This window comes from Neovison vison, chromosome 2 (genome assembly GCF_020171115.1).
Source record: "Neovison vison isolate M4711 chromosome 2, ASM_NN_V1, whole genome shotgun sequence".
NCBI lineage: Eukaryota > Metazoa > Chordata > Mammalia > Carnivora > Mustelidae > Neogale > Neogale vison.
The window spans coordinates 16,387,715-16,505,460 of record NC_058092.1 but is presented as its reverse complement, the minus strand read 5'-3'; the positions used below and the strand labels follow the sequence as shown (position 1 = coordinate 16,505,460).

At 47.4% G+C, this 117,746-nt stretch overlaps 1 protein-coding gene across 6 annotated transcripts; it reads right to left on the bottom strand.

Annotated features, from left to right (window-relative positions):
• Window positions 1–23,756: 23,756 nt before the first annotated feature.
• On the bottom strand, window positions 23,757–96,620 carry ZBTB40 (zinc finger and BTB domain containing 40). Of its 6 annotated transcripts, none has more exons than XM_044237393.1 (19): window positions 96,477–96,620; window positions 74,955–75,041; window positions 60,577–61,333; window positions 59,637–59,770; window positions 51,318–51,510; window positions 50,552–50,694; window positions 46,523–46,715; window positions 44,625–44,761; window positions 43,802–44,003; window positions 43,317–43,450; window positions 41,539–41,707; window positions 40,730–41,197; window positions 39,752–39,958; window positions 35,888–36,052; window positions 33,116–33,330; window positions 31,795–31,957; window positions 31,002–31,088; window positions 29,376–29,602; window positions 23,757–27,675 (listed from the first exon to the last, which is right to left on the bottom strand). In XM_044237393.1, exons 3-19 carry the CDS (start codon window positions 61,271–61,273, stop codon window positions 27,481–27,483), a joined length of 3,729 nt encoding a protein of 1,242 aa, XP_044093328.1. In that variant the 5' UTR covers window positions 61,274–61,333; window positions 74,955–75,041; window positions 96,477–96,620; the 3' UTR covers window positions 23,757–27,480. The 6 variants fall into 6 exon arrangements, with proteins under 6 accessions (XP_044093328.1, XP_044093332.1, XP_044093329.1 ...); XM_044237397.1 differs by having other exon boundaries at window positions 29,421–29,602; XM_044237394.1 differs by lacking the exon at window positions 96,477–96,620 and adding an exon at window positions 96,278–96,368.
• Window positions 96,621–117,746: the final 21,126 nt, after the last annotated feature.

The window sequence follows — 117,746 nt, the reverse complement described above, 5'->3', positions numbered from 1 at the left end:
GAAATGCTCTGGCAGGAGGTGGGTGGGTGTAGGTGCTCCCAGTGGGGACAGTGGTTCGTGGTTCACCCACCCTAACCCCTGCCCAGGATATCCTGTTGCCCCAGGCTGTCTCACCCAGACTCCTGCAGAGAAGCCCGCCCCACAGCCCCTCTCATCCTCTACTGTCAGGGGACTGGAGGGGGCCCCATTCCTCACCTGTGCATATAGAAACGTTGTCTTGTCTCCAGGCTGGAGGATGGAAATCTGGGAGGTCTTAGGAAGAGCCAGATTCCTAGCATGAGGCTCATGTTGCTTCTTCCCTTAGGGCCTCAGTGTTCCAATCTGTAATGTGCCCACTGCACCTGTTTTCCCGAGTTGTAACGGGCATGGAGGGAACGCGGTGCTGGCACTCCACTGGACACGTCACCCCGCCCAGGAATGTGCTTGCAGGCTGGAGAGGAGGCAACCCCCCCAAAACATGAGGGAGGAAGTAGCTCATGGGACATAGGAAAGATTCACCCAAACACGGGGAATGTGTTTACTTTTTGTATGTTGCCTCTAGAGCCAGGGCAGGAAAGCCCAAGACAAATGTGTCAGATCGAAATAGAGTACGCGCCACATTTCTAATTTGTTTTTTTTCTAGTAGCCGTATTACAAAAGTAACAAGAAATAGGCCACATCGAACGTCATAATGTATTTGTTGAGTGACTGTTGCCCGGTATACAATGTTAATTTACTAATCAATTTGCTAATTTAACAACTCTGTGCTGAACCCCTCCCGGGGCACCGTGCCAGGTGCTGGGGTGAACATTTTGGGGCACACGGACATGGTCCTCGTTCTCGCAGAACTTCAGCCTAGCGGGGAGGCAGATAATTAACTAGGCAATTACAAAATCCCTTTCCACATAAGGGAATATTTCAGAAACTGTAGGAAAACTTAAAATAAAATTTACAATTTAAAATATTTAAAAAAAAAAAGTCCTCTTTAAGCAGAAAATACTGAATGTAATTTAGCCTTTGCTCAGTGGCCCAGAATCATCCCTGTGAATAAAGAATCCTCGACAATTGATGTGGGAAAGGACTTTAAGATGAGTTCGTCCATCCAGCCGCTCATGGCAGGACAGTGGCGGGGAGAGGCACCTCCAGGACCACCAGTGGCAGGCTGAATGGCCTCCTGGACCACAGCATGACCCCAGGGCTTCTCTGCCTCCCTACTGTGACCCCAACTTCCCAGGACCCCCTGGCTATCTGCTACCTTCTCTCTGCTGCTAGGCTCCTGCCTCTACCAGTTCCCAGCTACCTCCTGAACTGCTGCTTCTGACGTGGACTGAGAAAATGGGAACGCTATTAGAATTGTACATAGAGTAAGACTCTGTGGGCTCTAAGCGAGGGGCTCCCTTATGAGCGGAGCCCGAGTTTAGTGTCAGGGATGTGGTGGCTAGAGTTCTCTTTAGGTAGCTCTGGCTGCTCTCAGGATGTTTGTCCTGGGGTTGGAGGGTAAACGAGGTGTTGTTATAAATACCTAAGAGGCTTATTAATGGCCAGGCATGCACAGACTAATTGCTTCCTCCTGTTTACATATAATCAATCACTTCCACAGTTTGGAGCCACCAGAGACAGCAGAAAATGGGGAGGGGGGGGGAGGACCCCACTGGGATGGGCCTCCGAGCCCTGGGCTGCTTACTGCTGGTGTGCAAGTCTTTCCTGCCCCGAGAAACCAAACCATCCCTTGGTCCCTCACTCCCCTGGCCTGGCCCATGCTGTCTCACTCTCTCCTCCCCTCGCCCAAGAAACTTCTTGAAGGAATGGTGTATTCCACAGAGCCTCCTGCTCTTCTCTCTCTGTCCCTCCTCAATTCTTTTCACCTCCCCCGCCCCTCACACACCACCTGCCCCAGACCCACGCCCCACGGTTCTCTGGCCCATGCCTGGTCTCAGCCGCCATCATTGTCTACCCAGCTGCACAAGTCAGAAGACGGAACTTTCTCTCCGTACCTCCTTCTCCATCAGCCGAGTATCCTGGACACCCCAAATCCTTTGATTTTACCACCAAAACATACCTCGAATTCATCTGCTCCTCACCATAGCCACCCGTCACCTGGGGGACCGACTCCGTGCACCCTCCCCGGGTCCCTCCAGTCATGGCCCACACTGCAGCCAGAAGGCCATTCAGTGCCAAAGATCATGGTCAGCTGCTGCCCCACACCTTCCCCTCCCCTGAGGGGAGACTTTCCAGATCCTTCCACCCTTCTCTCTGGAAAAAGACCCAAATCCTTATCATACCTGCAAGGCCCAGTCCAGGTGACGTGGACCCTGGCATCTCTCCAGGCACCTGCTCTTCCCCTTCTGTGTTCTTTTGAATGTACTATGCCCCCTCTTGCATACAAACGTTGTCCTCAAGTCTCTCTTCTGGAACATTCTCCTACCTCTGTACCCCCTGTTCAACCTCAGAGAGCCATGCCTGAGCCCTGGCCGGGATCAGTGCTCTCGAGGAAACTTGCCTATTTCCATTGGCACCTTCAGCTCAGTTCGGAATCCTGCCTGCGCGTGTCTGATTCCTTGACTCCAGCCACAGTCCTGTGAGAAGGGGGACTGCCTCTGCTCCTCGTGGGCCCGAACCTTCAACAACGGGCGCACGCGCAGCCCTTTGTAAGGACTCTTCGCCCTGTCCCTGGCTCCCTTTTGAGCCCTGCCCAGGCCTGGAACTAAAGCTAGATTCCCTTTGCCACTAACTGCCTATGTGACTACAGGCAAACCTGCTACCTCTCCGGGGGGCTGCTCAGCCTGGGGGAAGGTCTCTAAGTATTCCCAACATCTAGGGTGACAGGGACCAATATTCATTACACCTGTTAATCTTAACAACAGCCCTTTGAAGCAGGTTCTATTATTATCTAGATTTTAAAAGTGTGAATAATCAGGGACAGGGGCAGGTGACATATTTGTCCTAGAGGACAAAGTCACTAAGTCGTGGGCTCGGAATTCGAACTCAGATCCGTGTTTCCAGAGCCCAGCAGCGAAGTTGTGAGGCACCGGAAGTGGGGAGAGTGGCGGGTACTCAGAAGAGGGGAAAGTTCAGAACTTGGGCTTAGTCTCAGGGAGGGAGAAAGCAGAGGCCAGGTAGGTAACTGATCTGTGGGTTAACGGGAGGCCGTGCTGACCCTTCCCTAAGCCCCTCAGACTTCTGGGGGAAGGTAGAGGGGCTCATGGCTGCAAGGAGAGACCACCCCTGGGGAACCACAAGGGATGGGGCAGGGAGGTTCTGCCCAGTCTGGGGTCTGCAGGGCCTCGCACCATGTGGGAAGGCTGGATTATGGGGCCAGGGCCAAACGGGGCCAAACGGGGCCAAATGGGGCCTGACTTCTCAACTTGACCATGGGGTGGAGCAGGGACCCTCCCTATGGAGTATTAGGAGGATGGGGCCCCTGGCAGCAGGTGGGGGAGAGTCCCTAAATGTATTGGGGGGCCAACAAAGGGTGTGGGCTCCAGTCAGACCAGGCTGGGATCCCAGGCCTGACACCCGCTGTGCGCTCTGTGGCTTCAGGAAATCACTTCCCCTGTCTGAGCCTCGGGACCCCGACTGTCCAAGGGGGACACCACCACCTGCCTTCATGTTATGAAGATCGAAGGGGTTCCTGGTGCGCAGTAGGCCCCCCTGCATCTCTCTCAGCCTCGCCCCCACTCTCCCCCTACCTCCGCGCCGCCCCCCAACCCGAAGACCTCCCTCAGGGAGCAGGAGGGATCAGCCATGGCTCATTATCAGAAAGAGGGGTATTAATATCCCTGATATTAAAAAATAACCTTATCATCATTCTGCCTTGTCGGGAGGAGATGAGCCCACATCAGCATTCTGACAGATGGGAACAGCGCTCTGTGTTTGCGGGTATTTGCGGGAGAGAGACAGAGAAGGAGAGAGGGAGGGAAGCAGGGAAGGAGAGAGGGAGAGAGGGAGAGAGGGAGGGGGGGCACCGAGTGGGAGGGCCTGGCGGGTGGGGAGGCCAGGGCTGTGTGGGTGTGCTGGCGGGGTGGGGGCGGGGCGGGAGGTGGGCGGGCGGCGGTGGCACTTCTCCGGAGCAGAGGAAGAGTTTGGGGAGGGTGACTTGGTAATACCCATTATTGAAAGTATTGAAATGCTAAGCAGCTCTAAAGATCTCTGCCTGATTTTCATTAAAGCTGCTGAGGCAGAGGGTGTACTGGGAGGGGCAGCAGCTGGGGAAGGTCTGACGACAGAAGACCGCCAGGGTCAGGACCACACGGAGGCCACCTTTCCAGTCACCACCACCGCTGTTACCGTCACTTGTCACCGTGACCCAGGGGAAGCCCCGGCCATGCGTTAGAGGCCATCCTGGTCACTGAGCAGCCAGATCACTGAGATGGACCCAGGGCTGTCGCCCCAGTGCTGCTGCTGCGATAACACCCCCCAACCCCCATCTTCCCACCCCTGCCGCCTCCGGAGAACAGGTTCTCCTCTGTGGTAGGAGCAAAGAACCCCTGTCCCACCTCTGTCCCATTCCTTCCCATCCACGTTTTCTGAGCCCAGGCAGTGTCCTGTTGGGGCAGGGGAGGGGGGAGGGGGCAGCTCTGGGGAACTGCTTGTCTGACCTGGAATAGGTCCTTTTCAGGCTGTGGGTGGGAATTCCCAAGAAGCTAAGGAAGGGTCAAAAGGAAGGAATGCTAAACAGCATGGTGATGGAGGAAGGGAGTCGGCACAGGCCCAGAGAGGGCAACTGACATCCCCAAGGTCACACAGCCGGCAGCAAATGTGGGACCAGACCCAGCTGCCCGGCTCCTTATTCCCTGCTCCCCCCACCCCCAAGACCATCTCACTGTGAAGCAGCTGGAACATGGAGATGGGGCAGGGCTGTGGGTTTGCTCACAGTCAGCCTTGAAGCCAGGCAGGGTGGGGGAGTCTCTGTCCTGCTCCCCAGCGGGGCAGGAGGAAATAGCTGGAAGTGGTCATCCTTTGAGGGGTACCCGTGGTGGGCTGGATGCTTTGCAGTTCCTCTCCCTTCCAGTAACCCCATTCCAAGTCTTTAGGGGTATGGTGCCTCTTACACTAGGCTCCCAGAAGGCCCAGAGTGGGAGAGCAAGCTGTCCAAGGTCAGCCAGCCAGGAAGCAGCCAAACAGAGGTAAACCCAAGGGTATCAGATCCTCAAATCTGGGTTTGTCCCCCTCCAGCCAGACAACCCCCTGGAAGCAGTTTCTTGGAAAGGAGACAGGGTGTAATTTGGAAGCTGGAGAGCCTCAGTGGATTAGGGTCACCTAGAAGGAGCTCCCAAGGGCCTAGTTTGATTTGGAATTGTCCCCAAAGCACATTTACTCCCTGGGATGCAAGTGGAAGGGGGACGGAGAGGCCCGGGCTGCTAGGGGCCCAGGCTGTTTGAATTCTAGAGAGGCTGTTCCAGCTCCTGGCCCAAGGTCATTTGTTCAGGGAAGAAAGCAGCTTCTCAGCCCTCCGTGCCCCTCCCTCCCTGCTCTGAGCCGGGAGCTGGGGGAGGCTGAAGGACAATGTTCCGGTAAAAGCAGATTACCCCGCCAGTGTGAGGGGCCGGCTAGGCGGGATGGCACTGTGGTGACAGGTCCATCAGGCGCCTCTCTGAGGGGATGCTTCCTGGGGCTCCCGGTGACAGGCCCGGGCTGTGGAGGGAGTGCTGATGAGGGGTTGGCTGGAGACAGCCATCCGGCTCTGGCCTCAGGGCCGGGCCTCAGACTCTCTGATGCCTCCTCCTGAGAAGCCCCGGAAATCACTTAGCCACCAGGCCCGGTCCCCCCCGCTCTGGACAGTCCACTGCATCTGTTCCCTCTTCAACTCCATCCCCTCCCCCTCTCCTGGCTTCTGCCTCCCTACCTCCAGCCCGACTCCCACCCACGGCCAGGGGAACCTTTCTGAAACACCACGTGCAGCGAGCCCACTGCCCCAGGAGAAGGCTCCGCTCCTCGGCCTGCAAAGCCAAGCCCGTTGTGGTCTGGCTTCTGCTTTTCTCTGGGGCTACATCTCATACTCTTCTCTCTCTCCTCCAGACCTTTGCACGAGCTCCTCCTTCCTCCTGGCATCCTGCCCTAGCCTCTACTTCTCCCACAAGTCAGCTCAGGCTCGCCTCCTCCTTGAAGCCTTCCTTGAATGGGAAGCCCTGAAGTCTGGGTGAGGGCCCCCCAGGTCCCCAGCACTCACCCCCTTTGTCCTCCTCCTTGTCCTGACGGCTGGCTGCGGTGGACTCTCACGCGTGCCGGGCACGTGCTGCGCGTCCACACTGCTCCACTCCTTCCTGGCTCCGGCCAGAGCAAGGTGAATCCCTGTGTGGCCATCTCCCGCAGCAAACTGGGGCATCTTACGTTCGCCCACTGTATAAAGGCGGGGGTGGGGGGTGGGCAGTGATTGCTCAAAGGCACCAGCAGGTTAGTGTCTGATGTGAGCCAAGAATTCCAGGATCCCGACTGTCCACGATCGATGCCACATCCCACCCCTGGTGTCTTAGCCTCTGGGGGCTGTAACCTGGTTCTGGCTGGAGGTCAGCTCCCTTCAGCCAGATTTTGGCCCAGACCAGCAACTCTGGCCCATCCTCTCCCCGCAGCAGCCCTGGGCCTCTGAGCAGCTTCCCATGGAGGGTGGGGCCAGAGGGGGATGGTGGGCAGGGGCAGGGAGGAGCCGAGGCCCCCAGGGCAGCTGGGAATCCATAGCGCCTCCCCTCCAGACTCTCCCGGGCTCTCCTGGTGGCGTTTCTGTGTCCCCTCAGCAGATCCTGGAGTTCCTGACCTCGCTCAGGCCTGACCTCTGGGCTTCCGTCTGGATCACGCTTCCCGCATGCAATCCCATCTCCACATTTCAGACTAGCCCCCCCTCCGGCTCTCGGGGTGGTGGTGGGGGTGCTCCGTATTCTGGCTGGAGCATTTCTGACCCTGGACCCTGCCAGAAGCCCTGCCCCAGGCCCTCGGTCTGGCCTTGGGCTTGTTCTGTCAGCCTGTCCCCACCACCAGAGCTTTGAACCCCAACACGGAGCTTAGCACTCCGGGCCCCACCTCCTCTCCCCACTGCTGCTGAGGGGCTGGGAGGGGGGGGCGGCCCGGGATGATGAAGTCGTCTCAGAAGGAAGAAGCTAAAGATGTAAACGAGCCCGTGAAATCCCCGATGACAGCCGTGACCACTGTGGCTCCAGCCATTAAACACGGAGCTTTCACGGCCCCTGAAATACACCTGGGGCGCTTGTCAGCCGCTCCTGCTCATCACACACGCGGGCACACGCAGGCATGCACGGGTGTGTGCACACACACAGGCTCAGGGAGCACCCAGAGGGTGGGATAGGGGACCCTGGGCAATGGTTCCAATAGTGCCCTTGGGCTGCTGGGGAGATGGGAGTCTGGGGCGGAGGCCCAAGCCTGCTTCCCGTGTGGCCTCCTCCTCTTTCGGTCAGACTGCACAGCACCCGCCCATCCCCGGCATCCCGGCCAGCCCCGGGGCCTTGATGTGGGTCAGACACTGTTGAATAGCCATGCCTCATCCCAAACACACAGCACGGGGCCCGGCCCGCAGCAGGCACGGGACAGAGGCACTGACAGGGGACAGTCAGTGGCCTCGAGCACCAAGGAGGATCCTGAGGACCTTGTGCGTCTTCTGAGGCCCACACGGCTGAGTCGAAAGCCTGGAGACCCTGAGATCATGACCTGAGCCGAAGGCAGCGGCTCAACCCACTGAGCCACCCAGGCGCCCCCGAAAGCCTGGAGATTCTGGGCTCTGAGCTCTGGCCTTGCCTCTCCCTCCTGTGTGACCAAGGCCTCCCCTTGTTGAGCAGGAGTGTCCTTCTCTGACAAGTCCCTGGCCTGCCCTGGTCACGGGGTCCTCAGAGCCGGTGGCTCGGGCAGCCTGGCCAGCGATGGTGGCCTGGGCACTGGGGGAGCTTGGAGCCTGCTGGGCGCTCGGGCTGAGGAGGCTCCGAGAGGGCTGCTTCCTCCATGGGCGGCCCTAATTCACACAGCACTTGCAAAGACACGTGGAGTGTAGCAGAGGCTAACCTGGGGGGGCTGGTTAGGCTGAATGTAGCCCCCAAATCCTGTAAGAGTGAATTTTCAGGAAGCACTGGGGAATCTCTTCTGGGTCAATTCCCCACCAAGAGTTCTGTGCCCTGGCTCTTGCTTTCCTCTCCAGGTGAGGGTCTCACCACCCCCACATCCCCACTCAGAGCAACAGTTACTCTGAACTTCCAGTCCCCCTGCCCCTGTCATCCACTGTGCTCCCTAGCCTGGTGTGCTCCTCTTCCCTTGCCCCATCCCTCTGTCCGGGGAACTCAGCCTCAGCCGACTCAAATTGCTGGTCTCCAGAAGCCCTCTCTGGTTCCCACATCTGGGTGAGATGTGTCTTCCTGTTGTTCAGTCTTCAGAACTTCTGCCATCGCAAAACCCATCACAGGGACCCGTCCTCACCAGGCCCTGTTTCTCCACTGGGTTGCAGACCCTGGAGTGTGCTCCTATGGCTCCCGCGGGTTCCCACCTCAAGACGGTGGCACCTAATGGCTCTGCCAGCACCTGCGGCTTGCCACATGTGGCCGGTTCTGCCAAGACGCCTTCTGTGAGCTGCCTGTCCTGGAGAGCCCAGGGCTGCAGGCAGGCTTAGCTGGGGACCCCGTCCTTCTTAAGTGCCAGGCAGGGGGCTGGGGCAAAAAAGCCCGCCGCCCTCTCCTGGGCATTGTTTCCTTCCTGGGCAGGCCCCTCTCTCTCACCCACGAGGGCCTCAGGGCCCAATCTTCTGTCCGACTCTGTTACTTTCCACCTTCCCAGGGGTCACCTGTCATAGATATGGGAAGTAGGGTGTCAGGGACTTTTGTTAGAAAGTTCCTGAACAGAAAACTGCCTGTCCTCAGGGAGGCCCTTCTGGAAGGCCCGATGACTCCAGGCAGGCAGAGGGAATGGTGTGTAAGCATCTGTGGGTCTGTGATGACGGTTGCCGGCCCTTCGGGCTGCTGTTGGTGTTAGAGGAAAGGCATTCACTGAGCAGCAGTGGTGTGCAGGCGAGACTCATGTAATAGCAGCTTCCCTCTCATCACTCTCTGTGGGCAAAAATGCTCATGCCAGCTTGCAGAAGGGACGCAGGGCGGTGGTCCCTTGCCCCAGGTCACGCACGCAGCTAAGGAGTAGCACAGAGCCAAGGGCCCTGAAGCGGAGTCTGTGGAGAGGCCACACTCAGCCCTCTCCCCAGGCCTCGGGCTCTCTGCACCAGGCTCCTTCCTGATGCTTAGGCCCTGGTTTCCAGAAGCCCATGGTTCAGTGATGCCCCAGGGAGTGGTGGGGGGCCTGGTGAGGCTGGTGGCTGATCCAGCAGCATGTTCCGAGGAGGGCCCCAGAGGGTGACCCCTGGAGGCTGGGCATGTGGGGACCCCTCTCCCAGGGCCTGGCATGGTGGCCCTGCCCACACACCCTCTGGCCACCCTCTCATTTCCAACAGGGACTCTTTAAAGAGCGATGACCAGCCTGCTAGGGGACTTCAAAGATAGTATTTGATGAGTTTTAGCAGCTTCAGCAAAACTCTAATTTGAATTTCAGGCGCTGGTGTGTGATTTCCTCGGTGACAGCTCCGAGGGACGCTCGGCTCGGCTGTCATCCTGCGGGGCCTCTGCTGGCTGCCGCTGCCGCCTGCCTTCCCAAGGAAGAGAGACGGCAGGCTGAGCCGAGCTGGGGCCCCACAGAAGCTCAGGGAGGAGAGGCACACGCCAGTGACAGGGAGAGGGCGGGCGAGGGAGGGGACCCTGGAGCAGAGACAGGAGCTGAGTGAAGAGGGAGGCTGGAGAGGAGGGATAGGGAGTCTGAACAGGGGTGAGGCTGGGGGATGGGGGGAGGAGAGCCCCAGAGAACAACAGAGGCAAGAGGCGGGGAGACAGAACCCAGAGGAGGGGCGCCTGGGTGGCTCAGTGGGTTAAAGCCTCTGCCTTCGGCTCAGGCCATGATCCTAGGTTTCTGGGATCGAGTCCCACATCGGGCTCTCTGCTCAGCAGGGAGCTTGCTTCCTCCTCTCTCTCTCTGCCTGCCTCTCTGCCTGTCTGTCAAATAAATAAATAAAACTTAAAAGAAAAGAAAAGGCCAGAGAAGGGGGAGAGCGAGAGACAGACAGACTGATGGCCAAAATCCAGACTGAAGGAGTCAGCAAGAGAGACCAGACCGAGAGGGGAGCCCAAGCACACAGGTGGAGATGTAGACCCAGGGAAGCAGTAGAGGGCAGGGAAGGAAGGAGGGGAGGAGGCAGAGGGGTGAATGGAGGATGGCAGAGGGGTGAGGATGCTGTGCCCAACTCGCATTTGCTGGGCAAGCTCAGTGCCAGGCCCACGGGCAGGGCCAGGGTCCCAGGGACCTGGCCGGGAGGCAGAAGAGGAGTCCTGTCTCCCAGCCCCTCCCCTCCTGCAGCCCCTCCCACCTCAGCTGGCGCTGCTGTGCCCAGGGTTAGGGTTAGCCCTGTGTCTCCCACCAGGGCTGCTCAGAACCACCTTCCACCCGAGCCTGGGCCCTGCAACGGGGACCTCTGGGACCCAATCCCAGGGCTGTGTGTAGGATGGGGCTCCTTGCCACGGAGTCGGCCCCACAAGGGCACATACGCATGCCCCCCCAAACCCCACACACAGAGCACTGGAAAAGAGAGAGGAAAGGGAGACACAGAAGGAAAGAGGGATCCAGGAGCAAAGGAAAGGTCGTTCCGTCTCTCTGAGCTGCATGCGGTTTCCTCCTCTGCAGAAACTCCGGAGAGAAGAGCTTACATCCCTTGGGGTCCTGGGGAGGGTGACATGAGGTGACTCATGGGAAGGGTTCAGTCTGGCGCTGGTTCAGGTGAATCATCTCCACTAAAGGGACATCCCACCGACACATGGACCCTGGGTTCTGAGGTCCACATTCCCAAAGTGTGCTCTTCCTGGGGAAGAGGAAGGCAGTGCCCACCTCCCCTCCATCTCCTCCTTCTAAGGTGAGCAGGGAGGAGGGGAGGGGAAGAGGCAGGGAGGAGGGAAGGGGAGCCTTACTGGCAGCTCATACCTTCAAGGCCACACAGGTCTCCCCAGCCTCACAGTCCGTGACTGCCCTCGAGGTGGGTATTCTGCCGAATGGGGAGGGACTAGGAGGGAGAGGCAGCCTTCAGCCCCACAACAGGGCTCCTGGGCACGGGGGAGTCGGGGTGGCAGGCAGGACAAGACGAGCGTTCCTGCGCAGCAGTGCCCAGTACCACTGCCCTGGCAGCCGCTGGCCACATGTGGTTCGAGCCCTGGAAATGTAGGAAGCCGGAATTGAAATGCTTCCGTCTGAGAAAAATATAAAATAGCTCCTGAGTATTTTTACATTAATTACGTGTTAAAATGAAAATAACTTGGATGCATCAGTTAAATAAAATACATCACCTTAATCTCACCTGTCCCTCTTTACTCTTTTAGTCTATGTGCTGCCTAAGTGAGCACACGCTTTACTCTTTTAATGTGGGTATAAGAAAATTCAAAATTCCATATAGTTCATATTATCTTTCTATGGGACTGCACTGTTCTGGAATGTCTAGGCATCGGAGACTCCAAGGCTCCATTTTACTTACGGTGGGGTGGGGGGCGGTGCTGAGGCACAGAAGGAAGGGAACTTGCTGGGGAGGGGCATCTGGGAGAGCCATGCTTAGCCATTGGGAGCAGAGCTGCGGGGACAACACCGCTCGCCAGCAGGGAGTGAGAAGCCACAGCTCTCGACAGTTCCCACAGGTGCATGCGGGTGAGGAGCTTGGATAGGCTCCTACTGGAGCTGGCACAGGATCCCCACGCGGGGTCCTTCCGAAGGACCCAGGCTGGAGAATCACTGATGTCACCTCGGAGGAGGCTCATTTGCGAAGGTGGGGCGAGGCGTAGCTGAACGGTGGGCGATTACGAAGGCTACGGTCCTTACGGTTTTCCTAAAAGGCAGATGGGATCCCTGAGACCATGACCTGTTCCTGGACGAGGACCCTCGGGGAACCCAACAGAGGACTGTGTGAAGAACAAAGCCATCGTCCTGAGCCGAAGCTGGCTGGGTGACGCCGGGCCAGGCCGTGAGCCTCTCTGGGCGCCAGCTTCCTCATTTGCAGCCTGGGTCTAAGAACGCAGGCTTTAGAGCCCGGTGAATGCAGCCCCCGGCTCTGCCACTTACCGATGACCCCAAGCTGGTCACTTCGCCTCTCTAGGGCCCCCATTCTTCATCTGAAAAGTATGCCTGAGTCCTACCTCAAAGGATTGCTGGGAGGATGGGCAGACGACGGCCGGGCAGCGCTCAGCCCCCGCCGGCACCGCGAGTACCCGTTCGCTCAGCGAACAATGGCAGGGCACCTGCGCTGGGAATCCTGCAGTGAACAAGGCAGGCCAGGTCCCCACCCCTGCAGGGCGACAGCTGTCGGGGAGGAGAGAGACCAATGGGTAATTTATGAAAGTTTAGATCGCAATAAGCACTATCAGAAAACCGAAGGAAGGCGGAGGGTGGACGGTGGCTCGGGACCGCTCTTTGCAGTGTGGACAGGGACCCCCCCATCGCCGCCCTTCCCCCCCACTCCAGGCAGGCTCTCCCTGCACAGCTGAGAGGCTCTGACAGGGGGCTTCCAGGGTTCCGTCCCAGGTCCTCCTGCCCGCGGCCGTGTGACTTTGGGCAAGTTCTTTACTTCCCCCAAGACCCCATTTCTTCACCAGTATGATGGGGATAGGAGCACCAACGAGGCTGCGCGGGCTCCTGGTGAGGGCCCCTTGCTCAGTCCACCCCCTGAGGCCGCTCTGGCCAGGCAAGCAGGGCAGCCACGGCGACAGCTGCAAGCCCCAGGATCGGGGAAAAGAGAAGGTGGAGCGGAGCACGGAGGAGGACCACGGGCATCCTGGCATCGGCCTGGGGGGAGAGGAAGCCGCTCCACCTTCTTGCCCCCACAGTGGGACTGGGCACACAGTGTGTGGCAGGGGCTATGGGGCCATTTGAGAACCTGGAGAGTGAGGTACGAAGGAGTGGTGAGCGATGAAGAGGCTGGGGAGGCCGGCAGAGGAGAGGCTGGCGGGGCTCAGATCATGGAGGGCCCCGCCTGACGGACGAAGCCGCCAGGACTTCCTCTTGGGCACTGTCGGGGGGTGGAACCAGGGCACAACCAACTCAGACCCCCCTGACGGTTGAAAGGTCTTTGAAGACAGCTCTTTTGGGCCTTCCCTTCTCCCGCTCTAGGTCTCCAAGGCCTCGGACTGCCCCCTCTCATCCCCTTAGCATGCCCTGTACTTGGAAATCAGAGACTGGCTCTCAGGTGGACGGCCAGGGCCAAAGCCAAGCACAGAGCTCCTGTTCGGGCCTGTGCCTCTGCCTCCCTAAACCCACCCCTACCTGCGTCTTCTCACCCCACCCATGCCTGCTTTCAGCCGGTGGGTTCAAACCCCAGCTCCCCCACTTACTCCCTGTGTGGCTTTGGGGGACCCTCTGTCCCTCTCCTATAAAATGGGGAGGAATCGTGTGTGTGTGTGTGAGCTGCGGTATCTAGAAGCCGTCACCGAAGGCTTCTGTGTGTCTCCACCCAGCACCCGTGTGAAGCAGGGAGGGGAAGAGATTGTGCTTAACCCCCCCTCTGAGGGTCGGGGGAGCTGAGACTGAAGGGAGGGGGTCTGTCCAAAGACACTCACGCAGCTCCATCAGGGGCATAGCCGGGACCAGGACTCGGGTCCTATCTTGGTACCTGGTCTAGAACTCTCTCTGCTCTATCAGATGGCTTCCAAAGCAGTATCTCAGGTTGAGTGCTGAAGCTCTAATGGGGGGCTTCCAAGCAACTTCCAGTAGCCCAAGGCCATTCTGAGCTGAGGAAACGATGGAAGAATATTGTCTCCCCCCAAACCCATTCAGGACCCCGCCTACCCAAAGGAATCATTCTATGTGGACGTCTGCTTTCGCTGTCCCTACACAGGGAGCTGGGATCCTCACAGGCCTTGCCCAGAACTGTCTATGCAGCCTGCTGGAGTCCTGCTTAGCCTCGTCTCTGGAAAGTTCCTGATGCTAGGGCCCCACCTCCACACCCTGCCCCAGCATGGCTCTTGTCATTGGTTATAATGATGGCCTATTTTCTTATCTGCCCTGCACTAGATTCTGGGCTCAAGGGCACTGTCCCTTAGCGTGGTCCCCTCTGTCCCCAGCACCAGAATTGAGCCCTCTATTATTGTATAGTCAAATGAGTGTGTGCTCTAAGCCCCGGCCCTCCTCACCTTCCCTTAACCTACTGTTTTGTATCCTTTTATTTCGGTGTTGCTCCCTGTGGAATCTTGTTAAGACGTTTCGTCCCCTCATCTCCACCCCTATAAAAATCTTGCGCGGACGTACTGATGTTGTACGGTGTATGATTCTTTCCACCTCCAGCAGGTGGATCGTCATCCCCCTCGAGAAGGCAAGCCTTAACCCAAGTCACCTGTGCGGCCTGTAGGCGGCTGCTAGGTGGCCTTCATGGCTTCGCCACAGTTAATCACTTCTTGGTGGGACATGCAGAGGGCAACACGGACGTCAGGGCCCATGTGCTGTTTGGATGGGTGTTCTGGGGGCAGGAAGCTCTGCCCGAGTGGTGGGGGCCCAGCTCCGAGGAGGGCAAGGGCAGGCTGGCCTCACTGGGGTTCCCGGAGGTCTCCGTTGGTGGGGCTTTTAAAGACTGTCTGGTCCAAACTGATTTTACTGATGGAGAGATTGAGGCCAAAGAAGGCATGTGGGGGCGCCGGCGTTAGAGACTCTGTAACCAGACTGTGAGTCTGTTGAGGGGAGGCCATGCTGCTCATTCCCGTATTTCACCCCCCGCCCCCCGGTGCCTGACATTGTGCCTGACACTGTGTCCGGCTGGGGTTCGATGTGCTGGGCGTGGTGGATAGACGGATGGATGGATGGATGGATGAACACATGGATGGATGGAAGAATGGACGGACGGACGGACAAAGGAAGAGCAGACTGATGCCCAGTCTTTTCTGCGCACTGAGGAGGTAGGGTCCAAACTGCAGCCCAGGTCTCTAGAAAGCTCTGGTGATGCCAGGTGGGCCTCAGAAAACAGAATAGGAATGCTGGCGGAGTAATCTCTAATGCCCCGACTGCAGACTCATGCTTCAACCGCCCACCCTCCACCTCTCTACTTCGGCATTTCAGAGACCTCTCAAACCTAGCAAGCCCCGAAGCGAACTCCTCATCTTCCCTCCAAGGCTCACCCTCCTGTGCTCTCCCCACCAAAGCACATGGCAACTTTCAGACCAGAAATCTTGGGCGTCACCCTTGGCTTCTCTGTCTTCCCCTCGGATCCCACATCCAGTCCCCCAGCTTCTATCGGCTCTGCTGGCATCTGACCACGCCTCCCCACCACCCCACTGCAAGCCGTGATCCCTTTCCTTACTTGGCTAACAAATGAGCCACTCAGAAACTGACGTGGGTCTCATTTTCACTCTCTCAGTCTCATTTTCATTTAGAATTTCAAGTAATTTTGCTGTGATGAGATAGGACAATGGCCTTTAAGCAATCCCCCACCTTTCACCCTTCTCTCCATATTTATTCTCTACCCACAGTTACAGCACTGCTCTGAAACCTGCCAGTGGCTGGATCTTTAATGTGACCTCAAGGGTCTTACATCCTCTGGATCCTGATTTGTCCCCCGAGCTTCCTCTCCCACTGCTCCCTCCCTTGCCCACTCTGCTCTGGCTACAGGGCCTCTTCAGTATTTCTTAAACAGGCCATGTGTACTCCTGCCTCAGGGCCTTTGCACTGGCTGTTCTCTCTGCTGGTTGGGGGAGGGGTGTCTCTCCCCTGGACACTCATGCGGTCAATTCCCCAAGCCCTCAGGTCTTTGCTGAAGTCATTTGCTGAGCCAGGCCTTTCCTGGCCACCCCACCTGAGACTCCAACATTGCGACATTGCCAACATTCTCCTTGACACTTGACGCTATCTAGCATTCCACATAGCTTACTGATAGTCTGTCTTCCATGTTAAAATATGAGAGCAGGGATGTCACTCTGTACTGTTCACTGAGGTGTCTCTCATCCATCCTAGAATGCTGTCTAGTCCTTAATAAATGTTCCATTGATATCTGTCGAGTGAACGAATGAAGGACTTCTGGTCTGGGGGTGTAGGAGCAGCGTGGCAGGGGCTCTTTTTCCTCAGTCGCTCAGCAGAGGCCCCAGCGCTCTGTGGACAGTTTAAGACGCGAACACAGACAAATACCGTATAATCCCACTTCTGGGAGGAACCCAGACAGATTCATAGTGAGGGGGAGTAGAGTGGTTTCCAGGGCCTGGGAGGAGGTGGGGGATGGGAGGGTTGCTAACAGATTTGCGGCTTCCTTTGGGGATGATGATCTTGTTTGGTGGGTCGCGTTTCAGTAGGAAGTGAAGAGAAAGTTCTGGAGATGGGTGGTGGCAATGGTGGCACAATAGTGCGAATGTACTCAATGCCACGGAAATGTACACTTAAAAGTAACTAAAATGGAACACTTGTTTTTGTTATGGATACTTTACTACAAAAAAGGGCAAAAAAAAAAAAAAAAAAAAAAGAACTGGGATTACCACGTGCTCAGTATCGTGGATTACAAACACTGAGAAGTCCGAAAGACATTTTGGCTGGCGGGACTGGGGGCAACTTTCTGGAGTGGGAGATGTTTGGGATGGGCCTTGAAGGACAGGGAGAAGGTGGGCGGGAAAAGTCTGGCAGAGGATGTGGCGAGGGGGTGAGTAGAGGAAGGCCGGGAGCCTAGTTTGGCCCCGTGTATGTGTGCCTGGCTGGGGTACGGCGGCCCCACATTGGGAACCTAGAAGCCCTGTCACCTCCCCCTGCCAGCGTGGATCTGAGCCTCCAGGAAGGCTGAGGGGAAGCTTCTGATGAGGAAATCGGGGGCATCTGACCAGCTCATGGTATCCAGGGGATCCTATCTCCTCAGGCCCGCCGAATGGAGGGTTGAGGACGCCCCCACGAAGCCAGGGTTCTGGGCTTGTTTACCCTGCCAGGTAGGCCTGATCTGGAAGACTTAGGGCACAGAGACACCAGGCCTCAGACCTTGAATCTCCCTGTTAGTAGTGAGGCCACAGGGTCAGCAAAGTGAGGGTAGAGCACGAAGCCTGGACTCCCTCCTCGCTGTTGCCCTGCCGGCGTCATAGTCCAGGCTACAGAGCAGACCCTCCCCCCACCCCCCACCCCAAACCACCTCGGCTGCCCTTTCTAGGGTCAGGCCCAGGAAGGGAGGACTAACCACTCACTGAGGGCCTGGCACCACGTAAGGCTCAGGAGTATTATTTTACAATCCCCAGGGAAAGGCAAGTACTATTACCCTCCCCATTTCACAGGGAAGGAAAAGAGGGCTCAGGGGCGCCAAGCGGCCTGCCCGAAGCCAGAACACTCAGGCTGGCATTTGACCCTCCGACACCCGGGCCGGGGGCTACCATGAGCTCTAGGCTTGCTTCAGACCAGAGCTCACAAGAAGGGCAGAGCCACTGTCCCTGTGTCCCACTCTCCTCCTAGGGCAGACCCTGCCCCCAGCTCTGGAAAGCTTCCTTCTCCCAGGCCTGCATGCTTTTGTCCTTGGTCCCTGCCAGCTCCTCCCAGCTGTGCCAGGGTGGGAACAGTCCCCTCAGCCTCATTGAGGGGACAGCAGCCTCATTGAGGCTGTTCTGGACAGAAGCTGCCACAGGGGTCTCTCTACGGCCGGTGCTAGGGAAGGAGTCAGACTACTGGAGAGGGGACGCTCAGAGGGTGTCTAATCCAGTCACGGGGCAGGGGTGCTGGAGAGGCTTGTCCAACGTCACGCGGCTCACGGGTGACAACGCGTTTAGTTTTCCTACGGCTTCCGTTATAAATGTGCTGATGCGTCACCACAAATCTTGTTAGTTCCAAGATAAACAAAAGTCGCATGTAGATTTATGGCGTGCTTAGGAAAAAAAGTGCTTCATTGAGGTGAGCCCCTGCTACCCCACTAGTCATCAGAAACCACAGACACAGCAAAGTGAGCCCGGCCAGCTCCGGACACTCGCTCTATGAGGACAAGGCTGGTGCCCCGGGCAGCATGCTCCGTGTCATGGTGTCCTCTCAAAGATGCGGAAAGGAGAGGCTTTCCTGGCTGCCATGCAGCCCCTTCTGTTTCAGGTCAGCGCTGGTCTGGAGCTGGTGACAGACGCGAACTAGAACTAGGCATCTTGTGTTCAGGCAATGAGACCTTTCTCACTGGGTCATCGTGGACAAGCTCCTTAGCCCTGCTGAGCTCCGATGTAATCACCTATAAAATGGGCTAGAAGGGCTGTCACTGTAGAGTTTCAAAAGCCACTGGTGTGGACGACAAAAGCGGAGGCGGTGCGGGGCAGGGCTGGCGCTCAGGGCAGAACATCGGGCGCGGCCTAGCTGTAGTGAGTGAGAGCAGGCGCCCTCCACCTTGCCGGGGCCGTGTATCACTTGAGTCCCTGTCCCCACTTCCACCCCCCTTCATTGGGCACCCGTGGAATGTCACAGGCTTCAGGGACTGACAGGGTTGGGCCTGGATCTGGGAGCAGCCACTCCCCGTAGGACTCTTACCCAGCACGGTCGTCATTAGCCACGGGTGACTATTTAAATTATAAGTTGAAATTCAATTTCTCGGCCACACTAGCCACATTTCAAATGCTCGAAGCCACATCTGACTAGTGGTTCCTACGTCCGGCAGTGCAGAACAGGCCATTCCCTGCACCGCTGAGAATCTCCTGGGCAGCACTCGTCTACCTGGACGGACATATGATGCCTGCGCCGGGGATGGTGCACGTGCTCTGGCCCAAGGCCGAGGCCAACAAATGGAAGGGCTCGGCCCACCCGTGCCACAAGGATTCTGGCAGAGCCCCAGGTCCCCTTCCTCGCTGGGCTCGAGTAGTGCTTTTTCTTGCAAAGTGGATGTAATGCTGGGTCCAATGCTCTGATTGCTGGTCTGCTGCTGACTTACTGGGTAACCAAGGGATGTCGCCTCCTGGAACCTCAATTTCTTCATTGGCAAAATAATAATTCAAGCTCTTTTAGCCTCAGAGCATTGCTGCAAGTAGATGATTCAAAATGCTCAGAAATATGAGGACCCTAGTGACAAAGGGAGAGCACGGTGGAGTGGGAAAAGCCTACCTCTGGTGTCAGACAACCGGACTGCGGTTCAGCCTCTCACTAGCTGAGGGCCCTTCCGCGCACAGAGGTGGCCGCGTCTCAGTTCCTTTGCGGTGAAAGGGGTAATAATCAAGACACCTAAACTTTCATGTTGCGTGAGGCTCAGTAATGACCTGAAAATAGCCGAGCGCTTTTCAAGAGTAAGTAAGGCATTATGGGATTACCCTGTTGCCCATACAAACAAGAGGGAGGCCAAGCTGAGCCAACCATTTGTCACCTTGTCTCGTCCGTGCTCCGCCTGCCTGAGAGCCCTCCTGCTCTGAGCCAGCACACCAGGTTGGGGCAGAAATGGAGGCATCAAACGGACCAAGACAGCCTGCTCTGTGGATGCCACAAGATCCACCGGGGCCGCACGGCCAGGACCTTCCTCTAGGTGGCGCTGCGGAGCAGTAGGACAGCCTAAGGAGCGAGGCTCCAGGCCATCCTCCAACCCCCACGATACTCCGGTTTTGCGGCTCAGAGTCATACAACAGGTGTTTCCTGAGCACCCACCAAGCACCGGACACCAGAAATATGGGACACAGAGAGGTGGTTGCGGAGGAGGCCCTGCTTTCCTGGGACTCTGTCCAGCTTGGCCTGCTTTTCCTCGGCCTCCCCCACCCAGAAGCCCACCTTACCTGAGCTTCAGAGGGACCCATGGGGTCTCTGCACTGGGGCACGGACCACCCCAGAACTCTGGGCCCCCTTTGGGCATGACTGGTATTTTCCATTAACCACTTGCTACCTGCCATGACCTGTACCAAGGTCTTACATGCATCACCTTTAATCTCCACAATCACTGTGAGAGCTTTTATTACCTCCGTTTGCAGACGAAGGATCAAGGTAAAGAGAAGCTTAATGTGCCCAAAGTCACGCAACTAACAAGGGACAGGGCGGGGATTTGAATTCGGATCTGAAGAACTCTGAAAGGGTGGCTCTGATCTGCCGCCTCTTATCTTGGCTTCTAATCAGATCCTCTGCGGTAACGCGGCTGCTGTCTGGAAAACATTTTCCTTTCAGGAGGCCAATGATGGGAGAGGTGGGCACGTCCAAGAAGCCCATCCAGCTGCCACCCAGGGCTGCCATCCAGCTCCGGATGCTTTCCAGAGCCGCGTGTGTGGAGGAACCACGCTCACACGCTCGCACACTCGCGTCAGGCTGTGCGGCGGGCCTCCGCCGGCCCTGCGGGGCCTCGAGCAGCTCTGGGAGCTGCCCTTCTGCTCTCTGGGGAAGAGTCTGGGCTGAGGACTGGTGAACAAACCATCTAGTCCCGAAGCCAAGGCAAGAGGACATGACTTGTTGGTCCAGGACACCTCGTCTCTCGCAGAAAGCAGCAGAGGTTTGGGCCTGACTGGCTGTCTCAGGCAGGACGGATGCAGAATAAGGGAAAGGACAGCGCAGGCAGGGAGCCTTGCTGGGTCCTGTGACGACCGTCCAGATGTGACAGACCAGGCTGCTAAGGACCGGGAACTACCAGGGACTAGATCTCTTCTACCTGACTGGGTACTAAGAGCACGCTGTGGAGTCAGACTGCCCGTGTTTGAATCCCAGCTCACGGGCAGTCACTCGTCACGGGGCTTCCCTGCTGTGGGTCCCCTCGTCTGCAACCCAGGACAGCAGCAGCTACGTCGTCACGGTGCCGGTGAAGGCAGAAGTACACAAAGATCTCCGTCCCATGTGCAACAAACACCAAACACCTGACAGGCATTACTTACTATGAGACTATCTCTAAAAAATATTAACCATCCTGATGAAAAAGACAATGAGAGAGAGAGAGAAACAGCATTTGTAGGTACTTTAGGTCTTGGTCTGGACCTGCATGGATGTTTTCGGTTCTTACTTCTCATAAATAATCTCTGTCTGGCTAACAAGGTGATCAGGCCCCGGGAGCAGGAACCACACGCTGTTTCAGCCCCGCACAACCCAGCGTCTGCAGCACCAGGCGCAGGACTGGGCCCACGGCAGGACCACCGAGACTGCAGAACTTTCAGGGAGAACAGACCTGGGCAATCAGAACCTGACGTGTCTGGTTCACTGTGTGTTAACAGAAAGGACACACAGCCCTTGCCCTTGAAGGGGTGACGGTTTCGTGAGGGAGGATCTTAAGTCACCCTGTGACAATCTAGTAATCCCCATGCTCCCGATACGACACTGGCTCCTTCCTGCCTGACATCCCTCACCCCGTCCTGTGTGTGTGCAGGCTACTCCGTTCCTCGCTTGACCCCAGGTCCCCGGGCTCACAGGCGCGCTAGTCCTGGCCTCCCTGTGTGTGCTGGTTTTGCTCTGGACCCCGTGCAGACCACAGAGGTTTCACGGTTAAAATGAATGAAAAGCCATTTGGTCCTGTGCCAGCCCCGTGGGCCCCCTTCCCCACCCCCTGCCCATTTTTATTGGACCCTCCTGATGGCAGGTCTATGAGATCTCTCCTGGAGGGAATGGTGGGTCCCTGGACTGACCTTGTCCTGATGTGTTTGATCAGCTGTTTCTGGCCTGCGCTGGGGGAACCCGTGCAAGAAGAGCCGGAGGGGGTGGTGTTTGATCAGAGCAGCAGGGGAGCTCTGGGCAGGGCTAGCTGCTCTTCACCTTCTGCTAATCTCTCCTGGGAGGACACAGGAAGTGGGATGTTCTGCTAGACCAAGCCCCAGGTAGCTTGGGGAACAGCCTCACTAGAGGGGTGATGGGGACGTCGGTTTCTCCCTGGGGGATGGGAAGACAAGTGAGGTGAGCAGCGTCAGCATCTACTAAGCACCAAGCGGGCTGCCCAGTGCAATGAGCTCATGGAGCAGATAGGAGGGTCTTGGCGGGCATCGGACCTATGCTCTGGTAGCACCGGGTAACAGGGCAGAAGACGGGACAGTTGCACAAGAATAAAGCCTCAAGGACGTTCCCAAGAAGCAATGAACCTAGACCCCCTCTTCTAGTGAAGCCCTGAGTACTGGGCTATTTACAAATGAAGTGTGCGGCCCCTTGGTCTAGGATAAGTTCCCGTGAAGGCAGCCAGAAGCTACGTTTCTCTTTTCACCCAGACACATCCCTGAGCGTACAGGGAACAGAAGACGGACACTGAAGACTGCTGCAGAGGCAGGGTGGGAAGGCCAGACACCATTCCGCACGCCACGATTCCACTCCTCGGGTCTCACTACCTGTGCCCCGACCTGACATTCAGAGGCTGGCCCTGTACTCAGACAAAACCCCTTGGCTGTGCTGGTCTAAGCCAGGACGTCCGGTCTCCCTCTTGTCCTTGTTCACTCGGGTCTGGGACAGAGGTCCTGGGATTATACAGTATGGCAGAGAGGTGAGGTTTACCTTGGTCTCGGGCACTCGGCACTCTGTTCCATGCCCTCCATCTTAGGGATGTGCTGGGCCTTGCCCTTCTCTGCCCTCTTCCCCCAGGCTCTTTAGAAGTACTGGACATTGTTAACAGACATCATTTCCAAAGCGTCTACATGCCGTTAGGAGTTCAGGAAGGCTTTGCCCAAGGTCATCCACCCAGTTAGTCTACGCCCTTTCCGCTGGGCCATCTAGCCTCCTACAGCAGCCTCCCAGGCCCAGCGCTAAGATAATGGGACAGCCAAGGGATCCCTCGGCCCATTTCCTACCTCTTCACTTTCACCTTCATGGCCGGAGCCCCGCGGTGTGTTACAATTACCCAGGGCTGCCTAGGACGCTGCGAGGATTATTGCTCCCGATACAGCGGAGAGCTCCAGCCTATCTGCTGGCACTGGGTAGGCAGGGGTACTCCTTCAAAAAGGCCCTGTGGGCTCTGGACAAGGATCCGCTCGTGCCACTCCCAGACTGTCCCAGGAGACGCGAGCACTGAGCCACCTCACCCCTGCTTTCCCTGGCTTCTGGGCTGACCTGACCTTAGAGGACTAGCAGGCAGGACAGGACAGATGGAAAAGATGGGACGTGCCTCCCCTCGCCTTTCATGCGGCTTTTTCCTGCAGAAATGCTGCACATCCTGTCCGCGCGCTGCCTGTCTGCGTCCTCGCGGGCCACCAGCAACGTGACATTTCCAGCTATTTTCCACAAAAGGTTTCTGCTTATTTTATACTCATCTGCTCAGCAATTTGTGCTTTGGGGCAGTTGAGATTCAAGAGATAAATGAAAAGTGGTGGGTGTTGTAAGGTCTCCCGAGGGTTGAGAGGGAGGGAGGGAGGAGGAGCAGCGAGGGAGGGGGAGTGAGGGGGGAGGAAGGGAGAAGAGAAACTCGAAGGTGCGGGAATGGCCACCACTCAGCGCCCGCAACCCAGGCGAACGGCTGGGCTGAGCGCCACAGGCAAGACTTAGCTAACAATTAGTCTCAACACGAAGTTCTTTGAAGCCAGCCTTGGAATTCCCTGTACCATTCTGTGCGGTCTGGCCCCCTTACGGATGGGAGCTGCGAGGAGAGGGCTGAGGGCGTCGCCCCCAAGGTCACGCGCTGAGGAAGTGGCACAGTGCGGATGTACCCCGGATGCATGTGCACACCCGCTTCTGAGACCCCGCACCACGCTCCATCTCCAGCAAAGAGGGCTCTGGGGAACGGCCTCCACCGGATGGGACGGTCTCCCCTTCCCCCACCATGCAGGCAGGGCCCGTATGTACAAGAGCCCCTAGAACTCCCGGTCAAGCCTGTGCCCACGCGACAGCTGGCCAGAACCAGAGAGGAAACAGGTCTCATTATAGTCCGTGTGAAACTCACGCAGCGCAAGTTTTTCAAAGTAAGTATTTTATTTATATAGAATAGTGCAAGTTAAATGAAAATAATGGTTTATATCTAAATTACACAGCATCAAGTCCTGGCTGGCTGTCCTGACTGGTGGGAGGTGTGGCTGGCTTTGGAAAAAGAAACGACCGATGAACATTTCCATGATTTGGACACAATGTGAATGAGCCCAGGGGATAATTTTTCTCAACAGCGTGATCCCAGAGCACAGGCAGCTTCTCTCGTCCTTACAGGCACAGCTGTACACGGAGGAAGTTTCTGAGCTCTGGCTGTGCTTTGAGCTTCTGGCCCAGGTCCTACCAGCCCCAAGGTTTTCCATGGCAACAAAACAATCATGCTTGCCTCTGATACCCTCACCAACCCCAAATCTTCCTGTTACTCCTGTTTTTTCCCTGCCTCCCAAGGGTTCCTGGGAAACAGTGCACCAAGTGGGGAGGGCTGAGGCTGCTCTTCTTTCTTCGGGAGTAATAACTAAAGCGTCCTAGCCACTTCTCCATCACCGTTCAGCTTTCTAGCCCCAATTTAATACAAACACTCCTTATCCCCTAGAACCTTTCTATGTGAGGTCAGCAGTTTCTTCCATCCCTTAGGCAATTCCCAGATCTCAGACCCATGAGACTTAAAGGCACAGCCCTGCTGTGTGATCAGCGCGTGGTTACTGACATCACCTGCGGTGAGAAACTCTTAGGGGCCACCTCATCTTCTTGATTCTGAGAGTATCCCTGACTTATTTAAACCATGAGCAGAGAAGGGGACCTTCCCCCCATTTTGTCCCTCCGCACCCGACCAGCAGAGCGCCTCCCCGAGGGATGAGGCCGATGCTGGTGGTCAGTGGGAGGGGAGTCAGAGCACTTCCGCAGAGAAGGTCTGGATCACAGGGGGGAGCCCAGCATTCACAGCACAGTCCTTGCTACTTACTGGGCTCCAAGTTTTCTAAGCACAAAGCTTTTGAGACAGAAGAGACGGGCTTTCTTACCTAAACGAGTAAAGAGCTTTGCCTTTGCCTCTGCCTCTCCGCTGCCCATGGCTAGGTGCTGCTCACGTCCTTGGGACAGTGCCACCCTCCTCTGGCACCCCTGCTCTTCCATCTCCTGTCGCCTCACTTACCTGGGATGGCAAATCCTGTTCCCTAAGTGATCCCCGTTACTCCCACAGAATCAGACTCCAGCTGGGCATCTGCCTGCCTGTCCTTCCTTGCTGGCTGCCTCAGAAGCTCTGGAAGCAGAGATAGTCCAGGGTCCTAATGGACATATTCAGGCAGGGGATCCAAGAGGTCCACAACCTCCTCCACACAACCACAAATATCCCCAGGATTCAGCCTGGAGGCCACCAGGATGCACCCATGGCAACAAGGCAGAGACCCCTCTGCCATGAGAAAGCAAGGGGGACCAAGGGGACCAAGGGGAGCATGATGACAATGTCCTCTGTGCAGACATTCCGGAGGTCTCCTGGGCAGCAGTGGGAGGAAAAGAACAAAATGGCCAAGTGAAGCTAGAACAAGTCTTCCTACAATACAACCCGTGCTTGGGCACCTCTCGGAGGTGGCACTATAAAATTGCCACCAGTGCCGTGCCCCGCAGAGGTCCACTCGGAGCAAAGGCTAAATTCAGGACACACCTTTCCTCCTTCCTCCCTGGAAGCAGCACAGGGTCTGTGCCTCCCGCCGGGCGGGCTGCGGGATGGGTGAGGCGTGTCAGGCGGCAGCTTCCACCTCTCTGTATGCCCCCAGCTGGGGAGCTGCTAGTCCCTCAATTCCGCAGCAAACATGTGCCCTCCATCGGACACCCGAGCAAGGAGTTCTCGAAACTTGAAAGGATCTGAAACTTGGTTTAAAAACTTACAGCTTTTTTTCATCACGAGACTTCTGAAAAAGGAAAATCACTTTCCCCTACGGGCCCTTAGCAATTAAGTTTTTATTTGTCTTTTGGCTGCAAGCAATTCTGAGGATGCAGTCCCCGCCCACCGCCGCAGAGCCTCAACTAGTCCACGGGGCCGGGCCACGCTGGTCCCTTCCAGAGGGTTTCCTCTGGTGCCAGGGGGAGACCCGGCGCCACTCTGCCCCTTGCCCGTCATGAGCTCTTCAGGTCCAACAGCCCCCAGACCGCACCACCTGAAGAGAAGTCAGCGGCGGCAGGAGCAGCGAGGGCTGCGCGTGGAGGCCACGTCTTCAAGGTTTGAGCACCATCTTCTGGTCAGGTTCCGGCTTCTGAGGACTTGCCTTTGAAAACTTCATTTGCTCCAGAATGGAAAGATCCCTGAGCTGACAAGCTCAAGCTGACGTGCAGATCAAGATGAGGACACGAGTGGAGCGGGAGGAGGGAGCTGCCCGGCATGCGGGCCCGCGCTGGAACTCGGCCCCTGCGCACAGGTGGACAGACGGCCGCAGCGGCCACGCCGGGCGGTGGCGGGGCTCTGCCTTTGGTCCTACCAGCAGAGGCCGGCAAAGTCCTGACCAGGGGCAAACTGACCCCTGGTCCCTGCTTGTACCTGGGGACGTGAAATGTGCTCGGAAAGACGGCGCGGGCGTGTCCTCTGCCAGCCCCCAGCCGGAGGGTGAGTGATGAAATGTGCACCACCCCTGCCGAGGGAGAAGCCGCGCGAGGGGCCAGGCAGCCCTGCTTGGTGTGTAAACACGCCACTCACGAGCAGACTGTGACCTTCTGGCACCGGGAAAAGGAAGATAAATGCTAGTCATTCCCTCCGAACGGCGGGAACCTACATCCATCTAATTGCACTTCATAATGGATTCCACAAACCATTAATTATCAGATTATATTTTAGGAACTGAAGATAAAAAAGCTTTGTGAAATTCAGACTCCGAAGGATCACTAGCCTGCAGTAACAGTCGCCGCCTGGAAGAGGCGGCCAGCAGGCCACTCCCAAGGCATCCAGAACATGGCGGAAGGAGGAGCCAGAGCAACCCGGCACCTGGCACCCGGCGCCGGTTCATGGGCCATGCCCCAGGCTCTGGAGCAAGCGGCCGACAGTCTTGGCTTTGAAGAGAACACGGAAGGCCGCAGGGACAGCCCTCGGGTACAGAACACCGCAGAGAAGATCCTGGAAGGGCAGGGCTTGTTTCCGCAGTTGGACGGCCCCACACGAAGTGTATCGCAGAAACCCTGCAAGGCTTGGTTTGGGGAAGGGCGAACTGTACTGACGAGGTGGAACTCGGCCTGTGCTAATGCGCTGCTTCCTGTTCTCCCGCCACCAGGAGAGGGCCGGGCCGCCCAAGCGGATGGGAGGATGACTGAGTGAGGAAGGAGCCCAGAGTGCTCCGGCCGGGGGTGGGGGGGCGGCGGTCTCTGTATGCTGTGTTGCTGCTTTTCTCTCATTTCTAAATGGCCAGGAGGCCCTGGCAGCATTGGTAGCCCCAGTGTGTGGACCGTAGGCCCACGGCTGCCTGCCATTCTGCACAGCGAAGGCGGCCGGCGCTGCACCTCTCTGATGGCCTGGTCACCACTCCCACCCCACTGCTCACCACAGAGGCCACAGCGGGAGGCCTGTGGGAAGGAGGCCTGTCCCCTGGGGAGGGCGGCAGTGTCCGAGCCAAGGACACCAACACCACTGGTTCTCTGAGAACAGAGTGAGCGTGCTCGGTTGGTGCAGGCTACGATGCTCGCTACTTGGGACAGCCAGGGACGGAGGGCAAACGGCAGCCGCAGAATGTTCTCTGCTGCAAATGCAGGACCCTCCATGGGATGAGCAGCCACTCACTTGGCCTCGCCACAGATCAGGGTCACAGTGCCATCGAGCAAATCCTCCACGGTCACTGCCACAAGCTCAGAGCTGGTCTGAGAGGTCTGCGAATCTGGCAACGTCACAAACACCTGTGACCCAGCAAGCTGGGTCTCCTCCAAAGTGATCACCTGCTCCGTCGGGGCCGCCGGCTCTGGGGCCTGGATCACCTGAAAGGGAAAGACCGTGAGGCTGCTCTGGGCAGTGTCTACAGGGAGCTCCCCAGAATTTACATGGTTTTTGTCTCACGCTGTAATGATGATATTTATGTTTTCACCTGAGGAGAGCAATTACATGCGCCTAATGGGAAGAGGCAAGTCTAACACACCAGCGATGCAAAAGAGAAGGCAGGCAAACAATTTAAATAACTCTGTGTGCTAAATTGCTATAATTTAGCTCAGTACGCCATCTCAGGGTGCCCAGACTCTATGATTACACACCGGTGAATACCGGTTCAGTTTCCTACACTGGGTTTTCCTGTCTCGAGGATCACACTGCGGAGGTAAGGGCCATGTGAAAGGAATGCTACTTAAAGTGGTTAGTCTCAGGCTTGACCCCGGAAATGGAAGGAATTATCAGAAGCCTTGGCTGGCCAAAGGTAGTGTCTGGCCCTCAGGTGAACAAACTTCCTTGGCGGCTACACCATTCCAGAACTCAGGAGCAGGAACGAGTGGAGAAATGTGGCTTTTATCAACTCCCTCATTCGCCACCCACCAACCCCGCTACTGGGAGCCCCACGCAGGCCTCTTCCATAGCTGTCACCTGTTCAAGTGGGGTCAGGGAGACCCAGTCTGTGATGAAGCACACCCCGTTCCCGTCCCAACCTCCAAACTGATGCTTGTGACCTGTGGGGACTTGGGGCAGCTTGGTGCCCCCTGATATTTTCAAACCAGAGAGCCTCTGTGGGCATAGCCACCCTGGCCCTCAAAAACTAGCCACGAGTGGGGAGCAGAGTGCTAGGCCTGAGTGGGCAGAAGGGGGAAGCTAAACTTAGCTCCATGTCTGTGTCGTGGCGGGGGTGAGAAGATGGATTATGGTGTTTAATCAAAAATCATCTAGGACAGTAGTTTTCAAACGGGTTTTCTTTTTCTTTAGGAATGGGAGCCTTTTTTTTTTTTTCCCTTTTTCTTCAAAGGACATCTTACCAAGAATCCTAATATATAAAAAAAGATCAAAGCAGAGACATTCTGGGTGACATGGCGACAGGAATTCCACTGCAGCCCGCCCACCTGACCTGCCCTCTGCTCGCAGAGAGGCCTGTGAGGACACGGTTCATCAAGAACCTCTCTGTGGGGCTGGACAGTGGGAAGGTGCAATCAGTTAACAGCGCTGCTCCCGTCCGTCCACAGATGATCCACAGAACTGCGTTGCTTTTCCTTGACTGCCCACCCTCTCCGGAGAAGACAGGAAGAGGCGAGCTTCTCCCCCAGGTAAAGGTGAGGAACTCTGACATACCCGGTGTCCTGGGCCCAGCCTAGAGGAGCTATCGAAGTGTTTTAGCAGCAGGGGGGGTCCCAACAGCTCACCCCCCTTTCTCCGAGATTTCCTGCCGCTCCTGCCACACCCCACGGTATTTTGCAGAAGGTGGGGAAGTGTGTGAATTAAGACAAAGCAAGGGTGTTCTGCTTTTGGAAATTCTCCCTCTACCCAGGGGCCATTTGCAGGTGCTCCTCAGGAGACTAGAGTGTTCTGTTCTGTTTGGTCAGGGGCCCAGAGAGTCGCTTCTATAAGGCCCTCTTAGTCATGTTATTACGTATGGGATCCTCTGGGAGCCCCCGAGAGAACGGCTGGGTGGTGTGGCAGAGCTGCCTCCAGAGAAGCCTTGGGACCCCCGCGTCAGCACCCTCGTGGCGGGTGGCCCCAGAATCACCTGTACCACCTGGGAAGCTGCCGCTTGGGGTTCAGAGCCCATCACCTTGGGGTGTTCGGATTCCAAGTGACCATCCAGCTGGGCCTGGGAGGTGAAGAGCTCCCCGCAGAGCTCGCAGGGGAAGGTGCTCTCGGACTGCTTGAAGTGCTCCGTGGTGACGTGGTGCTGCAGCGCTCCCGGGAAGCGGAACGTGGCTGCGCAGTACAAGCACCGGAACGGCTGGGACCCTGGGAGAGGGGGACAGAAAGGACGGGCTGCGGGCAGGATGCCTGAGGGAAGCAGGGGCAGGCGAGGGGAGAGGAAGGAGCAACCAGGATCGAGGTGCAGAGGCAGATTCGGGTTCGGTGGGACCCGAAGCTTCTACGATCTGGGGGATCCTCTCAGAAAGATAAGGCAACATGACAAATACAGGACTAGGTCCCACGCAAGCAAGGGGCTCCGCAGCCACGCTTCGCCAGCATTAGCTCCAGAGTGACTCTGCCTCAGCTCAGGGCCAGTCTTCACTCAACTGTGGACCAGGACGCTGAGGACACCGTACCTCATCAAGTCCACAAGGCACGCTCTGACATCTCTGACCCGGGTTCAAGGGCATCTTATGACCACTACAGGCCACGCAGCAGTGGGATGTAAAATCACCAACAACCATGTGCACACGGACGGCTATGGTGGCAGCACTGAGACCTGCGGAGTGTGTGTCTGTGGCTTCCAAGAACATCCCTGAGACAGGAGTGGTGCACGTTTTTAACTCCCAAGAACCAAATGGTTTAGGAGGGATGAGTAAGGGGCAGATGTTCAGCTACATCCCTAAGCAGCAAGAGTAGACCAGTTTTATGCTCGAGGGACCGAAACGAAGAGTAGACCAGTCATGCTCGAGGGACCGAAACTAACGGCCTGCTGTGCCCCACCGCCAGTGCTGCTGGTGGCCAGGCACGTGCCACATGGGAGCACACGCGCCTCGACGGACAGAAGTGAAAGCTGCTCCGAGAGGTGGGATGCTCACCATGATTTCTTTCTCATATTTTCCTTCTGATGTACCCAGAGTGTGTAAAATCTCTGCCAAATTAAGCCCAGAACAGCAGGCAGAATCACCTGCAAACTCTAAGTGACGATGTAGTTTAATTGGCAGTTTTTCTTTTTTTAAGATTTTATTTATTTATTTGATAGAGAGAGAGCACAAGCAGGCAGAGAGGCAGGCAGAGAGAGAGGGCGAAGCAAGCTCCTCGCCGAGCAGAGAGCCCGATGCGGGGCTCGATCCCAGGACCCTGAGACCATGACCTGAGCCGAAGGCAGGGGCTTAACCCACTGAATCAGTTTATCTTTCTTAATGGTTCATACAAAACTAGCATTTTAGATTTGAGGAGACATGGCAGCAACAAGGACAATCTCAGGTCACGCTGGAGGGATGCTCACGGATGCCGAGCCTTACACCCTTTCTGGGTACTAACGTATTTCAATTTGCAGTTACCCTGCAAGGAAGGAAGCACTCTGACCGTCCCTGTTTTACAGGTAAGGAAACGGAGGCACAAGTCCGTTCGGTTACTTGGTCTGGCCTGCATGGCTGTGGATGGTGGAGAGGACACACACCAGGGCAGTCCAGGCCAGGAACATCTCGCAAGGGGCACTGACCTGAATGCTGGCACTTGATGTGGACTTGTAGCAAGGCCGGTGTGGGGAAGAGCTCCTTACACTGGTCACATTCGTGGAACTTCATATCTGTGAAGCACACAAGGAAAGAAATGGTGGGAACCAACCAGAGGACGGCTCTCTCGGGCTGCAGAGGGCGGCGATGGCCAATACTTAGCAAGCATCTACCAAGTGCCGGGAACCTCACAGCTCTGAACTTGCAGAACAATCTGGCGTAAAGGACGCCAGATCGGAGCCAGGCCGCCCGGATGGAAGGAGGGCTGCTCTAAGAATGGAGTCGGAGCGCCACCAATGCACAGCACGCGCCTCGCACACACGACATGCTATGCTTCATGGCTGTGGTGATTACCCCAGGCTGACCGGCAAGGGGGGTATGAACTGACTTTCTGAAGAGAAGGAAACCAGCTCAGGCAAGAGAGGTCACTTGCCAAGGTCATGCGGCATGTGGGAGTCAGGCTTTCCGCCCGAGCCTGTCTGCCACTACAACCACCCGTCCCAGGTCCCACCGTGTACCAGCGTCCCTCAGCGCTGGGAGGAGCTCACAGTGCTCGAGGCCCCCCGGTTGGAGAACCACTGCCACTCAAGCTACTCTTCACTGCTCCTGATGGGCCGGCGTGGCCTCCTTCAGGTGTGCTGGGACAGAACCAAGGCCACTGCCACACACACCACAGTACAGAACCGGAAGCTGGGGTTTTTGGCTGGAGCCCAGGATGCTGTCATCGAGCCACTCCCACTCATCAGCTCACAATGGCGGCCTCAGGCACCCCAACTTCACCTGCATGCTCTGCCTTGATGTGCTTCTTGTGTTCAATGGTGTTGGAAAAGGTTTTGTCACAGGAGCTGCATTGCAGTGATGAGAATTTGGAAGATCGATGGTTCTGAGCGGCAAACACATCAGGGTGGTGGGTCCGATTGTGGTACCACAACCCAGACAATTGCTGCAAGGAACATGGCGAATGTTAAGTCTTAGAAGGTTCCAGCAAGCTGGAGAGGTCCCAAGGCCCTCGTGAGACAAATGAGCTTATGGATCTAGAATCACACTCTCACCATCACACTGAGTGCTCACGTGAGAGGAAAGGCTGGTGGCTGGGGGACCAGGCTCCTGTGTATTTACTGAGAGACCACTACGGGGCAGGGCACAGCCTGGTCCTTCAGAAACTCTCACCCTTCACAATAAGCCTATGAGGGAGGCCTCAGAATCTTTCTAGTGAGGTGAGCTGAGGCACACAGCGGTTAAATGACTTGCCCAAGGTCCTATCAGTAAACAGCAGGGCCAGAATTCAATCCCTGGCCTTCCCACCGGAGCATGTGAGCTGTACCTCACCGCCTCCCAGAGGCCCAGGGAGGCAGCAGAGAAGCCTGCTGAAGCAGAAGCATGCGTGGTCCCTGCTCCTTCCCAGGTTCCAGAGCAGCCCGGAGACACTCTCACCCCTCAGTTCCCGGCTTTCCCAGTGGCCAAGCTGATGCCTTACTCAGCTCTGTAACCCTGAGGCCATAGCACCAGGTGTGGTCCAAAGTGAGCTCTCCATGTCTGCGGAGCTGCATTAGCCGCGGTGTTTCTGTCCCTACATCCAAATCTTACAGACGTCACAAGAACCATTTTTTCTCTGCGGTTTTAGAGTTGAGTTTCTCATATGTGGTTTCTTTTTAGTTCCATATGGGGTTTCCCTTTAATTACATACCAAATTCTACGGTGGAAAAGCAGACCCCTTCCCTAGGAGTTTAAAAACAGCGACAACAACCCAGTCATCGTGCTAAACAAGGTAACTGCAGGCAGTGTTACACGGCCCATTGTCACTCTCACATCCCCTGACACACGGGCTCAACGGGCTGCACAGAGTGTGAGTGTCCAAGGGGAAGAGCAGTATTCAGCTCGTGACAGGGCTGAGATCCAAGAGAAGAGCTGCAGGAATTCTCGGCTCCAATTAAAGCTCCCAGCTGCATCACTCTGACCAGATCACCTGAGAGAATCTCAGCGGTTACGAGCTGCATCCTTCCTGAGCGGCAGCCACCTCGTCCGCTCGGGGACTCCGGGCAGATGCAAGGGAGGGCAGGCCGGGGACGGGGGAGGTGCTCCGGGCCGAGCGCGCGGTCACCTGGTAGGCCTTGTTGCAGATCCCGCAGCTGAAGGGCTTCCCGCCGACGTGGGTCACCATGTGGCGCTCCAGCATGGAGGGGGCGCTGAAGATCTTCCCGCACGTGGGGCAGGGGTGGTACTCCTTGGAGTGCACTTCGTGGATGTGCCTGCGGTGGTCCTGCAGCGTGGGGAAGCTCATCCTGCATTTCTTGCAGTCGTACGGATCCTCGATGTCTGGTTTCACGGACATCCGCGGGGAGAGAGGGAGGGAAAAACACCACGGGCAGCCGTCAGGAAGGCGCGGCAGCTGGGTGCGGTTCCGGGTGCGAGGCTGTTTGGAGGTCAGGCAGGGCCGCACGCTCCGAGGACCAGCAGTGAGTGCGGCGATCGCCTGACCACCCCCCCACCTTTGTCCGGGGAGGGGGGGATGCCTCTGAGGCTTCTGTACGAACCCCCTCTGCGGCACCAAGTAGTTCGTCCCCATTGCTCACGTTACATCCTACAAGTTCAATTCCATTTAACTACTTTGCAGGGAGGACTGCCCTTGCTCTTGCCCTGCCTGCGCTGGGCATTTCTGAGTGTTCTCATGTTCTGCAGAGATTTCCAACACACTCCCCAGAGCCTCACTGTTTGCTCTGTTGTCAGCGTCTGACTGACAGGAAGGATGCTTCCTTGCTCCTCACCTTGGATTCAACAATAAAAACATTCTCAATGTTTAATGAGTACTGCATGACAGCCATATTCTAAGCGCCTTACAAATATGAACTCACTCTAACCTTCCAATAACCCTACACGTGGGATCTATTATCACCCTATTTTAGAGATTAGCAAAAGCAAGGCTTCGAGAGCACCCGGTGACACAAGTGGGAAATGACTCAACCGGGTGACAGTCGCTGCTCTCACTCCCAAGGCTGTGCTCTGAGCCACCTGCTTAACTAGACACGCCAACTCTTCAGGGAGGCCTCAGAAGTAAGAACTAGCACTGAGGAAGGATACATCTGCCATCCCTGTGGCAAGAGATTTCAGTTTTTCTGAAAGCAACAGAAAGCAGCACATTTTAATAATAAAATCCTTTGCCTACTAGCCAATCTGACGTGTGCACGGGCTCCAATTAGTTCCAGAATTTGGACACACGGCAGCACTCGGTATCATTAACTGGTGTCCCTGTGGACATGAGCTCCGAAATCTCAGTCTACACTGTCTCCAAAGACACGGGGTGAAGCAGTTCTCCATATGCTACGACGCGGGCCTGGGAAACAGGCAAGTAGTGGCCTAGGAGAGGGCCCTGGCCACTGGCCTGCTCCCAGTGACCTTTCCCAGGACACGGAGGTCTTTGGGCTCCTCTTCGTCATGACAACTGATCAGCCCCACCATCTCCTGGCTCCTAAGTAATGCTACCAGGAAGAGGAGACCAGAGCAGAGCATCCAGAGCAGAACGTCCTTTGAATAGGTCGAAAGGACATCGAAATGATGGCACTAGATCCAAGCCAGACCTCTCATCTGGGCGTCTACTGCAGCTGGATATGGGGACTTGTGAACTCCCCAGGGGAAGGGGCTGCACTGTACGTTTGTCCAGCATCGCCCCGGGTCCAGCCCCACGTCAGGGACACGGGAGTCCTGACAACAACCTTTGTTGGCTGGCTGATAATATATCTGAAGTGTTGACATAAAAGCCATGTTTGTGAGGCACTGTTTTTGCAGATAGCTAGAAACTGGTGTGTGGAAAACAGGGGTAGGGAAGGGAGGAGGATATGCAGGGTACGTGGCACGCCAGAAAGACAGGCTTTGATGGCGACAAATGGCACCTGAGAGGGTTGCTTTTACCACCAATACTCCTATCTGGTGTTTACTGAGCATCTTCTGTGAGTCAGGCAGAGGCGTTCATGCTTCACACGGGACAGACACCTTATTAATTCTCACAGCAATCCAAGGCGGTGGCATTATTACTTTTCCTCATGGACAAAAGGGGCATGGGGGATTGGAAAGGTAAAGAAATCTGTTTAAGGTCTCAAGGTCCAGTTCCAGGCCCTTGTGGAGTCGGAGCCCGAGCTCCTAACCCCCCAACAGCTACGCCGCGCCGCTCACCCCACTGCAACGAGTCTGCTGGGGGAGACGGGACGTGGCTGCAGACACCACACTGGCCACTTCCTGAGGCTGGGATGAGGATGCACAGAGTTTTCTTTGCCTTCCTGTGCGTGTGTTGATTAGAAGTGTGTTTTGTCTGTATCAGTTCCGGTAGAAGTGGAGAAAGGTGGGGGCAGACCCCACTACCTGAGTGGCTCCAGGGGCACAGGGGAGGGAATATCGGGCAGTAGGCTTCCCAGGTCGGGAGGGGGGCGAGAGCAGGGACCACTCACGACGGTGGATATTAACTCAGACAGCGTCCGGCTGCTCCTCGGGGGAAAGGTGGGTAGGACTACAAGATGAGTTGGGGAGGGAGGGGGCAAGCAAAGAGCAGCTCAGTGGACTAATGGAAATATTCTGGAGCTCTGCAGCCTGTCTGTTACTGAGGCTCTCCTTCAAGCATAATTTGCCTTTGTCAGGCAAGCAGTGCCAGGTGGGCTAAAAAGGAGACAAGGAAACAGCTCGGACATTACACAATGACATGTTAAAAATGGGATTTTTCTTGAAATATGAATGAGGGACTTGGTTTTGCTGGAGAACAGGGGAGGGGAAGACACCAAGTGGGGACTGGCTCTGGTGGAGTGACAACTTCTGTCATGATCGTTACACGCCTTCTTAGAGCCAGGCCTGGCGCCGAATGCCTGACAGCCGCCATCCTAGTACGTACTGTGAAAGGTGTGCAGGTGGATGGACAGGCCGTTGGCTTGCCGGAAGCCCTTGCCACAGTCCCTGCAGACATACGGCTTGTCCCCAGTGTGGGTCCTCACGTGGCGGGACAGCTCAATGGACTGGGCGAACACAGCATCACAATACTGGCAGGCGTACATTTTCCCTGGAAACAGCATGAGTTTCCTTATTAGAAATAGCACCAAACACGGAAGGTATCCCTAAACACAAGATCACACGGTAAGGCACGTGTCGGGGAATACAATCTGGGAGACGGCGTCAAAACCACACGCAATTTGTAACACCCTGGGTGAGAGGTCTGGGCCCTTCTATCGGATGGCACCTCGCACGGAGCCGCTGACATTGTGGCCTCCCTCCCCTGAGGGATAAGAACAGAGTTCTCACCACACAAGACCACCCATCTGTTAACCAGGCCCCTCTAAGTTATGGAAGAGCTCATTCTGCTCCCAGAAAACAGACATATCCTCCTGCTCAGAAACTCCCGGGTCTGGATTCCTGGCCACATGCACCGTGTGGAACCACGACCGCACACGGAGGTGACAGACGGGGATAGAGAGAAGGGAAGCCTTCCCCTGCTGACTTGCTATGAAGTTATTATAAATCATCTGGCTTCTCTGTTCCCTCACACACATAATGGGAATACAATGACCAGACTGCCCAAGACTGTTGGGAAATAGAGGTAAAGAGCAAGGCTGGAAAACTGGCATGTGTAAGAAACCACCAGACGAGCTGTGCCTCCAGGGTCCCTTCTGGGCCAGCAGAGAAGTGGAGAAATCAGTGAAGTGAGAGTCCAAATCCCTCAAATCCGAGGTCTATTTCAGCTAGAGCAATCAACATCGTTTGCATTTTTCACATGTTGGGCTTTGAAATAAGATTTTGTTAGGAAAAAAAGGGTTTCTTCGATCAAGAGTTGAAATTATTGAGAAGCCCAGGACTCAGCCCTTGGCTGCCTGCTTTGTAGATGACCTTAGCTCAGAGCTCAGATACCATCTGTACCCTGAGAATGCCCACAGTCCTAGCTCTGGCTCCCAGCTTCCCCTGTAACCACGACTTACACATCCAATCTCTTACTTCTGTCCTTTTCTGCGTGGAGCGCACACCTATCCCTCAGACAGAGCTCCTGAGGCTCCGTCCCCGGCACCCCCATGGCCCGCCACCAGCCCCCAAGCACTCCAGTTCTGTCCACTGCAGGGAAGGGCAGGGCCACACACTTGGCTGCTCATCCAGAAACCCCACAGCCATCCTTAACCAGCCGCCCACGATGGGTCCTAGCACTTCTGCTTCAACACAACCCAAACTTGAATGTGTGATGACTGCCCTCAGCATGCCCTCGCTGAGAGCCCCGACACCCCCACACCGGACGACTGGCTGGCCCTGCCTCCCTGTGAACATGACTCTTCTCTTATTAAAGCGGACTGCCAAGAGTGGCCAGGATTAACTCCAAATTAACTCCAAAGAAGTCACCTCCTGCTGCTCCTCTGCTTATAGCTGGTCCATGGCTTCCTGCTGTAGAATCACGGCCCCTGAGGGTGCCCATGTCCTAACGCCCCGAAACTTGGGAACATGTTCCCTCGTGTGGCAAAAGGGGCTCTGCAGATATGATTAAGTTAAGGGTCTTGAGATGGGAAGACTATCCTGGATTATACCAGCAGGCCCAATGTCATCATGGCTTCTTTGGAAGAGAGAACAAGGAAAGTCAAAGGAGGAGGTCCAATGGGGGAACAAGGACATGGCCATGAGCTGCGGAAGCCACGCAACCTCTAGAAGCTGGGAAAACGAGGAACAAGTTCTCCCCCAGACCTTCCAGAAGGAACACACTCATCAAAACTTTGACTCTTCCTTTGTTAAAATCTCTTTAGGCTCTTCAACCTCCAAAGTAGCAAGGTAATACATTTGCCTTGATTTTAGCTACTGTGTCTGGCAATTCATGACAGCAGCAACAGAAACCAGCCCACTCTGCGTAAAAACCCAAGTCCTAAAAACAGAACAAAAAGTCCTGACCCTGGCCTCTATGGCCCTACACCTGGCCTCTGGTGAGCTCTCTGGCCTTCTCTCCCACCGTTCTTTCCTTGTCTGCTCTGTTTCAGCTCCTTCGAGTTCTCTTGCGGTGTCTCAAATAGGTCAGGCTCATTCCAGTTGCGGGGGGCAGGGTCTCTGCACTTGGGATGCTCTTCGAGATCTTCCGCCGGTTCCAGCTCTCACGTCATTCACCTACACAAGCCTCATGTCTCTGAGGCCTTCTCTGATGATAGCGAACCCTGCCATTCCCCGGCTGATGACCCTGCTTTATTTTTCTTCCTAGTAATGACTACTATCTGAATTCACACTACACATTTGTTTATGGTCTCTCTTACCACTGGAAGTGAACTCCATGGCACCTCGGTGCGTATACACATGCCTGGTGCCTGGAATAGTGCTGTAGAAATTCATTTACTCAATGAACGTTTACTGAGGGTCGAGTCTTGCTAAGTACTATTCCAGTGATGCAGCAGTTGGGGGGGGGCGTGGGGAACTAACAGCTCTACCTCCTGGAGCCTGCATTCTAACGGGGGAGACTGACTAGAAACACGAGGAATTAATGAAGTAGGTAAAACATTTCCTGCGACAAGCCCTACAGCGGAGAACAATGCAGGGGAACTGGAGCTGGGGCTGAGATTTTACATGGGGTGGCCGGGAAAGGACTCGCAGGGAAGAGCTGTGAACAAAGACCTGAAGGAGGTGAGGAGGGATGACAAGAAAGCCTTTGAGTGGAGGGAAGGGCAAGAACGCAGGGCCGGCAGGTGTCCTCCCGGGCCGGAGCCTTGCAAGGAGGCTGCAATCGGGGAGAACTGGGCAAGGGCGAGGGAGGGGAGTATGAGGGGAGGTCTTAGGGGACCCGGTCACAGGGAGCCTGGCGGGCTGGCGTTAGGCCTTCAGATTTTACAGAGTGAGGTGAAGAGCTTTTGCAAAAAGGTTTTGAGCAGAGAAGTGACAGGATATGGGTTAGCACCAGAAGGACCACTGGGGCCTGTGTCCCGAGAGCACCATCTAGGGAGAGGATGAGAGCAAGGGTAGGTGGTTCCTACCACGATCCAGGTGAGATGATGGCGGGACTTTCTTTCTTTTTTTTTTTTTTTAAAGATTTTATTTATTTACTTGAGAGAGAGAGTGAGAGAAAGCACACGCACGCACATAGAGGGAGAGGGAGAAGCAGGATCCCAGGACTGTGGGATCCTGACCCTGAGCTGAAGGCAGATGTTTCACCACCCACTGAGCTCCCCCAGGCGCCCGATGGTGGGATTCTCCCTTACACATAAATGTGCCAAACAAGGCAGGGAGTCCTCTGAGAGGCCCTCTCTGACCACACATCTCCCTGGCTCTGAGCAGACTAGAAACCCCTTCCCCGTCCTTCCAGCTTGCTGGGGTTATCCCCTATCCCAGCGTCGGCAGCTCTGCACCGCCTCCGTCTCTGCGGCAGAAAAGCCCCTGGCCCGTGAGCTCTGGGGGCCCAGCAGCTCCGGCGTTGTCCCTTGGCCATGGTCTGACCCACGGCACGTGCTCAGCCAGGGTTTGTCTCATGCGTGAACTCAACCTCGAAGCCTGAGGAACTCCTGGTTTTCTGCCAATTCTGTAACTATAAGGTCACAATCCTACATTAGTTAGCCTCTCTTCACGAACTCTTACCATAAGCCTTTTACGTGCCCGTGTACCTGTGTGCTCCTGGTCATCACTCTAGGCGGAGTGTGCACCGTTTTTTGTTTCTAATCTACTTGAGAGACATGTCATGCCTCGTTCCAAATGGGTTTTTGGGGAGGTGACCCACTGAGAGCTGGCAGAAAGAATGAAGAGACTCTCGGCACCCTACCTTCCGAGTGCTTCTTCTTGGTGTGGTAGGCCAGGGCGGAAGCCTGGGTGAAGGTCATGAGGCAGTGCTTGCACATGAACGGGCGGTCCCCCGTGTGAAGGCGAAGGTGGTTCTTCAGGGTAGAATTGGCTGCGAACTTGGCCCCACACTCTTCACAGGAGAAAGGCTTCTCGTCAAAGTGCTCTGTCAGTTTGTGGTACTGCATGCCTAGGGAAGCCACACCAGGGGCCAGAGGGATACACGTCAACGTGTATCAACGTGACGACGCCAACGTGAGGACATATAACAGCGCTGGCCTCGTGGCCAGGCCCCACGAGGAGGCACAGAAGGCCACCTGCACTCGGCCCGCACTCAGCCCTGCTGCTCATCCGCCCACTGGCCCGCACTCCGAAAGTCACCTCGGTCCCTCTCCTGTCTGCATCAGGCATGGAGTGTTCTGGGTGTATCCTTCCCCTCCCCTCCCCTCTCTCTCTCTTAAATAGGACCCACCACCAAGAGACAGTGAAACAAAACTCGGTTTTACGTTTCATTAGGTTTAGCCAATGTCTGGGACGAGGGTAAACAATTCTGACTATCCATCCCAGAGTTTGTGACCTATTTATTATCAAGAAACAAGTGGTATGTGGAAGCCTGAGTCGGCCGTTAACTAGCTGGTTATTGCTGCGAGTAACAGCCGCTGCCACTTACTAATTCTACTGCAGGCGCTGTAGGTAGGTGTTTAGCTATGTTAACTCTTTACAACAATTCCAGGAAGTGGGTGCTGTCAGGGTGCCTATTTAAGATGGGGAAAGGAAAGCTCGGGGAGCTGAGTCCACAGCTCACGCTTTCCTCAAAACCCCACCCGCCTCTGTGGGAGCCCTCTGTTTCCCAGGCCCACCCGTAGCCCTTACTGCACACAACCAGAGGCAAGGCCTAGAGTCCACACCACAATATCCGGAACTCCCGCCCTCTGAAATCACTCTGCCTTCTTGGAAGTACCTGAGGCATGGGCAAACTCTCTCCCACAGAGGTCACATGTCACCGGCAGCCTCTTCTTCTTCTTCTTTGGGATATCGGGATCTCCTCCTGCACCATGGGCCTCCAGCTGATGCTTTTCCAGCTCCTTCTTAGAATCCTTGGTCTCGTTGCACTCCTTACACTGCACCTGCTTGCTCTTGGCCACCCGGCAGCGCTTCATGTGCACCTTCAGACGGCAGTAGAAGTGGAAGCTTTTGTCACAGGCCTTACACACGAAGCTCTTCTTGGCAGCGTCGGAGGAGGCAGACGTGTCTTTCTCTTGTCTCTCTGGCAAGGAACCAGTCTCTCCCGGACTGCTCTGTTTCCCAGATGGGCAGCCTTCCTCCGCTGGCTCGGCCACCTTCTCGTCTGCTCTGCTGTCGGCTTCGCGGTGACACTTACCGCTCACCCTCCACCTCTCCTTCCCTCCACCTTCCTGAGTAAGGAAGCCTGCAGATGAGAGAAATCGCACGGCTCTGGAAATTCTGCGCTTCTGCTTTGCTTCCTAATCTTTCCTAGAGAAGGCTGCAGACTAGGGCGGGACCCTCTAAAACTCTGGAATGATACCACTGTCACCTTCACTTTCCCATCCACACCCACAGCATCAGCTTAGATCTAGGCCTGTGCCCTGTGCAGGTACTGAGAGCATTTCCAAGTAGTGAGGCAGCGATGGATGAAGCCGTCTACGAACTACTGCCTCTTCTCTGCAGGACGGACATAACCTGTTAGGAAAAGCCTAACAACAGGCTTTGCCCCCACCGCACCTCCCCAGCCCCCGCTCTGTTCCTTACCAGCGTGTGCTAACTCGCGCATGACGGGCTGCAGGTCTGGGAAAGATCTGTGCACGGTGCACAGGAGGTGACATATTTCAATGGCCGAGACGGATTTTTCCACGGCTCTGCTCAGCATTACTTTCAGGGAAGCTTCAGGGCTCGCCGTCTCTGAGGAAATGCTCAGAATCTAAATGAACACCAGGAGACAAAGGTTTGTGGTTAATATCAGCAGTTTTCTCCGTGGTTCTCAACTAGGGGGTAAAGAAAGCGAATTTGAGGAAGGCACCACTCCATTTATAACAGATTTACACGTCTTGTGATGAATGGAAGGGAGAACACTCATTTCCAGATAACAGGGAAACTGGCAAATTAAGAAAGGAAAAGGAGAAAAGGTAGACCCAAGTCAAGACAAACGTGCAAAAACAAAGGTACCAGAGCAAGGAAACGCTGGGCATTTTCTACGAGAAGCATCTTCTCAGAAGCCAGGAGTCTCCAAAAGAACTTTTCTAGAGCTCAGTATTAAAAGCTTGGAAAGCTACAGGATTTGGTAGTTGGTGGCTCTGTCCTGAAGATCAAGATAATTTCTCATAATATGTAATTGTCACAGTGTGTGGAAGTAATTCTGCATGATCAGTGGCTTCACGTTTTTAGACACTTAGATGTACCCTTTTAAACATTTTCTTTCATGGAAAAAAAAAAAAACTCGGATTTTTAAAGAAGGTTCAAATAGGGGCTTTAAAGAGGCCAAGAATTTTATTTCAAAGCCATCCTCTTTCAGAATGTTAGCGCGATCAGCAGAAAGAGTCCGTACACTGAGAAAATAAAGCGAAACCATCCACAGATGGCCAAATGGAAGTTTCTTTTGGGAAGACATTTTATTTCTGCTCTTTTCAAGTCTATCTAAATAAACCTGATGTCCCTGGAGGTAGGCCCGAGGCTCATTAGTGAGGCTCGAACTCATCAACTACAAGAGCTCCGTCTCTAGAGCGCGAGGCGTGCGGATAGAGTCTCGCAGATGCGTCCGGCTCGGAAGGCCCGCAGAAATCCGTGCCACTGTCTTCCCACCCGAGAGTCAGACCACGGTGGGGCTGTCACCTGTGTGGACAGTGCTAGAAACCTGCCCTTCGGCACACCTTCCACGCCTACCTGGATTAAAAGGCACATACGGGGGAACCTGTAGTTTAATTTAACCCTCTTATAATTCTTCCCCACTCGAGATGCCCATGATCCTGAGCTGGACATCCATGAATCCCCCCAAGTCCCCACCTGGTTTTTCTGGGATGCTGGCCACACTGAAAAGCCTTACAGAAAATGAGCTGGCACTACGTGATACCCCATATGGGCAAAAGCTTTGTTCTAGCTATGTTTGTCTTGGCTCTTCCTAGATGCCAGACCAATTTTACTTTTCTTCCTCTGAAAGCAGTTGTTCCATAAAACATGTTAGGACAGTTATCATGGTTCCCTTTGAGTTTACCTAGGTTCAGGTAAATGAAATACATCTAGGTTTGAGCCACATGAGCCTGGGTTCAAACCCCCGCTTCCGCTCTGACCAGCTGGAGCATCCTAGAACTGTTACCAGACCCCTTAGAGCCTGAGTCCCTATTCTGTAAACTGTGGGTGACATCCCCTGCCAAGGAGGGCTGAGAGAATTAAACAACAAAGAAATGTTGGCTCAGCACAGAGCTCGGCGTGCAATATGCACTCTGCAGAATCCAGTGCCTCCCTCAGGAATGAGACCATCCCAGGCATGAGCCTGGTAGAACTCTCTGGAACAACAGGCTTTTCCCCCACCGCACCTCCTTCACAGCCTCTGCCAGAAGCTCCTCCTCCACGGTAAAGCCCTTGAGTCCCATCCCTTGCTGGATGGCCTCTAGGATCAGTCTGCGATGCCTCAGGATGGCTTCCAAAGCTGCACTTTCTGGGTTGGCCACTGAAAGAAAGGGGGATTGAAAACTCATGAGTGAAACCATGAGCACCATTTTTCCTTCACCTTTTCTGACTGTGAAGAGTGAGAATACACTTCACCGATCCTTCCCGGAGCTGGGAGTGGGGAAAACGGCAAACGGTGCTGTACTTAGAATGTAATTAATATCAGCTTAGCATAGTTACTGCGTATTTTATTTTACGAGGTTCACAAACTCCCATGTCCTCAAACAAAACTGCCAGCCCTTACTTGCAGTGGTAGGGATGAGAGCTCCTGGAGCTCCTGCTCCAGGGACCAGGAGAGTCCCTGCTACTCTCCAGCAGGGACAAGGCTCTGACAAGAGACCGGGTGGCCTACCTGCCCGGAAGAAGGCATCGGCACCAGGCTCCCTCCGTATTTCCTCCATGAGCAGGTTCAGCGGGCAGGTCTTGGTCTCCTGAGCCACCAGCAGCACTTGCCAAATGGCCATTGCAGAGAGAGTCTGCTTTTCTAGAACTGCTGACATCAGAGAACTGAAACCACCTGAGCCAGAGTCACGTTTCACGAGCTTCTCCATGACCTTCAAGATGTGGCACAAAAATACACATAAGGGACCCTCTAGCTGCCAGCCCAGCTGCAGAGCTGTGAGCCTGAGTTCTGGGCCACAGTGGACATACTTCTGGGGAGGGGTTTCTCAGCACCCTTCACCTCTCAACCAGAGACTTTTGTACCCGCCAAAGCTCTTCACACTGCCCTTTGAATGCCTTTCTTATTCCTGCAGAAATTACAACCTCCGACTTATGACTCTGCACTAGAAAGCAAATCACCTTGTTTTTCCTTCTCTATGGACCTCTTAGCATTTTTCAATATGGCTGTATGTATATATTTATGTTGAATACAGGTATAGTTTTTTTTTTTTTTAAAGATTTTATTTATTTATTTGACAGACAGGGATCACAGGTAGGCAGAGAGGCAGGCAGAGAGAGAAGGGGGAGGCAAGCTCCCTGCTGAGCAGAGAGCCAATGTGGGGCTCAATCCCAGGACCCTGGGATCATGACCTGAGCCGAAGGCAGAGAGGCTTTAACCCACTAAGCCACCCAGGCAACCCCCCTAGGTATAGTTTTAAAGTATGTATATATGTCCATCTTTTTTCCTTTTCCCATTTTACCCAACCCCCCTCCCCGCCCCCTTTTACTCTTACCTCTCTTTCTCCACAGGCTAAACCCTTCACGTGTGAGATCATTTTTAGTAATATCTGGTTGTCTGTGAAAATCTCCGAGAGGTTTTCATGATACCGTCTCAACAGCTCGGTCCCATAATCATCAGGGCTTGCTTGGACTGCAAGGATATTAGCAAAACAATAACATTTGCTATAACAAAATGTCCTTACGGGTTTCTGCTACAGAGGAGTAGGGGAGTTACAAATGACAGAGGAAGAGGATTATCACACAAGAGCTCTGTCTCCTCTGGAAGGCAGGTTTGGCTCCTGGCTTGGGGCCTCATACATGTGTGTTCAGATCTCCTCTGGTCTACCCTTAATCACTTGGTGCTTCAGGGTCGCAAAACCTCTCACACTTTGAAAGCCAGTGCCCAGCGGTAGAAGCCAGTGATAGCTCAACAGGGAGGTAATTAGACGGCGTGCTTGTAAGAGACTCAGACACGCAGATTCAAGGGGTGTTACTCCTCAAGCCTGAGGTTAAGGACCCATGTGGCAATCCAAAATACTAGCAGACGTTCAGTTGAGACTCCAGTAGTAAGACTGACCTGTCGTTCTTCATGCCCTGTGAGTCGATCTGTTAGGGACTCTCTTTTAAAAGGTCACACTTAATTTCAAAGGACGAAAAATAGAAACTATCATGCATTTCCTTTAGTTTTACAAATATTTAAAAATGTATTCTCCTCTTTGGCCCAGTTCACCCTGCTTCTGGGAATGAGGCCTTACGAAATGCTCCGGAGACATAAAATCTGTATGTGAAGATATTTGCCACTGCGTTACCTGTGATGATGAGGAGGGAGAGAACACCTAATGTTTACCAAGGACCTATAATTTGCGAACTGTTGTACATATATTGTCTCCCAGGAGCCACAAGAATGAATGTGATGGGTGCCATCCTCACCCCCATCGCAGGAAAAAACGAGGTTCGGAAGGGTTAGGGTCCCTAGGCTCAGGGTCACACATCTACAAAATAATCAGGATACAAACCCAGGTGATCTTGACAGCCTAAGCGTTACACCCCATGTGCCCCTAAACAGGGCAGGAATCATATACAATATGCGCCCTTGTGATGGAAAACTACAGAGCCTTCAAAATACAGGGTTATAGAGCGTTTCCTGAAATGTGGGGCGGAATGTTTATGTTATACTGTTAAATGAAGGAAGTTATAAAATTATAAAATACAGTAGAATATCTCAACATTGTAAAAATAATGTGACAAATATGTTAATGCCCCAGTACGGACATAATCAAGTTGGGAAAGCTGGAGGTTGTTTTCTTCTTTATTTTGTAAACTGTTCAAGTTTGTATAGATATTCATTGTTTCTACAAGCTAGAAGAAAGTTGTTTCCTTTTCCAACTACCCCTTTTCTGAAAACCACATTGGGTCTCGAGGGCTCTGGGATAAAGAAGAACTGGCTAGACTTGGCACATTTTTCGAAGGACTGGGACAGGGACTCACTGCCCCGGACTGGATGCACACGGGAGGTGTATAATTCTGGGGCCTGCCAGAATGAACCAGTACTTGCACGGGAGTGGGAAAATCAAGATCGGCGTCTTTGCTGCTTGGATTTAATGTGTCCAAGCCACGCGCTCTGTGAGTCGGCCTGCTCCTCGGCATTCCTGGGGGGCTGGGGGCCAGCCGTGGGACAGCCACACCTTCACAAACCCTGAACCGCAGGAACATCATGAGGATGCCTGACCAGCAAGAGCCGTGCTCAGATCTCCGATCTCAACTCCAGAACTACGGACAATCGCTGGTTTCTGCGGCACTAGGGCGTCTCTAAGCATCACCTCATCTCCCCAGCATGGTGCTCAAAGGGTGCTTAAGCTCTAATTTTCTGTGGAAGAGGTTCCAGTCCAGAGAGCCGACAATTAACGGATACCTGCGGTGCCCTGTGAGGTGGCTAATCTCTGCAAATTCTCCAGCAGAAGGCCCAAGTTCGGGGACGCAGGTTTCACAGCCTGAAGGAGCTTTACCAAACTCTCTGCAGTCACAGTCCTGTCTTCAGACATTCTGTGCAGCAGCTTTTCCATCGTCTCCTTGGGTGTTCCGCCCTCGCAGCAATTCAGGATCACCTGCAGCGAGCAATCAGGCAGACAGCAGTTACTGGCACTTCCAAGTGCATCTGACACGCCGCCGGCGAACCCAGCGAGACGGCAGCACAAGGCGCCTGTCCCCGGGTCCTCCTCTGCGGTCTCCAGCAATGCTCTTCCCAGAGTCACTTCCTTGTGCTGTGTCGTAAAAGGCCCAAGTTTTCTCCAAACCGCACAGCTCTGTGAAAATCCCTCCTCCTCAACTGGAGGTCTGAGTAGACTCCTTGTCCCCCTGCCCCCCACCCCCACCACTTGCAGAAGCCAGAATCCCGCATGGCAGCGCGGGGAGCCCAACTCTCACCAGCGTCTTCAGACTGGGTTTGTTTAGGAAACTGAGAAACAGGCAGGCAGCTAACGAGTACAGCTACAGCGGTTTTAGAATGTTCGGTAACTACGTGATCGTGGTAAGAGGTTACCACTGCAGGCCAATCCCGTTATTTTACTTCCTCCTACTCATTCAAACCTTTTCATAGCAATTTGAATGCCCAGGTAATTTACACATTAGTCCATGGCCACCAAAATAACAGACTAAGAGTGCATGTCTGGATAATTTTTCTTACAGATTCTGTATCTTCGATCTCTCTCATCAGTGCCACATACGCGCGCGGCTCCAGTCACCATCCCCCGCTCCCACCCCACCTCGCTCTTCCTTGGTGTGCTGGAGTCAGAAGGGCACAGGGCTCCAGCAAGAGGGTGAAGGATAAAACCCATGACTGTTATTTTAAAGAGATTTTCCTATTACAATAGAACTATTTCCTAATGGACTACAACTCACTACGTTAACTTGGCTCTTATGGTGCCGGTAACATGCAAGATTATTTCAACACACATAATCTACAGACTCCTAGTAACTGAATTTTGAGCTCTCCTTCAGAAAAATACCCGCTTTCAGGAGCAGTCCCAGAAACATGCCAGAGAATGCCATTATCAAATTAACTCCCATTTAAAAATAAACTTAGCTATAAAACCAAATTAGTTTTATGTATATGAAAGGAATATCTATATTACATATATGAAAGGAACACATACATTATATATTAAGCTGTCATATTCATCAGTACAGAACACAGTCATTCTCTTTGCTTAATGTCTAATATAACTAGATTCCTATTAAATGAATCAGAATTTAAAATTCAAGTGCCTGTATCTGAAAACCACTCTGATTTCAGTGCTATCTCTTTGTTCCTAAGCAATGACCTGATACACAATGAGGCAGCCATGTACTGTCAACAGTGGGTAGGGGCCTTAAAGCCAGACAGGCCTAATAGGAAACCCAGTCCTAAAATGTATAGCCGGCATGACCTTGGGTGAGTTCTTCTGTTCTTTGAACCATATCTTCCTCATCTGCGAAAGCAGAGAACAATACCAACGCTTGCACACTTGTTATTAGGAGTCTCTAAAGTGAAGCTGCTATTTGTAGAGCCTGACATAATGTCTAGGACATTCGTGATCTTTAAATGACAGTGGGTACTGATATCCTTAGGCAGCTGTATGCACAGCGGTAAGAGAATGTGCTGTGTGTCCACATCTGAGCTCTAGCACGGGCGCCCAGCAGCTGCGTCTTTGGGTAAGCTGCTTCACCTTCCTAAGAGTCTGTATCCTCATCTTTAAAATGAGGGTACTATCTGTGTACTATCTGTGCCTTCATCAAGCTGATGTGAGGGCAGAAATTAATAATATTTAGAAGGTCCTCAGCACACTGCTCAGCACACAGTAAGCAGTAAATCAACAACGACTGCCACAATTGCTATTGTTGTACGTTTCCAATCCTGAAGTAAAGACACATCTATTTACCATTTCTTACAGAACCCAGGTATGTATACACAGGGGCCGTGGTGCCTCGATTAGCATCATCCTGTAACAGGAGAGAGTTCTAAGAGGCCCAAGTGCGGGGTGCCTGGGCTCAGTCGTTCAGCATCTGTCTTTAGCTCAGGTCATAATCCTGGGGTCCTGGGATTGAGCCCCGCAGTGGGCTCCCTGCTGTGGGGGGAGCCTGCTTCTACCTCTCTCACTCCCCCTGCTTGTGTTCCCTCTTTTGCTATATCTCTCTCTCTGTCAAATAAATAAATAAACTCTTAAAAAATAAAAATGAAAATAAAATAAATAAAAGGCCCAAGTGTACATTCCACGTGATGGCCACACACTGTGGCCACTTGATCAACATTCACCTCTACGTTCCTGCTTTATTGTTTGGCTTCAATTTTCACAAGAAGTAGCTAATGAAGCTCTGGTAGAACCCCAATTCCAAAAGGTGTTTCTGTGATTTATAACTAATTTACGTTCTTCTGCTTTAGTCCTTTCTGTCAAGTAAACTGAAAGTGACAGAGGAAAATGACAGTGTGTGGTCTGTCTTGGTGCAGAGAATGAGGCTGAGTCTGGGCTCTTCCTATAAATGGTGTTTTACCAAGATAATGAAACAGTTCAAAGGACACATTCAATCTAGCTAATAAGGAAAAGGTTTGAATGAGTAATCGAATGAAATCCCTAAACAGGGAATCAGGTACTTCTAGAGCTATAAGCAACTTACTGAAACTGAGTGCCTACAATTAAATTCAGTCTTAAGCTGAAGGAAGCTTAATCTTATTTTGTATATTATCTTTCCCTAAGGAAATTCAAAGGAGTTATAATTTTGGGAACACATAATTTATAAAGTATAATTTTAAGATTAAGGATTGTTCCCATTTTATATGAAAAAACTACAGTTTATGACCACTGAGAAAAAAAGGAATTCAGAATCCAGTCTTCACTACTGATCCATGCTCAGCGATCCTACCACTGCTTTCTAAACATTTTCTCTTCCCAGACATGTAAGCCACTTCCCAGAGTTTTAAGAATTGATGCCACAGAAGTTCTCTGTCCCTATTCCTTCCTTCCAGATATAAAAATATTTTTAGCACAAAGTTGAAATCAATAACACCAACAAATACAGTTATCTAGTTGACTTGAGAAGTCCTGCCAGCAGTTTTATGAGGATTTTAGTAGCTGGCTGGTGGGAGAGTAAATTGGTACAACCTTTCTGAAGGGCAATTTGGCAATATATAGCAAACACTTGAAAAATTTCATACTCTCTATTCCAAAATTCTACTTCTTAGAAAATTACTCAAAGGAAAGAGTTTGAGAAGTATGCGAAGATCTGTGTGTGAGGATGTTCTCTACATCATTGACCATGGCAAAAAATTGGAAACACATGTGCAATAACAATCAACGAATCATGGTGTGTTCATTACATAAAACACAATGCAGCTACCAAAATCCATATTATAGTATGGAAATGTATTCACAATGCATTAAATAACAAACCCAAAGGTACTCTGTATAAGCCTATCCCAGGATGACTCAAATGAGAAAAAGTAGGAGCACGTGCTCCAAAATGTTAGCTGTGATCATCTCGGAGTGGTGAGATGGTGTGGGATTGTAATTGTTTTTCTTTTTGCTCACTTCCCCAATTTTTCCTACAGGTGAACAGTGTATCATTTCTATAAAGAAGAAAAGAGTCAAAATTATAATTACAACTGTGTCTAAACGTTTTCACTCTTGGGGCAACAGTTTCCTATTAGCAGCCCACCAGGTGGGAGCAGGACTATCCACCCACCCACGTATCCAAACATTTCATCGTAGGACAGTGTGTGAGTCCCTCAACCAGCTGCTGCCAGGGGCACAAAGAGATACATGTTCAAGAATGTGAATTTCTGGGTGCTTGCTATGCAGTAGGTACAAAAACACTGCAAGGGAAAAAAGTGCTATGTGCCACAAAAGAGGTTAAAAAAAGGGCTACATAAACTCAGGAGGGAGGAAAAGGTGCTCGATCCCACAGTTACCCTTTTTTCAGTGTCAGGCAGGAATTCCTCCGTGGCTGTTTCCAGGAACTCCAGGATAGGTCTCAGCTGTGTGACACCCTGGATCAGGTCCTCTTTGTGTTCTAGTAACAGAGCAGACAAGGTCTTTTCCTCCTCTGTGCTCCCTGGGGTGGCGGGGGGAGAGAGACAGAGAGATGCACAGGAGAAGCTAGTCAATTTGAAGAAAATGACAGCATGGTTTGTCAAGAGAGATCTAACAGAATAGTAAAGTGATTCTCAGCCTATTTTGAGCACCCGAATGCAGAATCTCTTTTTGGAGAGGAAAATACTTTATTATTCTGTTTAAACTCTATGAAAGGAAAAAATGTTTCATTTATCTGTCGAAACACAAAGCCGCAGAGCCAGCCAGAGGTTAACTTCTGCTTGGCAAGGCCACTGCTTTGTACCTAACCCAAACGAGAGAAACTGCAGCCGTTGGTGCTGCCGGCAAACCAGTCTGCCCTGGGCACTCAAAACACTGACTGGGATGTGTGGCTTGTGAAGGGCAGAACACGGACGGTCTTCTCCTACTTCAAGGTGTCAGACTAGTTAACTAGGGGACTGAAATGGAGACTCAAATTCAGTCTGTATATTTGTCCCCACCAGCTTCTGGAATTATGTGTAGAACTGATGGGAAAATCACTGAACGATAACTAAGCCGCTGAGGAAATGTATCACTGGAGCAAACCTGACAGCATCTTTCCAGAATAAAACTCAAGCCACTCAGGTGGACGGGGTTTTCTCCTACCTTCTGGCCGCACTGCATCCACACCTTTCGCCTGTCCGTCTAACAACGCTCTCTTTACTGCGGGATTGGAATCTTGGCACAGCCTCAACAGTGACACAACAGTCTGAACGTCCAGGCTCTCATCTCTGACTTTATCCAGGATTCTCTGGAATGCTGAGTGTCCTTCTTCACCCTCAAGACATCCCATTATAGTCTGGGGACACAAGTAACCGGAAAGAGAGATCAGCCAGCCACAAGAACCCCGTGCTCCTTTGATCTGGCGAGTGAGGCCCTCTTTGGCCTTTCCTGGTATTTGGCATCCCGATGGCTTCTGTATCACGGCTCCTCTGACTTCAGAACACCGAAGCATTCGAGATGGATAAGCACCCGCCTTTCTGATCCCTTCTGCTCGGCCTTCCTCACGGATTCTCCTTCCAAATTCCTACCCACAAGCAGTCCCAAAAACTGGTCCCAACTTTGTTCTCCTGTATGCTCTCCCTTTGGAAAAGCCCTTCCATATGCAGCCTTCATATCACCTCTAGGCCAGTAACCCTGAAAACTAGCTCCCTAATCTTCAGCTTTCTATTTAAATCTAGAGCCACACAGTTTCTACTAGAAATGCCTTATCCTCCAGAGGTCTCGGCACTACATGCCGCCATCTGGACTCTTCCAACCTGGAAGTACTAAAATACCAGCCACTCCAGTGGTGAAATAAACAAAATTAGCGGGAGGAACGCTGACTGGACGGAAGGGTCAAAATTTCTGTTTTAGCAATAATGAATTTATTTTTAAAAAATCTAGAACCAAAAGTTAATTTCATGTGCACAGCCTTTATATTTCTACTTGGCAAAACTACAACCTACCTTTGATGTTTTTTAGTGTCAATACTGTAAAAGAAGAGCTTCCTCACAAGAAAGCTAAAAGTTATGGTTTTCTGCACATACACACACACACACAAGACATGAAAGGATCTCATGAATATCTATACTTGCAAAGTTCAGGTAGGCAGTTCTTATAAATTCTGGTAGTAATTACAGGTTTAAAATTTTTATTCAGAGAGATTTTTATCTTTCTCTCCTCCTCCCAAATAAACAGGAATTAGGAACGAGTTAGACTGTGTTTCTTGGCTTTGCTTGAGCGTGCTTCCTGATCGCAGAATGGACATGACATATAAAGCCAAGGTAAACTTAAAAAAAAAAAAAGCTTCCTATGATTTTTAGTCATGTTCAAAAATAAATTCAGATAAAGCCCAGTTTAGGAATCTGTATTAAGTAACTTCCATGAACCTGAGTAACTCATCTTGTCTCCATTTTGGAAAATAATAAACAAATGAAATACCAACTCTGCTGAATGCTCAGTTGAATGGTTTTCAGTCGCCTTTATTGAACCTACCACGCTCTTGTTAGTCGGCCTAAAATCTCGTTAAGGAGTGCCTTTGCCCTGACAGCAGCAGGGACCTGTGGTAGGCGGCCTCTAAATACCTCACAACAACCCCGACACCAGGCATTCATGCCCTTGGGCTGCACCTGATGTCGTGCTTCCAAGGGAAAGAACATGGCAAGAGTAATGGGGGGCACTTCGGAGGCTCCGTCACCGTGACTTCCCTCTTGTCTGCAGGGGCATTCTCTGCTTTCACTCTGGAAGCAGGCTGCCATGTTGTGAGCTGCCCTACAGAGAGGCCCACGTGGCAGGGAATGTCTTCAGCCAATACTCAGTGAGTGAGCTTGGAAGCGAATCTTCGGAACCCTGCCAACAGTCACACGAGTGTACTGGGAAGGGGCCATCCCCCGCCCTGCCCCATCGCATCCTGAGCTGTCTGTGGCCTTGGCCAATATACCCTGACTACAGACCTGCCAGGGACCCTGAGCCAGGGACTCAGCAAAGGATGCCTAGGTTCCTGACCCACAGAGATGGTAAAAACTGTGTGTGCTTTCAAACTGCTAAGTGTTAAGAGTAATTGTTATGCGGCAAGAGATACCTAATATAGACCCTCTCAATGTTAATGCCGTCAGTAAACAGGTTTTTCTCTATTTCTCCTTTCCTTCCTCCTTTTCTTCAATGCGTCTTAACTGATACAGCATTTAGCCGTCTTCGTCTGCCCTGCGCCAGTGTGCTTTCTCCTGAAGCTCTGAGTATCGTGAATCCACGTCTCTCAGGACCCAATCTGTCTGGCAGTATCATTTGAGCCGGTGGGGAAGGGAAGCTTTCATCAACAGAGGCATCTGATACGCTTCTCATTATCCTCTCTGCTGTCTCCTCCTCTGCTGAACTGCTCAGCAGTGAAATTAAAACATTTGTTAACTTCATTGCTCAGCAGCGACGCCAGGGTGTGACCATCTGGGAAGGGGAGCAGGGGTGGGCTGATGAAAGGGCCAGGAGGGAGCAGTCAGCTGCCTGGACAGCCCTGCTCTTTGCTCTTTCTTCCAGAACCTACTGGGGACCTGGCACCAGAGCGAGTGTTTTAACTGTTATTCCATCAGCCCCCTAAGCTGCCTGGGGCTCCTCCGTGCAGTGAGCCCTTTTCTGAAATAGCCCATCTGCCTAAACAGAGGGCGTCCCATATTGCGGCAGGCTGAGGGTCACTGACTGCTACATAAGACGTCAAGCCCAAAACAGAGTTTGGCTCTTTAAGCAAACATTTGGAATTCCTTTGATTCTTAGAGTTAAAGGTACTTCAGTAAATTCATACCAAATTATGGTCACACATGTGATCAACAAACTTTGATTTATGAATGAACTATAGGTCAATATACTTAAAGATGGGACAATTTCCTTTCCTTTAAAAATTTAATCTTTGCCTTATACTAAGGTCTTTGGATTTACTTATTTTCCCAACTGTCTGCCTATTGCCTTTGGATTCGTTTGAGTTATGCTGTGTTCTTATGCGCTCACACCTTCCCTGAATGCCGAGGGCCAGCCAACGGCCCTCGTGACCCAGACCGGAAGAGCCGAATGCCATCCCAGACACTATGTACGTGCCATCTACGGAACTCCTCCCGTTGGTCCTAGGAGGCGTTATTACCAGGGCTACTTTTATTCTTTTTTTTTTTTTTTTTAAGATTTTATTTATGCATTTGAGAGAGAGAGAATATGAGAGACAGAGGGAGCAGGAGAAGGGGCATGATCAGAGGGAGAAGCAGACTCAACCATCGAGCAGGGCGCCCGATGCGGGACGCCATGCCGGGAGCCTGGATCATGACCTGAGCCGAAGGCAGATGCCCAACCAACTGAGCCACGCAGGCGCCCATTACAACGACTACTTAAATGAAAGTCAGAGAGGTGAGAGAACTCGTCTGAGCTCTCATGGCCAGTAAGCAGCGAACCTGGGAGGAAACGGTAAGTCAGTGGAGTAAGTCAGTGGAGCTTACTCTACTGACTTAGCACCCCTTTCACTAGTTGCCACCTCAGATTTTGAGTGTAACCAAATCCACTTACAATGCACTCTCCTGGACCTGCTACGGTCAACGTCATGTTGAACACTGGGTCCTATCTGGACAATGGACACCATTCCTCCTGGTCCTGGAGATTTGTACATAGACAGGTACACTGGTAGGTGCTTCATAAATATTTAACTGAACGAAATTCTCTTGCCATAAAACCAATAGCCTTTCTATCGATGGCTGCATATGTTAGATGACATAATTAGCAGAGAGAAGATATGGAAAAACAACTTACTTCCATTTCTCATAGACCTATAAAATGAACCCTATTAGCTCACTTCTCAACAGGGTTACCCTATCCTGTCAGTGAACACAGTCCACAAAACACAGACCTGCACTTTGTGATAACTCTCCAAAGCAGTGACGTGGTCGAAAACATCAGATTTATATAGGAGAGGAGGCTTGTTTGCCTCTGAAACAAAGTTGAAAGAGAAAAAAAATAGCTCCTAGGTCTTAAGCTTTGGGAGTCTTTCTAGAACTTCAGGTGAAAACTGGATCAAACAGCAAGGAAATCAATAGTAGAAGTTATCTCCTAATTCTAGTCAAAGATTCACTTTGCTATATACACACTTAATTAAAAGCAGGGACATGGCTAGGAATAAAGAAAGAAGACAATTAAAAGTTCCTGCATAAAAGCTAAAAAAAATTATAAGCTTGCCTTTAAACATAGGTTTTGCTCAGCTCAGCCAGAAAGCCTGTTAGGTCAGTATCTGCTTTCTCTAATGGGCAGGGATATTACACTGAGATAAAGACGGGCAGAAGCTGCTTTCCCATCCCAGCACCCAAGAGATTTCTCCTTAATCAGTTTTGGCTTTGGTTTCACACAATCCAAGCGCCCCAGCCTCATCCTGTGTTGTTGCAATCACTGCTTAGGGAATGGCTTTGCCACCTTTCATCATTTATCTCAGGAAACAAAATAAGCAGGACACTACTTCACGGTGTCCTCCTGAAACTCCGTTCAGGCCAGGTGCACACCCTATGTCTGTTTCAGAAAAGAAACAGGCTAGTCCATGTCAACTAGAACACGCTCAGGCCTTCACGAGCCTCCAGATTTCACATCTAAGCAAAGATTATTTTTAATGTTAAGCTGTCTTTTTAATGTTATGCCGAATAACCAAATAACAACAACAAAAAGCGTTTCAAAGCTCCTTAGGAGCTAAAACTCTTTAAAAAGAAAAACAACAAACCCCCAGCCTTTACAATTGGAGCTGAAATGCAGACTGGTGTTTCAAGTGAGCAGTTTGCAAATGCTTTCAGTACTGAGGCCTTTTGGGGATTTCCATAGTTTGGTGACTCCAAAAAAATAATTACATATGTGGCAGGATTTCTCTGCTGTCAAGACACTCTATAGGGATAGGGATCCAGTTTTATTTATATGTGTCTTCCTAGCAACCAGCTCAATGCCTGGCACACACCAGCTGCTCAGTAAATATTTGCTGAATCAAGGCATAAGTAAAGAATAACACTTGGGAAAAATGTGTACACGGTGGCCCCTCAAAACAGCGAGGTGCCAGCACAGACACTGTGACATCTGCCATCAGACACTAAGAACTGTGCAAGCCATTAACTTCTCTACCAGCGCTTCTCAGAAACGTGTCTTACTGATATCAAAACAGCAACACGGCAGCTTATTAAAGATGTAGATGCCCAAGCTCTACGACTATCAGACTCTCTGGAAATGAGGTCTGGAGGTGTACATGTTCACGAGTGCACTGGATGATTTTCATATACACCGAACCACTGTTCTAGAGACTGATGGCTGTGAACCAGGCACTACACCTGCAGTTCAGTAAGGTACTTCCAAGTGGATAATGGTCCCTATTTGAAAGCATGACTTGCAAATTAGGCTTAAAGTAATAGTAATCCATCTCATGTGTCAGAGCAAATGACCGTGGCACTAAGATATTATAAGACGTTAAGTAAAAAGGGGTTTCAAGGTCAACGAAGTCTAAAAATACTAAGTTAACGCATAAACAAACAACAGCAGTCACCAATTGAGCTCTTTTTCTCTGTGCCTGGTATTTTAGTGTGAGTTTTCCATCAATAACCTGTATTAGTTTCACAATGATCCTGCGGTGTAGGTGGCAACATTCCCAACTGACAAATTAGGAAATTAAGGCTTACACAGATTAAGTTGTTGGAGGTCACAACACTAGCAAATGGTAGAGCTGAACAGCTAACTGTATATCCACACAATGGAACTCTGCTCAGGTCTAAAAAGGAGTAAATAAGCAGGGATAAGCCTCAGGAGAATTATGCTGATGGCAAGAAGCCAGATGAGAAAGAATATAGACTACATGACTCTCTATACATAATACTCTAGAAAATGCACATTCATCTACAGAGAGCGAGCAGGTCAGGGTCACCTAGAGATGGGTGGGTTGAAAGGAGCAGGTGGGAGGGATTAGTAACGGCATAAGGAACCTTAGGGGTGATGGGTATGTTCAGTATCTTGCTTGTGTTGATGGCTTCGGGTTTTAAAACTTATCAAACTGTATGCTTTAAATATATACAGCTTGCTGCATGTCAACCATACTTTAATAAACCGGTCTATAAGAAAGTTAAAGGAGAAAGAGAAGTACTGGGCCCAAGTACAAAGTCTGTATTTTATTTAATGGAATCGTATGCTCTTCAAGTATTTTTTCTCTTTTTCTTTCTGCAGCTGAAAGGTACTATGGAATGTAACAGAATCAGTTTTAAATACAGCCACTAAGTGATTTGTAGGGCTCTTACTCTGACCTCTAAAACCGTGGAAGAAATAAAATAAGCCTATAATGATCCCCAACAGTGAATCAGTGTTCTAAGTACTACTACTGTTATTGTCACCAAAAGATTAGGACAAGAACTGGGAGGGAAAAAAATGCTGGATGAAACCATGTACAGCAAAAATTTCTCAAGCACCTGTTATCTGCCAGACACTTTTAGGTACCAGTGTTAGGAAAAAATGCTTAAAACACAGCTCAAGTAAGTACGCAGGCCACCCTAATAGTCTGAGTATTGCTGATCTAGGAATGCTACTACTCCCCTGTCACCAAAATTAAGTGGACAGGAAGTCCTGCAAGGGAAAATGAAGAGGTGTGTCTCTAAGCTATCACACCAACAAATTTGTGACAAAAATGACAGATTGAACAGTTAAGAGAACATCCACATGCCAACGTATAAAACCATAATGTCCTTCAGCATAATCAGTACAAAGAGTATCAAGGTTTTACAACCTGTCACCTCCCTAACAGTGTCATTGAGGTTAACCCAGTGTCATAAAAAGCTGTTCTCTCAAGAAAGTAATTTACAGTCAACTGTCAATTAACCAAGGTTAAAAGAAATACTTGACCTTGAATTGTTGGTTTTGGTTTTTTTTTAAGTAACTTGCTATGAATCTAGGAAATACTTGTACAGTAGAAGGCAGTTACTCCTTGGATGAAGGTAACTAACAGACAATTGCCTACAGCGACACGGGAGGCCTCCCCCCCCCACTCCCCACCACGCAGATGAGCAAGCCTGCGGGGACGTGGCCACGGGCTCTGCCAGCACCGCTCAGCATGGGAGGCATGGCTGCGGGAAAGGCGAAGCTAGAGGAGTTCTAAAGTGGCTGTGGAGGCAATCCTGTACATTCAAGGGATGAGAAGTCAGGTAGTGAGGAAGCCCCCAGTGGGATTGCGTCTTGATGAGATATTGAAAGAAAGAAAAGGTCAGTTAAGAGCATGATAACCACTGGGCAGTCTTCTGTCAGGCCATTCCTAAACACTTAAACATACGTGACACATGTGTAGCATTTTCCCCTACAGGCAGTAAAACCCAGTGTGCAAAGGCACCGCTCTAAAGTAGAATGCTCGCGTTTAAATTCTTGCTCAGTCCTACGAGCTCTGTGGCCTTGGCCAGGTTATATACCTTAGACCGCTTTTCTCATCTGTAAAACGGGGGCTAAAAAATCAATAAAACAGCATCCATCCCAGGGGGGGGCGGTTTGTGAGAATTAAATCTGATAACGTGTGCCAAGCACAGCATGGTAAGTATTCAATAAATTTCACTACTAGTGGTTTCACGGTGGAAAATGGCCACTGTATTCCTAAACATTGGATGCAATTTACTACATAAGGTATACACATTAGGTCCTTTTCATACCAGGTTTTAAGTATTTCTTAATGTTCTACTTCGGTTTTTATCATTTAGTCTGGATTTGGGGTTGTCCATGACTACTTTCTGCCTCATTTTATCCCTGATTACTCTGGTGGAAATGGTTTGATTAGGTAAGTATCCTGGATCAAAACTGGTTTAAGTCTGGGTGATCAGAATATAACTTAGTTTTGAAACCATCTTGCCTAGTACTTTTCTAAGACGGCCCTTTAGAGAACAAATATTAAAAAAAAAAAAAATTAAAGTTTGAGGCACACCTAGGTGGCTCAGTTGGTCAAGCATCTGCCTTCAGCTCAGGTCATGATCCCAGGGTCCTGGGATCGAGTCCCCTATCAGGCTCCTTGCTCAGAGGGGAGCCTGCTTCTCCCTCTGCCTGACACTCCCCTTGCTCTCTTTCTCTCTCTCTCTGACAAGTAATTCTTTTTTAAAAAATTTAAGTTTGAGGGGCACCTGGATGGCTCAGTGGGTTAAAGCCTCTGTCTTCGGCTCAGGTCATGATCTAAGGGTCCTGGGATCGAGCCCTGCATCGGGCTCTCTGCTCAGCGGGGAGCCTGCTTCCCCCCCACCCCTGCCTGCCTCTCTGCCTGCTTGTGATCTCTGTCTGTCAAACAAATAAATAAAATCTTTAAAAAAAAAAAAAATTTAAGTTTGAAAAAACTGAGACCCGGAAGTGTTTTGTGTTTTCATAGTTCTGCCCCATATGGTAAACTGATCTGGTATCCAGAGAACACTACATCAGCAAACAAATAAAACTCATGGTACTTACCTCCTCTTGTGCACCTTTAATTTCTGAACATTCTTCTAGTCTTTTTAAAACATCCTGGGTAACCAAGAGTGCATCAGAGAAGACACTTTCATTCTCTAGAAGAAAATTCAGCTGATGCTGTCTCCTCTCATACTCTGAGTACAAAACAAAACACACACACACAAAAGTCAGTGACTCATTACTTGAGATGATTTTTTTTAAAAGTTTAAGCTGACAACCTTTGGGTTATATGCGGCATTTATAACTGACACCTAGCTCATCAGTTGTGGATAACAGAAAACAATGGCCCTAACCAGCTGCCTTCTCTGTGCCATCCTCTTCCTGGTTAGAATAATGGGTCTGCATCAAAACTGGTCCATCAGGGGCGCTCAAGTGACTCCGTTGGTTAAGCGTCCGACTTGATCTCGGCGCAGGTTGTGATCTCTGAGTCGGGCTCTGCACTGGGTATGGAGACTTCTTGGGATTCTCTCTCTCCCTCTGCCCCTCCCCACTTCCTCTTTTTCTTTCTCTCTCTCTCAAAACAAAACCACCCCTGGCACATCGTTATTTCAGTATTGCCTTCTGCTTTGCGGCTTATCCTCTGACTTCCATCACTCAAAAACACAGACATTTTAGAAGAAGAAGAATGCCCCCGTGGGGTGCTTGGTGGGCTCAGCTGGGGGAGCGTACAACGCTTGATCTCAGGGTTATGGGTTCAAGCTCCATGTTGGGTATAGAGATGACTTTAAAAAAATAAAATCATTAAAAAAAAAAAAAAAAAAAAAAGAACCATCCCCCCAGAAGCAGTTTTGTTTCAGACTCTGTGTGGGATTCTGGTTTCCTATCTAGCAGTGGTTTTTGGTAAATTTATCACTGAAACAAAAAAATTCATAAAGAACACTGGATGTAGTAACCGACAATGGGAGGACAGATTACAAAAGAACTATTAAATGAAGGTTACCTGGCTCTGCGCTGGCCTCCTTTGCCTCTCTAAAGGCTTGTACAGCAGGGGAGGGGAAACAAACTTCAGACAGACGAGGAGTCTGCCCCGGGGTGTCTGTGTTCCCCTGCATCCCCTGGGCAGTGGAAGGCCCCGCACTCATCTCTCCGGCAACCATATCGACTGCGTCCTCGGCCTCGGCTTTCACACGGCCCCCTAGAGGGGCAGAAGCCTCCAGGGAGGGGCGAGGGTCTGCAGTGCCCTCAGAGGCAAGGACTTCTATGTCAGGCTTCTCCGGTTCTTTCCTGAATGCCTCTGAGGATGGTACGGAGCCATCCCTCACCACCTGACCCTGAACAGAGCAGTTCACAAGGCTGGTCAGAAGATTTTTACAGCTAACGGCCACATCGAACATCTGCAGGCTGTCGGCCAGAGAGATGATTTTGGAGAAGTTGTGCTTGCCCACGGGTAGTCTGCCAGTGTACATCATTTCTAACAAGAGGGCAAACTCCTCGGGGCTCACAACAGACGCGTCGATGGAGATGGTGTCTGTGTTGTCCAGCAGCGTTTTGAACAGGAGGCTGGCGGCGGCCAGGACCAGCTTGTGGGCCCGGAAGTAAATGGTGCCGATGGAAATGGTGCAGTCACAGAACTGCTGCTCCTTGCACAGAGTGTACAGCTGCTGCAGCAGCTGTCGGCTGTAGTTGGGCAGCTCCATGGCCTGCGCTCTGCCCTAGGACTTCTTCCGGACCCACTCCGTGAGGATCAGTGCGGTCTCCTAGAGAAACCCCCGAAGTGCCATGTTAGTACGTCACAAGCACACAGGGAGACCCTGAATGAAACAGTTGCACAAACAGGCAACTCACTCACACACTCGCCCCCTGCTGCTCCCCAGGAGGGGCGCTGCGCTAGGCACCCTATGTCAGTGACGCTGATGATGGCGGTCACGGGCTTAATGCCATCAAGGGGCTCATGCTTCGTGCTTCACCTGGACATTCCCACTGGAGCCTCACGGTGACTCAGTGGAAGCGATACCATCCCTCCCCCATTTCACAGATGCGACTGGAGCTTAGAGATACGGAGACAACCGGCCTGAGGCAAAGCAGCCCTTCGAGGAGTTAAATGACTTGTATCACCCACCTCTAAGCGATAGGTAATACACTGCTGGAGGTGTTCCTGCTTCCAGTGAATTCTCAGCCAACAGAAGACCTACAGCACAAGGTCCTCATCTCCACGTGACCTACCTGCAACCCTGCACACCGGTCTCACTCCCTCCCGCTTCAAACGCATGTTTCCTAGCTCCTGCTCTCTCTGGCTCTCCCGTGACCTCCCTAGCCATGCCTTCCCAGCATCCTTGGCTGAGCCCTCTGCATCACGGTGGCCTCCACAGTTTGGAATGCTCCAGGACTCAGTCATCTGCCCTTTCGTCTTCCGTCTCATCTGATTCCACACCCCTGAAATATCAACGAATGCTGACAGTTTGCAGGCTGACACCTTGAACTTGGACTTCTCCTCTGCAGTCCAGAGGCACACCTCCAGCTCCCTGCTTAGCATCTCCGATCGGAAAACTGATGGGTGGCTTAAACCTATATCCCAAACTCTCCTTCCATCTTCCTACTCCACAGCAATTTTGTTCAGACCAAAACCTGGAAGTCATTCTTGAGTCCCGTTCTTTTTCTTATACTCCTTATCCAATCCTTTATAAATCCTGGGGGGCTCTACCTTCAAAATATATTCAAAAGCCCAATCACTTCCTGCTGCCTCCACTGGCTCTGCTCTGGTCAGTCTAAGTCTCAGTCACCATGTATGTGGCCTTCTACAGCAAGCTCCTCTAACTGGTCTCCACACCCCGGTCCGGTTCTAGCACCACCCCTACGCCACCCTACCTTAGCCTGGTAGTCAGAGGGATCTTTTTAGCACATAGCCAGCGCCTGTCCCTTCTTTGCACAGACGCCTTCTTGGCTTCTGGTCTCAGAGTAAATGCAAAAGCCAAAGTTCTTCTAATGGCCTACACGCCCCTCACGACCTGGCTGGCACTAAGTCTTTAGGCCGCCTTCTCCCCTCACCCACTCTGCCCTACACACACTGCCTTCCTTACCGATCACAGAACAGCCTGTACATGCTTACTATGCGTCTCCGCACGTGTGCATGGCTCACTCTCCCTTCCAGCAGGTCTCTGCTCTAAGGCCACAGCATTACTGAGGGCTTCCCTGACCATGTCCTTTAAATAGCAGCCTCTTCTCCAACCTCAGAACATTCCATCCCTCTTACTCTATTTATCCGCACAGCATTATCACCTTCTGACATCTATTTTTACTTATTATCATGTATCTCCCTTCCGTGGAATGTAAGCTCCATTAGGGAAGGACCATTTAAAAATCATCTGCCCTCACACAAGTGTTGCTGATTAGTTGGTGGAATGAATAAATGAATGGGAGATCTGTGCCCAGAAACCCAGCTTAGGGAAAAGGGGTGTGAAGCAGTTAGAGTAAGGTCTGGAGGAGGAGCTGAGCTGCCTGAATAAATGTGGAGGCCCCGACGAGGTGAGGGGAGTGGGACAACAGGCGCTCAGAGCGGGAGCCTGCACGGCAGACAGACAACTATCCCCGTGGTGGGGAGGAAGGGGTGCCGGTGGGACTGCGAGGAATTCAGTGATCCTCGAACATAAGCAGGGGACAGGCAGTATCAGGAGCTAAATCTGGCAGACAGAGGTTGTGGCCACAGAGAGATACATGGGCCACGCTTAGGAGCTTGGATTTATTTGAAAGGCAACGAGGAGCCACTGAAGGGTTTTAAAGGCTTTAAGCAGGGAAGTCACATGGCCAGAGATGCATCTTAAATGGATCATCTAAGTGACATCAGCACAGAATTGAGGGGGATAATGCTGGAGACAGGCTCTGTTATTGCAGGAGTTCAGAGATAAATCAATGAGGACTCTGACCCAGAGAAATGGCAAGAGAAGAAAGAGAAAGGACGTCCGAAAATATTTAGAAAATGTAACTGTCATGATTTAAAGTCTGAGTGGATGTGAAGGAAGAAAAAGACAGCTCCTGGGCGCTGTTCTGGTGAGTGGGAGTGGATGCTGAGATGATCCAGATAACACAAGAGAACTGTCTTGGGAAGAAGACATGTAGTTCAGTTTTGGATTTGAAGATCTTATGATGATAGCCAAATTCTATCATCTTACTTGTGTAAAGAAAAGAAAATACACTGACAAAAAAAGCCAAATGTCAAAATAACACCGGTTGCCTCTGTTAGCAAGACTGTAGATGATCCCCTTTTCCTTCCACCACTATTTATTCATTTTCCCATATTTGAAGCTGCCGGATAAAAATAAAAATAGGGGTGCCTGGGCAGCTCAGTCGGTTGAGTGTCCACTTCTTGATTTTGGCTTGGGTCATGATCTCAGGGCGTTAGAATGGAGCCCCGTGTCTGGCTCCGCGTTCAGCAATGAATCTGCCTGTCCCTCCCACTCTACTCCTTCCCCTGCTCATGCTCACATTCTCTCCTTCTCTCTCCCATAAACAAACAAAATCTTTAAAAAAAATAAAAATATCTCCAAGTTCTGGTTTCTGGTCTGGCACATAAGCAGCTCAGGAAGTCACCATTCCATCCAGACAACAGTAAAAAGCTAAACAATGGAAAGATCAACGACTCTTCTTGGATCTGTCAGAGAACTGAGGTTGCAGGGCAAAACTGCTGTCCCCCAAACTGGAGAAAAAGGTAGATACAAAGAATCCTAACTTCTAAGAGCAGAAACCCACCAGCAGGTACAAGCATGGGAACTGGTACCAGAAAAGGAAAACTAAACTGAAATTGGCAAAACGCTGGAGGCTCAGGGTGCAAGAGTTTAAGTTAAAAACTCCAGAGGGACCAAGTCATAATTTTGTAAGTTTTACCTCTAGGCGCTCTAAGGGGTGGATATAGGAGAAAAATTCCATCCTGCTTCTGGAAGGGGGAGGGGAGAACCAATCATTTTGAAATATGCCAGAGTACTCTGTTCTTAACAAGGCCTAGCTTCAGGAGAAACTATTTTACCAGATTCCAACCTAACTAGAGGAAGGGAAATACCCTTCAGCCCACTTCTAGCCATCCTGCACCGCTTAAGTGGTGGGGGTGAAAGGGGATGAACAGAAAAGCATTGGTGAAGTTCATACTCCTGTGGTACAGGCTCACCAAGAGACTGAGACCTGATCATTGTTCTATAAAACACTTCCTCCCCACACCTTACTTTCCCATCACTATACACTTATTTACCACAATTCCTTTTATCTAGTACGTAATGTCTATCTTTGAAGAAAAAATATGAGATACACTAAAAGGCAAAAAACACGGTCTAAAGACACTGAATGAGTATCAGAACCATAGTCAGATACATCAGGAGTTACCAGATCAGGAATTTTTACAAACTGTGATTAATATGCTAAGGACATTAATGGAAAAGGTAGACAACATGCAAGGACAGATGAACAATGGAAGAGAGATGGAAATTTAAAAAGTGCAAAAAATGCTCTAAGTCAAAACCTAACAGAAATTATGAATGCCTTTGATGTGCTCATTAGTAGACTGGGAAAAGCTGAGGAAAGAATCTCTGAGTTTGAGGATATAATCAGAAGAGAATATCTGAGAACTGTGGGACAACTACAAAAGGTAAAATATCCATGCAAATGGGATATCTGATGGAGACGGAAGAGAAAGGAACAAAAGCAGTGTTTGAAGTAATAATGACGAGCATTTCCCCACATTGATGTCAGTCACCGAACCACAGGTCTTGGATGCTCAGAGAACACCAAGCACAACAAATTCCAAAGCATTACACTTAGGCATATCATATTCAAACTACAAAAAATGAAAGTTTACCAAAAAAATCTCAGAAGTCAGAGGAAAAAAAAAAACAAACACTTTACCTATAGAGGAGCAAAGTAAAGAATCACACCAGAAACCACGCAAGTAGGGAGAGGGTAGAATAAAATAACTGAAGTGTTGAGAAGGAAAAAAAAAAAAAAAAAAAAAGAAGAAGCCCAGTCAACCTAGAATTCTGTACCTTGCAAAATTAACCAAAAATACCCTTAACAAATTAAAAAAAAAGAAAAAAAAACAGAAATCATACAATCTTTGCTCTCAGACAAGAATGGACTTAAACTCAAAATCAATGACAGGGTGCCTGGATGGCTGAGTCGGTTAAGCATCTGACTTCGGCTCAAGTCATAACCTCAGGGTCCTGGCACTGAGCTGCCTGTTAAGCTCCGCACTCAGCAAGGAATCTGCTTATCCCTCTTCCTCTGCTCCTACTCCTGCTCGTGCTCTCTCTAAGTAAATAAAATCTTAAAAAAAAAAAAAAAGACAAGAAGATAGCTGGAAAATATGTGGAGGTTAATCACACATTTTTCTAAATAATACATAGGTCAAGGAAGAAATCTCAAGAGGAATTTAAAAATATTTAAAACTAGGGGATGCCTGGCTGGTTCAGTCAGTGGAGTATGAGACTCTTGATTTCAGGGTTATGAGTTTGAGCCCCATGTTGGATGTAGAAATTTAAAAATATATATGTTCTAAACTAAATAAAAATGTAAATACAACTTATCAAAATTTGTGGGATGGTGGTGCCTGGGTGGCTCAGCGGGTTAAAGCCTCTGCCTTTGGCTCAGGTCACGATCCCGAGGTCCTGAGATCAAGCCCTGCATCTGGCTCTCTGCTCAGGGGGAGCCTGCTCCCCCCGACCCACCTGCCTCTCTGCCTACTTGTGATTCCTGCCTGTCAAATAAATTTTTAAAAATTTATTATTTCAGACCAATCTGAAAAGACCTAAATCTATCAAAGAAATTTGAACAATTAATAACTTTCCAATAGTGGAAGCACCAGGACTGGATGGGTTCTCTGGTGAATTCTTCCAAACATTTAAGGAAGAAATTACACCAAGTATCTACACTCTCTTTCATTAGACAGAAGCAGAGAGGATACTTCTAACTCATTCTATGAAACCAAATTATACCACCACCAAAACCAAACAGACGTAAGAAGAAAAAAACAAAAAAACTACAGACCAACATCTCTCATCAACCAAGATAAAGAGACCTTCAACAAAATATTAGCAAATCAAATCCAACTATGTATACAAAGAATGATATACCATGACCAAGTGGGATCTACCCCAGGTATCCAAGGCTGGCTCAACATTTGAAAATCAATAAATGTAATCCATTACATCAACAGGCTAAAGAAAAATCACATTATCTTATTAACAGATGCAAAAAAAAAAAAAACACACTACACAAAATCCAAAAGGCATTTATTATTAAAAAAAAGAAACTCTCAGCAAACTAGGAATAGAGAGAAACTTCTTCAATTTGATAAAGAACAGCTACAAAAAAACTAACAGTTAATGTTACAGTTAGTAGAGAAAAGTTTGAAGCTTTCTTGCTAAAATCAGGAATAATGTAAGGATGTTCCTTCTTACCACAGCTTTGCAATATTATACTGGAAGTTCTAGCTAATTAATGAAACAAGAAAAGGAAATAAAACGTATATAGGTTGGGAAGAAAAGAATAAGACAGTCTTGTTCACAGATGATATGTTTGTCTATGTAGAAAATCCAAAAAATCCAAAAGAATCAACAACAAAAAAACCCTAATATGCAAAAAAAAAAAAAACCCCTAATATGCAATTACAGCAAGAATGCAGGATACGAGATAAATATACAAACATTAATCACTTTCCTACATATCAGCAATGAACTAGAACTTGAAATTAAAACATTACCATTTAAGGGAAGTCTGGGTGGTATCATTAAACATCCAACTCTTGGTTTCGACTCAGGTCATGATCTCAGGGTCATGAGACTGAGCCCCACACTGGGCTCTGGGCCGAGCGTGAAGTCTGCTTAAGATTTTTCTCTCCCTCTCCTCCTCCCCATCGCACCTCACACTTGCATGCTCTCGCTCTCACTCTCTAATAATCTTTTAAAAATTAGCATTTAATTAGCACCTAAAATTGAAATATAAAAAATATGTATGGATAAGTTTAACAAAATATGTACAAGAGCTATATGAGGAAAACTACCAAACTCTGATGAGCAATATCAAAGAAAAACCAAGTAAATGGTGAGACGTTCCTATCCTATTCATGGATAGGAAGACTCAGTACTGTCAAAATTTCAATTTTTCCCAACTTGATCTATAGCTTCGACACAATCCTAATCAAAATCCCAGCAAGTTACTGTGTGGACACAGAGAAACCCTTTCTAAAGTGTTTATGGAGAGGCGGTCAGCCAACTCAGTATGGAAGGAGAGTAACAAAGGTGGAGGACTAACACTATTCAACTTCAAGATTTACTATAAAGCTAGAGTAACCAAGACAACGTGGTATTGGTGAAAAAATAGATAAAAATTAGCTCCAAAAAACAGTCAACTAATCTTTGACAAAGAAGCAAAGACAATACAAAGCAGCAAAGATAGTACTTCAAGAAATGGCACTGGAACAACGGGACACCCACATGTAAAAGTATGAATCTAGACAAAGACCTTAAAACTTTCACAAATTTCACTCAAAATGGGTCACAGACCTAAATGTGAAACGTTAGATTATAAAATTAGAAAATAACATAGGAGAAAACCCAAATGAACTTGAGTACAGTGATGACTTTTTTTCAGTGTAACACCAAAGGCATGATCCTTAAATGAAATAACTGCTAAGTTAGATTCCATTAAAATTTTAAAAAACTTTTGTTCTGTGAAAGGTCATGTCAACAAAATGAGAAAACAAGCCACAGACTGGGATAAAATACTTGCAAAAGACACAGCTATTAAAAGACTACTATCCAAAATATACAGAGAATTCTGAAAACTCAACAATAAGAAAACAAACGATCTGATTAAAAAATGTGCCAAACCTTACCAGACATCTCACCAAAGAAGAGATACAGATAGCAAGTATAAAAAGCAAGTATAAAAAATGTGCAACACATGTCATAAGAGAATTGCAAATTAAAGCATCATATTACAATGGCCAAAATCCACAACACTGACAATACCAAATGCGGTGAGGATTTATAGTAACAGGATCTCCTATATATTGCTAATGAGAATGCAAAACGGTACAGCTGCTTTGGAAGACAGATTAGCAGTTTCTTATAAAACTAAACATATCCTTACCATATGCTCCAACAATTGTGCTCTTGATATTTGCCTAAATGAAATGTCTACATAAAAACATGCAGATATTTAGAGCAGCTCTACTAATAACTGCCAAAACTTGGAAGCAATCAAAATGTCTTTCAGTAGGTAAATGGATAAATAAACTGTGGTTCATTCAGATAATAGAATATTATTCTACACTAGAAAGAAATGAGCTAACAAGCCATAGAATGACATGGAGGAAACATAAGTGCATATTGTTCAGTGAAAGAAGCTAATCTGAAAAGGCTATAAAATGAATCCAACTATATGACATTCTAGAAAAGGCAAAACTATGGAGACAGTCAAAAGATCAGTGGTTGGGGGCGCCCGGGTGGCTCAATAGGTTAAGCGGCTGCCTTCGGCTCGGGTCATGATTCCGGGGTCCTGGGATCGAGCCCCGCATCAGGCTCTCAGCAGAGAGCCTGCTTCTCTCTCCCCCTCTCCCTGCCACTCTGCCCACTTGTGCGCTCTCTCTAGCTGTCAAATAAACACATAAAATATTAAAAAAAAAAAAAAAAAAAGATCAGTGGTTGTCAGTGGCTAAAGGAAGGCAGGGATAAACAGGTGAGGAACAGAGGATTTTTAGGGCAGTGAAATTATTCTTTATGACACCACAGTGGTAGATTGACGTGTTATACGTCGGTCAAAATCCACAGAATGTACAATACCAAAAGTGACCCTAATGAAAACAATGGACTTCGAGTAATAATGGTAAGTCAACATAGGTTCACTGACTGTAACAAACGTATCACTGTGGTGTGGGACAGTGGGGTGGGTGTGGAAAACCCTCTACTGTACTCTGTACTCACAATTTTTTGTAAACCTAAAACTGCTCTAAAAAATAGTTATTTATAAAACTTCATAAAATGAATGTAAAATTTTCAGTTCTAATCACCCAAAGCCCTATCTGTACCATGATATTTATTATTATGGAACATTCATGAATTCATGTAATATTTTTAGTTTACTCAGAGTATCTTTAAGAACATCTAGCCCTACTGTCTGAGTACAATTTGTCTTAATACCTGCATTATAACCACGCGTACTTTTTAAAAACAAATAACCCGCAGCCCAGGAGCTAGCCGACTGGCTCTACTAGTGGAAGGGGCAGGGGCAGGACCGCAATGCCTATCTCCTGGTATTGGTGGAAAACAAAACAAAACAGATGCTGTAAGATTTAAAACAGGCAAAAGTTGGGACTATTTTTTTTAAAAAAAAGATAATCCTTAAAATTTATAAATTAACTTATTTTAATAACTGAGGGGAAAAAACCAGAAGAACAAGAATTCAATGTGCAAATCATACAAACTATAAACTTCTCAACAGGCACTGAGGTTTTTCTAAAGAATGAATTGTATCAGCAGAATGTGATTTTTTTTTCCCCAAAGAGAAGCCATAGGCCTTATGAATTCAATAAAGCAAAACACTTCTCTGGACATACATCAGAACTTTTAAAATATTTTTATAATATGAAATGAAATAAATGATTGGGATTTTATTCTCAGGATGAACTTAAGATGTTTTTTGGTCATTTTTCTGGGGAAGTTATCTATGTCTTTCATCAGATTAAAAAAAAAAAGATCTAGCAATGATTCGGAGGTATTTTGAGCATTAACTACAGAAACTTGTGGTCAGAACTATTTCATATTTTTGTTAATAAATAAATTAGATGGGGCGGGGGACACCTGGGTGGCTCACATAAGAGGCTGCCTTCGGCTCAGGTCATGATCCCAGGTCTTGGGATGGAGCCCCACATCAAGCCAGGCATTGAGCTGAGCCCCCTGCTCAGCAGGGAGTACTCCCTTGGCCCCTCCCCCTGGTTCACGCTTGTGGGCTCTCTCTCTCGCTCTCTGAAATAAATAAATACAACCTTAAAGAAAAATAAATTAGATGGGAAAATAATTGAATAACTATAGCAGAATAAGCAACTGAGCAAGGTTCAAAAAAACTGAACTAAATTATGTGGCTTACCAAAACACAGATATTAAAAACATGGTTATAAACTTGCAATAAAGGGAGAAAAGAGATACAGGTAAGGCAGAAGATGTTCAAGGATAATCAAGGGCTACTTATGAATGTAAGTTGGCAATGTTGAAAGTTGAAATTTTACTAAGATTAATAGGAATACTAATTGAAAAGCAAACTTTTGGCAAAATGGCATGTCAAGCTGATGTAAATGGACCTTTTCTCCCACTTCATGCAGAAATGCTGGATAAAACATTTAAAAAATGCTTTTAAAATATATAGTCAAGCTTTAAAAAAAAAAAAAAAAAAAGGAAATCCTCAGGCACCTAAAATGAAAGAGACATCAAAATCAAAACTGGAACATTAAGTGGGTATTGAGACCATGGAGGCCCACAGGGGTTTCAAACTCCAATACAGTCCCTAGGTTTGGAGGAGAAAGCATTAATCCTCACATGGATACTAGAAATACAGCTTCAGGCAGGTAGAAGGTGGGCAAGTTGAAACTGAGACCCTTGCACAAAGCCCAGAGCCTCAAATACCTATCCTTCCTTGATATGCAGTCTAAAAAACCCTGCTCACTGGCTCAGGAAAGCACCCACAGGAAATCTAAAATGCAGGCCTATGATATAGAGAGGCACGTGTAGGTATGCAAATTCGTATCATACAGGAATCCTAAGCTGAGAAATTAATATAAAAACTGGTCTTTGACATGCAGCAGAAAAAAACCAGAGTACTTCCACAACCCAAGGCACAAGGACTCACATAGTGAAGAAGAAAAACATAGAACAGAGCTCACTATTACAAACCATATGAGGAAGACACAAACATGAAAAGTAAACCGATACTGGCTAACAGTAGAAAATGTCAGAAGGTGTCTTTGAAGCAGGGAAGGGAAACTTCTTAATGCCCCAAATGCCAAAAAAAAAGGGGGGTAATGATGAATCTGACTGCAATGATAATAAAGGTTTCTATCAAAGACATGAGTAACAGACAATGGACAAAGGGTAAATTCAGGAGATAATATGTAATTTTCAGGAGATAATTATGTAAGTTTTAAAGACAATGCAGAATTAATACCTAGAAGATTTAAGAAATTTCTGCAAATCTAGAGAAAAAAATTAAAATCCAAGGGGGAAAAGGAGCAAATGATGTAACCAGGCAATTCAGAGATGGAAAAGCTTATTTTTAATTAATCAACAAGTAGTAATAGTAGTTGTTATAATAGCAGTAATCCGGGCACCTGGGTGACTCAGTGGGTTAAGCATCTGCCTTTGACTCAGGTCATGATCCCTGGGTCCTTTGATCAAGCCCATATCAAGCTCCCTGTTCAGTGGGGAATCTGCTTCTCCTTCTCTCTCTCTGCCTAGCTCATGTTCTCTCTCTCTCAAATTATTAAATAAAGTCTTAAAAAAAATTAATAGCCACTAGCAATTATCTGATGATTATTATATTCAGGAAATGTTTATTATATTCAGGAATATGCTTTACATGTACTAATTCATTTTGTCCTCTCAACAATCTGATGAGGCAGATGTTGTAATTATTCCCTTTTACTGATGAAGAGACTAAGGCCCAGGAGGTTGAGTAATTTCTCCAAGATCTCACAGTAACACAGTAGAACTTGAGTTTGAATCTAGGGCACCATTGGTGGGTATATAAATAATACAGCTGTTCTGAAAAACATTCTGCTAACATTTAGTGAAAATTTCTGTGTGTGTATATATATATATGTCTTATAACCCAGTGATCATATTCCTCCACACCTATCCTAGAAAAATTCTTACATGGGTCCCTAAGGAAGCATGGACAGAAAGATCACTGGGGCACTGTTTTTGGTAGATCAGAGGCAATTTAAATGACCCTCACTAAAAGAGTGTAAGTAAAGGTTCAGGAGGTATACTATGGAAAATAGTGCATTAGAAAGAAGGAACAACTAGCTAGCTACCAGGACAGAAACACGGATAGATACCCAGTACTGAGGGAAAAAGTTAACAATCACAGTCAGCTCTAGAGCGTAACAGCATTTCTACAAGTTAAAAACATACCATCAAAACAATACCATATACTTGAAAAAGCCACATGTGTAGCCAAAGATATTTCATCAAATATATTAGAGTGGGTGCCTACAGTGTGGGAGGGGAATGAGAAAAGGTATTGGAGGTGAGAAAGAAAAACAGAATCAGACAAGGGGAGACTTGCTCAGTCAGAGAATGCTAGTGTCACAGATGAGGGGGCTCCCCGCACCACCCCCAGAAGGCAAAAAGTACAACTGAAATGTCACATGAGCAGATAAGAACCACAAGAAGGAAAGTCATTAAATGCAGGAGAACAAACAGCAGCCCCAAGATTTGAAAACCATAAAAGCAAACAGAATATAATTTAAAATGCTGTAAATTGAGGTGCCTGGGTGGCTCAGAGGGTTAAAGCCTCTGCCTTCAGCTCAGGTCATGATCTCAGGGTCCTGGGATAAGCCCCACATCGGGCTTTCTGCTCAGCAGGGAGCCTGCTTCCTCCTCTCTCTCTGCCTGCCTCTCCACCTACTTGTGATCTCTGTCAAATAAATAAATAAAATCCTTAAAAAAATAAAAATAAAAATAAAATGCTGTAAATTAATTGTATTTCATTTTAATAAACAGGCAAAATGAAGGAAGTCAGAATCAAAGAACAAGATAATACGGAAAAAGGATAGTCAGATGTGAAAAAGAACTTCCGGCTATAAAAAATTAAGTCACTGACATTAGCCCATTGATAAATTAAATAGATGAGATACAGCTAAAGAAAAAATTTGTGATTAAGAAGAGAAGTCTGAGGAAATTATTCAGAAAGTAGCAGAGTTTATAAAAACAGAAATATGAAAGGGAAGTTAAAGGACACAGAAGACAGAATGAGAAGGTGTTCCAGATGAAATAATGGAAAACGTGTATGAGAAGCAATTTGAAGATATAATTACTGAGAATGTTCTAGAATTAAAGGCAAACACAAGTCTTCAGAAGAAAACTTCAAAATATCAACAACATGGAGAAAAAGAAGTTGTAAGGAGACCAAGGGAAAAGACTTTACTTACAAAAGAATGACAACTAGACTGACACACACTGTCTATTTAATAACAATAGATGCCAGAAGAAAATGCAGTAACAGCTGTTGAATATTAAGGAAAATAACAATCAAGAATCGATATCCAGACTAAAACAAAATTATCTTTAAACAAACAGACAGACTGTCACAGGAAGACTTACTTTAAGAAGAAAACTGAACCGGGGGGGTGGGTGGATAGAACATAGGAAGATTCTAATAGCAAGTGGAAAGCAAAGAAACTGCTAAAAAAATCCACTGGAAAAGTTAAAATCAGAAAGATTGATAACATCAATGCTGGTGAGGATGTGGAATGACTCGAACTCCCATACACTGCTGGCAGATGTATAAAACAGTACAACTATACAGGAGAGCTGGGTGGAGGTTTCTTTTAACATGGAATAAACTGCTAATAAATGCAACAACATGGAAAACCTAAAAGCTATTATGTTAAGTCAAAGAAACCAGGCAGAAAAAGTACACACATAGGACTCAACTTACAGGAAAAGAAAATACAGGTAAAACTCATCTGAAAAAATCAGATAGTAGTGTGGAGGTTGTTGGGATGCTGTAGGGAGGGGAAATGAATGGAAAGAGACACAAAAGAACTTCCTGGGGAATGGACATGTTCTACATTTTTTTGGTGGGGGGGTGGTGTTTTTTTTTTTAAGATTTTATTTATTTGAGAGATAGAGATCACAAGTAGACAGAGAGGCAAGGCAGAGAGAGAGGGAGAAGCAGACTCCCTGCTGAGCAGAGAGACCCATGTGGGGCTTGATCCCAGGACGCTAAGATCATGATCTGAGCCAAAGGCAAAGACTTAACCCACTGAGCCACCCACGTGCCCCTGAAGAGTAGATATCTGTCAAAACTCTTCAAATATAATATGTAAGCTCAGTTGTTAATTATAACTCAACATAAAAGAAATTAAGAAATGTGTTGGTATACTCAAAATGCACTGGCTGTTTAAAAATGGGTACTGGAAGGAGAGGTTAAAAACAATACAGAATAATGATAACTACAGTAGCTAGCACTTACTGAGAGCTTATTATGTGCCAAGCACTGTTCTAAATGCTCTGCATATATTAACTCACTTAATCCTTGCAACAACTCCATGGAGAAGGTACTCTTATTATCCACATTTTACAGATTAAAAAAACTGTCGCACAACAAGGTAACATAACTTACCTAGGGTAACACAAATGTGTGGCAGAGCTGGGGTCCAAACTCCGGCAGCCAGGCTCTAAAGCCTGTATTTGTAGAAATCCAATGCCTCTGAAATTAACAATCAACAACATGGAAGATGAGAGGAGACCAGAGTCAGGGTGTCCCAAGAGTTGAGAGGATGACAAAAACAATGACTGACTTTAGTCCTTAGCCTCAATGAAGTATGTTAACACACTTGTAGGGGAACAGAAGCAAGATAAGTATTGCAAACGCAGGTACAAAAGAAAAGAAAGAAAATGTGATTAATACAAAAGCAAGTGAGAAAAGGAAAAAAGAAAGGCAAAAGAAAATTGCATTAAATAGAAAGCAACTGAAGAAGGCAGAAGTAAGTCCAAATGTATTTACAGTCATAATAAACAGACTGGACTTTCTTGCTAAAAGGCAAGGAGAGCTGGGACCCCTGGGTGGCACAGTCAGTTAAGTGTCTGACTCTTAGTTTCAGCTCAGGTCGCAGGATCTCAGAGTCATGATTATGATCAAGCCCTGTGTCAGGCTTTGTGTTCAGCTCGCGCACACATGCGCACACACACGCTCTCTCCCTCTCTCAAATAAATAAATCAATCTTTAAAAGGCAGAGAGGTTCTCTGATTGGGTTTTTAAAAAGCCAACTATCTGTTACTTACAAGAGAATTAGTGAGTGGGCGAGTTTACACTGAAAGCGGTACCCAGCGCATAGAAACTACTACATGTGATAGTTATTACTAGAGACTATGAATCATCCTCACTAAATAGTTTTGCAACCAGCCATCTGACTTGACAGCTGAAGTTTCTATCTGTAAATAAACAATTAAACTATACAATCTTTGTAGACTACTTTCAGGTACAGAACACTGTTATTAAATAAATCGAATATATAATCAAAAGGAATACACTGGTGATTTGGGGGCTACTGAAATGTACTATAGAGGCTAAACTATACTTTGCCAATCTCACAACTGAAATGTTAGAGCTTCTAACATACCTTCCTGTTTCCCCCAGTGCCCTCTGTAGGGAAGTTAAACTGAGGAGAGAGAACTTAGCACCGGATATAACATTGTCAAAGTGTAGCTTTCAGAGCTAGAACATGCGTGTTGGAATCTCTAAGTGAAGTCCTGTCGATGCTTGTATAGAGGCAACCTAAATTATGTTACTAAGCACTTACTGAAATTGCTAGGCTTGGGAAAATTGTCAGAGGTCCCAAGGGAAGAACATTTAAGCAAAAAAGAACACCAGAAAGATGGATGTTCCTCAAAGGAACAATACTAAAGCCTCAAGAAAAGACTATACTGATGTAGACTAAAGATACTTAGAAAGAAAAAACTTAATTGGCTGAACCAAGTGCTGCATAATGACCCAACACACAAATGGGGATTCAACACAAAGTGGAAACTAGGCCAGCCTTCTAAAAGGAGCACAAAGAATATTTATTTATTTATTCATTTACATTTTTATTCTGTCTACTTCCAAAAAGGATCTGAAAGTTTAAGGACTGTTTAAGTTAAAAAGAAACAAGAGAAAAACCAGAAAAGGCAAAAGTGAGAACTAAGTCATAGCTGGTTGGAAACATGGAACCCCTTTAATGAACAAGGGGGGATACAACACTGAAGCCTTACTCTTGATGTGCATCGCTTACTTAAATACAACAGACGTTCTGAAATCCACAAGTGCTGGTGATGTCCTCAGCAAAGCACTCAGAGGCCTTTGCTGACACTACTGGAGAGCGTAGGAGGCTCTTTTCTGTACCTCGGGAACTAGACCTACCACTCACTAATTATTATACTGTACACACAGATTATCCAATTCTCATTATGGGTCATTTGCCTGTTATTTACTTAGCACATTGCTAAGTGTTGTGAAGGATTCAAAGGAAATATAAAACAAGATCTTTGTCCACAGGGAGTCGGTAATAAAGCTGATCCGATGCTAGAATGATTGAAAACAGATCTCTTAAAAGGACACAATCCATACAAGACAAAAAGGACAGGAAGAGGAGACAACAGAGACTGATCCCAGTGAGTGGCAATGAAAAGGCAAGTGCTGCAGCTGGTAAACGCAAGTGAGGTCCAAGTCCAACAGGCCAGGGTGAAAGGTGGAGAGCTCCAAGCAGAGGAAGAGCCACGAAGAGGAACTCCGTTCCAGAAGAGGCACGTCTGGCCCATGTGCTGGAAATCGTGTATGTGTCCAGGACACTGGCACTGCACCCGGCTCTGAAGGACATGCAGTAACTAGCTGCCATCAGTATTATGGACACTGGGCTGGCCAGGGTGGGTCTCCAAAACCACTGGTGGAAGAGGATGGGGGGAGCACAAGGCTACGGAGGTGGGGGGGGGGCAGAAAATGAGCAGAGGAACCCCCCCACCTGCTTTGAGAGAGGAGCTTCTGAAACAGGAATAGCACAATGGAAGCAGAGCTTTCCCAGTGACAGGAGGGCTGGATAAGAAGGAAAGTGCCTGGCAATGGAAAGGAAAAACAGGCCTCTTCTATTATGTTATCTACACAGGCTGTAGCCTCAGACATCCTGTATTATGGAGTTCCATGGAGAAGCTGGGCCCACCTCTGCCTGGATTTGTGTGTTCCAACATACACGAGAGAAAAGCCATTCTATTACTTAATCAAGGGTCTTCGATTTTGGTTGCCTAACAATTCTGCCCTCTCCTTTGGGCCCATCTATCTCACAGTCCAAGACATCTCTTACAGTCTGGCTCAATGCAACCTTATCTGCTTAAAGTTTTTGTTTGTTTGTTTCTTTTTTGTTTTGTTTTGTTCTGTTGCTGTTGATAATCCCTTTCTCCTAAATAAAATCTTTACTTCTACCTTGATGCCTGGGCTCTGCTGGAACCAGAGAGTGGAAGAGACCTTGGAGAGCCCTATTCATTGCTTTCAGCAAACAGAAGTTCATTACTTTATCTATCACGTACTCTTGTCGCATGACCAAATGACCTTAGTCCAATCTCTTCCCTTTTTAAGGGAGGAAACTGAGGTCCTGGGAGGCTGAGTTGCTCTTTGATCCAAGTCGGCTTTAACCCCATGGCTATTTAGTATCTCACAAACAACCAGAGTCAGGTGAAGTAACAGGCACGCTCCACATAATTAGAGCAAAGATCACACATTCAGAGACAAGAAATGGGGCATTTGCTACACACAAAAAGATGATTTTAAATGTAAGGTATCTAAGGAATCAGCTAAGTTAAAAGAGAACCACTAGCAATTATTTCTGAGAATGCAAGGTGGATGGGTGAGGTCAGAAAAGGGTGACTGCAGCTTTTAGTGGGCCCAGATTTCTCAAGTTCAAAAACAGCTGTCATTTGGTCCTGTCTTACACGGAGGGCCTGAAAGGCACCAACATGTAGCGTAAGGGGTGAGGTCTCCGTATTTGGCATCCCTGGGCTCGTGGTCGTATCCTGTCCTGTGTATTGCCATTGTTGTTTCTAACCAGCGGTATTATCACTATCATCCTCATCATTCCATTCCAGAGTCTGGTCTCCTACAGTTCCTGTCCTTGAGACTTACAGCAATGTGCTTTCCTATGGTATGTTCTGGTCACTGGGAAATACAAGTAACCTGAGCAGCTCCGAAAAAGCCTAGGAGTGAAGATTCTCAAGCGGCATCAAGGATAAAATTCTCCTCTGGGGCTTTGGATGCTGTCTAGTGAGCAGTAATGGTAGAAACCACGCAAGGATGACACAGGGATGATACCTGCTTGTGTGCTGGGATTTACACCTCATCCCATTCATCTTCGTTTTACAGATAAAGACTAAGGCTCAGAGATATTAAATGCATTAAGGGTCATGAGTTACCAAGGGGCAGAAGTAAGCCCAGGTCTCCGTTCTCACGCCATGGTTCTGTCCTCTATAATGTGAAGGCCTTGCTGTATGCCAAGTCTTAGCTACCACTTCTGCAGATAATGTTCCCTTCCTAGAGCTCAGTGGCCATCAGGAAGCACAGCTGTTGGGACTTGGTTACTAAACAAGTATACCTACGGTCTCAGCCTGAGGGAACTGGTTAGCAAGCCAACCACATCCACTGCCCCATCAGCTCAGAAGACCGTATTTTTCACGATTATCAACTCATGTCTCATGACAGAGTTAGCCGGAATGACATCCCTGCTCTTTCTTCTCATATTCTGCCAAATTATAGATATTACCAAATAACTACTAGTAAGAGCTACTAATAATTAAGTACCTTACTGTGTTTCTAAGCACTTCTTATGTTCCCTCCTTTAATACTAACAATCCAGCATGATAGGTAAACCCAACTCACAATAAATCCTAATAGGTGTAAGGTTCAGGCCCAAGATCATACAGCAAATCAGAAGAGGAACTGAGATCTTAATCCAGGCTGCCTGACCTAAATATCTTGCCCTTCTATCCACTAGAAGGGCTTCTTGGGGATCCATCAAAGAAAAGAAGAATCTGACCCAGAAGTTCTGGGGTAGGGCCCAGGTGATACGGATACTGTCGGTCCAAGAACCCTCTCTGAGGAACAAAGCACTGTACAGCCCTGCCTGTTCTCCAATCACTTTTTTCATATCAAATTATTATGTCTTAAGTACCTCTAAAAAAATCTCAAGTCATCTTCAAATCCTTCCCTTTTGCACTTGTCTTTGGCTCCAGTCAGAAAAGCAAACTCCCTAACAGCTCTGGGAATAAAACCTACAAGACATGGAGGAGTCCAATAACCATGCCTAAGGCGAATAGCTCTGTGGCCTGGCCCCAACCCCAGCTCCTGCAGAATACATTTCAGCAGTCTGGCCTTCCACGGTTAGTCTGGCTTCCCTGGCTGCTGCCACAGTAATCAAGTCAAACTTCTCCTGATCTAACGTGGTTAGAACCTGGTTAAGCCTTGGAAGGGCCCAGGATGGTAGAGCCAATCCATGAATGTACACTAAACTGCAAACAATGAAGAGATCTCTGCTTATGACACTACGTATGAACCCTGTGTATTCCCTTTCCAGCCATTACGCCATTTGTCTTCCCCAGAATCGGGCAACTCTACTGATCTTCCATAGCCTTCTACTGGGTTTCCCCGACAGCTGTATGGAACAGCGTTTCAAGACCTGCATTCTCTCTTGTGCCACAAAGTCTAAAATCAAGGCTCAATATTACGTGCTGCCCTGTCAATTGGTAAAATCAGGAAGGCCTCAAGTGATCTAACTACAAATTCTCCTACCCATTCTGCTCTGGTAGACAAGGTCCCTGAGCCAAACAATCCTCCTTATCAAAGGGACTAAGGTCCAGCTCCTGTCTACCCCCTGAGTAGTGGGTTTCAGTTCCTTATCAGCCCCCAAGATTATTCTAGCAAGCCAATCACATACCCTGGCAGAAACCAGGAGGCACCCCACCTTTTAGATCCTGCAAAGCCCGCCTCCCAAAGCCCCTGATGGTTCACTCTGCTCCTGAGGGCAAGTCTGTGTGGCCCTGAGCAGCAGCTGTGTCCTCCTCTGGGGCTGTGAGTCTATGTGACTAATAAAAGCTGCGGCCAGTCTCATCTGCCCATGTCCAGTGTCATGCGTTAGCCACCCCCATAACCCTAGGGTAGGAATTCCTCCCTCAGCAACAGGGTGAGTAAGAGGTGATTAAAACACCCTTTCTGGGATGCCTGGGTGGCTCAGTTGGTTAAGCAGCTGCCTTCGGCTCAGGTCATGATCCCAGGGTCCTGGGATCAAGTCCCACATCGGACTCCTTGCTCGGCGGGGAGCCTGCTTCTCCCTCTGCCTCTGCCTGCCTCTCTGTCTGCCTGTGCTTGCTCGCTCTCTCTCCCTCTGTCTCTGACAAAGAAATAAATAAAATCTTTAAAAAAAAAAGAAAAAAAAACCAAACAAACCACCCTTTCTGCCCAATCCCCGGTCTCTGCTCTTTTCCATATGCTTCAATCACTTGAAGGCCTTTGGCAAGGTCACCAACTGCTCCGTGATGGTAATAACGTCCAGCCTTGTGCTACGCACTGTCAAAATACTTTTCCATTCATTTTCCTAACATCCCTATGAGGTAGATACCCTTATTACCCCTAATGTACAGATGAGGAAAGTAATGTCTAACAGGTTATGCCCAAGACCATACAGCTAAAAAGTCTGAGCACCGTTTAAATGCAGATCTGCTGGCTCCCTGTTCTTAATGACTACCTTAGTCTTGACAGAATTTCTGGGCTGGGTGTTAGCATTCCTCAACCCCTCTCCAGAGGCAGAGATGTGCGGCTGGCTGGCCTGACAGGAGCACTTGCGTTTGAGATGCCTTATTTCTTCTGCTGGTCTCTGCTGAAAGATGGATGGAGAGGTGTATCTGGAAAGAGTGCCCTTGCAACAGCCAGGCTGGCTGGCTGCCAAGAGACTTCCCTTGATGGCCGGAACTTAATTTACCAAAAGTCTGATTGTCTGACTGTCAACCTTCCAGATACAAAACACTGTCCCATTTAAGTCTCACAGTTAATTGGACTTTGGAGGTTCGATAACACAGTCTCACTCCTAAAAGAAGTATAAATTAGAAAGTGAATTTATTAGTTCATGTATTAGTGAAATAGGCCTACTCTTTACAGTTACACGTGACAAAATTCCAGCAGCAAATTCAAGTGTCATCAGAAAAGACTGTGTTCTACCAACATTCAGTGGGAACTGGGGGCATCTGCTTTGGCCCGGGCAGGTAGACCCTGAGCGCAGCGTATACTACCCCGGCCCCACAAACTGCTCTGCTGTGTCCCTTCTGTCACCTGTACTCTTCGGTGGCTCCCATCTCTCTTTTGAAAAAGCAGGACTCAGCTTTGTCTCTGAGGTAACCCTGTGCATGTATTTAGTAGCTCAGACCACGTGCTGAGTTTTTGCTCCCTCTCCAGATGCAGGCAGTGTGCGCCTGTTGCCACGGCCCCAGGGCTTCCACCCAGTGCGCTGAGCATCTATGGGATCAGAACCACTTTCCCGGGAAGCAGCTTCACCCACTGAAGCTCTCAGCTCACTTCAAACTCAGCCACCCTCTAACTTCTCCCCGGCTATTACCAGATTCAGTCCTCCCCCCCTTCCCCCTGCTCCTTACCCCCTCCCCCACCCATACACTTCTGTCACCTGTCGCTCTGCCTCTCTTCAGCCACTCTGCCACACATCACTAATGACAACTTTTTAAAAAGTATTTATCAATACCAAACAGGGGAAATGACTCTTCATCAGAAGGATAATAAAAGTCAGGGAATTTTGCAACTAAAATTATCCTTAGAGACTATGTAATTCAGGCCTTTTACAGATGAAAAGATAGAGAAATTAAGTGACCTGCCAAGTCATGTACCTAGATAATGGCCAAACCCAGGTCCCAGATTTCTGGGTTTTCAAGACAGCACTGGAGCCAAAATACCAAACTCCTAAATATACAAAACAGGGCAGGGGCTAAGCAGGGAGGGCTTCCCCCATATCTCACAGACTGGCGGCCATGAGCACTAGGTGTGGGAGACAGCACATTTACAATTTTTTTCTTTGAATGTTGATCCAATATCAATCACTGATAGCTCTTTCAATGAGAAAATAATTATCCTCAAGCCAGAAAACTGCCCAAAAGTGTCTCAAAGAATATATGATTCCAAATTCCCCAATCCATTGTTATTCATAGAACTATAAGGTAGATTTGTGACTTAACAAAAATAATAGAAAGAAAAACCACATTTCTAAAGTGACTAAGATATTTAAAAGATAACATATTTAATGAATATTTTAAATATTTATACCTTTAGACCCACTTCTAGGACTCCCATCTACATGGAAATAATTAATTAGAGATATAATGAATTATTTATGTATACTGAATTCAGAAGAATAGCACCACTGGTAAAAAACTGGAAACTGAGTTGTACCATATGAAGATTTTAAGTAAATATGGTATACAGACATATTATGAAATACGCAGTCAGTAATAGGTTCCTCTGTAGGATACCTATAGCACAAGCAACCAAAAATAAATAAATATATAAACAAATTGGACTTTATCATCTTCAAAAACTTTTGTGTATTAAAGGATACTGTTAAGAAAGAAAAAGAGAAGCCCAGAATGGGAACAAATACTCTCAACTCATTTACCTGATAGAAGTCTAGTATCCAGAATATATATATATAGCATATCAGAATACAGTATCCAGAACTCTTACAACTCACCAGCAAAATGACAAGCCCCTTAAAATCAGGCAAAGGATTGGAATAAATCTCTCTCCAAAGAGGATATATAAAATGGCCAATAAGCACATGAAAAGATGTTTGGTATCAGTTGTCCTTAGGGAAATGGACATCGAAACTGCCAAGAGCTACCACCCCACATCCAGTAGGATGCTTAACAAAACACACACACACAGGCAGAAAGTACAAGTGTCTCGAGGATGTGGAGAAATTCGAAGCCTCACAAATAGTTGGTGGGAATGTAAAATGTACAGCCACTGTGGAAGAAACAGATACTGTGGAAGAAACAGCAATTCCAATTCTAGCTCCAACCCAAATGAAATGAAAACATATATCCACACGTGGAGCATTATACACAACAGCCGAACCTGGAAACAACCCAAACATCCACCAACTGAGTAATGAACCAACAAAATGTATATCCATACAATGGAATATTCTTCAGCCATACAAAGGAATAGAACATAGAAAACGTATAACGGGGGTGTAATTTAGAAACACTATGCTCTGTGAAAGAAGCCAGTCACGAAAGGCTACGTACTGGAGGGTTCATTTGTATGAACTGTCCGGAACAGGCAAATCCATAGAGATAGGAAGTGGATTAGTGGTTGCCAGGGGCTAGCAGGAGGGGGAATTGGGGAGTGAATGCTAATGGGTATAGGGTTTTCTTCCGGAGTGACGAAAATGTTCTAGAATTATAAAGTGGTGATGGTTACACAGACTTCTAAGTTGTATATGTTAAAACAATGAACTGTACGGTATGTGAATTATATCTAAGTTAATTTTTTAATAAGGCTCTTAAAGATTTTTAATAACATGAGGAATGCTCTCAATATACTAAAAGGAAAAAAACCAGCATGCAATTGTATATATAATTCCCATTTGGTTTAAAACTGATGGGACACCTGGGTGGTTCAGTGGGTTAAGCCTCAGTCTTAGGCTCAGGTCAGGGTCTCAGGGTCCTGGGATCGAGTCCTACACCGGGCTCTCTGCTCAGCAGGGAGCCTGCTTCCCCCTCTCCCTCTGCCTGCCTCTCTGCCTACTTGTGATCTCTATCAAATAAATAAATAAATAAAATCTTTTTTTAAAAAGAGAGAGAAAATGTATGTACATGCATGTACACATTTGCATTTAAAGACAGAAAATATATCAAAATGCTACCAGTGGGTTCCTAAGTAGTGTCATGATGGAGGATTTATTTTCTTCTTCATATATTACAGAATTTTTTTAGAATAAACATGTATTATTTTTATAACAAGGAAATTTAAAAATAGAAACCCAGGTAGGTCTGGCTGGCTTCAAAGCCAGTGTCATTTCTAACAACCTAGTCATTCATTAAACATTTAGTTAATTCCTACTATGTACCAAGCAAAATTAAGTAAGACAGAATCTCTGCCTGCAGGGAATTTACATGTGTCTACCATGGGGTTTAAACCTGAGTGCATGGACTGGGAAAGGAAAGAAGAGTCCACGGGTTCTCCAAATTAAACGCAATGCTGTCCAACTGCACATTACTCGGGGCAGAGGGTCCGTGGCCGTCCTGAGTGGCAGTGTAGCTTAGTGGTAAAGGATGGAGCTGGAGCCAGGCTACCTGGTGTAGAGCTTGAATGTCCAATCGCAAAATGTGTGCTTGAGGGGCGCAGGTGCCTCATCTACAAAATAGGGGAGATACTGGTACTTCTCTCACTGGGTGGTTAGAAGATTAAATGAGTTAATACACCTAAAGCACCGGCAGTATGCACTGAGGACACAGTAAGTGCTCAATAAATGCATCAGCTGCTAGCCACTAGCTCACCACCGCTGCCACCTCCCCACCACTATATTCTCAAGGAGGTGAAGACAGAACGGACTCAAGTCCACTAGAAAGGTAGTTTTCCACATCTCAAAACTGACAGCATCTGATTCTTGATAAGCCTATAATAACCATTATATTAAACTCATTTCTTTTTCCGGATTCTCTCAATTTCTAATGAAACTCTTCTTTGGAGACATTCTATAAAACCCACTGAGACAAAACATCAAAACGGTCAGTGTAACAAACTGCTTGTGGCCTCTTATCTTCCAACTCCTAGAAACAAGTGATTTTTCAAGGCTATTCTAATGGAAGGAGGCTTTGAGAGGCTTATCTGTCTTTTGCCTGCCTTTCCAGGGCGCAGCTCCCGATTCAGCTGCTCACCCACGATGCCTCTTCACAGGCCAAACTGCAAAATCTCTGGGGCAACACCATCGTCCAGCGAGGGACTGGGGGCTGCGACTGTCTCCCACCTACTGCGACTCCTCCATCCCGCAGTCAAGAGTCTCAACAAGCAATCATCACTCCAATGCTTTTATATCCAACCTTTTAGGTGCTTTAAAAAAAAAAAAAAAAAAAAAAAAAGGCTCTTGGCGTTGTCCCTGGTACTTACAAGCACCTTGCAGTGATCTGAAGATGGGGGTAAGTTCTGAGGTTTCACCAACTCGATTATGAAAATAGGCTTTTGCTCAGCTGGGAAGAATCGATCCAGACACAGTAACACCATACCAAAGGTCAAATTCAAAACTACCCATTTAATGTAGAAATTAGTGAGCTCAGGCAACTACATAATACCAAACCAGCCCTGGTGACTGGAGAGACTGGTGCCCAGCTCTAAGGGTCAGAGGCTCTAGAGCCCACCCGTGTGCCCAGGGGGTGAATCACGGCTTTGTCCTTCTCAACAACTGTGTGACTTTAGGCAAGAGACCTAATTCTCTAGGCCTCACTTTCTTTGTAGGTAAAATGGGGATATTAGCACTTTTTGGTGGGGTAGCCTATAAGCACTAATAAGCCTGTGTGTATATGAGTCCATATACTTAAAGGACATCTCCAGTAACACTGTAAACATTCATTAAATGTCAAAAAGAAGGATAAAAATCCACCTGCCAAACTATTTCATTTTATAGTTCTTAGGCTGGATAACCAGTTCACAGATGTACTTTTTAAAAATCACTCTGCTTGATCACTTATATAAGTTATGAATGTATCTTCTATATGTCAAATACTGCATTTTTTTTTTTTTTTTTTTTAGAGAACAGACTTTATAGACCACCACACTGCTAGTTTCAAACAGCTGGTCTGAGACGGCGGTCAGTAAGGAAACGGGGGAGGTTAGGTCTCTCATAGAGGCCTAGGACTGAGCTATAATCTGAAAGAACTGAATGCCTTAAATTCACTGAAAATTAGCAGGAGATAACAGGAACTTCTGAAATCACCTTGTCCAATTCCCATATTGTGTAGATGAGGAAATAGGAGATGCTGACGAGTGTCTTAAGATCTTCCAGGTCAGACATGAGACCCTTCCTGTTATCTATGATTTTGGTACCTATTTCAAGTAGACAGCAATGAAAAACACATTTTGGAAAGGGAAAAAGACACAGTTCAGAAGGGTTAAGGTAGGGATCTAACAATAGGAGCTAACATTTGCAAACGTTTATTATAACCCAGGCCTTATGCCAAGCACTTTGCATGGTAGCCTTACATAATTTTTGCAAAACCTGTGAGGTAGTTACTATTATTAATTCCACTTTCAAACGAGAAAGTAGAGTCCTATCAAAAGTAAATGGCTTGCCCCAAATCACAAAGCTGGTGAGCACTAGGGTCGGTAAATGAGCCCACGCTGTCTGACTCCAGAGCCGGGAACCTTCCCCGCTGGATACTGCCCAAGCGTGGGAACTGAAAAAGCAGTGAAGCTCTCGATCCCTCATTCTTTCTCCTACTTTTTTGGTCACGTCTCTGTTCAGAGGCAATGCAGAGATACAAAGTAAAGAAAGTGGGGGGGGGTGTTGTTGCTGCTGTTTGTTTCTAATTCCAGTATAGTAACATACAACCTTATGTCAGTTTCAGGTGTACAATACAGAGATTCAATAATTCTGTACATTACCCAGTGCTCATCATTGAGAGTGTACATAAATAAGATGGTTTTCAAGTAAGAAGAGATGCCATTAATTTAGAGGCTACTTATTCTGTGGTATATAAGGTGCAACCCACACTTGTCAAGGTCACGAGGCACATGATGGTGCTGTTGGGGAAGGTAGAGCTCATGCAGCATGAGCAGGGCTAGGGCTCTAAGACCCCATTTCCTTAGTCAAGGGACAGTGTGTCCCTGTCCAACCAGCAAATCTTTACTGAGCCCCGCCAAACACCCTTAACTAAAGCTGTCCTTATAGAGAGAAGAAATTCAGCATAACCCTGCTCTCAGAGAACACATGGCGCAGGCAAGAACAGATCACCTTCAGCTTGGATTCCTACTCTTCTTACACTTCAGCAGCTGAGTATCAGCAGCACTGAGACTGCGGAGCTCCCAATGCCCAATTACTGCCCTGTGATACCATGCAGCTCACCCAGCTTTCGCTAGACCTCTGTGCACACTGGGCAGATGAGCTCCATCCTCCTCTCCTTCAAGTTCTGAAAGCTTTTTGTCTTTGAAGAAGCAGGAATGATTTTCATCTCCAGCTTTCTCTTGTCTATCACGAGGGAGTTAGCTTGAGGCTAACAAGGGGTTAACTTGGGGAGCTAACAACAACAACAACAACAACAAAATGCAAAAGAGGATAATTTCTCTATTGCTTCTAACTTTGGGAAAGAACCTATGGGATTCCATAGCATTTGCTCAAAAATGTTCAAAGGAAGACGTGGAAAATTTCATCCTCAACACTTCATTGCCTAAGAAAAAAAAAATCCCAGAACTCCAGGGGCCAATTATTCTGCTGTCTCGGACTTTGACCTTAGAAAGGTTCGAACCTGCCTGGAACTGAGGGCCGCTGACAGCAGAGCACCGGCTATATGAGCAGCCAGTATCTAGGGGGGGTCAGATCTAATGACTGCCGGCCGTCAGAGCATCATTCACAAGTTACAGTACCACACTAAACCTATGGGCTAAATGAGTAAGAGCAGCAAATTTCACTGTTATTTAAATTCATAAGTTCCTACTATGTTCCCAATATCATGCTGAGAGCCGGGTCTCAAAACACTGGCAGGCCTTTACAAGTCAACTAATACTGGACTCCACTGATAAAACTAGGCCAAGAGCAGGCAAGTGAGAGCAGAACTTAAGGGAAGCAAGAGGGAGGGGTGAGGGGAGGGCTTAGTGTTTGCAAAGAGAAGCGAGGGGAATCTTTGTGATACGAATCAGAAAGGAAGACTAAACTGATACTGTGAGCTGGAGTTTAGAATGGAGTGGTAGGACTGTCTCCCTTGTTTCCGTGTTTCCCTCGCTAGTTGGGAGTTTAAAATTTGAAAAATAACCTTAATAAAGAGCTAAAAAGAGTTGGGTTCCAAACCTGACTTTAACTTTGTAACCTTGAGCTACTTAATTTTTCAAAACCTGCTTCCGCTATTGTAAAAACATGAGGTAACATGTATATGGGAGTTCAACGCTAGTCACACTTTTGTATGTTTGAAATGTCCATATTTTCATGGAGATATTAATATCTATTGCTTAGTGGCTGTAAGGATTACCAGAAATAATTATGGAAAATACCTAGCCAGAGCTTGGCACTTTGTAGTATTCAATAAATGTAACTATCATTATCAACATGCTATTTTTTAAAGTTCCGGGATGAGGTCAAGGAGAACAACCAGTGAATTAACAGCTAGAAACCAGTGAATTAACAGCTGCAGACTGTACACTTAGGAGTATCTGGATGTCTGTACAAGGACAATCTCTCCATATATGGGTCTTATAGGCTCGCTCTTTTATCTACTTTCATCTTTATTCATCCATTCAACAAATATGCACAGACTGCCTACTGTATGTAGGACACAGAGCTATGTACTGAGAAGGGAGGAGGACAGACAAGAGAAGGGGTTTTGAGGGGACAATATAACAGGATGGGCTGGGGGTACATCTATGAACCATCTGAAATGACACACAAAAAGTTTTGAGTACATGGGTGTGTAACACCCCTCGAGAAGTTCTGGAGGGATTCCAAAAGGGATTATTTAAAAAAAAAAAAAAAAAAGTTAAGACTGAAAATGTAACAAACTTAACAAGAAGCATACAAAATTTATAGGAAAAAACATAAAACACTCTTGAAAGGTCACAAAAGTAGCCCAGAGCAAATGGAAAGATGGGCCAAGATGTTGGATAAGAAGACTCAACATCATAAAGATGTCAGTTCTAAGCTAAATAATAAATTTAACATAATCTCAATAGAAATACCATCTGTTTGTTGCTGTCTAAAACTAAACAAATTGGTTATAAAGTTTATATGGCAGAATAAACAAGCAAAAGCAGCCAGAAAAGCACTAGGAAAGAGCAATATGGAAACACTGGCCCTCCCAGATGTTAAAAAAAATTATAAAACCTCTAAAATTAAGACGGTTAAGATAATAGCATATGAATTGACAATCAAACCAATGGGACAGAATAGAAAATCCAGTAAGAAACCCAAATGTATACAACAGTTTAGTATCCAATTAAAACAGCATCTCAAATCAATAGGCAAAAAATAAGAACTTTTCTTTCTTTCTTCCTTTCTTTTCAGAGAGAGAGAACAGGGCAGGTGGGAGGGAGGGGGAGAAAGAGAGTCTTAAGTGGGCTTCATACTAGGTGGAGCCCAACCTCATGATCCCAAGACCATGACCTGAGTTGAAATCAGGAGCCAGGGCTTAACTGTCTGAGCCATGGAGGTACCCTGATAAGAATTTTTCCTAAGAGATGCTGGAATACCTGGCTGGCTACTGTAGAGAAAATAAAATTGGATCCTTCCTCAAACTAAATGTCAAGATAAATTCCAAAAGGATAAGAACCTTAGATGTTTAAAACATAAAGAGTGAAACCATAGATATACTGAGAGAAAACACTAATGAATTCCCCATAAATTAAGAGCAGGGCAAATTCCTAACTGTGACTCAAAATCTAAAGCAATATACTGTACAAGCCATAAATATAATATGTAAAGATGAAAAACTTTTGTACAGCAATAAAACAACATATGCAAATTTAGGCATATGATAAATTGGCAAAAACATTTTTGCAACTTATATCACAGACATTGGGCAGATAGCTCATATCTCATTAAAGGAGAAAACAAATTTAAACTATACTGAAATTATTTCTTACCTAACAAATGGGCAAAACCCCCAAAATTTTGACATAAGACTCAAGAGAGACAGAGGAGGGGGATCAGGTATGAAATAATCTTATGTGAATGCAACGTGTTACCTAGTTTTGATTTTGGAAACACATAAATGGCTTACATAGTTAAAAAAACAAAATGAGGGACGCCTGGGTGGCTCAGTTGGTTGGACGACTGCCTTCGGCTCAGGGCGTGATCCTGGAGTCCCGGGATCGAGTCCCACATCGGGCTCCCAGCTCTATGGGGAGTCTGCTTCGCTCTCTGACCTTCTCCTCGCTCATGCTCTCTCTCACTGTCTCTCTCTCTCAAATAAATAAATAAAATCTTAAAAAAAATAAAAATAAAAATAAAAATAAATGAGATTTTTAAAAGCAAATCTTAAAGTTTAAAACAAATGAGCCTGTTGATAAAGCTTATCAAGTTGGTGGCATGAGAACCAGAGAAAATACTTGGGAAGTACTGACCTCGGGACAGTATCTGACTACATATTTGAAGCGGCACATGGTCCCGGGACAAAGGAACGACACAGAAAGCCCAAGCAACATTCAGTGATCTAATGGCACTGCTACCGGCCCGGTAAGTAACATGGCCAGGGAACTCCAAAGCCCCAGAGTGCAGCCTACTTGTCCTGGGAAGGATGAAGTTCTGGGCCCACTGAGCATAACGAACTGGTGCTCAAGGAGAAGGGTGAGAGAGGAAGGAGGGAAAAGAGTTAAGATGAGACTTAAGACAGAGTCTGAGGGCAGCAAAGGCCAAGCCAAGGAACTGCATTATCCCGCGGGCAGGCAAGCCATTGGAGAGTCTGAAGCAAGGGGGAAACAATCACATGTGATCTGTGCTTTATAAAGATCACTGGCAACAGTATACAAAATAGATTAGAAAGGAACAAAGGAAGAAGCCAGCTGGCCAGCTCCGAGGCTATTGTAGTAATTCAGGACGAGAGATTATAGTAGCTTGAACCAAAAGAGAAAAGGGACATCAATAGGCTCGTAGCCTAAATAAATGTGCGCTATTTGTGGGTAGGGAGTGGAAGGAGGGTGGGGAGTTGACAGAAGGGGAAGAACATAGGGGGACTTTCTGCCTTTTACAACTCTCTGGTGCCATCCACTGAGACTAGGAATCAAAGATAAGTACCAGATGGAAGAAAAATGGCAAGTTCACTGCTGCCAGAGCCCCTGACACCATCCTTCAATGCGAGTGGGGACAAGGAGTCAAGGACAAAAATCCACCAGTCAGACTGCAGTCTTTGAAAGCTGAGAAACAGATGAAAGTAGCAGGTTAGATGACCTCTTGCAGTATTTTCTCGAAATCAGAAACAACCACATACCGTTCACTTTGTTTTTATATTTTAATAAATTTCAAGTAACCAATATTGAGATCCTCAAAAGCTAGGGATCCTTTGTTTCTAATCGTCCTCATCCTTCTTGGGCCCTTTCCTTCTTAAAAATTTACTTCATCAAACATTGAGAGCCCCGAAATTAGACTCTACTAAAAGCAGAAGTCACTCATGCCAATATATCCAGGGGTCAGATAGATGTAAAAATCTCTCTCTGTAAATGTAAGCACTCATTGATAAACACTGTATGGGCCAAACCAACCGTGGCCCACAGCAGTTTTCTACTGAGGTCCCATGTTTGCAAACATTCCAAGATAAAGATCTGAAAATAGTTCTTTTCTTTCCATTTGAGTACTAATAAACCAGAAACTGTATCTTCGAGTTGGCTTTTTTTTTTTTTAGGTAAGTGAGGTAAGTTTGGTTTCAGAAAGAGCCGTTTCCCTTCGCAGACAACACAGGGATGCCAGGACAAAGGAGGGAGAGCATCTCCCCTCCATCACTCCTCTGTCTCTGCCTCCCTCAATCCATCCCTCTCCTCCTCTCTCCCTCCTAACCCTACTTTCCTACAGTCCTGAGGAACCGAGTCCATCTGCAAGAAGCTGATGCCTAGAGCCCATGTCTTAGGCTGTTAACCACTCTTCCTTTGACCTGTCAGAAGAGACTAATACGACAACTGCTACCACGGTTGCCAAGGCAACACATCGCCAGTGTGGCAGTCTTCTGTAAAATCATGACAATGACCTCTGAAGCATTTCCAAAGTACCTCGTTGGGTAAATAACCTCTACCAGACATGCTCACTTGGCCACTTTTGACAGGAAACAAGGCCCAAAAAGATACTTTCAAAATTATAGTCAAGACCACCCGCGGTAACTGGTTTCAGGGGGTTGCTCAACACTATTTTGGGCCAGTGGTATCACATGTGACATTTCATTGTCAGCTCTGCACCTTGAAGGTCAAGGATCCCTCTGAGACCTGATTAGAGAAATGGGCTCACTCCCCAGAAAAAATGACACTCAGACAAATTTAAAGGATTTGTGGGTCCCCTGAAACTCAACCACTTACCCCAGATTAACAAGCCAGGATCAGCTATAATGTATTTACTTCATTTAAGGTAATGAAATACTTGGGTGTCATGAGTTGGAGGATTTGGGGTTAAACACCACCACTGGGGAAGTATAAGGAAAGCCAGCGCTCTTTCCTTACCCTTCTTTCCGCTGAGGCCTGCAGAAGCCTCAAAACTGCAACGGTCTCGGCAAGTGACACACCGCACCCCCTCCATGACTTGAAGACAGTGACAATCTCATCTCTGAATTTAAGTGCCCTTAATATTTAATTCTTTTCCTCTACATGGCTACAGCTTGCTTTCTTCACATTATCGGGATGATGGCTTTAGAAGGCAGCCTATTGGAGATCCGGAAAACCATAAATTCCAATTCAATTTCCTTGTGAAAATCAAAGAACTCACTCTCTTGAAGAGTTGAAAGCGGCTGAGGGGTCACTGCCTTCCTCCGGGTGCTGGTACACACAGTACTCCAGAAGGGTATCATAAACACCCAGTATAAGGCAACAGGGCATATCAATTTGTTTTTCAATCTATTTTATTTCCGTTCAAAGCTTCTTTGCAGACACAAAGCTCAAGAAAACAAGCCACACTTTGGTTCTACTCAGTCTCCTTCAATCTCCAAAAGCAGCTGAGTGTTGCCAAAGTGTGGCTCGTTTTCCTGCAGTGCCTGTCTGCAATGATGCTTTGAACTGAAATAAAATAGATCGAAAAACCAATTCCTATGCCCTCGCTCCTCCTGCAGCTTTATATTATCCTTCAAAACTAGTGTTAGCACTTTCTCTTTACTGGAACCCACCAGACCCAAATCACAGAGTAAAAGTGGAATACTTGAAATGTGAAGGTCCCGCCCAAACCTAAAATAGCAATTTCATGCAGGGCTTATTGTTAACATCGCATTAACATGCCACTCTCCTGTCCAGTTCTTTGCTCCATTTGCAGGACCGGATTACATCACAGTTTAAAGCAAAACTTGACATTGCTGATCTTCTTATACAGTTCGCTGGATTTCTCACTGCCTCTAAAATTTGCACATTCATGAACCCAAACACCTTCTGATTTTTACCAATTCGGAAAGTCTGCTACTTACTTTAAAGCATCTGATGCCTTGCATCAAGTATGCAACATTATTTTGAAAACTTTCGGGGGGAACCCAAAATCATTTACGAGCAAATTCTGAAATGACCACCAACTAGAAGAAACCTATCATTTTCTTAGACTGCCTTAAGAAAATGCACATGCCTTCAAAGGAGGAACACACTAAAATAATGAAAAGTGCTCTGAACTGACTATTGTATAATTTGGTTAAAAAAAAATTAAAAAGCCGTTTGGAAGAGTTCCTCTCTCAACAGAAACATTAAGAAAAAACAAGATCTGTTCTGTCCCCCTACCCCATCAAAGATAGAAACATACATATACACCCTCAGTTCTGTTGGTAACATAATCCTGGATTTTTGTTATTATTTAGCGCTTCAGATAAATTTCCATTGGGGGCCAAATGGTTTGTTTTCTCTAACTGGAATTGAGCAACATGTGTAACAACAACAAAAAGAAAACACCCAACCTGTTATTACATTTCCTTTTGTTTAATCCACACAACAACCCTTTGAGGAGGTACCATCATCTGCCTTTCAGTATTAATCTGTAATGCTAAAGCTGGCTTCAGGGCCAGAGACTCAGAGCATGGGACTGAATCACAACACCACTATTCACTTCTTCCAATCCTCCAACACCCCAAATTCTTGCCACCTCACCATCTCTGATCCTATTAAAAAGTTCTTCCTTCCCAGTTGTCTCCCCTCTCCCTTCTTGCTGGACTGGATCCTTGTCACTCAGAAAGATTCAGATTCAGCTTAAACTACCTTTCTCTAGCGGCTTGCTGGGCCACCCTGGTAAGAGGGGTTTCCCAGGTTATTCCAGGTTAGCCTTGTTTGACTACCTTCATCACAGATGCCACTATTTGTCTTAGATATGAGGTGTTAGGTCCATCTCGCTCATGGTAATCACAAGGCCTAGCACAGTGGTATCTGGTACATAGCAGGAACTCAAATATTTGCTCAACCAATGGCCTGAATTTGTTTATTTAATACTTAGGAGACTACAGGCTGTGGGCACTGGCTAGCAGCTGATACAAAACAGGGAAGGGGTGGTCTTAGCTCCCTTGAATATTAGCTATGTAACCCTAAACATCTCTCCTGAGTCTCAGTGTCCTCATCTTTAAAATGGAAATATTAATACTACCTTTGTCATAGTATTGGTGAGAAGACTGAATGATAATCCAAGTAAATAAAGCACATAGTACACTAGCATGCAGAAAACATCTAATAAATATTAACTACTAATTTTACTATGATGCTATGACAGCTGTGGTTTAAATTACCTTTGTTTACCTATAGACCATCTCTCCAAGACCCTACTGAATTTAAATTCTGTGAAAGGCTAAAGATCACGTCGATCTTGTTCACCACTGTATTTCCAGGGATTTGAATCCTTTCTAGTACATAGCAGGTGCTCAATAAATACTGAATGATTCATGAAAGTATGCATGCAGGCGTGGGGTGTTCTGAAATCATTTGTTAGTTAAAACTAGTGATGAATAGCTAGGTTTGGGAACTACTGCCAGAGAAGAAAGGCATCTAAATTAGAAAGCAGGGTATGGCAGAAGTTTGACGATTTAGCTAAGTAAAGAAAAACTTCATTTTGAGGTTGTAATTATATCTCCACAAGCCAAACACAGACTCGGATCCAATATCAAGCCAGAATCAAGGAGCCCCAGGTTGAGACTTGAAAGAAGTTGAAGCCGTAGGAGGTGGGTTACCAAGCACAGGGCTCGCTGGGGTGAGCTCCATTTGCCAGACCTATACTGCACCCTAAGGAAGCTTAACCTCAGAATCTGTCTTAGGTGGAAACATGGGCACTTACTTACGAAGTGTTGTTAACAAACAAACAAACAAACAAAAAACCCTCTGGACATGAAAACAAAACACCTGACTTACTGTAGGCGTATTTTTGTTATCAAAAATAGGGGAAACAATCCCCATGTTGAATAGCAAACAGATCAGTTAAGGCTAGAGCTTTAGGTGTACGGGGTAGTTTTAACTGGAGTTTCCCATTCCGTGAGAAGTGATCAGAAGAACCGCTGGACAACACTGACCAGTCTGCTTGTCTCTAGGGCTGGGGCTGGCACACTTCTGCGAAGGCCAAGGCCTAAGCATTTTCGGCTTTGTGGGCTATGCCCGAATCTGTCGCAACGACTCTGCTCAGCCCTTGCAGCAAGAAAGGAGCCACAGATGATACAGAACAATGAACACGGCTGTGCTCCAATAAAACTTCACTTGTGGACCCCTGGTATTTGATTTCATATACGGTTCACGAATTACCCGAAAGTCTTCTCCCCGTCCCCCCCACCCCCGCCATTTAAAAATGTAAAAACCACTATTTGTTCCCGACAGACAAAAACGGGGTGGGGTAGGGACTGGCCCAAGGCCGGGGTTTCCCGACGCCTGGTGCACCTGGTAGAAGAGAGTGGGGGAGACTCGAGAAGTAGCGATGAGGAGGCCTCAGATCGCGCCAAATGGCAGACGGAAAGGGGCGAGGGCAGGCCCCAAGCTGGGGCCAAGCCGAGTGCGCCCCGACGGGGCCCCGCGGCCTCTCCCCACCGCAGACTTACAGCCGAGCCTGCGCTCGGGGTGGGAGCCACCCCCGGGGGTCCGCGTCCCGAGCGAGAGGAGGTGTTTGGGACTTGGCAAAGAGCCCCGCGGAGTTCGCACGCCGAAGGGTCTCAGCGCGCCCCTAATTTGGGGCGCCTCTCGGGCCTCAGCAGCTAAAGGGGTCTCCACGCTGAGTCCCAGCCCCGTTTCTATGGTTACCTGTTCAGCACCGATTCAAACTGCCGTTCTTTATTGACAGCGCCATAGAGGACACGAACACTCCCGCCCGAAGGGAACAATAAAGCTTTCTTCATTCAACAGCGCCAGAGACGCCAGAAGGCGGCCATTTTGAGACCGGCGCGTAAGGAGTACGAGCGGTGAGGGGGCCGCCCGGCCTGCCCCGCGCGCCACAGTCACGTGCCAGGGGCGGGCCTCAAGGGGCGGGGCCTGCGTCGCGCCGCGACCTCCACCAATGCTGGGACTCTGGGGCTGGCGAGTTGCAGGCTCGTTCCCTGACCCATGACCCTTAGCCACTCTCTTCCCTCCCCACTCTCTCTTTTGAAAGTTTGAGTGGGGTTCCGCGGACTCTTGCTGGGGCACTGCTAGGCTTAGGATCTTATTTCAAGAATGGCACAGAAGTAGACACGGAAGATTTCTCTACGTCTTTCCAAAACATGTTCACGTGCAAGGCGGAGACGTGACCTGAGCGGAGTCCCCAGACGCATCCTCATTGGTGGGCAGGCTTGTGGCTGATCGGCGGTGATAGGCTAACAGGTTCATGTCAGCCAATCGTGGTGTCTTGAAGACATCTTGATCCCGCCTGTCCCTCGTCCCCTCCGGAATGTAGAGGGTGTTGTTTGGGAGTGGGGGGCGGTGATCATAGCTTTTTTGCTCAGTTTCTCTTTAACACGCTTTGTTGCACAGTGAGCTGTCCTCGTTGGAGATGCTCTTGCCACCCTCATACAGCCAACAGATTAAGTCAGATCCAGACAGTATCAGACAAATTGAGTCACATCAGTGCTGGCCCACTGAACCTCACACTGTCACTCTGTCACTGACGCACAGCCAATTTTTCTGTCACTGCCAGTCATGCCGCCCAAATCCAGCGCTCTCAGTACAATGCCGAGTTCCCTCTGTGCTTACAGCTGTTACATGCACAATGTCAATATTCGGTCGATCTGAGAGCTGTCATTGTCAGACTGACTCCCACTCCATCACCGTTTTTAATCACAAATTCAATCTGCTGGGCAGAACTGTCACTTGCATTGTTGCTGTCATTGGGTTCATTATTGTTTACTGTCACTGTCCAGTAGGCGACCACTGTCAATGACCACAAACTTCAAGCAGTTCTGTACAGTGTAGTAGCAATTGGACTCTGTGCCCAGCTGTCACCCTTTCGGTTGTTTTCACTGTCATTGCCATTCAGCTACTTTCACTGCCCCATAGTCAAGCCAATATTTAGCAGGCCCTTACTGGGTACACAGCTGTCCTCGTTACTGCCCAATTAGTCACTTTCACTATTATATTCTCATGTCACTGTCACATTCGGGGTCAGATTTACTACAGCTGACATCCAGTCACTTTTGTAGTCACTAGAGCCACACCACAGCTGTTGTCCCCCCTAATTCATTTCCACCATCTCTGCAGTCTCCTTTAATAGGAGCCCCCAACATAGAGGGTTGCCAGATTTGGCAAGCAAGCCACAAATGCCTAGAATGGTACATGGCACATAGTAGGTGCTCAAAAATATTTCTCAAATTAGTGGATTTTTTTTCTTGCAAAACAGTATTATTGCCAATGTACTACATGTAAATGTGAATGGCTTGTGGTTCAAACATCTCAAACAATAAGAATAAGTCTGCAGCCATGATCTGTCCTCTGTGTTCTGTTTAACAAGGTTCTGCATCCTACAGGGACTAGGAGAAAAGACAAGAAATGTGGTTACCACGTACATGAATTCCTGGGACCACAGTTACAAAGAATAGGATTTCTGAATTTTGTATTTCTTATTTTAAAAGGAATGTATGTTTATAAAATATAGGAAGGACTCTTCCTTTCTGAAGGACTGTTTTAGCTGTAACAAAGAATGCCATCCCTCAACACACACTCGTACACAGTCATGGGTCAATGGCTGCAATTTCTCCATGACTGTTTACTTGAGGTTTTGCATTATTAGAAATTCCCACGAGACTGCCTCGCCTATAGTTCATGAAGAACAGCATGGGGTCACGGAAACAATGGCTCCAGCTTCCATCTGGCCATCACATGGGAGAATAAGAAAACAGGGATGGGGACCTCTAAGGACTTCTCTCTAGAGAGCCTCAAGGATTGTTCTAGAAATAACATGTGCTTCTCAATCGCCAGAAGGACACAATCCCTCACCTAAAAGAGGAAGGTACATGAGAACTTTTCACCCTTTCTTGTACCTTGACAGAGAATGTTTCCAGGCTGATGCCTAAGGGGCTCCAGCTAAACTACCAGTTGTTTCTAGAGTGACTATTACATGCCAAGGACATTGAGGTGAGTAGAGCATGGTTCCTGCCATAAGTAATGGCATAGCCTGCCCCCACTTCTAGTGCTAGTAACAGCCAGGCATCATTTACTTCGCTCTTGTTCTCTGACAAGCTCTATGTAGATTATCTCATTGGATTCTCATCACCCTCTGAAGAGGTAGATGACATTATTACCCTGTTTTATGAAAGAGAAAACTGGTTCAGAGAGGGTGACACAGATCCCAAGAAGTGGAGTTGGGGTTTAAACCTGGGAAATCTGACTCCAGAGTCTTCACTTTTTTCTCTCAGAATAATGCCTTGAGGGTTTTACAAAATATATGCGTCCATTATAAAGAGTTCAAGGATTACAGGAAAAACAACAACAACAACAACAATGAACGAGAGATTTTAAAACAGAATCCCTATAAATCCTAGCACTTAGCAGTAACATATCATTATAGCTGAGCATTTCTCCATCCCTGGGCATATGTATGTAGGTGGGTAGATGGAGGGATAATAATGATAATAATGAGTTTCCCTCCAGTATTGCACTATGTGCCGGACACTGCTCCAAGCGCTTTACATGAATTAAGACGTTTAATTTACTCAGAGAGAGATGGAGAGACATAATTTTATTAAAATGAACTCATTTCACATATTTGGGGTTCACATCAGGAGCCAACCACCCCGTGATGTTTTTCCCCAAATCTGGTTCTTTTCTCAGTCTTTGCTGTCTCCTCTCCGCCTTCTAATCAAATCCCAAGCCCAGAGTCCTTGGGCTGCAAAAGCTGAGTCTTTAAATAGCACCCTCTCCGCAGCTGCTGCCTGGTCAAATGTCTCTGCTGTTCCCTCAGGCGGTGGCGGTATTTGTAGACGGGAAGTTTGCTGGATGCTCCACATAACGCTTTTTATTTGTTAGCGTAGGTATCTGGGCCTTGGCATTCTTTTTTCCTGGCTTTTTAAGTGTTCAAATTTCACTACCCTTTTCTCAAATCCAAATGAAGCTTGGTCTTTAGATCTTGCCCAGTGGAGACCAGCGAGTCTCAGATGAGAAAGCTCTTGGAATTTGCCGAATGACTCAGAAAGGTCAGCCGCCTGCGCATCCATCCGGCATGACAAAAGACTCTGAGGAGGGAGACTGATGAAAGGGGCTGCCCAGCCAGTGGAATCTGGAGCCCTTCTGTAGGTCTGGTCCTACCAATATCATAAACTGTGAATGAATCCCTTGCCTTGGTTTCCCCTGAACAAAAGACGCTTTGCATTTAGAATGATGAAGTGAAATTGACATCTCCATGGAGATGGAGATCCACAGAAGCTCAGGTTTTCCAGCCAAACCTGCTTCTCCTCCTCAGCAACTTAGCCCGGAAAGGACAACCCACCCCACCGTTCTCTGCCCAGTTGCTCAGGTCGGACACCTGGAAGTTGCCCTTGACATTTCTGTTGCTCGCCCTCGTCAGTCCCCTAATCTGACTGATTTTACCTCTAAATAAAGGTCCAATTGACTTTTATCTCTCACCGACTATACCGTCCTCATTCTCCAGCCTCTTTTGCTATCCTTTACTTTTTTCTGCAGATGCAAGCCGGCATAGCTTTTCACGTCACTTTGAATCAACTTTATCAAGCATAGTTTACATACAAGAAACTGTACTCATTTAAAGTGGAGTTTTAGCAAATACATACACCTGTCTAACCACCACTATACCAAGATACAGAACATTTTTATTTTTTAGATCAGCTTTAGATTCACAGCAAAATTGGGAAGCAGATACATAGGTTTCCAATATTCCCCCTGCCTATACACACACGCATAGCCTCCCCTACCATCAATATCCCCATTTCCTGATACATTTCCTGCAGTTGATGTGTCTGTATGGACACATCATTATCCCTCAAGGTCCACGGTTCATGTAAGGATTTGCTCTTCTCACTGTGCATTCTATGGGTTTGGCCGAATGTAGAATGGCATAGATCCACAATTGTAATATCACATAGAAGAGAGTCCCTGCTTTCAAGATCTTCTGGGCTCCACCTACTGGTCCTCCCTCCCTCCAACCCCTGGTAACCATTGATTTTTTGACTGTCTCTATAGTTTTGTCTTTTCCAAGATGTCATATAATGGAAATCATACAGTATGTGGTTTTTTTCCAGACTGGCTTCTTTCACTTAATAATATGCATCGGAGTTTCCCCCATGCCTTTCCATGGCTTGACAGCTCATTTCTTTTTAGCACTGAATAATAGTCTATCATCAGTATGGACCTTAGTATATTTACCCATTCACCTATAGAAGGATATCATGGTTGCTTCCAAGTTTGGGCAACTATGAACAGAACTGTCATAAACAGCTGTGTGCAGACCTTTGTGCGGACCTAAGTTCTGTATTTGCGTAAAATCCAAGGAGCACAGTTGCTGGAGCATTCGGTAAGAGGATGTGTAGTTTTGTAAGAAATCACCAAATTGTCTTCCAAAGTGGCTGTACCATTTTGTATTCCCACAAGCAATGAATGAGATTTCTTGCTGCTCCATAACCTCATTAGCTTTTGGTGCAGCCATTGCTCTGGATTTGGGCCATTTTAATAGGAGTATAGTGATATCTCATTGTTGTTTTAATTTGTGTTTCTCTGATGACATATGATGTGGAGCATCTCTTGAAACGCTGATTTGCGCTCTGCCTGTCTCCTTTGGTGAGGTGTCTGTTAAGGCCTTTGACCCATTTCTTAAACAAGTTGTTTGTTTTCTTATTGTTGAGATTGAGAGTTCTTTGTGTATGTCAGATAAAAGTCCTTTTGCAGGTCTGTCTTTTGCAAATAGTTTCTCAAAGTATGTATCTTATCTTCTCACTCTCTTGATAGTGTCTTTGCAGAGTAGAAAGTTTAATTTTAATGAGCCCAGCTTGTCGATTCTTTCTTTCACAGATCATGTCTTTGGTGTTGTAGCTAAAAAATCATTACCATACTCAAGGTCATCTAGATTTTTCTCCACTGTTATTTTGTAAGAATTTTATAGTTCTGCATTTTACATTTAGATCTGTGATCCACTTTAAGCTAGTTTTATAAAGAATAAGGTCTGTGTCTACATTCTTTTTTTTTTTTTTTTGCATGAGGATGTTCTGTTTTCCCAGCACCATTTGTTGAAGCTATCTTTGTTCTATTGTATCGCCTCTGCTTTTTTCAAACATGAGTTAACTTCATATAGGGTGTTTTTTCTGGGCTATTCTGTTCTATTGATCTATTCTTTTGCCAATACCACATACTTGATTACTGGAGCTTTATAGTAAGTCCTGAAGTCGAGTCCTGACAGTCCTCCAACTTTGTTTTCCTCCTTCAATATTTAGTTGGCTAATCTGGGTCTTTCGCCTTTCCATATAAACTCTGGAATCACTTTGACCCCTTAAGTGGTATAGGATATCTAGAGAGGGTTACAATTGGGTATTTCCCTTCCCCCAGGTCAGTTAGGCTCAGATAAAACCTCAACAGATTAGAATCTGGTCAAATGGTTTCCTAAGGAGGGCAGACCTTATTCTTAAAAAGAATTGAAGGCTCTGGCGTATTTCAAAATTGTTCCTTTCCTGGACCCCTGACAAAAGCAAGGGATTTTTCCTGATACTCATTAATGGAGCTCCAGGAGGTACAACTAATGAGAACTAACAAGACTAGCCTCCGCTCTGCAGTTTTTAACTCTCAGACTTGTCCACACTGAGCCTGCAACATTTTGTCAACCACAGTTCAAGTTTCCCTGTCCCTACACTGGTTCCTTTTTTTTTTTTTTTTTTTTAAGATTTTATTTATTTATTTGACAGAGAGAGATCACAAGTAGACAGAGTGGTGGGCAGAGAAAGTGGGGAAAGCAGGCTCCCCACTGAGCAGAGAGCCCAATGCAGGGTTCGATCCCAGGACCCTGAGATCATGACCTGAGCCAAAGGCAGAGGCTTACCCCACTGAGCCACCCAGGCACCCCTGATTTTCAGTTTATTCAGATTTTTACTTGTTGGGAGCAGAATGGCTATTTCCAAGTTTTTTTCATGCTAGACTAGAAACCAGAGTCCTAAGACACGTCCATCACCTGAAAACGTGCACAGTTCCCCTGTGCCCCTTTCCTGTTCGACTGCCCTTCTGCAGCTCCTGCCCAGAGCAACAACTGATCTACTTGCTGTCAGTATAGTGACTCTGGTCTATCCTAGAATTGCATATATTAAAATTATGTAGCATGGAGTATGTTGTGCCTGGCTTCTTTCATTCAGCATAGATTCACTGAGCTTCATCCACATTGCTAAGTTGTTTTTGTTTTTGTTTTTTTAAAGATTTTGTCTATTTATTTGACAGAGAGAGATCACAAGTAGGCAGAGAAGCAGGCAGAGAGAGAGGAGGAAGCAGGCTCCCTGCCGAGCAGAGAGCCTGATGCAGGACTTGATCCCAGGACCCTGGGATCCGAAGGCAGAGGCTTTAACCCACTGACCACCCAGGCACACCCACATTGCTAAGTTTATCAGTACTTTATTCTTTCTAATTTCTGGACCCTTTGATATTGATAGATTACCATGCATCTGTTCATTTGCCTGTTAACTTTGGTGTTTCCAGCTTTAAGGTGTTATGAAAAATGCTGTTATGAATATTTGTGTGCAAGTCTTCGTGCAGATGTGTGTTTTTCATTTCTTCTGGGTAATGTGCCTGGGAATGGAATGGCTAGGTTATACAGTAGCTGTTCATTTACCTTTATGAGAAACAACCAAAGAGTTCTCCAAAGTGCTGGTGACGTTTATATTCCCAACATCAATGCTGAGAGTTCCAGTTCATCCACCTCCTTGTCAACATTTAGAATTGTCAGTTATTTTAAATGTAGTCGTTATAATGGGTGTGAGGTGGATATCTGCTTTTGGTTTTCATTTTCATTTCCTTTTGCATGTTGTTTTTCTCATTATTGAGTTATAGAAATTCCTTGCATATTTTGGATACAGGGATACAAGTCTTTATCAGATCTATGCTTTATGAATATTTCAGTCTTGCCTTGCCTTTTCTTTCTTTCTTTCTTTCTTTTTTTTTTTTGATGGCGTCATTTGAAGAGCAGAAGCTTTGAATTTTCGTGAAATCCAATTTTTCCTTTTAAAAGGAAAACTAGGGGCACCTGGCTGGCTCAGTGGGTTAAGCCTCTGCCTTGGACTCAGATCATGATTCCAGGGTCCTGGGATCAAGTCCTGGGATTGAGACCCACGTTGGGCTCTCTGCTCAGTGGGGAGCCTCCTTCCCCCTCTCTCTTTGCCTGCCTCTCTGCCTACTTGTGATCTCTCTCTCTGTCTGTCAAAAAATTAAATAAAATCTTAAAAAAAAAAAAAGGAAAACTATTAGCACAGTGCATCTGCTTAATGGAGAGACCCTGGTACATTCCTCTCTAAAAGTTAGGAACAACACAAGTAGGGTTGCCATCACCCCTATCTTTTTAACATTATGTAGGTTATATTACTCAACATGATCAGATAAGAGAAAAGAGAGATAATAGGATTATACACCTGGAAAACCCTAACCCTAAAGGATCTCCTGAATAACCAATGATAAGAAAAAGAAGGAGAGGGGTGCTTGGGGGCTCAGTGGGTTGAGTCCCCGACTTCTGACTTTGGCTCAGGTCATGATCTCAGTGTTGTGAGATCCAGCCCCGGGCTCCACGTTCAGTGCAGTCGACTGGAGATTCTTTCTCTCCCTTTGTCCCTCCCGCTCCTTGCACACACACATACACTCTCTCAAATAAATAAATAAATCTTTAAAAAAAAAAAAAAAGAATGAGAGAGAAGGGAGATAAAGCTGGAGGGGATGTGGGAAGAGAGAGGAAGGAGAAGATGGGAAAGTAAGGTGGTAATGTATCAGACAAACATAAGGAAACCAGCTAGAAGACAAAGGCCCTTGCCTTGGACTTGGAATCTCTCCATCAGCTCCTCTAGTTCTCAGGCCTTTGGCCTTGGACTGAATTACACCACCAGCTTTCCGGGTTCTTCAGCTTACAGATGGCTTATCAGTACATATCTCAGCCTCTGTAATTGTGAGAGCCAATTCCCAAAGTACATCTCCTTTTATATGTTTCTATCTCAATCTCCATCTCTATGCTATTGGCTCCTTTTCTCTGGAGAACCACGACTGATGCAACAATGTGTAAACTTTACACAGAGCCCAGTTAGAAGAGTTAATGGAAGAAAAGACTGTCTTTACAATAGCAACAAAAGAAAAAAAAATACCAATGTATCGACTTAAAATGTCAGTGAAGGATACAACAGAAGACCTGAACGGAAAGATATACCAGGGCTCCTGGGTGGTGCAGTTAGTTAAGAGTCTGGCTCTTGATTTTGGCTCTGGCCATCATCTCAGGGTGGTGAGACTGAGCCGGTGCCAGACTCCATGCTGGGCATGGAGCCTGCTTGAGATTCTGTGTCTCTCTCGTTCTGCTCTCTTAAAAAAAGAGGCGGGGGGTGGGGAGAGACATACCATTTCTTAAATAGCAAGAAGACTAAACTAAACATCATAAAAATGTTAATTCTCAGCAAACACACCAACAGTTTTTTTTTTTCTTCTGCAAAGAAGCTGATTAGAAAGTTTAAATGGAAAAATAGACAACAAAGAATGTGGAGAACCAGCCCTACCAGATATTAAACTAGATTCTAAAGCCTCAGCAATTAAAATAGTGGGCAACTAGCACAAGAAGAGACAAACAAATCAATGGAACAAAATACAAAGTCCAAGCATAGACCAAAATTACACATAGAAATTTAGTATATGCTCAAAGTATAAGAGAGAAAAAGTAAATTTTATAATTAGTGGTTTGGGGATAACTGGGTAATCATTTGAAAAAGATGTTTTATCTATATCCCACATCTTATGTTAGAGTAACTAAAAATAGTTCAAAGATTTAAAGCTAAAGAATTGTTCACATGGGGGCGCCTGGGTGGCTCAGTGGGTTAAAGCCTCTGCCTTCGGCTCAGGTCACGATCCCAGTGTCCTGGGATGGAGCCCCGAGTAGTGCTCTCTGCTCAGCAGGGAGCCTGCTTCCCCTTCTCTCTCTGCCTAACTCTCTGCCTACTTGTGATCTCTCTCTGTCAAATAAATAAATAAAATTTAAAAAAAAAAGAATTGTACACATGAAAGTACTATGGAACAGTGGTCAGATTTCTTTATAACTTGGAGGTGGTGACGTTCTTTCTAATTGACTCAAAATCCAAAACCCAAATAAGAAAAGACTGATCGAGTTAACATTTTTAAGAAAACTCATGAACCAGGAGTGACTGCATGGCTCAGTCAGTTAAGGGTCTGCCTTGGGCTTGGGTCATAGTCTCAGGGTCCTGGAATCTGGCCCTGCATTAGGCTCCTGGCTCAGTGGAGAGCCTGCTTCTCCTGCTGCCTCCCCTGCTTAGGCTCTATGGCTCTCTCGTGCACGCTCTGTCAAATAAATAAATAAATAAAATTTTAAAAAGAAAGAAAGAAAGAAAAATTATGAACAAAGTCTAAAAAAATCATGAACAAAGTCTAAATGAACAAAGCCTAAATGCCCCCAGGAAGGGGCATAGCCAACCTCAGCCCTCCTGCCCCAAGCCCCAGCTGCTCAGGGCTCTGGGCTCAGGCTCTGACCAAGACCAAGGGCTCCCCCTCCTTCCGTCCTTCCCTCCCTTTCTCTCCTCCTCCCTCCCCACCCCTCCTGCCCAGTGGAACAGCCCTGGTGCTCAGGAGGGCATGGCTTGGCTCCCAGAGGGGGTGGTGGCCCATGGAGGGGCTCCCAGGCAAGGTGGCCCCTCCCTAACCCACCCTCCCACACCCGCACCCGCACCCGCACCCGCATAAAGAGAATGTTTGAAATCTGAAAAAAAAAAAAAATGACATCCTGGGAAAATATATTTGCAACTCATATTAAGAGGATTAATTTCCCTAATACATGAAGAACTTCTAGAACTTCTTAAGAACAAGAACAAAACTCCCTTGAAAATCTTAGAAAAATGGGCAAAGACGTGAAAAGACCTATCACATACACATGGGCCATAAATATACAAAAAGATGCTCAACCCATTCATACTCTGAGCAGTGCAAATTAAAACCGCCCTGAAATATCTTTTTTTAACACATAAAATTGGGAAAAATTCTGGCATTTGATAGTGTGATGGTAAACAGACGACACTTTCATACACTGCAGGCTGGAATAGAAATTAGTACAGTTCCTATGTAGATTAACAATATTTGGGGCACCTGGGTGGCTCAGTGGGTTAAGCCTCTGTCTTTGTCTCAGGTCATGATCTCAGGGTCCTGGGATTGAGCCTCGCATCGGGCTCTCTGCTCAGTGGGGAGTTTGCCTCCCCCACCTCTCTGCTTGCTTCTCTGCCTACTTGTTATCTCTCTCTCTCTTTCTCTGTCAAATAAATAAATAAAATCTTTTTAAAAAATAAAAAATAGATGAACAATATTTATCACCATTTAAAAATGCATTTTCCCTTTGACCCAATAATTTTGCTTCTAAATATTTATTTTATATATGTGCCTGTGTGTGTACACAATGATGCATATACAAGCTTATTTACTGAAATAATTCATGAAATAAGAACAAAATGGAATTTAAACCAAAAAAACTTGCTTTAGTATATTGTGATGCATTTATCCGATGGAGTATTGTGCTTAAAAAAAAAAAGGGTGTGGAAGCTCTAAAATCCTGATAGGGAAAGAATTCCAGTATATACTGCTAAACTGAAAAGCAAGAGCTAGAACAGGGATCAACAAGGCTTTTTTTTTTTTTTTTTTTTTTTTTTTGGTGAAGGGCCAGACACTAAATATTTTCAGCTTTGCAAGCCATATCATCTCTGTTGGATCTGCTCTACTTGCTGACTTGTCATTGTCGCTGGAAAGCAATCCGGATTGGGCTGGATTTGGCCTGCTGGCAGTTCGTCAGACCACTGCATTGTATGTATAGTTTGTTACTTTTGTGTCAGTGTGTGTGTGTGGGTGTGTGAGTGTGTGTGTGTAGCTAAGAATATATATTTGTATTTACTTATATTTGCTTAAAAAACATTAAAAAGATACATATGACAAATGGGGTGTGTATCTGTTAATGGCCAATGAGGAGACAGGAAACCAGAGAAATCTGAACAGAGAAACTTTAATATAAAGAATGATTAGCTAGTGAAGTGCCTGGGTAGCTCAGTCGGTTAAGTGTCCGATTCTTGGTCTCAGCTCAGGTCTTGGTCTCGGGGCCTTGAGCTCAAGCCCCTCATTGGGCTCCGTGCTGGACATGGAACCTACTTATTAAAAATATATATATATTAGCTAGTAATATAACTAGTATAATATTAACTGGTAGAATGTAAGGAATTATTAGCTGATTAGAGATTAACTCCTAAGAGCAATAGAGAGACCTCTGAAGCAGTGAGTCCAACAGAATGTTCTGCAACATGGGTATGTCCTGGGAGTACTCATGAGTCACACTGGCTTTTTAAATTATTTTTCAAGATTTTATGTATTAATTTAAGAAAGAGAGAGTGAGAGAGAAAGAGACAGCATGTGCAGCGGGAGTGGGAGAAGGAGAAGCAGATTCCCTGCTGAGCAGGGAGCCTGATGTGGGGCTTGACCCCAGGACTTCGGGATCATGACCTGAGCCGAAGGCAGACCCTTAACTGACTAAGCCACGCAGGTGCCCCACATTGTATATTAAACACTTGAAATGTAGCTACTGTGACTGAGGAACTGGATTTTTCTATTTGATCTTACTTTAATTTATATTCAAATTCAAGCAGCCACATTTGTCTAGTGGCTACCGCAGGGGCAGAGGTGTAAGCTGCCAGCTCGAAGGTGGAGGGAGCGTACCCAAGCAGGAACCAACTTGGAAGAGCCCCCCTCCCTCCCCCTCCTCAGACTGAGAGCCGCACTGGAGAGGTGCAGCTGTAGCCCATGGGATGCGGGTGTGCATGTACCACTCAGTTCCCTGCATACCCTTGACAGAGAAGCACCTGCTAATACGGAAATGGCCACACTCTAGAAGCCAGAAAGCAAAGCTCCAGAACTGGAAGACGAGCCTCTCTCCCTCTTGCAGTTTCCCCCTGCACCCTCTGCTGATAAGGCAGCATTATGCCATCTGCCAAAGGACAAATGTTTACAGGCTCTAGTTCCAGTATCACAAAGCAACATGAAGTAGAGTCAGTCTAGCGTGTAGAGGCGAAGAAAGGAGGGCTGGCACAGGGTGGATGGAAACTGGGTAAGAAAACAACTTTTCGCTGTGTACTTTTAAATATTATTCTGAGTTTGGATCGTGGAAACATGTGATTTACTCAACAAATTCAAGACAAGAAGCTAAGGGGCGCTTGGGTGGCTCAGTGGGTTAACCATCTGACTCATGGTTTTAGCCAAGTCATGATCTTGGGGCCCAGGATTGAGCCCTGAATCTAGCTCTGTGCTCAACACAGTGTCTGCTGGTCACCAACCCTCCCTCTCTGCTCCTCCCCCTGCTTGTGGTCTCTTTCTCTCTCTCAGATAAATAAATAAAATCTTAAAAAAAAAAAAAAAGACTAGATGTTGAAAAATAGATACAAAGCAGATACAAAGCAGAAGAAAACTAGGATACCAAAGCACCCATACAGACCAAAAAGACCACATATATCAGTAAAAAGAATGTTATACCGGGTGCCTGGGTGGCTCAGTGGTTAAGCCTCTACCTTCAGCTCAGGTCATGATCTCAGGATCCTGGGATTGAGTCCCCCATCGGGCTCTCTACTCAGCGGGGAGCCTGCTTCCTCCTCTCTCTCTCTGCCTGCCTCTCTACCTATTTGTGATCTCTCTCTGTCAAATAAATAAATAAATAATTTTTTTTTTTAAAAAAAGAATGCTATACCAAGGAGACATGAAAATTATAAACATATAAACATCTAATAATACAATTTAAAAATACATTAAACTACTGATAGAATTATAAGGCCAAGTAGCTGAATTTACAGGGTGGCTGGAAATATTAGCACATCCATCTCAGAAATAAATAAAACAGAGAAAAAAAAACAAGGATATAGAAATAGAACTTTTTTTAAAGTATTTTATTTATTTATTTGACAGATATCACAACCAGGCAGAGAGAGGAGGAAGCAGAGAGCCCACTGTGGGACTCGATCCCAGGACCCTGGGACCATGACCCGAGCTGAAGGCAGAGGCTTTAACCCACTGAGCCACCCAGGCACCCCAAGGATATAGAACACCTGAACAATGAATGAATATAAGCTAATATAGATGAATACATCCTCAAACCCCAAATATAAACTATTCTTGAAATCACATGAAACAGGTGAATATGAATCATATGCGAAGCTACAACATAATTATTAATAAATTCCTAAGAATCAGCACCATTCTGGTCAGTTGCTTAAATCCAATTCAATAGAAGTAGAAATCAGTAACAAACAGGAGAGCTGAAAAAACTCCATATGTCTGAAAATTTCAAGTCATACTTCTACATAATGCATGGGATAAAGATAATAAGGGAGATTAAGAAATCCTTATCATTAAAGTGAAAGTTATCTAAAAAACCAGCAAGATGTTGCTAAAGCATTTCTTGTAGGGAAAATTATAGCTTTGAATACATTTCTTAGGAAAAAAAAAGAAAGTACAACTAAAATGAAGTTAATCTTAAAGAAGTTAAAAAATAAAAAATAAATAATGGAATAAATCTCCCTAAAGAAGAAAGGGAATAGTAGATAATAAAGGGCAAGTACCAATGAAATGGTGAGGTGAGGGGAGACAATGAACAAAACCAAAAGTTGCTTTTTGAAGGGGGAAAAAAAAAATCCCTAAAACTAAGATACACAAACCCTTGGCAAAAACAGAAGAAATAAACAAAATGCATTAATAAAAGTGAACAAATGAGCGTAGCTACAGCAGAAATGGTAATTTTCATTTAAAGTTGATGCTATCAAAATAAAAATTTAAAAATACATAAAATAAAATAAAACTAAAAAAAATACACAAGAACAGAGTTTTGCTGTATCAGGATGCTTTGGGCTGCAAATAATGAAAAAGAAATCAATCTAACCTGATTTTCAGAATAAGAGATTTATTATATTATAGAACAGGAAGTGCACAGATAGGATAATTCAGGGACTGGTTAGCTCTACCTTCATCGAGACATCAAAGTCAAGTTTCTTTTCATCCTTCTACTTTTCCATCCTGGCAGCAGACTCAGCCACAGAGCAGCTCCCCTTCTAGACACAAGATAGCTTAGTGGCTCCAAGCTTCCCATTTTGTCAGAGAAAAAAAACCATTCCCCCAAGCCCCTCATCCTCTACCATATACAGTTGACCCTTCAATAATGAGGACATAAAGGACACCAGCCCCATGCAGTCAGAAATCTGTGTATACTTTTTAAAAATTTTTTTAAATTTATTTTTTAAAAGATTTTATTTATTTATTTGACAAAGAGAGAGATCACAAGTGAGGAGAGAGACAGGCAGAAAAAGAAGGGAAGCAGGCTCCCCACTGAGCAGAGAGCCTGATGTGGGGCTTGATCCCAGGACCCTGAGACCATGACCTGAGCCTAAGGCAGAGGCTTAACCAACTGAGCCACCCAGGCGCCCCCCCCCTTTTTTAAGATTTATTTTAGGGGCACCTGGGTGGTTCAGTGGGTTAAAGCCTGTCCCTTCAACAATGAGGACATTAAGGACACCAGCCCCGTGCAGTCAGAAATCTGTGTATACTTTTTTATTTTTTTAAGATTTCTTTATTTTAGGGGCACCTGGGTGGCTCAGTGGGATAAAGCCTCTGCCTTCAGCTCAGGTCATGATCCCAGGGTCCTGGGATCGAGCCCCGCATCGGGCTCTCTGCTCAACAGGGAACCTGCTTCCCCCCCGCCTCTCTGCCTGCCTCTTTGTCTACTTGTGATCTCTCCCTCTGTCACATAAACAAATAAAATCTTTAAAGAAAAAAAAAGATTTGTTTATTTTAGAGAGAGTGCATTCAAGGTCAGGGAGACAGGCAGAAGGAGAGAGAGAATGTCAAGCAGACTCCTTGCTGAGTGCGGAGCCTGACACAGGAGTCCACCTCATGACCCGGAGATCATGACCTGAGCCCAAATCAGGAGTTGGCCACCTAACCGACTGAGCCCCCCAGGCCTCCCAGAAATCTGTGTATAACTTTGACTACCCCAAAATGTAACTACTAATCATCCACTGTTGACAGGAAGCCTTACTGATAACGTAAATCGTCGATCAACACATAATTTGTATGTCTATGCATTATGCAGTAAAGTAAGCTACAGAAAAGAAAATATCATTAGGAAAATTCTAAGGAAGAGAAAATACATTTAGAGTACCGTATTGTGAAAAATCCTGACAGTGGATCTGTGCAGTTCAGACCTGTGTTGGTCAAGGGTCAACTGTACTCTTCTGCTTCACGGCGTCATTTACTCACAGAGAAGCTAATCCCTGACAAGGAACAGGGAACCACTGTGTTTGGCATTGGCCAGATCTGGGTCACCGTCCAAATGGCTCTCTGAGGCTGCAGGGGGCTACAGGTCCCTGAAGTATGTGACCAAGCAGAGAAAAATGGCAGTATAGGGAGATGACTGTGGTCGGCATGTCTGCTATTGCAATGAAAAGCCTGATGCCAAAAAATTTGGAAAACCTAAGCAAAATCCATTAAGTGCTTAGAAAAACATGAAATGTCTAAATTGGCACAAGAAGAAAAATGTTTGTATAAATTATCCATTCATCTGTTCATTCCATAAATAATTATTAAGTACTTATTACGTGCTAGGCACCCTGGAAAAACTGGATTAATAAACACCACCACTCCCCCTCTCTCACCCTTCCTGACTCTCCCATACCTTCCCTCCCTACCTCCCTTACCCTGCCAATTAAAAAAAGTCACCAGACCAGCATTGTTTTGCAGGTAAATTCTATCAAACTTTTAGAGGACAGCTATTTCTTATATTATTCTAGTTTTCCCGGAGAAGAGGGGAGGGAAAGTTTACTCAAGCAATTTATGAATCTAGTTAAACCTTGATATTATAGTAGATATAGGGACAGTATGAGGAAAGATAATTTTAGGCCTTCTTTATTTGTGATTATAGATGCAAGATTCCTAATTCAAACAACCCCAGGTGGGATTTAGTTTAGAAATGTAAGGATGATTTAGCATCAGATAAATCTAGCAAGGTGTTTCAGATTAAAGAAAAAAAATATAATATTTCAATAGATATGAGAAAAAGATCTATTTGTGATTAAAGTAGCATTCTTAGCCTGATAACAATCCTCTATTAAAAACTTACAGAAAAAAAAAGGGGGCGCTTGGGTGGCTCAGTGGGTTAAAGCCTCTGCCTTCAGCTCAGGTCATGATCCCAGGGTCCTGGGATTGAGCCCCTCATTGGGCTCTCTGCTCCGTGGAGAGCCTGCTTCCTCCTCTCTCTCTGCCTGCTTCTCTGCCTATTTGTGATTTCTGTCTGTCAAATAAATAAAATGTTAAAAAAAAAAAAACAACTTACAACACACCTCGTATTTAATGAAAAAAAAAAAAAAGTGGACTTGTAGTTATTATGGAAACCAGACAAGTATACTTCCCAATACTACTACTGTCCTATGTCCCTATACTGGGAACTGGCATATGATAGAGATGGCATCATAACTCGGTGAGGAAAGAATAAATTATTTAATAAGTGGTGGTGGGAGAATTGACTCACTATGTAGAAAAACTGAACATATCCTCCTTTCATATGCTGTTAAAACACACACACACAAAATAGGTCAAAATACCTCCAGATGGATGAAAGACCTAAAGCAAAACTATAAAAATTATTAGAAGAAAAACATCGGCAAATGTCATTGTGACTTTGCAATTGGTTAAGAATTTTTTTTTTAGAGGAAAACAAAAGGATTAGACTATTTCAAAATGAAAGACTTCTGTTCCCATCAGTTAGATTTAGGCTGGGCTCTGAGAGACACAAGCAGTCTGGAAATAAGTGGTCCATGCCTGGCATCAGGCACCTAGTCTTTCTATGGTGATTTCCCTATCCTTAACACATGTCTCCCAACTCATGATCCAATAGACCAACCAGTGAGGAGAAAAGGGGGAAACAAGGGAGCTGTTTCTCCTTGGGAATATTTCCTGCAGGGGCGCCTGGGTGGCTCAGTTGTTAAGCATGTGCTTTCAGCTCAGGTCATGATCCCAGGGTCTTGGGATCAAGTCCCCACATCAGGGACTTCCCTGCTCGGCGGGAAGCCTGTTTCTCCCTCTCTCACTCCTCCTGCTTGTGTTCCCTCTCTCACTGTGTCTCTCTTTGCCAAATAAATAAATAAAATCTTTAAAAAATATATATTTCCTGCGAATTTCCCATAATATCTTTTCTTATGTCTTATTGGCTGAACTTAGTTACATGGTCACACCCTGCAATGTATGCTGGGAAATATAGTCTTTATGCCAGAAAGCCTTGTATCCAGTTAAAAGTTAGTCTGGTTTTTTTTTTTTTTAAAGATTTATTTATTTATTTATTTGACAGACAGAGATCACAAGTAGGCAGAGAGGCAGGCAGAGAGAAAGAGGAGGAAGCAGGCTCCCTGCTGAGCAGAGAGCCCGACGTGGGGCTCGATCCCAGGACCCTGAGATCATGACCCGAGCCAAAGGCAGAGGCTTTAACCCACTGAGCCACCCAGGTGCCCCCAAAGTTAGTCTGTTTTAATTAACAGAAATTAATTAATTAATTAAGAAAAAGAGAGCAGTTACTGGAGATAGCTAGTAGCTATACAATAAAAAAAAAAACAAAAAACATGAAAATGGAAAAAACACCATAGAGTTAACTGGCAATTAACAAAGTGGGTGAATATATTTCCAAATTATATGACTGTCATTAGTATCTGAAACCAGCAAAGCAGGGGGAAAAAACAAGATTTCTCTATATAAATGTGGAAAGAAAAGCAAGCAATTCACAGAAGAGGAACTCAGAGGTCTAAATAAAGTGATGTTTAACCTTATTAATAATCACAGAAAGGCAAAATAAAGTGAGAAATAGATATTGCTTTGCATCCGAAGATAAAACATGTGATAATATCAAGCTGTCAAAGATGCGGGGGGAAATGCAACTTTCATGCACTGCTGCAGGGAGGGAAGATTGGAGCATTTTGCATTTGGAGGTATTTAGTGATAATGACAAAAAGCTCGTCAATTTATACTGCAAATGCTGTCTAATGTATAAACCCCAGAGAAATTCTTGTTGAAATACACAAAGTGATATGTTCAAGGGTGTTTGTTGCAGCATTAGTTTATAATAACAGAATAGGAAATAGCTTAAATATTCTTCAATAAGGAATTACTAACGAAATATAATACATGTAGATAACGGAATATAATGCAACAGTCAAAAGAAGTAGACTAGATTTCCGTTGATCAGCATGAATAGATCTCAAAGAAGCAGAATGAGATATATGACAATATCACTTATGTACATGAAATTTACACACGTAACAATACCATATATTGTATAAATAGACATATATGCATTTAAAATGTAAATGCATTTATAAGCTGAAAGCTCCTTACGTGTAGATCTGGGCTCAATTAATCTTTTAAGCCATGAAACACCCAGTTTTACAAATAATCGGGTGTCCCACCATGTTTCTTGAATGAATGGATGACTTTTCCCCAAGCATAAAATTGCTGAGTCTGATGTGCTACAACATGGGATTGGTGTAATGATTCATACGAATATTTTCCTCTTTGGGGCTTGCATCATTTGCCTCCAACTGTTTAATCTCATCAAGCCGTGCACTCACAATTTCAAGTTATTTCTTGGGAGGCCATTATCATCGCTGGTTTTTTTTGTTTTTCATTTGGAATTGTGTTTCGAAAGTATCTCTTTCCCTGCAGGTTTCGAGCCATCTGCGATAAAGGAGGTACTTAAGATTTCAATAACAACAAAAACAGATTAACTAAAGGTTTGCCTTTCATGCTGAGTATATTTCTGTTCAACTTTCAGGCGAGGCACTACAAAGAGTCTATTTTGTTTCAGTCGATTGAAAAGGAGGCCTAAGTACTGGGTGAAACGCATTTGCTCTCTTTTCAACTGTTTCCAAGGGTGGCCATCTCTCCCCTCAGATACCCTCCTGCCTCACGCATAGGTCTGCTCAAATGTCATTTTCTCCAAGAGGCTTTTACTGTTTATAACAGCATTTCCCTTACGCCTTAGTTTTTGATTCTTCTTTATTTTTCTTCATGACTTATTTTATCATTTTGTTTATTCATAGGTTATTCAAGGTTCATTCATTTATTATCTGTCCCCACCCCACCCCCAAGAACCTGAGCCCCAGGAGATCGGACACCTTGTCTCTGTCCTTCAATTGCTCTGCCCCCATATAGGGGAAAGTGCTTGGAACAGAGAACACGCTCAATGGGCATGGACTGCATGAATGAGGAATTTTCTGAAGTTTTTGTCAAAACTTCCCCATTGGGGTGCCTGGGTGGCTCAGTGGGTTAAAGCCTCTGCCTTTGGCTCGGGTCATGATCCCAGGGTCCTGGGATCGAGCCCCACATCAGGCTCTCTGCTTGGCGGGGAGCTTGCTTCCCCCTCTCTCTCTGCCTGCCTTTCTGCCTACTTGTGATCTCTCTCTCTCTAATAAATAAATAAAATCTTTATTTAAAAAAAAAAAAAACCTTCCCCGTGATGCTGTTTGTCTCAGTGCATTTCTTATAATTAACCCAAAAAGCATGTCTCCCTTTCACTGTTCATCTTTCCGCTCTGTCTTTATTCACCAAGGTTTATTGAGCTCCCACTGTGCGCCAGGTTCTGTGCTCAGTGCCGGAGGTTCTGAAGCAAATGACAACAGACCAAGCCTCCAAATTCTTCTTTCTGCTTTCACAATGACAGCGACCTCACCTTTCTAAAATTGGTAGACGCATATTAAAAGTTTACTCCATGCTAAGCACAGAATGAATTCTCTACACCCTCCACGATCTTACGAAGTCGATATTATTAGAGTGTTTCAAAATTTCTTTCCCGGAAGCATGCGGTTTACGAGCAATAAATAAAACAACAGAATTATCTTGTCAAAGCCAGATGGAGGCTTGCAGAGAGTGGCATCCAGGGCGCAACTACGTGGAACAGGTGCAGAGCCCCTGCAGAGCCTCCCCGCTCTTCCCCCCACCTGTTCCCCAGGGGCTCCCGATGCTCTTTTCCCATCAAGCACACCTTTGCCTTCAACTTCACAGATTTGTTTAGCAACTGTCTTATCACTCGAGGCTTTTATCCAGAAGGAACACAGACATGCAGGGTCACGAGGGCTTTAAGGCATATTTGAAAGCGATGCCAAACTGTTTATATCACAGTCCCCTCTTCCATTCGACCCTCAACACTGCCCCTTCACAAGAAAGGACTTTTGATACACCTTAGCCTTTTTTTACATCATTTTAGAGACAAGGAAATTGATGGTCAAGTTTCTTAACCTTGAGTGAGTGGCTGATTCAGGATTTATACCCACACTTGTCTGCCAGAGCTGTGTTCTCATCCACTGAGCTCTGCCCACTCCAATGGGACCATTTGCACCCATTGAGGTCTCTACCAATTTCCTTTTAATATTTCCCTCTGAGGGTGGGGTGGTGAACCTGGGAGACAAGAGATTCAGACCCTAGTCCTGCCTGTCTCTAATTTACTATGTGACCTTGGGCTGTGTATTTTCCCCCCTCTGACCTGCCGTGGCCTCATTTGCAAAGCAAGAAGGGAAAGATGAGCATTTTTCATATTTGAAAAAGAACTCTTCTTCAGATGAAGTCACACATAGAATTACGACGTGCGGGTACATAACCCAGGTGAACATAAAGCTTCTCTATTTGAATCTGGAGCTGGAGGCTTCTGAGCTCTGCCCATGTGCCCCTCCCCCACACTAAGGAGGGGTTTCAGGGAATCTGTGAACCTCCGAAGTTCTGTGCTGATTTGTGTGTGTACATGTACATGTTTTTCATCCATCCCAAAGGGGTCTATTAGTCCCATTAAAAGGTGCTGCTGGTGATCCCAGTCATAGCTGACAT

Coding starts and splice junctions, on each gene's coding strand:
- ZBTB40 (XM_044237393.1), bottom strand. CDS start 61,273: ATGGAGCTGCCCAACTACAGCCGACAGCTGCTGCAGCAGCTGTACACT. Junction 44,762..46,522: donor CACCTCACAGGGCACCGCAG/GTATCCGTTAAT, acceptor ATATCCTTGCAG/TCCAAGCAAGCCCTGATGAT. Junction 36,053..39,751: donor CAAGAAGAAGCACTCGGAAG/GTAGGGTGCCGA, acceptor TGCTGTTTCCAG/GGAAAATGTACGCCTGCCAG.